Source organism: Metopolophium dirhodum, chromosome 4, assembly GCF_019925205.1.
Source record: "Metopolophium dirhodum isolate CAU chromosome 4, ASM1992520v1, whole genome shotgun sequence".
NCBI classification, from domain to species: domain Eukaryota; kingdom Metazoa; phylum Arthropoda; class Insecta; order Hemiptera; family Aphididae; genus Metopolophium; species Metopolophium dirhodum.
In genome coordinates this window covers 9,396,052-9,518,150 of record NC_083563.1, presented here as the reverse complement: position 1 = coordinate 9,518,150, position 122,099 = coordinate 9,396,052, and the positions used below count along the sequence as shown (strand labels likewise).

General features: G+C 27.9%; 10 protein-coding genes and 3 non-coding genes across 20 annotated transcripts; 6 read left to right on the top strand and 7 right to left on the bottom strand.

Annotated features, from left to right (window-relative positions):
* Window positions 1-1,354: 1,354 nt before the first annotated feature.
* Window positions 1,355-11,270, bottom strand: LOC132943465 (torso-like protein). Of its 2 annotated transcripts, none has more exons than XM_061012474.1 (5): window positions 11,128-11,270; window positions 10,763-10,951; window positions 9,506-9,868; window positions 4,161-4,569; window positions 1,355-2,335 (listed from the first exon to the last, which is right to left on the bottom strand). In XM_061012474.1, the coding sequence occupies exons 3-5, from the start codon at window positions 9,706-9,708 to the stop codon at window positions 1,952-1,954; spliced, it is 996 nt and encodes a 331-aa protein (XP_060868457.1). In that variant the 5' UTR covers window positions 9,709-9,868; window positions 10,763-10,951; window positions 11,128-11,270; the 3' UTR covers window positions 1,355-1,951. The 2 variants fall into 2 exon arrangements, with proteins under 2 accessions (XP_060868457.1, XP_060868459.1); XM_061012476.1 differs by having other exon boundaries at window positions 11,124-11,261.
* A 3,746-nt stretch (window positions 11,271-15,016) lies between these two features.
* Window positions 15,017-36,173, top strand: LOC132943003 (uncharacterized). Of its 4 annotated transcripts, none has more exons than XR_009664322.1 (29): window positions 15,017-15,108; window positions 15,296-15,459; window positions 16,061-16,261; window positions 16,552-16,760; window positions 17,019-17,188; window positions 17,261-17,445; window positions 18,354-18,671; window positions 18,772-19,005; window positions 23,661-23,831; window positions 25,263-25,397; window positions 25,600-25,742; window positions 26,416-26,665; window positions 26,873-27,085; window positions 27,212-27,398; window positions 27,904-28,033; window positions 28,361-28,537; window positions 28,651-28,799; window positions 28,869-28,981; window positions 29,062-29,215; window positions 29,309-29,430; window positions 30,716-30,840; window positions 32,630-32,768; window positions 32,837-32,955; window positions 33,046-33,201; window positions 33,700-33,827; window positions 34,365-34,541; window positions 34,672-34,804; window positions 35,261-35,375; window positions 35,462-35,493. XR_009664322.1 is itself a non-coding variant. In XM_061011752.1 (29 exons), the coding sequence occupies exons 1-29, from the start codon at window positions 15,060-15,062 to the stop codon at window positions 35,536-35,538; spliced, it is 4,638 nt and encodes a 1,545-aa protein (XP_060867735.1). In that variant the 5' UTR covers window positions 15,017-15,059; the 3' UTR covers window positions 35,539-36,173. The 4 variants fall into 4 exon arrangements, 2 of the variants coding, with proteins under 2 accessions (XP_060867735.1, XP_060867736.1); XM_061011752.1 differs by having other exon boundaries at window positions 34,672-34,799; window positions 35,462-36,173; XM_061011753.1 differs by lacking the exon at window positions 15,017-15,108 and having other exon boundaries at window positions 15,388-15,969; window positions 34,672-34,799; window positions 35,462-36,173.
* A 1,055-nt stretch (window positions 36,174-37,228) lies between these two features.
* Trnar-ucg (transfer RNA arginine (anticodon UCG)) lies at window positions 37,229-37,301 on the top strand. The gene has a single exon. It is a non-coding gene; the product is annotated as a tRNA-Arg (tRNA).
* Window positions 37,302-41,081: 3,780 nt separating this feature from the next.
* Window positions 41,082-41,154, bottom strand: Trnar-ucg (transfer RNA arginine (anticodon UCG)). The gene has a single exon. It is a non-coding gene; the product is annotated as a tRNA-Arg (tRNA).
* A 1,540-nt stretch (window positions 41,155-42,694) lies between these two features.
* Window positions 42,695-42,767, bottom strand: Trnar-ucg (transfer RNA arginine (anticodon UCG)). The gene has a single exon. It is a non-coding gene; the product is annotated as a tRNA-Arg (tRNA).
* Window positions 42,768-43,275: 508 nt separating this feature from the next.
* LOC132942823 (poly(rC)-binding protein 3-like) lies at window positions 43,276-48,237 on the top strand. The gene is made up of 9 exons (XM_061011474.1): window positions 43,276-43,506; window positions 43,942-43,998; window positions 44,821-44,937; window positions 45,679-45,942; window positions 46,017-46,139; window positions 46,670-46,751; window positions 46,824-46,971; window positions 47,671-47,802; window positions 47,862-48,237. Exons 1-9 carry the CDS (start codon window positions 43,420-43,422, stop codon window positions 48,097-48,099), a joined length of 1,248 nt encoding a protein of 415 aa, XP_060867457.1. The 5' UTR covers window positions 43,276-43,419; the 3' UTR covers window positions 48,100-48,237.
* Window positions 48,238-54,301: 6,064 nt separating this feature from the next.
* LOC132943138 (UDP-glucose:glycoprotein glucosyltransferase) lies at window positions 54,302-64,369 on the top strand. The gene is made up of 23 exons (XM_061011976.1): window positions 54,302-54,320; window positions 54,440-54,565; window positions 54,682-54,744; window positions 55,456-55,692; window positions 55,771-56,003; window positions 56,074-56,262; window positions 56,321-56,493; window positions 56,567-56,762; window positions 56,826-57,039; window positions 57,097-57,901; window positions 57,985-58,180; window positions 59,654-59,842; window positions 59,907-60,132; window positions 60,293-60,401; window positions 60,539-60,724; window positions 60,784-60,993; window positions 61,472-61,867; window positions 62,486-62,663; window positions 62,756-63,042; window positions 63,099-63,270; window positions 63,330-63,446; window positions 63,529-63,679; window positions 64,140-64,369. Exons 2-23 carry the CDS (start codon window positions 54,514-54,516, stop codon window positions 64,163-64,165), a joined length of 4,605 nt encoding a protein of 1,534 aa, XP_060867959.1. The 5' UTR covers window positions 54,302-54,320; window positions 54,440-54,513; the 3' UTR covers window positions 64,166-64,369.
* LOC132943142 (protein Wnt-11b-like) lies at window positions 64,347-92,878 on the bottom strand. Its single transcript, XM_061011983.1, has 5 exons — window positions 92,744-92,878; window positions 74,976-75,220; window positions 70,609-70,946; window positions 64,738-65,012; window positions 64,347-64,663 (listed from the first exon to the last, which is right to left on the bottom strand). The coding sequence occupies exons 1-5, from the start codon at window positions 92,812-92,814 to the stop codon at window positions 64,489-64,491; spliced, it is 1,104 nt and encodes a 367-aa protein (XP_060867966.1). The 5' UTR covers window positions 92,815-92,878; the 3' UTR covers window positions 64,347-64,488.
* Window positions 92,879-93,072: 194 nt separating this feature from the next.
* On the bottom strand, window positions 93,073-102,049 carry LOC132943140 (ubiquitin carboxyl-terminal hydrolase calypso-like). Its single transcript, XM_061011981.1, has 3 exons — window positions 101,063-102,049; window positions 99,679-99,952; window positions 93,073-99,619 (listed from the first exon to the last, which is right to left on the bottom strand). Exons 1-3 carry the CDS (start codon window positions 101,978-101,980, stop codon window positions 99,294-99,296), a joined length of 1,518 nt encoding a protein of 505 aa, XP_060867964.1. The 5' UTR covers window positions 101,981-102,049; the 3' UTR covers window positions 93,073-99,293.
* A 132-nt stretch (window positions 102,050-102,181) lies between these two features.
* Window positions 102,182-106,129, top strand: LOC132943141 (nuclear envelope integral membrane protein). The gene is made up of 8 exons (XM_061011982.1): window positions 102,182-102,482; window positions 103,994-104,127; window positions 104,199-104,418; window positions 104,514-104,680; window positions 104,753-104,968; window positions 105,322-105,431; window positions 105,499-105,663; window positions 105,724-106,129. The coding sequence occupies exons 1-8, from the start codon at window positions 102,416-102,418 to the stop codon at window positions 105,884-105,886; spliced, it is 1,242 nt and encodes a 413-aa protein (XP_060867965.1). The 5' UTR covers window positions 102,182-102,415; the 3' UTR covers window positions 105,887-106,129.
* A 22-nt stretch (window positions 106,130-106,151) lies between these two features.
* On the top strand, window positions 106,152-108,289 carry LOC132943144 (galactose mutarotase-like). The gene is made up of 6 exons (XM_061011984.1): window positions 106,152-106,304; window positions 106,357-106,519; window positions 106,577-106,947; window positions 107,010-107,251; window positions 107,319-107,706; window positions 107,776-108,289. The coding sequence occupies exons 1-6, from the start codon at window positions 106,152-106,154 to the stop codon at window positions 107,863-107,865; spliced, it is 1,407 nt and encodes a 468-aa protein (XP_060867967.1). The 3' UTR covers window positions 107,866-108,289.
* Window positions 108,290-108,420: 131 nt separating this feature from the next.
* On the bottom strand, window positions 108,421-111,499 carry LOC132943139 (protein RFT1 homolog). Of its 4 annotated transcripts, none has more exons than XM_061011978.1 (10): window positions 111,115-111,499; window positions 110,906-111,027; window positions 110,621-110,823; window positions 110,372-110,561; window positions 109,993-110,220; window positions 109,652-109,924; window positions 109,338-109,594; window positions 109,138-109,266; window positions 108,953-109,073; window positions 108,421-108,714 (listed from the first exon to the last, which is right to left on the bottom strand). In XM_061011978.1, exons 2-10 carry the CDS (start codon window positions 110,963-110,965, stop codon window positions 108,574-108,576), a joined length of 1,602 nt encoding a protein of 533 aa, XP_060867961.1. In that variant the 5' UTR covers window positions 110,966-111,027; window positions 111,115-111,499; the 3' UTR covers window positions 108,421-108,573. The 4 variants fall into 4 exon arrangements, with proteins under 4 accessions (XP_060867961.1, XP_060867962.1, XP_060867963.1 ...); XM_061011979.1 differs by having other exon boundaries at window positions 111,307-111,499; XM_061011980.1 differs by having other exon boundaries at window positions 111,386-111,495.
* Window positions 111,500-114,742: 3,243 nt separating this feature from the next.
* On the bottom strand, window positions 114,743-120,640 carry LOC132943078 (uncharacterized). The gene is made up of 7 exons (XM_061011875.1): window positions 120,402-120,640; window positions 117,974-118,043; window positions 116,515-116,605; window positions 116,297-116,376; window positions 115,720-115,791; window positions 115,547-115,621; window positions 114,743-115,171 (listed from the first exon to the last, which is right to left on the bottom strand). Exons 1-7 carry the CDS (start codon window positions 120,495-120,497, stop codon window positions 114,969-114,971), a joined length of 687 nt encoding a protein of 228 aa, XP_060867858.1. The 5' UTR covers window positions 120,498-120,640; the 3' UTR covers window positions 114,743-114,968.
* Window positions 120,641-122,099: the final 1,459 nt, after the last annotated feature.

The window sequence follows — 122,099 nt, the reverse complement described above, 5'->3', positions numbered from 1 at the left end:
AAAGCGACGTGAAAAACAAAGGAAAAAACGGGAATTTTTTACGCAAAGTCCGTTTTTGAGAAAATCGATTTTGGTTTTTACTTTTTGGTGCAACTCTAAAACAAATGACCGTAGGTACATTAAATTTTGACTGAATGCTTATATTAGCATTTTCTATACACCATAACATTTTCCAAATATTTTGACTTATTTTACGTGAATTCGTACGGGCTAACTTAAAAACGCTCCCCTGAACAATTACAAAAATTACATTAGAACCTTTTCATTCTGAGACGACGATAATACATTTATTAATATTATAATTTTAAACATGCTCATGCTTATTCTTATCTACTGTAATCAATTTTTTGTCACGCCTGCATCGAAAGTTTGGTTTTCGACCACGGTTGAAGCGTTCGAAAGCGTCCTTTTTCCGTCTAGCGGGCGGTAAAGTGGAAATCCCCAAAGTGCCGGGTGGAAAAGAGGAAATCCCCAAAAGTGCCGGCCGCCGGGCGCGTATCCCCTGCACAACCAGAAACTAAAATGTATACCTACCACGGTTCTTACAAAACATAAACTTTTGGTTACATCTTAAATGTATAGTATAACCTCCTTGCACGACGCATAAACATTTAAACATATTTAATTTGCACTGTTCCTAGATAAGTGCGTCGAACGATGCGTTAGTAAGTTTATTTCACGCAATTTGTATAATAATCTTATCAGTTACAATAATAAAATATACAAAGTGAAAATTGTAATTTTGAAATAAAATAAAATGTCTTCCATTAAATTGTTTTTATAGAATAGTCTATAATTGTTGCATAGATCCCTGCATAACCTTTTCCATTAACGCAGGGGCGTGACAAAAAATAGTATGTGTGGCTCACTTCCCGCCCTTGCCACACAATATACTATTTTGTCACGCCTGCACCGAAAGTTTGGTTTTCGATAGCGGTTGAAGAGTTGGAAAGCGTCCTTTTTCCGTCCAGCGGGTGGTAAAGTGGGAATCCCTATTAGTGCCGGGCGGTAAAGGGGAAATCCCAAAAAGTGCTGCCCGAACATTTCACGCGCGACGTGCGTATACCCTGCACAAACAGTCACTGAAATCTATACCACGGTCGTCGGTTCCTTACAAATTATAAACTTTTGGTTACATCTCATAATCATATTATATATAACCTCCATGAGTGACGCTTAAAATAATTAAAACCAAATCGGAGGGATGGCTCATTTTTTTTGGTCAATGAGGGCCCCAAGGCGAAACTTTTCGCCAAGTTTCAAATCTTTAGTATTTTTTGCAAGGCAAGACCTTTTTTAGAGCCTTATTGACTGGACTAAATTATATTGAATATAATATAATGTAATACAAGTATATTATACTCGTATTTATTTATTTATTTATTTATTTATTTATATACATTAAAGTATTATAGGTACTAGGTACTATACAGTATACAAATTTACATTACGATTTACGAGTATATAACTATACAAGTGTACATATATATATATGTATATATATATATATATATAACTATATAAGTACCTTATATAAAAAAATTAAAAAGTTTTAACAATTATTTTACACAAAATAGAATTATTGAATTTTCTTCAATAAAATGTACTTAGTATTATTTTCAAATAAACACTGAACAATGTAAATATATAATTTAGTTATATACAATTATTCTAATATAATGTTACGATATGCTCGGAAATAATAAATATTATAGGAAATCGTTTTTTTTTCTTTTCGTTCGCGTTGACGATCTCCCGCCGATCATCGATGTGCTGCAATTGTTGTGTAAACATTATACGGTATACCTATATATTATAATATTAGGGTATAGACATTTTACACGTATCGAACCTAATACTATTTTTAACGATCGCTGGGTATAATCCATAATATATTTTATATTATTAAATACAAATGGATTATTCTTCATGATGTCCGGGCGGTGCGGGTTCAGAGGTTGACTTCGCGGAGTTTTACATGGTTGTCCAGCACCTCGGTGAACCATTTCCGCTTGACTGGCTCGGCGAGGAACGTGGACACGACCTTGAGGTGCAGCCCGACCACCGACTGCTCGTCCATTAGGGCGACGATCTCGTTGCACAGCTCGGGTCGGTTCTTGAGCGCGTATAAGCTGATATACGTATGGCCCAGCTTGGACTCGACCTGTAGGTTGGTGTCGACCCATTTCTCCACCGCGTTAGACCCGACACTCATCACATGTCCCTGGTATTCGGTGTACAGTGGTGACAGCAACAACGCCGTGTCCGATTCCGAACAGTTGTTGAGCACGCACTTGTAGAACTTGTTGTAGAACACCGGAAGATACACCAACACCTATACGCAGAACAGAGACACCGTATATGTGGTTATCGTTATAATATTTTACCGAGTGATCCGTTTCACGTAAGACACTCATTATTTTAAAAACTATTAAGTTTTAAAATTTATTTTTTTAAATAATTTTAAGTCGTTGAAAACAAAATTTTTCTAAAAAAATATACGTTTTACTAATTAGTAATTATAATTTTTTTTACTTTTTTTATTACAACATGCATTTTAAATTTCTTATTCAAAAGTCACAGGTTTTTTGAAGTATTTTTATATTAATAATAATCAAATTTTGGAGGAGTAGTTTATGAGTTATAAATACTTTGAGCGGAGTGGAATGGTACAGGGATACCCCTAGTATATACTGATCAATTACTTCACTTACCACAACTTTAAGTACTTATAAGTTATAACAAATAATCTACTTGTTCAAAATTCGATTTTTATAGACAGAAAATCGAAATACTCCGAATTATATTCTGTTACGGAATATGAAATTAAAAATGTATATTGTTTTTCAAAAAGTGTAAGAAACTAAAATATTTAAATCGATAAAAATTATATTTTTTTTCCAAAAATATTTTCAAACACGTTAGTGTTTTCTGTAATAATGAGTATCTTATAGATCTCTACATATAATATACACATAATAATACTTAGGCATGTCGATAGCTACCTCAAAATCAACTTCCGGACTCTAGAGGACAAATTATACTAATATGTATTAAAAAATATAAAACAATAAAATATTATAGTATAAAAAGTTTTATTAACAATTAAATTACTTTTCTACTAATTTATATGCACTTTTTTGTACGAGATTTTCTTATTACCTTAAGAATGATGTAACCAGGGTCCCGACTCCCGAACCATTGGTTCACTCAGTTTATAAGGTCCTCATTGTTTGCTTCGATTAACAATTTCAACTTTGGGAAATGGTACATACTACATACTACATTTACCGTGACACAGTACAGCAATAAGCTCAACAATAAAAAACAAAGTACAGAGGGATGCTTATGATATGCGTTTACAAGTTTACAACAACTGCTGTACGCAGAAAATGTTTAACCAAGGATGAGTAATAAGTTTAAGTGGGGTCCCAAAGTCTCGATTTGGCACAGAGTGATTATCATTTTTTTCCTAAAGATTAAACAGTCAACTGCATCACAATTTATTATACTTTGCATACAATGAGAACCTGCTGAACGGAGTAAACCAATGGCTTGGGACCCTTGTGGCACCATTCTTTATAGATATTAGATATGGAAAATTTGTACCACGATACAAAAAGTGTATATAATTGAACGAAGACTATAATGAAAAACAATTGACCTAAATGTTAATGAAATATTTTTTGTTTTCTATATTTTTTTAAAATATATTCTGCTCTTTTTCCAGAGATTAATTTTGAGATAGGCTTCGTTTTATATTATATTTTAATCTGCAGTTATTATATATTTTACAATTTACGGGAGGTATGATTTAGATCTAAAAAATTGTGCTGATACAATATTTAGCACTTTAACAGGTGTTTAGTTAAAAGTCATTAAATTATATTACTTTCAAAATTGAGCCTAACAACTAGGAATAATGTTCACAAAATTATCTTTAAAAACAAAAAACAAATTTTTGGGTGTGTTATTTTTGAGGAATTCATAATAAATAACGTAGGAGATAGTAATTAGGACAAATCTTGAAAGGAGCGCGTAAGAAAGCCGAAAATATTGCGTCCGATACTCCGATCGACATTTTTGCCGAAAAATGTTTAATTGGTACTTATATTTAATTTAAAATTATTAAAAGTGTAGTTAACCTATACTGGCTATACCTGGAAAACAGTATCTCCTAATGTGTATTCATCAATATAATGTGATCCATGCTCCGTAATAAAATCCGTCACCATGGATTCTATACCAATGGACATACATTTAAATTTGTCAGATATTGTTGATTTTAGTTCTGCTACTTGTGTAAAGTTATCAAATGTTTTAATACGTTTCACCGGTCGCTTAAAAGACACAATTACGAATTTTTGTCCGAATCCCATTGCTATATCAGGTACACCAAAACGTTCAGATACCATATGTCGTGATCTACTTGTTGTCAACAGTTTCCATGGTTTATCGGTTAGATCAACTTGAAAGCCATCAAAATATACGTCAAATAGGCAGTCCAAATCGGGACAAAACGTGATGTTTAGTAGATTTGTATGGTTTTTTGTCACATTTAAAACTTCACTGAAAAAAAAATAATAATTTAAAAGATACAAAAACATTTGGCAAATACTTGATAAATAAAAAAAGAGTAAAACCTATGTCGAAATTAATATAGTACATTATAATATTATATTTGTAAATACGCAAAACGCAATATGTGTATTGATTTTTCAGTTATTTATACACGGAAAAAAAGTAATTTGGTTATAGTATTTATTTTTTTCCGTGTATAGGTATTTTATGATTCTTAATCCTATAATATTTATTTATATTTTATAATGTATACAGGCTCGTACAAATATTCAACCATAGACTAAATTAATGTACCTAACCAAAAGAATGATAGTTCTATAAAATAATTTTCTAATTTCTTATCGCTAGCCTTATGTCTATAGTTAGTGGTTATTCAACTATAGTCCAGAGGTCTTCGAAGTTCAAACCACAGCCGGCGGACCACATGTGCCTAACTATATTTGAGTGGACTGCTTAATCATATTATATTGATACCTACTGTGTATGTATATAATATATATAATATGCTCTTAAAAACACGAAGCCTGTAGCATGTATTCAATTCACTGCAGTACATGGTAATAAAAAAACAAAACGTTTAGAGCATATAAGTAGATATGGTACCTACATATAATAATGTATATACAATCTATACATGTAGGAAAAATTATCAAAACTGTACTGCGGCACACTGTGAAAAATATTGACCCGTAACGGTATAACACTACGTATTATTATAATTTACAAGTGGCGTATCCGTTCTACGAGGTGTGCCGCGGTCGATTCATTCATATGTTTTATACCTATAGGTATGTTATTATAATAGATATAAAATAGGTATAGCCGTTTATGGTTGTCCTAAAATGCAGTGGTATACGTACAACTGCTGCAGTTTTACAGTTATACAAGTCATATTGGAAAAGTGCGTGGGAAAAATATTTGTCTGGGATCCACACCCACACTCATTTACATTATACGTGTATAGCTGCAATGTATATCTGAGACTTTTGATGGTAGGTAGGGGTCCAGGAGTTTGCTTAAGGTTTAACGGCCGCTACACCTATACTACCATAGTATAATAGCTTGGGATGGGCTGCGTCATCATACCTACTCCGTCAAATAAACTCAAATTCAATTATTTCTTATACCAATAGTTAGGTACTACAATATTAAAGGGTTTAATAATTCCAGTACAATAACAATTGTCTATACCACCAGTAATCATCGACATTTTACGCCGGGATATTACCATTATTTATTGGTCTCGTGATTTTTATTAACAGAAGTGCTATTGAGCTTTACATTTCTAATTTCGCTTCAACACATAACCTATACCTACATCACAGTATTATATATTATGAGTTTATGACATATATCTACATGAAGTTTACATCAGCTAGATGAAGTAGTAGGTATAGTACCAAAATATAAATAAGTATATATGCATAAAAATACCAATCAATTTTTTACAAATGACAATCAAGTATATATTATTATAAATATTAAGCTGATAATATTTGGCACTCTATGTAGAGCAATATAAGCAATCCCCTGATATATTGCGTTATACGAATTGTTAATCCGAACCTGAAATCTATAATATAATATATCCTAGAACAACCTATATAAAATATAATAATATGTCATGGTGTGATTTTTAAAATAGTTATACACATTTTTTATGCAATAAGATCGAAGAATTTTCATTGGTATCACTGAAATGGACAAAATACACTACCTACTCCTAATTGAGAAGTCGAGGCAATTTAATTATGTATGAAACCAGTAGATAGTAAAAAACGTATTGTTTCATAAAATTGAGTTTGATTTAATATTTATAAGTATACAGTACCTACATGGATGATAGATATTAGTTATATGCCTATTGATTAATTATTTATCGATCCCTATAGTATATTATGCTATTTTTACTACATGAGGTCATAACTGCAAATACTGATAATAGGTACATGCATATGGTTAGTTATCCGATGAGCGCAATAAGGTCATTTATACTATATCGGTACTATACTACTATATATAGTATATTCTATACTATAGTGACTAACGAGTAAGTATAATTTATACGAATTTATAACAAAATATAAATATAAATGGTTATTATTATTAACTAGCTGATCCCATGCACTCCGTTGCCCATTAAAAATGCCAACTCTATATTAATAATATGCTTAAAATAATAATAATAGCTTTAAAACCCATAGCAACTATTTATAAACAAAAATGTCCATCGGATATCTCAAAATCCCTGTTTGAGCACCTCCTGGGGTTGGTCTTCTCCCTTTTTAAATTAGCCTATCTTCTGTCCAGAGGTATCTCTGTACCAAATTTCATCAACATCGGTCCAGTCATTTAGGAATGCATAAAGAACACACAGACAGGAAAACATTCATTTATATATATATAGATAATATTTAAATGTTGAATAAAATATAGTAGGAAGAATAACATTGAAAAAATATTCGGTGTTAAATGAGATGAATAAGAAATGTAATGTTTCGCTAACATTCAAATTTTAACATATAATAATGAAAATGTAACTTTTTGAAGCATTTTTTTTTCATATATTCCTACTTGAGTAATATTTATTGCGGTTGGTTAACCACATTAATCACCTGCGGTACCTATGTTTAATGACTTGGTGGCAAGGTTTTATAGTAGTATTATTTTTATTTTACATTTTCATGACATATAATATCATCAAATTTCATATTTTTTTTCAACATTTCTGTAAATAATCAAATTGACGCTTATTTCATAATTTTTTCTCTCCCTTTGTCATTTTTATACCGAATATATAGTATACTAATATATATATATATTTATGAGTGCTTTCAAATTATATCCTTAAATTATGATTCTAAATAAATTTAATTCTAATTGTATGTAGAGTAAACTGAGTAGACACATAAAATAAGTAAACTTTAAAAAAAAACAATTATGACTACTAAGTAATATGTAATATGTTTATAACTATTGACTAAAGTCAAGGTAAAATGTATTTGTGTATATAGGTACTTCACAATTTACCGCCAAAATTCACGATAAATATATCGTGAATTTAACCTATAGGTGCCAAACGGCTAACATTATAATTTATTAATTTATAATATAACTACCTACTAATTATACGACCCTATACCTAGTACAATTTTTTTTTAGTTTAGTACTCGTACTAATAGGCTTAGTTATTGGTAGGTTAAAAATGCATACACACCTATATTTAAAATGTATGAAAAGAATTTAATAAAACGTTCAGTATTTAAAATTTTTTTTTTATAAATAATAAGTTTTGTTTAAACTTTAAATCGGTAGAAATCATATAATAGGTATTATAGCTATTTTCCAGTTTCCTATTATAATTTTTTCTTGCACCAATTTCAACCAATGCATTTTTTGGTTTAGTCTATAGGTATTACTATTATTATAGTATAGGTATTACTATTTATTATAGACGACTATTTTTAAACATAGGTTATTATCATTGTGCTAGTAATATCGTTGATTGTGGATAATATATTATAGGTAGTATGATCTATAATCAATGGTATAATATACAGAAAAAGTTTGAAACGGGCAATAACTTATTCTCATGCAATCTAATTATTTTAGTTCAACGTAATCATAATTTAAAATCCTAAATCAGACTAAAATTGAAATTTTATTTCATTTTTGCAATCAGGCGAGTGGTATTTATTCTCATCTTAAGGTGTCGTAAATGCACGTACCTAGGTGCGTACCCATGTACGGTTCCTAATTCTAATTTTACTACGTTTCGCTTTGGTGTACGGTTAGAGTTTATCTTAACAATTATACCATAGACAATTAATAACCAATAAATTGTACGATTTGTACTGAATCGTTGTATATAGCGATAGCGTTATTTTTATCATAAAGGTGTGTGCGTGCGTGGTGCTTCTACACCAGCACAGCATTTAATTAACGTATTATAATATGTATTGTAAGGTGTATAATATAGATTATAGACATCATATTATATAGTACAAATATAGATTAAACCTAACCTAACATAGTAACATACCAATATCTATACGAATATACGTCTCATCCAGTAGTTGGTCAATTTTATGAGTGTATTATAGCTAGCACTGAATTTTCATTATGTTAGTGTTCAACCAAACTCCAACTGAAATATTTTATTCTTAAACAACAACTATTTGGCTGATATTTTTGACTATTAAAAGCGAAGGCAATGTACTTATAAGTAATAGACTACTATAATAGTCACGTTCGACGCGATTTGTTTACAATATGGACAAAATGTCTTTGGTTAGATTTACAAATGTACAATATTCTGTAAAATTTTCAAAAATAACGTTAAAATGATAACTCGGCCAGTTCATCTTGGCACTCGGCAACCGCTACAATTTTACAAAAATAGTGGTCCGAAAACTATATTTTTTCAGTATAGGTAATATAGTTTTTGAAAGAACGGTTGCCGAGTGCTAAGCTGAACTAGACGAGTTATACTTTTAAATCCAGCTAGTTTTTTTGTTTGAAAACTAAAACTATACAATAAAATGCTAAGATTTTGAACTTTGAAGTACCTAAAACGTAAATAGTACATATTTATTACTTCTAAAAATTAACACACATTATAACGTCATTACCTAACGAATTGCCTACTTATTTTTGATTATTGACTTAACGAGCTATTTTAAAAAAAAAATTAATCAAATAATAGGTACCTAATTTCAAATTAATTTTGTATAAATATAATATCTTAAATCAGTTCAATAGCAAGCATTTACCCAAAGATTATTCAATTGCCACTATTTTCATCCCGAAATTTAAATAGATAACAACAAAATTGTTGAACTTTTGAAAAAAATTCCTGTCGCTGTTGTTATAAAAATTTGACTTATAGGCTCATTAGTACAATATTATTTTTAAGCACACTCACGTGAAACGATCGGCCCCGTCGATTATGTCGTGGGTGACCGACTCCTTGGTGTTGGACACGTCGCCGTACAGCACGTCACCGATGATGCCGAACCGCTGGAGCACGTCCACGCCACGACCGATGTCCACGTTGGCGGCCGCGTCCACGCAGACGGCCGCCCTGAGCGCAAGCAGCAGGACCGCCGCGACGGCCAACGCGTCCATCGCGGTCGTCGGATCCGTGAAGTGCTGACACCGGATGAGTGGTGCCGTTAGCTGTTGTAACGATGCCGTCCGTCGCACGGTCCTCCGATATTGCCGTGTTCAGCAACCGGCAGTAGTATTGACGGCACCGTCCATCGCGTCCGGTCGGCCGCTGCGGCAGCTTATATATAATTATGTACAATAAAAACGATGTATCGAACGTAGGATTTGCGGGACCGTCAAGCGGGGGAGCGCGCGTATACGTTGGCACTAAGCGGCGATTCCGTTTGTACGTACAACACACGCGCACTGCGCACACATCACTTGCGCGTGCTATAGTTATAAAATTGTATTCCGCAAAATAATAATATTATCATAATATCATATACACGTTATGGAGCGAAAACTGAATGAGATATAATAATAGTTTTAGTATAGGCAGACGGCCGACGGGAATTTATTGTTATTATTATTATTATTATTATTTTTGTTATATCGTGTGCGTGCGCGCCGGAACGTTTTGAGTCACCGCTCACCTTATCGCCGGAGGTGTATTCGTTGAACAATCAAAATACAACGTTATTATCGCGCGCGCGTTTTATCCATACCGGCTGGCCTATACAGTAATTATTATATCGGAAGATAAACCGATCACCTCCGATACCGTTCCTAGCTACCTCTATTACATGCCTATAAATATGGCTATATGTATATTATGATTATATTATTGTATAATAATATAACATTATTAATATTAATTATTAATTATTCGTGTGCATTACCATACATCATGTGCGCGTGATCGTTTTACCGTGCTAGGGCGTGCACGCGTAGCGTCTCCTATGTCTTTTTGGTTGCGAGGAATTTGGCAAAAAAATTTTTATTTAATTTAATTTAATCATTCGATTGGTAGATGGGTAGGTGAATCATTGTGACGCAATAACTGATAAATAATAGCTTTTTTATTTTTTTTTTTTAAATATGTATACCCAAATTATTGTTTCGTCTGGTATACGTGAAATAATTTGGAATAACCAATAATATAATATTAATATAATGTCGTATTGGTACTTACCCATATAATGATCCATACGTAATAATATCTATGATATGTTCATTATATTGATCACGATATCGATGTAGCAGAGTTGTCTGAGTTCTTGTTTTCGTAACGCTAAATAAACTCCAAATATAGTGGCATTCAGTTAACATACGATTTTTAAACACTGGAATGTTTGATTTTCGTTTCACATTTCTCTAAACACTGTAGGTATATAACATTATATAATATTGTATTGTTATAATAATGCGTCATGTCAAAATAAGTCAAAAAGTTTAACATAAATACGCATTGGACATTTGTTTAAAAAAAAAAAACCCCCCTATTGAAAAATAAGAGTTGTAGTTAGGTATATAAAAATGATTTGAATTATTACCTACATAGTATAATATGTTGATCATTGTTTTGATCTTTCGATCATTGAGATGAAATTGAATAAAATAATTAAACAAAATGGAACATTATTCAGCCGCGCGTACTACATTATAACACTATATACTATAAAATATATACTTGACGATAAAGTTGCACGTCGACATCGCATCACACAAGTCTCGCTCGCATATCAGTCAATGACCAAAGAATTTATGATTATAATATACATTGATCATCGATGACGTCGTTTGGTTTATACCTAACCTAACCTATGTATAGAAGCTACACACACCAGGAGTGGCTTTTTTTTATAGGAATTTCATATTATAGCCCTCGACGTTGCTGCAGGTTTATTGTTCATCGTGAGTTTGACCTTTGTGTGTGCATTATAAAACCGACAACGACGGTCACTCATATAGTCATATAATGTAATCGAAATAATTGCGCTATAGATAGTGTGTATATATATGTATATATTATTACACGTTATGTGTTACATATAAAGACTCGTGGTTTGTATACCTATTATTATCCGATAATTTGCAATCGCCTATAGTATTGTTGATTTACACGTACATACCACGGTATACCTATATACAATATATATATATAGGTAGTTACTAGGCAGTAATAGGTATATATTATAGTTCGCACCTTAAAAGTCCTAAAACTATTTAGTATTTACACAACCCAATGTCCCAATTATACGTAGGATATATCAATTGTATAATTCATCATTGGTAGTAGCTACTCATAGGCGCAAATAGGGGAAGGTAGCCCTCCAAATATATCTTAAAAATTGTTTAAACTCTTTCAATATTATTACAGTAGGTCACCATCCCCTTCTCCAAATCTCTCTATATTATATGCCTATGTAAATTGTAGGTTCTATACTATATGCATATTGTATAGAAAGGTACATAACATAATAGTCAACCCAATTTTGAACTAAAAATCAAAGCTATATTAAAATTAATTATGATTGGTTTAAACCACCATGTAAGTACCTACAACGTAATATACATACAACAATTAATTATTTACTTACAAAAAACATATTTTCTCAACTTATCGGCTATCGCATTACAAAATTATTTAGTAATATCTACTAACTAGTACGTCCAGGGAATTAAGAACGTCACTTTTAATACTTAAAATAGACAAGTTAGAACACCAATCTTGAGTCACTGTAGTTCGCAATCTATTTTTTCGAAGCTTAATTTTTGAAAAATATCGTTCTCCGCTATTATATTTGAAAGTTTGAAATCAGATACCTATGCAAAGCAATTTTACATTCGGAAAATTAACTTATAAATTTGTCTTTGCAAAAGAACATGAAGAAAAATAATTCTCATGATTTTTCTTTTTACAATCTTTTGGGCGTAAGTTAATCAAACAATTAAACTAAAGTAGTTTCAAATCACCTGAGTACCTATACATTGACCAGATTTGTGGCAGAACGTAATATAATATCTGAAGGTTTTATATAATACAGTTAGCTGAAACACCTGAATCGTTGACATATTATGTCATAGGCTTTTATCCTATATCAGTCAGGGATGTAAACTGATCGATAACAGTAGGAAAGTTAATTGATTTTTTCCCCTGAGTGACCCGGTGTAGTGTTAAATGGCAACCTCGAAATGAAGAAAAAACAAACAAATAGATATCTAATAAATATTACATTTTATTAATAGGGGTCGTTTCAATTTTCAATTGAAAAAAGTTGTAACAAAAAGCGTGATAATGGCTGACGGGTGATGACTTTATAAGTGTACCTTAGTTATATCATACATAATAAGTATATTATGTGTTGCTAATATTATATGTTTGGGGGTATTGACCGAATGTATAGAATATTGTGGAAAAAATATACCTATATGTATATTATATCTAATTTTAAACTAATTAATTATAAATTAAAATCCTTAACACGTTTCCACAAACATTCACGTTTATTCATTTTTTTAAACGTTTTTCTCATTAGGTGTCTGCAGATACGAGTTTAATGTAAATTACATTTGTGTGTAAATATAATAATATATTACATTTATCACATGTACATGTATGATAGATAAATAATGTTATTTTTAATACCGTATAAGTTGTGTAATATAGGTATACAATGTATACGCTCTGTCCATATAAAACCTTTGTAACGGCTGTGTGTTGACCACTCTGGAAATCGTAATAATTAATGCTGCATGTATATAGGTATAAATTTATATAAGTAGATAATATTTGGACTTCAGTGTACCAATCAACAAGTACATAATAACTAAAAATTTAACTATGATGCAGCATACTACATATATACCTGTATACTATTTGAAAAAAAATAACGCGGAAAAATAAATGTTTTAATGATCTCTCAAATTAACTCACTTGTATAATATAAGACATAATTATTTAAAATAAATTTTGGACTTCAGTATACCAATCAACAAGTAATTACTAAAAATTTAACGACGATTCAGCATACTACATATAGCTGCATTGTTTGAAAAAAAATGAATGTTTTAATGATCTCTCAAATTAACTCACTTGTATAAAAGACATAATTATTTAAAATAAAAAGAATTACAATAATTTGTCTAACGTTATTTTAATCATGTTGACACCATTGATTTATTATTGTTGATCGATTATTTCTCAAATCAATTGTACGTGTTGAAAGTGTTACCTACTCATTGCTTTACTGCCCGGTGGTTTACGGTGATAAAAAAAAATAATGATATGATTACTTATGATTTGATTTAAGAATGTTATGATTCGTGAATATACCTTGACACCATATTATATTCTAGAACAAATTATATTTACTTCATCAATGAGCAATGAAACGAACCGTATTCAATTGTACGCACGCACGCCACATATTAATGGTTTTATAACAAGTTTACACAAATAAAAAAAAAAAAAATATCATATATAAATTATAAATATTGTAAAATAGCAAATTAATAAAATATTTGCTAATAACATAATATAATTTATACCTAGTGGAATAATAACATAATAACATAATATAATAATATATTATATTTATATAGACATATAGTATATACCTAGTGGAATAATGGATTAAATATATATAAATGAATAATGACTGAAAAAGTAACACTTACAGGCATTATATAAGTTAAAAATTATGTTTTACTAATTTCACTATTTTAAAAAAAAACTCAAAGTTTCTATTTTTCGCTTTAATTTGAATACAGTTTCGTCTTTTATTACATACCTAAGTCTTTAAAATAAATATTGTGATGTGTTGGTATTATTGTATATTTTATGATAGTTAAAATATTGTTAATAATAGTATTGTTTAAATTATCAATTTATCAATATTATACATATTATATCATGCTTGTATTAAATATCTATAAGTAATCATTAGTCTTACACGTCATAATTATTTTGTTTAATTCTCAACTGCTTATACAAAATTAAACTTTCATATGAAAAATTTAACTTCATTAAAAAATATTTACAATAATAACTAATACTTGAGTAAAAAATTACTACGTGCATGTTTCATTTAAATTCAATAAATGTTTTGATAAAATTAAGTTAGTGAAGTAGTAGTATCATAAAATGTAAAATATAAATGCATATGAAGATTTATAGAAGTACGCCTATCTATAATTTATATCATTAAATTATAAAATATTATGAAAATGTTATATTGATATATTATTATGTATGCATGTTTGATATTAAAATATTACAATGAGTAAAATATAATACAATTTGCATTTTTCATCAATTGATTTTAATGTCTATTTACGTTTTTATTTCCATGACAACTACGGCTAAACATATTGCTAAACAAAATCATAACAGGTAGTTAGGTAAAAGTACGTTGCTCCGGCCTGATAGTATTAAACGATCGTACGGATTGGCATAAGCGAATGGTGACCAGATACATGTTTTAAAAATGTCTGTTCATACGTCATTAGTTTTTACTATTTCAATAATAGTCTTAGGTAAGTTGATTATATAAATTAAGAACAAAAGTTGAAAAGTGAATAATTTATAACTTTAAATCATGATTTTAATTTAACACAATGTTTAATAATTGTTTTTATTTCTCTAATATATTATACTCTATACCAAATTTTTACCTTAAAACTATATGATGACAGTAATTTATATTATAATATTTACATTTAGTCAACCCTATAACAGCTATTGATGAAATATATATATCACCATTCATCTATGACGTACAAAATAATACTGATACAGTTATTCATATAAAAGGATTGGTACCTACAGTGGATATGATAAAATCTATTACATGCAATGTAATGGATTTGGATTCCCAAATCATTATGGTAATACAATTTATTTAATAGAAAATACGAAAAATGTAAATAAATAAATCTTTTATATTATCACTTATCAATACCTAATCATCTACAGTCAGAACCTATTTAGCACATATTTAAAAACAAAACCTGTTCTGCAAATTTTTTTCTGAATATTTGCCTATCTTGTAAACAATCAGTTGTAATATAGAGGAGCAAAGTTATAAACTTATACATAATTCTTGGAAAATATAAAAATTATAAACTACACATTATTTAAATGCATATTGCCTGTTTGTATTTTCGTATTTACATGACCTACTGTACACTAAAATATGGCCATATGGGATCCAAATTCCAACGAACCAAGTGAAGAATATTATTAAACCTTATATTATATTTTAAGTGTAAAAACTAATAGTAGTAATTACAAAACACTTACTGTTGTATACTTGTATATTAATTAACAAACTGAATGAACGTACTATATCATAATCATTCATACTATATCTGCATATTTCAAAATAAAATTATAAGGTATTAGAGTTTCAAAAACTATGGAATTTACTTTAAATCGAGTTTTGAAATTTGATATCTTAAAAATGTATCATTATTTCTGTTATTATAGAAAACTGATATAAATCTAAGTGACACGTTTACGATTTTGGCACGATTCGAAAATCCAACAACTTTAGGTGCTTTTAAGATACAATGTTCAAAATTCGGTTCACTTATGAACTTTTACGGTAATTTTTTACTTGTTAATAGTCTACATTTGATAATCGGAAACGTTGAACCAAATACAATAAAACTAGGAGAAAGTGTTTCAGTAAGTATATACAGTAATGCATATTCACAGTCAGTGGTGGATCCAGGGGGCATTTGCCACCCCAGTCGCCGTAGTTTCCCTTTGTTTTACACTGTGTTTAGCCAATTTTTGTACTTTTTCTACTTTTGCCCCCTACCAAAAAAAAAAAAAAAATTATGCCATGGATCCGTCACTGTATTCAGTTTCTCACAAAAACTATAGGTACCTACATACGATATCACGCTATTATATACTTGCACCCTATTATACTATATAATAATAAATTATTATTTTTCGTACAAATTACGTAGTTCAAACTGGAAATATTTAACTTGAGTGAGCCTGTTCCTTTATTATGTCATTTAACTGATGGAGAAGATTATATAATTTTACCAACAAACTCGATAAATGGAAATAAACTATCCACATGGATTACATGCCCTGAATATAAACTTAATAGAGCCGCTGAATACCAAATAACAGTAGTATATTCAACGGACGCAATTGATGCAATGTTAAGGTATGATAAAAAAATATTTTTTAAAATCAATTTTATAATAATTGTATATTATATTAATTATTGAAAACATAATTTGTCATAATAATAGCCACTGTACGTCTGTGCATTGTGTGCACATATATCGATATTATTGATAAACGTTTACCAGAATACGTGAAAAATACCTACATAGATGATGGATATAATATAGATACAATATACATTTGTACTACTTACCTATAACTTTATATTTATTTTATAAGTTATCTTATTCTCTAGTTCGAACAATTTTAAAGTAGTGATGGTTGAGGCCGATCGTCCAAAGGTAATGAAATCTGGATTTACTAAAGATTTGAGAACTATTTGGTTTCAATTTGATCAAAATGTAGAGGGACCAGATTCGTGTGAGGCCATATTCACGCCAGTCACATTAAATCAAATCGGCCACGGTATAATTAACATATATAATTTATGATAGTTGAACTTTTAAGGTGTTAATAATATTATTTTAATTTGTATAGATGCTGTTTGTTGGTTTTCATCAGATCATTTAACGGTATTCCTAGGAAATGTGAAAACTATTAAAGATAACAAACTTCATATTCAATTTTCTTCAAACAATAATATAAGGAGTTACCGGTCGTGGCCAAATTTGAGTACAGCTATGTTAAATATTGAAATTACTGTACCAATAATTCCTTCTGAGGTGATTAATTTATTTATACTCAAAATCAATTTTTTTAATAAACAGGTTAAAATTTAACATTTATATGCACAAATCCGGATTAAACCAACATATTAAATTGAATATAGTTAATATGTAATGCAAAATATTTCTATTTTATTTATGATTTGATCTTTAGACATTAGTGTGTAAAAAGTTCTTTTTATAAAAGTGAAGTACTGTAAGTGTAACTTGTTAGTTGAAAAGTTAAATCTGATTAATTGCGGAGTAGGAAGCTTAGGACTAGCTACAGTATAATACAATTGAAATTATGTTACAAACCACATATTCATGAATAATTGTTTTTTATTGATTCAATATTTCATAATACAATTGCCCTGAATATTTATTATAAGAATCGAAATATTTTATTTAAATGTAGGTATGTACGTTAGAAATGTAATTGGTTCAAGTTATATTATGTACCTATATTATTGTATATTTGTACATTGTACGTAATATATTATAGAATATGTTTTTTTTTATTGATCATTAAATACCTCGACATCTAGGTCATTAGTACAAGGGTTTTGTGTTAGGTGTTATTTACATTATTTTTTTTTTTAACTAAACTATACAATTCTGTTTTCTTTAAGAATAAAATTAAGTTGTTTGTGTCCTGTGGGTTTGGTCCAAGAGCTTGGCAGATTTGTACATTACGATTATGTATAATAACTAATAAGTAGCTATGTTATTATCTATAGTCCTACATCCTGATACCGGTATAAATGTATAATATTATTATTTATTATTTTATTCGAATAAATGTTTTTGTAATCATTCACATTAATCTATAGACCCAAAATTATTATTTAAATAATACACAAATACATAATTTGTTGGTTATTACACATTACAATAATAATAACTACGTACAAATATGTTGATAGGTTACATTGCCGGTATATTGGCTGAATGGACCTCGACAATTCTGTAATGTTGACGATGGCATCATCCTTGGAACTCAATCTTCCGATCAACCTGTATATGATTGTACTGGTTCTCAAGTTATAAGTGTGTCTACATCTGGTTCACCTATGCTCAGGTATAGTCCGATATTAAGCTTTAATGACCTATCAAACTCTGCACACATGTCAATAGACGAGTCTTCACAGCGATCATCTTTAGTGAGGAACAGTGTCAGAGGTCTTGTGATAATGATAAATCAACAAAACTTCACAAATAGCATTTGTTTAAACAGTGCTTTGGTAATTTTTATAAAAACCTAATATATGTATATTTGATGAACCTACCGTGGTTCATTGGATGGTAGTTAATTTACGTATTTAATTAATCACAATTCCTCAGATGTTACCGTACGTAGAATATACTTTAGAATTGTCGGGAACAAATATTTTGAACCAGTCAGGCTTGAAAGGTCAATTCAAATTCAAATTAATCGAAACCCATGGCATTAAATCCAAACCAAAATTGAAAATAATGGCACTTCCAATCATTGCAATCGGATCTGAAGCTATATTTGAAACAGTGTTATATCCAATTTGCGGAGAACCAATCGAGGACGATTATAATAATTTACAAGTAAAATGTCTTATTAAATATAAACACAATATATTAAAATATATCAAATACAAAAAGAAAACGGATAACTCCCTTCTGCTGTTTAATAGGGTTGTATTGTATCATTTCACATTTGTATCTACAATAGTCAATACGTATATAAGTCTACATTGCGTACGCATGTAAATTTAATAATAAATCATTGTAAACGAATCAGAGCGAAGGAGATGGATGAATCAGCATCTAATTCTAAGAATAATATTTTATGTTATAATAATATATAATTAATGTTATTATAATAGTATTTTTATTTTTAAATTCGGTAGGTTGAACAAGTTGTTGACGTAAATTTCAGATTTATAAGTCAATATACCGTACCGTAGAATGATGTGATTATAAATATATAATATATAATATATCATGGTCCAATAAATAGCTTAAAACAAGTTTAAATATTTTGAACATTCTTTATGTATAAAAAAATGAGTAATAATGATAATAAACCGATAAAGTTTGAACTTTTCAAGTCTCTACGATGAATATTTTTTAATTAAATGCCAAGTACTATAGTCGTATTTATCGAATTAATGAGGACGTTTTGATTAAAATTATAATCATTTTTTACTATATTTTTACAAGTTGCTTATTCCTATAATAGGTATCTAGTTTAATTATTTTGTACGTATGTATTAGGTACCTAACATAGTAACATATGTGTTGTGATCGTGATTTTTTCATAAATAACCGTCCGTTCTAAAAATGTATTTCTGAAGACAACACACATACAACACAACATACACATCCTAGTATTCTTTATAGTTTATTGTGACTTGTACCACCTATATGAGCTAATCATAATAAAGTAATGTTATTATTACGTACATTTCACCAGCCCCCCCAAATATAATTTTTGACATTTTTTTTTTTGCGAAACATTAGTGTGCCATTAGTGTGAATTTGTGTGACTATTTTCAGAATTTGTGCGATACTGGTTTAACCGTAAATTCAAAAATATATATGGGGGGCTGTAGAAATGTTCCCCAGCCCCCCCTCATAGAAAAAATTACAATTTTCAAAATTTTCTTTTGCCAAACATTAGTGCGTCATTAGTGTGAATTTGTGCGACAACAACCAGAATTCGTGCGACACCCGTTATACACGGAAAAATCGTTTTTCCATTTTGAGCATTTCCCCAGCCCCCCCTCATAGAAAAAATTACAATTTTCAAAATTTTCTTTTGCCAAACATTAGTGCGTCATTAGTGTGAATTTGTGCGACAACGACCAGAATTCGTGCGACACCCGTTATACTCGGAAAAATCGTTTTTCCATTTTGAGCATTTCCCCAGCCCCCCCTCATAGAAAAAATTACAATTTTCAAAATTTTCTTTTGCCAAACATTAGTGCGTCATTAGTGTGAATTTGTGCGACAACAACCAGAATTCGTGCGACACCCGTTATACTCGGAAAAATCGTTTTTCCATTTTGAGCATTTCCCCAGCCCCCCCTCATGGAAAAAATTACAATTTTCAATATTTTCTTTTGCCAAACATTAGTGCGTCATTAGTGTGAATTTGTGCGACAACAACCAGAATTCGTGCGACACCCGTTATACTCGGAAAATTTTGAGCATTTCCCCAGCCCCCCCCCCCCCCCCCCCACCAACCCACCATTATGGAAAAAATTACAATTTGCAAATTTTTCTTTTGCCACCATAAATTTTTGCGCTGTCTTCCAGGTAAGTCGAAATATTAAATTTTAACATTGGATCTAAATCAAAAATTTTCATATTCAGTCATCACCAATATTACTTAATGTATTCAGATATAAAATAAGACCTTTTATATATTGCATGCTTGTTTAGAAAATAATATCACATTATTGTATTTTCAGTATAATTTTAAATACGATTTTTTGAGATTTGTGTATCATGAAGATACTTATATAGATAAGTACAATCAACTATAATGTTGCTGTTATATTTTAAGGTTAAAACATTTGAGTATTTGACAAGACACTGAGTTGAACCGAATACAATTTTGTTTAATGTAGGTAAATTTAAATTGAATGTAATGTTATAATATATTTTACTTCACCGATTACTAGATAGCCACTAAGCCAGCAATGAAACAATACTGCTTTGGGACGCGTATAATATGTAGCGTGTCAACGAGGTCCGTTTCGCCAGCACTGCCACTTTCGAATCATAATACCAAACCTTAATAGTATTATGTACTTTTTTTTGTACAAAATTGTACAACCAAAATTAAATTTTGTACAACCCTCCTAACCCGAGAAAACCCGGTTTTGTTATGCGCGTGCTGGAGAAACGTTTCCCCAGCACTGCCAATGTCGAAAATCTAAAAAGTTCAATTTTAAACTGTACAGTATTATGTACTTTTTTTTGTACAATTTTGTACAACCAAAATTTAATTTTGTACATCCCCCCAAACACGACCAAAACCGTTTTCCTATGCGCATACTATTATGTACTATACTAATTGTGTACATTTTAATTGAATGACAAAACAGTTTTTCCATTTTTCAAATCAATTACCTGTATTTTCCTTTATTTCCTATGCCCATACTATTATGTACTATGCTTGTGTATATTTTAATTGAATGATGATACAAATATAAAATACATAAAACGTAGTAGGTAGTATACTATTTTATTCCTCTTTTACGTAATACTTAATATACCTTCCATTCTAATTTATTATTTATACACATTTTATCATACCTTTTTTTATCCAATAGATAATGATAAATACTTAATATACTTGCTTACAGTCTCTTCCGTGTTTGAAATTATGTCATTGATATTTGATATTAAACCATTTAATTTATTGACGTGAATGATGTGATTATATTTTTAATACCAAAAGTCCGAAATGTAAATTTATCATTTTCTTTATAAATCTATATCAAATATTTTGGTAAGAATAAAAGTATGTTTGTAATATTAATATTTTTAATTATTAAATAATCATATTAAAAATGAAATAATACAGGACAAAAACAGTAAGTATAATGCACCACTGTCATAGCACATAAGAGTACTGATAGATAATAATATTATGCGAGTCTTCACTCACTTCTAGTTTTAGCTACGAGTTAAAACTAAAATAGCCAGTTTAGACGTAAAAAATCTATAGGTATTTGATGTCACGATCAAAACAATATTACACACGTTTACTGCAGTGAATACATGGTAAATTCGTAATATAATTTATTTGAGTGTTATTTTTTTTCTAAAAGATTAAGCCAAAATGTGATATAATTATACGAATGAAATGATTATGAGGTACTCTTAAATATATTTGATTAGTTCAGTCGAAAGAAAATAAGTTCATTAATAGTTATTTAAATATTTTAAGTTAAACCAAAAATTAATAAATATTGCCGTGTATTATAATATTATATGGCCGCCGCCGCGGCGAACGAATCCGTAACGTCACCCGCAATGTCAAAATTTAACGTATGAACGAATAATCATAAACAAATTGTCGCACAAATTCACACTAATGACGCACTAATGTTTGGCAAAAGAAAATTTTGAAAATTGTAATTTTTTCCATGAGGGGGGGCTGGGGAAATGCTCAAAATGGAAAAACGATTTTTCCGAGTATAACGGGTGTCGCACAAATTCTGGTTGTTGTCACACAAATTCACACTAATGACGCACTAATGTTTGGCAAAAGAAAATTTTGAAAATTGTAATTTTTTCTATGAGGGGGGGCTGGGGAAATGCTCAAAATGGAAAAACGATTTTTCCGAGTATAACGGGTGTCGCACAAATTCTGGTTGTTGTCGCACAAATTCACACTAATGACGCACTAATGTTTGGCAAAAGAAAATTTTGAAAATTGTAATTTTTTCTATGAGGGGGGGCTGGGGAAATGCTCAAAATGGAAAAACGATTTTTCCGTGTATAACGGGTGTCGCACGAATTCTGGTTGTTGTCGCACAAATTCACACTAATGACGCACTAATGTTTGGCAAAAGAAAATTTTGAAAATTGTAATTTTTTCTATGAGGGGGGGCTGGGGAACATTTCTACAGCCCCCCATATATATTTTTGAATTTACGGTTAAACCAGTATCGCACAAATTCTGAAAATAGTCACACAAATTCACACTAATGGCACACTAATGTTTCGCAAAAAAAAAATGTCAAAAATGATATTTGGGGGGGGCTGGTGAAATGTACGTGTTATTATTTTCGTTTTACGACACGTAAACGATATCTGATTCTTTATAAATTATTATTGTTTCGGATTTTCAATTATCCTCAAGTATGGCCTTAGATTTTATCTTTTAATTGAACTATTAAATGTATTTATTCAAATGGGTAATTGAATTTTATCAATTTGTATAAAATATTGTCAGAGGTCACTTAAATTCGTTAAATCACCCTATATATATTTCGTAACGAATATCGGAGTATGGCATAATATGCAATATATTTATATATGTACTGGGTAAAAAATTTACATTTGTATTCAGACGTTAAACTTTGTCAAGTTATTTTCCAAACAAAAAACTATAACATAATATTTCTACCTATAGATATATCTTATTTTTTTCAGTACGTGCCTTTTTAAATAAATACTAATTTTTTTAAATGTTTGCAACTCACATTGTATTGATGAAATATATTTCCGTACCTATGTAGTATAGTTGGTATATTATAACCGAAAACAGTAAATACAATATCGTCGGAGTGAATGGTCCAGTACTGATATTAGACACAAAAGGACTAACTCGAGGCAACAATTATACAATCGGTTGTGAATTGCACAATGGCATCGTTTTCCTGGAAAAAAAAACTACAGCAATGGCGAAGGTAAATTTTTACTATCATAATACAAGTATTTATTTTTTCCATACATCTACAACTATACCAAAACTTACTGTCTACACATAAGTATTTAGCCCTACGAATATTTATTTATTTTTATCAAAACATATAAATTATATAATCTGTTATACATAAATATAAACAATAAGCAATAAGTAACGTAGATGACAGAAGATTAACAACGATGACACAAAACACATGAAAGGGAGACCATTAAGCAATAGAACCTCAGAATTAAAAGTCTAACATATTATAATAATAATAGTAAATATCGTGGCAGATTAACAATAAAAATATGTAAAACAAAAACATTAGATAAAACTTAAAAGAATATTGATAAAACATTGCGCGTATACAAAAAAAATATTTTACCTCAAGTCAAGTACGTCATTCCATATCGTAAATTTTAAACAATGGAAATTACGTTGTAACTGGTAAATTATTATTTATAAATATGACGTATAGTTATATTATATGGGTCGTCGTTTGCGTACTATTAAATCTTATCAGCTTTATGAATATCACTCGAGAGCAATATTGTCTATATTGAGCAATAAATTATTGTTTTTGACCCAGACGTAGTTTTTTTCAGTTACCTAAATCGAACTCTGCGAAGGGAATTAGCGAATTGTAGAGTGGAGATGAGCTCAGCTCACAATCACATAATATTTCTTCCACGTGTACCTTACCTTATATAGGTATTCATAATATAATAGTTTCGAATGTTTAATCAAATACCCTAACAATTTTAGTTATGGAAATTGAATGGCAATCGACAGTGGCGTTACGTTGCCTATATGAAACTCCTTTTCGTTATAATTGGTGTTATTATTGTTTAATGTTTTGATATAAAAAAGACACTGCGGGAAGTCTGGAAATCGCTAATTTATTATGGATTAAAATTTTAAATAGGTATAACTAATTTATGAACCCTATTTGTCTATATTTATAGTCATACAGATCTGTGATCTTCAATTAAAATGTTTCTTCATTATTTTTTTTTTTTTTTTTATTGATCCTTAAGCCCGGCATCTATGGCCATTAGTTATTAGTAGGGTTGTATTGTGGTGGTGGTAGGGTTTTGAAGTGGTGAGGTTTTTACACGTGAGTGTTTTGGGTTTGGCAAAATTTTTGATTGGACACATGTAGGTATCTGCCATGCTCGAGTGGGGGATGGTGGCACTCGTTCTCCGGACACCGTGGCCCCGAAGAAAAATGCCACCCGTTACCAAGGAATCGAACCGACGCCTTAGACCGCTCGGCCACTCCATCTTCCCTCTTCATTATTTATAAAACAATTTAAACACCATTCATTTTTAATAATTTTAAAACAAATACAATTTTATAAATAATTGAAAACAATATGTTTAAAAATATAAATACTTACATGATATTATAATATTTACAATGATATAGGATGAAATCCAATTTGGAATTGAATCATTTGATGCAAAAACAATTATTATGCCACAGCAAATTGTGGTTGGGTTTGGTCGATCCATTCACTTAAAGATAAGACATCAAAATTATGTCACAATGAGAGATATACAAGTATGTTAAAATCTGTTGTTTTAAATTAAACCTTCCAGTCTTCCACAAATAGGTACACATGTATATAATTAAATTAATTCAGTTTTCCGTTGATTTTTTCAATAAAACATTTTTATATTCATATTCATATCTATACGTGCATTAATTAATTTTACTAGTAACAATTATTATACCACAGCTAGTACCTATTTGTTTGTTATAGTATAAATGGCTATGCAAAACAACTAATGGTGATGATTGTTTAATTGTTGGGAATTATCCTGAGCTAAAAGAAGCTATGGATGAAAAGTCATCATCAACATCGTCAGAATTAATAATCCGTGAATTAACATTGCAGCCAGGAAGGTATTTAACTTATTTAAAAATTTGAATTATGTTTTGTAGCCTATGCATAATAGATTTAAAATTAGTGGTTTATATAAATTTACTTTTTGTAACATAAACATCCTGACGTTTTAGAAGTTATGTTTTATTTAAATTTTAAACTACATGAAAAATATTCACAAATATTATAAAATGTTTTTTATTACCTGGAAAATATTCACCTCTTTGTAGGCTTATAGTGGACTAATGAGACTGAAGAAGACTGGTATAATATTTTAACTATAGAAGATACTAGTTTAGCATTTAAATGATGATTCATAACAGAGTTCAATACACAACAGTAGAATAATCTATAATATTATATAATATATTAATATGCTATAGTTTAGAAAAATATAACTATGCAAGCATCACATTATAATACTTAAATTTGTTGGTTATACTTATATATATATTTTTTTTTCAATATTTTATTAAGCCTACAACACGTAATCTTAAATAATTCACCTAATTTAAAAGCATACGTTTCGGTGGTAGTTGTACAATTCTATTGTCTTGACGTTGCTACAGACGTAACGATAAATTGTGTAAGGCTCCGTTGTGTCGCTACCGCCACAGTGTGTGTGGACCTTTATATTATCATAGGTAATATTATGTATACCATGTAATTTTAATTACAAAAATTATCATTTAGGTATTACTTTGTGGTTCAAATATCATTAAGTGGCGTTCCGATTGACTCAGCTGTATCCGTGGTTGTGGTTTCTTTTGAATCGGGTCCACATATAATGTTTTATTGGCCAGATGGAGATTTAAGCCCAAGTACAATCCCCGGAAGTAGTATTGTAATGGCCGCTACTGTCTCCTTATTAACTGCCAGTTGCTTAACTACTTGGACTACGTCATCAGATTCTGGATACAGCTATTTAACGTCAAAACATATGGTAGGTAAATACTAAATACCCAACAACAAAATACAATTTTTTCTTCTTATTTTATGTACCTACCTATATGTATAATATATAGTACAAACTACAATTAGTGTTGAATTCGCTGTACATAATTTTTTATTTAATATACACAGATTATATTTTATCAATCGATGAACAGTTCATGATTAATAATTTGAGTGTACATTACTTAATATATAGGGTGGAAAAATTAAAGTCATTAGAGAATTTATGCCTGGTCGAAACGAAACATTTTCGCGTGATATTCGTATTGCAGTAACATTGCCAAATAAAATTAACCAAAATACAGATTTCTTACTGAAACTTAATGTCCATTGTGCCTCTTTGAAGCATTCAATGTTTGGGGTAGTACCGGTTTCAATAGTTGCTCCGCCACGAACATTCAAATTAGAAGTACGTGTTTTTATTAACTCTATTTCAGCTGTTATGTAATTAGACCAATAAATTAGACGTTAGTATATTTACATACCTAACACTATGAGTTTATGACCTATATAAATTTGTATTATTGATCATTAGGTAACGCCAAAAGAAGGAATTGGTATTTTAACTAAGTTCAAATTTTACACCGATACTGCATATGATAGAAAATCTAGTCACCCAATCCGATATAGTTTTGGATTTTATCTACCAACATTTACAACCGTTCCAATATATTTTTACACATCAACTTTCAGGTTACAAACAGAAACAATTCTCCCATCAAGTTAGTAAAATTATTCTATGTGTAGATCGTTACAGTGGCGTATTTACAGGGTGTGTGGTGTTTCGGGACATTGGAGATATATCACCCTCCAAAGTCTTTAGATTCTGAGTTGGGGTGAAAAACAGTTAAAATGCATATCATTTTTAATTTTAATACCTATAACTTATAAGACTTGAAATTACATAATATTTAAATTAAATAACACATGCAAACGTTTTAAGCACCAATAGTTGTACCTACGGTAAACAATAAATAACTCTAGTCTAGTAATCTCTACGCATAAACATATAAAAACTAAAAAATCAATGTCATGTTTTAAGTAAAATCATTGCTCATATTACTAAATCTCGCCTTAAGATAAGATAACAAATAAGGTGGGACAGAGTTCCCTGACAAATTGACGCACCGATGGAAATCTTAAATACGCCACTGGGTCGTAAGCCGATATTTATGTGTATGTTTTATATGAAGCTAATAGAGTTTATTCCTTTTCTTATTAATACAGTAAATTTGGACACAATATCAAGGATTAAAACTATTTTAAAAGTATGCAATGTTTACGATAGTTGTAGTACGATTGAAGGTCCAGAAATATCTGTCCATCATCCAACACAGGTTTCAGATGAAGATATAACGTAAGATTAATTTTATAATAATATAATATTCCATGGTTTAACTATATAAGTCATTCTGTTTAATCAAACCCTGCAGGGTTCGTAACCCTGTAGTATAGTGCAAAAGGACGTTCCCTTCAACTTTCTATTGCGTGACCATGTCTATTATTATTTATTTTACAACACAATTGCTTATTGTATACAAAATACCTATACAGGTTGTAAAATATATTTTCTACTCGTATATTCAGAAAAAAAAAATTTAGATTATAAAAACATAACTGTTTTTGATTTGAAACGATGTAACTGAATATAATAATTTATAGTTATAATAATATTTTCATGTAGGTTCTTTGTACAAAAATACAGTCGAATGTTAATGAAACAAATGCTAACTGAATCGGAAGCATATTTATTCTCATATATGACAACATTAAAAACTTTCAAAACTGAGGTATATGAAAAAACTTCTAATGAACTATTTAACGTTATTTCAACGCATATCAATAACGACATTATAGAAAGGTATACCCACTATTGTTTACATTTTTTTTTCTTTAGAATTTAAATAGGTACCTAGTATTATTTAATTAGAAACAATACTATTATTAATTATTATGTATAATAAAATTGTATAGAGTATCCTACGGGATAGAATACATTCCATATGGTCTGGCACTTTTAGATTCAATTTCTCGTACTTTTTTTGTACTTCCAAAGTTTAATAATATAATTGTTTCGCAATCGTTAGTATCATTACGAGATCGGATATACACAAGAATAATAGGTACAGCATTTTGGTAATAATTAAACTAATAGAGAGTTTATATAAAAATGTATTGTAATATTTTTACAGCCTACGATAATGCACCAACGTCAAATGCCGTAAATAACATGAGATACATCATAAAAAATGTGAATTCTAATATGCATAATATTTACTCGAAAACAGAGATAAACACCGAAGTGGTGCGTTAATTTATATAAATATAGCAGAAGATTATAATAAATTCCGACGGAAGTCTGTATTATATTATGTCGATTATTAGGTGAAATCATTTTTACAAGTCTCAGAAATCGTTATTCTAAACAAGGACGATGGACCTGATGGATTAAATGAAATGAAAAAATTGATTGATAGTGTTGAAAATTATGCTAAACATGTTTGTTTGACATTAAACGAAGAACAAGAAATATATGTGGGTTAGTTAAAGGAGAAATTAATGTTTAACATTTTATCAAGAATATTTATTAAAATGGTAAACATGTATTTCTATTTTAAATTGTAATATATAGGATCATTAGTTGGAAGTTTTAGCGTACGACAAGTAAGAGGCGTCAGTTCAATAGAACCATATATTGAGATGCCTACTTGTGATTCGGATTTCCACAAAAAATGCATCAAACAAAAATCTAAGGTAATTTTTTTTATACGTCATTATTTTTCTATTATATTTCAAAAACTTGGTACAATAATTGGAGAGTTAAAGTAAATCAATCCAAGTCACTACACACTACCTTTACTCTTCGCATTGCTCCCTGCCCTGAAGTTTCCTTAGCTGACATACCTATACCTGCATCTCAATCTGTAAAGTACTTAGGACTAACCATTGATCGTCGCCTCACCTGGGCGCAACATGTAAGGGAAAAAAAACTCGCCCTAAATGCACGCATCCGGTTGCTCAAAACACTATTAACTAACAAACACACTAAATTAAATATCAAATTGCTTATTTACAAATCTTTAATTAAGCCTATGTGGACATATGGGCTCCAACTGTGGGGCAATGCCAAAAAATCCAATCTCAACAAAATACAAACCGTACAAAACAAAATCTTGCGCTCCATCACCAATGCTCCTCCTTATGTTTCAAATTTTACTCTCCACTCTGACTTAAAAATGAAAACTATACACGAAGAAGCCAAAACGTATTACAAACGTTTTTTCAACAAACTGTCTGCTCACTCAAATCCCCTAATATCCGGTCTGGCCACTCACACGATTCCTGGAAACCCTCCACGGCGCCTAAAAAGAAACTGGTGTAGAGACCTGCTTAATGAATAACGGAGGAAAAAAAAAAAAAAACAATTTAAAACAATTAAAAAAAAAATGCAATAATAATTAAAAAAATATTTAGTTACACAAATTAGGAAGTGCTATCACTGGATGGTTTCTTCCCTCACCCTATTCATGTATTTTCTTTTTAATGTAGCACATATTCTCATTATGCCTATGGGTATAGATTGTATATTCTCTAATAAAAAATAAAAAAAAAAAAAAAAAAAAAAAATATTTCAAAAATTAATTTCGTAAATATTTCATGTATATATTTTTATTAGCTTCCAGTATATTTTACTATGAATAATGAATATTATGATAGATTATATTAAATATACCTATATAAGTAAAATAGTTTTAAAATTATTTAATGATTAAAAATAATCTAAATCAGATTTTATAGGTAATTGATTAAATACTTTATAGAAACTACTTTGAACATTCATAGTACATTAGTACCTATATATATTTGTGTGTGTTAAATGACTGTATATTAAAAATAAAATAAATATGTAGTTTAATTTAACATAAAATGTGAATTTGGTACAAGTGAAAATTCTTTTTTTCAGAATTTTCTAAATATTATATATACTTCCTTTAATAATGTAATAATAATTAAGTAATGTATTTTGTTTTAAATTTAGGTTATGATCAACAAAAACCTTTTTTTATCTCATAGAACTGAGTTTCCATTATGTTTTATGGGTTTTCACTTCTATGACGATTTTTTCACCCAAGTGTATGGTAATAAAGGACAATTTCTTAAAAGGTAAAAATAATTAATTAAAATTAGATATACATATTACTACATGTATTGCTATCAGTGTTTGGAAGGAACGAGTTCCAAAAGGAACGGATTCCTGGAACGAATTCTTTTTTAAGGAACGGCACGTTGAACGAATTCCTTTTTATAAAAAAAGAACGAGAAAATGAACGAGTTCTTTTTTTCAAGGAAAAAGAACGAAATTTTTCGTTCCTTTCAAGTTCCAATTTACACAGGTATATAAATAATTGATATTGAAATATTTTTTTTTTTAGTGTGTATATTTCCAATATTATGATCGTTATCGAGTATCCGAGTATCAAACTTCACCGTTAAAGTGTTAGTCCTTAATCATTAGGTAGGTATTCTGGTACAGGGTACTCATTACTTATTGGTCATTAGAAACTTTATTAATATTTCTCATAAGTCATAACTCATAAGTTATAACTTAATATATAGAAATGGGTATAATATACTATTATATTACATTATTACGATATAAAATATAAATCCTTGTCGTTGCGTCGACGGAAATTAAAATAGCACGAACACCGAAGACTGAACAATAAAATCATTTATGAATTACGATGCGGGTCGGGACTATTGTAATACCTAGTACTTACCTACAGCTAAAATGTATAATAATATATTACCATATTAATATGACGTTACGATATTATTTTAATGATAATTATTTATAACAACAATAAATGATAAGATAGTTGACATACGAATAGATTATTAAAATACGTCATTTGATTATACCGAAAACCCCAAATGTCTGAAAAGTCAAATAATCGTATAGTCGAGAGTCGACAGCCGGTATCAGTGTTTCATTTTCATATTGTGAATAATGTGAAGACTTGAAGTGAATTGTGATTTGCATTTGTTATACAGTACTACAGTAGTTATAACCGTATAAAAAAAAAAAACTGCAGTCAGTATTATTTTCTTAAACTTAATAGTAAATTATAAATTTACTTGTAGGTATGTATAAGTATAATTAAAAATTAAAGTACCTAAATATATCTGTTAAAAAAAAAAATTGATGGTTAAATAAGAATTTTAATTTTATCTGGAACTAAAAAAGGAACTAGTTCTTTTTCCAAAGGAACGACAAAGGAACGAATTCTTTTTTTTTAAAAAGGAACAAGGAACGGAACGAATTCCTTTTTTTTTAAAAGGAACAAGGAACGGAACGAATTCCTTTTTATAAGGAACTTGACAAACACTGATTGCTATATAGTATTTACTATACCATAGACTCACAAAATTTATATATTTATCAAATTGTATATTTTTTAATTTGGTTAATCTTTGTCAACTGTGGCCATTAGATTTTTAATTACAAATCGATCGCAACATTAAATACAATTTTAGTTTAATATTGGCTTCTCGCTTTTTATTATCGTAGCCACTATGTCGTAGGTGCTGGCTAACAGCATTCAATTGAAAAATGTTTAACTGTTAGGTGGATAATAATATCCATTATTCCCTACAGACGTGTAGATACTGGTAATTTACTAATTTCACTAAGAACCGCCGTGAAGTATTGATTGATGAGTGATAGCTGTAATGCTGTGTATCCGAAAATCTCCAGAGCCTGTTGATGGAAAATAAAATGTTCCTTATCAAAACTATATTATTCATATTATATTCATAACGTATAGTTATATTTATAGAAATATTAATAAATTATACGAATGTCGACTGTCGTGTGTTTACTCTGAAATCTGAATATGTTACCTATTCATAGTAATATTATTTGAAAGTTATATCATGTATTTTTATTCAGGCATAGCGGATTATATGGATTTCATATTATGAAGATGAATAATAGAAAATCCAACTATGAAAGTGTAGTATCAAATCCATCGAATGTATTAAATGTTATTGAAATTCCTTTACAATCGACAACTGATACCCAACTAGAAGTATTAAACGATAATTTAATATCTTAATTACCTACCTAATTACTTAAATCAATGCTGCAAATTTTTAGTGTAGATATTGGAACGGTGTATTAGGTTGGACTAATGAAGGATGTAAGTTTCTTGGTGTTATCACAAAATCATCTAATCATTTTGCTACTTGTGAATGCCCGGCATTCAAATATTACGGGTAAGTAAGTTAAACTATGATATAAATGAATCTCGAAAGTATAACTAATATTATAAGTTTATTTCATATCACAATATCACATTTTTTCAGAATATTTTCTATAGACGTAACAAATATTTTATTCGATAATTCTGTATCGGATTCAACACACAATACAGTCGTATATGATAATAAAAATAAGAACCAATTTTTCAATAATTCTTCGATTACTCAAAGATCTCTTTCTGATATATGTGTAGCTTTCAAGTAAGAAATATTATAATTAAAAATACTATCTAAAATACTAATTATAAACATTAAATTGTCTCGAATAATATTAATTTGTTCATCATGTATTCATCATGGTATTCGTGGTATTTTATAATTTAATATTATATACATTTTTTTTTTTTGTCATAAATAAAACCTATTAAAATACTAGTGTACTGTATAGAATACTGCATTCAAAAAATTAGAAGGTACTAGGTAGGTAAATTGTTTTTTTTTTTAAATATCTAACGATTATAGGTTATAGGTACCTAAGTATTTAAATACCTAGGTACATAATAACGTTATACTAATATTATTCGTGATTATAATGTTATAATAATATAATTAAACAAAAAATTGCTATCTGGGTTGCAGTGTGTCCATTCTACTGTCTAATGTCTTAAGCTTTTAATTAAACAATTACATTTTGTATCAAATATTTATGTAATTAAATACATATCCAAGAATAATAATTGTTTGTACCCATGTTAACAGAGTAAATGGGGATCCTGCTGATTTGTATGATCAGGATCTTAGGGATTTAGAAAATTCTTTAAGTCGACAACTGACGGAAAAAATTATATCGCTTTCTTCAGTTTTGAAAGAATTGAAATTGATTATGAGTAAGTTCTTAAAAAATTAATTACTTATGCTAAATATTATAATGCATTATAAGTTATATAACTGGATTGACCAGTTATTTAATCTAAATTTCTGAATCATCAACCATAATTATAACAAGTTACAAGATAAATCTTATAGTGGAATCCTAATTATGATGAATTATATTGTATTTAAATATTTCACATAATACTATTAATTTATTATCTTACGATATTTTAATAGTTTTTCGAAATTTGTAAATTGTTATAAGTTTATAACTTGAACATTTTAAATTTGTCAACTGTTCATATATAGTAATTTATGAATATTATAATTTACTTAAATAATTACTATAATTTATAAATTCTATTCGTGTTTTTTCATTATAACTAGGTACCTATAGTATTTGCACATATTATTAAAAACGTAGTACTTTGCAATCGTAATGTACAATTATATAGTCTTGTGCACGATTATGTCACGATACCTATACCATATTATAATATTTAATTACAAAAATAATTTAGGATTCAATATATTTTTCATTATTATTGTAGGTAAACCGATGTATATAACTTTACATTTAATGCAAAATGTAAATATTACTACAGATGAATCTATTCACGACCTTGTTAAAAAACTAGCTGATGGATCTTTAATTGTATATGACTTGCATAGATTTAGGTTATATGTGCCAGAACAACCGTTACGAATTATCCAGCCACGTAACTTAGGTAAAAATTAATAAAATTACTTTTTTATAATCTATTATATAAAATTAGAAACAAAATTCAATAATCTTTAACACAAAAAACATAATTTATTTATATTTATATTTAACAAAAATTATATGTATTTTTTTAGAGTTTAGCGAAACGGGGAAAAATATTGCTTTGTTCTTCGCCATATTTGTCGCTTTTCTCGCCTGTTTTGTGTTTGGTTCAATATTATTCAAACGGCATCAACTTCTTACCGAAATTTCAGATGTTCAAGTAAAGTAAAAAGAAATGCATTATAGTTTAGATCCTACTTATAATTTAATTTAATATTTATGAGATAAACCAAATAAATTTTTGCTTGAGTTAAACTATTTGTCTATTTATATAAACTAAATAAGGTATATCTATAAAAATATTAAAATAATCCACCTTAATAAGAACAATAAAAAATATGCAATTCCTCATGTTTCGTCATTGGAAATACTAAATAGTGGATGAAACTGAGTTTGCACATAAATAATATCAAAGGATTAAAATAATTGGTTTTAGTAGTAAAATATCATATTACAATGTAATTTTGAGTTGCGTATATAGGAATTAATTTCTTGGATGGGAGTTTGAACACCAAACACCCCTCCCCCATATATAGTACTGTCTGTGTGAATACATAATATTCAAATAGGAGTTCCTATTAATGATTTTTACATAAAATACTAAAAAAATATTTTTTTCAGCAAAATGTAAAAAAACTAGATCCTATAAGACGACCAAAATATAAGAAATTGGAATCCACTGAATTGATTGAACAAAATACATCCTCAGAACAAAGATTTCGCCATTTTAACAACAGTAAATGAAAATTATTTATAGTAGCTAGTAAAATATGAAATAATCTGCTATTTATAAAACTATAATTATTAATTTATAATTTTCAGATGTAGAACTTTCGGACTCTGGTATTACTCTACATTCTGATAGGACACAAATCAATTTACTACAGCAACTTCATTAGATTATAAGTTGTATACAGATGATAAGTTATGTTTTGTACTAAATAGTAAATAAATATAATTAGGTATTAATATTTATATTTGATGCCTTGATGGGCACTTTTACATACCAGCTATGTGTACATGTATATTATGTACCTATCCAGTATAGTGTCACAAACAATTTTTAATTTAAGAGAAAACATTTAAGCTGTAAATGCTAGTGCGTACTACAGGTATCTATAATTAATGATAATTAATATTATGTTATATCAATTGCATTTTATTTCATCCCCTGTTCAGAGTCGTACGTCAACCATCCCTTGCCAAATCACAGCTTCTATTGTTTTCAGTAGGTATATACTGCTCAAACAGTTCGTTAAAAAATGAAGATCGTGATAAATAAAATGTACCGATCGATAGCATTTTTCTACTTTCAGAGACATACAAAAATGTAATAAAACATTTTAAAAATAAACCATAGAAGTCCTGCTGTGTAGTACGTGTCTAATCATTGAGTAACTGAGTAATGAATGTGTTTAATTCGAATTTAATGGTAAATTATTGTACCTAACTATTATAGTACATATAATACTACCTACACGAAAAACGAATCTCAGCATAGATCGTCTTCTAAGGATATTTTACAATAAAATTATACTGCTATTTGTAACTAATTATTTTTTTTTTAAATATATTTAGTAATATATGACAAATCGAACTATTTTGTACCGAAAACTAATCGTATATACCTATATTATATACATGCCTAGTGGGCAGAGAGTAGAGACTAGTTATTACTATATCATATAATAGAAATACCTATACATATATGTACCACAGAACGTTGTGAATATAGTAGTATAAAAAGTTTGAAATTTGTATGAATATAAAAAAATTTCGATGTGTATAGACGTATAGTACTTAATAGTACGCCTATACTTGGTGGTAAAAAATGTCGGTTTCCATTAAATAATATTTTTTTAAATTACAACTAAATAACTAAAAACGTTATTTTTTGGAATTTCGTCCAAATTGGAACCTTAAATGTCTATAACTATAAGTCATAATTTTCAAACCAAAAGTAAAATTAAAAATTGTATTAAACTTAAATTAAAAATAATTTGGAAATTTTCGTAATTATTTGACGAATTTTGTCAATATTTTAACTTTTATAACGCTCATGAAAAATTTTATTTAAATTTATTGCTATAAAACAACTTATCTTGTGTTACATTTTAAGTTGTTTTACTCAAAAACAAAAATGTTTTCATAGGTTAGGTTTCAACTTTCTATACATAGGTATTTATTTTTGAATAATAATAAAAAAAATCAATTTTATCGAAATCTGGTTTTGAATAAAAATTTTGTTTTTCCAGATTATTTTTAAAGTAGGTACTGCGAATTATTTTTATTTTTAAGCTTCAAAGTACCATCTAAATAAGGTTTTCTACCAGAGGTTTTGTACTACCCTAAAGTTGAATAGATCAAAGCATTTTTTTGACTATATTATATGTTTAATGTGTTTAATTTCTTTATGTGTTTTCAGAAACAACAAAATACACATTTTTTAAAAGAATAGAGGCGCATTCATTGCTCCACTCAGAATCTAAAAAAATACATTTTACTAAAACAAATTATATTCATCGTTACACTCAGACTTTGAATCGAATACACCCTTAAAACCGGTAGGGTTAAACAATTGATCATGTAGACCGTGTGGCCTAATGGATAAGGCGTCGGACTTCGGATCCGAAGATTGCAGGTTCGAGTCCTGTCACGGTCGTCAAATATTTGTTATTGCCAAACAATATTTATTTACGCTAAACAAATACTGTTTTCACTTAAAAATTTTATAAATTTTGAAGATTCATTTAATTTTTATTCCAACACATTTTTTTCAACGTTGATAACACATATTTTACTAAACATAATTAATTACATAATATTATGTAATAAGTAATAACCTCGACCACTTATTAGTCAACTCTTTGAAATAGGTAAAATAATAACAAAATAGAATTACTGTTCGCATATTTTTAACTCATATAACTATCATATAATATATTGTACATCGCATATCTATACGTATCTAGGAATTATTATACGGAGGTGTTATACAGATGTACTATACCGTACAGTATTATGGAAATAATGTAACTCCGTTCCTCCCCAAAATTATAAAACTCTTGGATAAATTTAAACAAAAATGTTCTATATTATTATAGTTTAAACATTACAATATAACATCAACTCTATTCATGGGGGTTCCTTTAAAAATAGTTGGTAAGTAGTCATGATTTAGAGCTAGAGTTACGGCCTCACCTCTATAATTCTAAATTCCTTTAAAAAAATCAATAACTTTCAAAAAAGACCTGAACCACCAAAAAAATTGAAATTAGTGAAAATTATATCAATTATGATTATTTATAAACATTTACATTATACTCACTGGTTATTTTGTATTTCGTTACTTTATTAACATCAGCTATAATCTGTATATTAAATAAATATATTTATTATATTTTTGTATCATAACCTCTTCATTTATGTTTTACATCGTTACTCAATAACCATATAACCATATATACTACGTCTACGTATATGTTGTAACTATCATATTATCAATACTTTATACGATCATAAATTATTATCATCTAATTGTATGTAACTAATGTAAGTCTGAGATGTTATTACTGTGTAATTAGGCAACCCATCCGACGGGCATTTCGCTTTTGATTTTTTGTCAATAAAAGTTGTTCTCTCTCTTATCAATAATTCACTAAATATAAGAAATATATGAAAATATTTTTACCATAGTTAGGAAATATTTGTATGCTGTGATTTTATGGTTATTATAATATATTAGTATCAATCTAGCTGACGTAATTAGTTGACCTAACATTTTTACGTCGAAGTTTCAAACAAGTTTTCGTACCAAAAGCATTTTCAGATCGTAAATCACATGATCGAATTCCCTATACCCACCGTAGGTACTAGGTATAGTATCTCTTCTCAGATGATATTATATTATAACTGTGTTATTGTGTTAATAAATTATACTCGCGTTTGTAATAAATAATAATATATTAAATATTTATGGTACCTATACCTAACTACCAACTACCTATATGAAAGAATAAATAAGTTTTGAATTTTTGAGTGTAGGTCGACGTACAATATTAAAATAAATGGAACGACTAGACGACCTTTCTTATAAAGTTATATTGTTATATAATTAATAACTGTCGATCCAGGTTAAACCTCTGCAATCACCAGGCCACACAAGGTGATTTTTTAATCATGTTCAGTATTGCACACCATATTTTATGCTTAAATTAAGCATAATATGTTCAAATTCTGATAGGAAGATTTTGAATAGAATAGAAGTTTGTATCTCTACAGTACACTCCTTGTATATGTATAACAAATATCATGATTTTTAAAATATGATCTTTAGGTATACTTATAATTCTATAAATCAGAATTTGAATAAATTTATTATTAAAATAAAAAAAGGTGGGCAAGTGTGTGTAGCTCTGATGTACAGTAGGTTACAAGTGGGTCACTGTAATGGATGGTGTTCAATTTGAATTCAATAATATAATATCATTGTAGAGAGAAAAACGATTCTGAGCGAAGACGGTCAGTCAGCCTATGATATAAGTATATATTTGATGATATTATTGTGAATAAAGTAATTTATATTTAACTTATTTACGCGAACTTTGTTTAACATTTTTAATCCTTAACTATAAAAGTTGAACATTTTATAAATTTTTACCTACTAAATAATTTGTAAATTTTCAATTTGATATATTTCGTCAAAATTTGAACTCTAAATGAAATTAGACAAACTCATGAGGAATCTTGTATTAAATTTTCAAATCTTAGAAACGGAAAAATTTTTATGAATTTCTAACACAAAATAATTTGCACATTTTCGTGATTTTTACGTCTTTTGTCAAAATTAAAACTTTAAAAATTGTGACTATGTATTTTTAATATTTCTTAACTGATATTGTAACAATATATCAGGAGCCTTGAATTAAATCGTCAATCTTTTTTAACCCGACGAATAAAATTTAATTGACATTCATAGAAAAAAAAAACTATAAAAATTGGAAACTGAGAATGTCCATTAACAGTTCAAAACAAATCAAAATATTTTGAAAATGTTATTATAAACAACCAGTGAAAATTTCATGCTCTGCGGTCATTTGTTTTAGAGTTACACCAAAAACCAAAATCGATTTTGTCGAAAACCGATTTTTGCGTAAAATATCCTATTTTTTTTTGTCAGCTCAATGCACCAACTAGATTAACTTTCCTATCAAACAAGATACTGAAGTTGAAAATTGAAGCATTATATCAACTACTTTCGTGTAAACATACACAAATAAAAAAAAACACACATCAGTGTAAAATCATACATTCATCGCTCCACTCAGAGTCTAAAATTTCAAAGTTCCAATGTCTTCGAATTGGTTATAGGTAGATAGCTTAAAAACTAAAAAGTAGCAAAATATTCCGAAACTGTTATTATATACCTATAGAAAATCTTTATACACACATTTGGTGTACAATTTCAAGAATCTAGGTCCTATAGATTTTTGTTTTTGAGTTCCACCAAAAAAACAAATTAATTTTGTCAAATACTGGTTTTGCGTGGAAATTCCCATTTATCCTAAAAGAAAAAAAAAAAAATGTTTTTTCTATTATTTTGAAAATTTCAAGAAGTTGAATATTAATCTTAAATATATATGTATTAGTATAATAAGTAACCATTAATATTTAATTGAATATATAGATACCTCGTATCTAGCGGGAATTGGGTAACTTTTACATTTTATTCGTTTCTATGGGGATAAACAAAGCGTTAGAAAAATAAAATATCTGCACCTACCCATCCCTAAAACATATTCATGTTAAAAAACCATAGCATGCTACTCGATATTTTTCCTCTGCAAGCAAAATCTATGAATCATAACTCATATAAGTATACGTTTTAATCAGTAACCATAACAATGAAAACCGTCCGAAAATACGGTCAGAAACGTATTTATGTTAAAACACACATAGTAAAATCAATACAATATACATGATGAGCTCCACTCAGAATCTAAAATTTGAATTCTCTAAGTTGAAAAGAATCAGTACAATTTTGTAGGTAACTTAACAAAAAAACAGTAAAATATATCATATTTTACTTTCGTTGTATTATCTATACTTATGCTCTTTAACTTTATATAATGTTTGTTAAAACATAAAATCAATAATTGGTAAAATAACCAAACTGATAAATAAGTTGTAAATGTATAAAAAATATTCCCTTATACATTGATACTTATCTTTTATTCCTACAAAAAAATCTGGTCAAGTACTGCAATGTATCAATATAAAAAAAAACATTTTTTAAATATTAATATAAAATAACTTGGGTTTAAATCTATAAAAATATTAATAAAGAATGTAGATCGTATTTTGTATAAATTGTGAACAATGTTTTTTTTAATACGAATTATAAAATAACTAATAATTACGATTGGCAGTAAAAAAAATTTTTCGACCGTGACAGGACTCGAACCTGCAATCTTCGGATTCGAAGTCCGACGCCTTATCCATTAGGCCACACGGTCTATGGAAAATTGTGGGGAAACTGGTATATTTAACACAAGGGTGTCATGTAGGAAACTTATGGACTAACCTTAGAATAATACTGATATATTATATAAATATATTATATTATTAATATTTTATCAATATTTGTTATATTACATTATTTACTTAAAGTATAAAGTATACCTAAACTAAATGTTGAAACTGATTTTAAACGTTTTCTGTTCATTTGTACTGAAAATAAATACCTACCTAAATAATTATACGAATACATGACCATTTTAAATTGATTACGATATTTATAACTTGTTAGGATTTTATATGATCAACCAATCATCAGAAGTCTAACTGTTGTAGTGTCACAGAATTGCAACTTGCTACATTACTACAGTGTACCTACATATTATATTTTGAGCGTTCTATGTAATTTTTTTCGTACTTGTTCATTAATTTGTTAAACCATTGAACAAACAAATTGTTCACGAAATATTATTTGCTTTTGTTAATAATGTAGCCTACAGGTAGCAAAACTATCCATATGACCATATTATACCAAATCATAATGCCTACATATTATAATATATTACATTTAATTAAATAAGTACAAATATAGGTAGGCACATAAATTATTGTTTTTATTTCTTAGCACTTAATTTCACAGTTTTTTAACACTAAAAGTTATACACATATATCATATATCAACAAAATTAAATATAACTAAACAATATCATAAGGAATATATGTATTATTTCTCTGAGGAATTAGGGCTCCATTAGCAATCATTGCAGATAAATAGTTTTTTTTAATGCTTACATATTTAATATAATAAAAAAATTATTAATAGGAACATAAATTATACTTCCCTTATGGCGTATGACTTTAGGTAGGTACATTGCACAAAACGTGAAATATTATGTGATAATTAATAAGTTGTGAGGCTTATCAGGCCAATCATTTTTATCAATATTTTTTTATTTAACTAAAATATATATATATAGGTACTTATAATTTATAAATAGTTAAAAATATAAAATCATACATTTTTGAAAAATTTTAATTAATTAAACATTTTACTTCATCAGATACTAACTGCGTTGCCAGGAAAATAATTGCGATTGTTCAACTCTTTTTGGGTGTAACACGCTAAAGCAATGTCTTTTTAAGTGTAAATTATATTATATTTGAATTTATAGCCATCCCGACAAAATGTAGCATCATATCTACTTCCCCAAGATCTGTACCAAATTTCATCTCAATCGAATGGTTTACGAATGCATAGTGGACAGACAAAGATTCATTTTTATATTATAATATTATACAGGTAGGCCAAATTGAACATAATATAAATGTTTAGGACTTTAGGTCTAATTTGATTCGACTTTGAGATCAATGTTTTTACCTCTGAAAAAAAATCCATATTAATTAAAACCACGATTTAAGATATACCTTAAATATCTTAAATCGTGATTAAAACAATGCTTAATAAATAAAATTTTAATTTTAAACGCCATGGAAATTAAATACAAATTGGTGTGAAAAAATTGCAAAAAAACACATCTGCGACCGTGACAGGACTCGAACCTGCAATCTTCGGATCCGAAGTCCGACGCCTTATCCATTAGGCCACACGGTCTACATAGCACAGATTGGGAAACTACTCCATTTAAGTGCATTCGTTTTATAAAATATAAAATAATACATTTCTATTATGCTACAAATGCAATACGACAAAATATTAGTAATTAGTACAAGTACATAGAACAGTCTATTCATAAATAGCTATTATAGTTAACCAGTTAGGTAACTTTAAGTTATAACCTGTCCTAACTTAAAACGGTTATAAAGTGCACCATTATATAAATCCTATTAATTTCAGTTTGTGGACCGCGCCACGGTGGTAGTGTGGCAGCGTGATAGGAAATAGGAAATTATAATACAGTCAGTGGTGTTTTACATAATATTATTATTTATTTATTATTATCTATCGACTATTCGACTATCAACTATCGACTGATATTAATTCAATACCATGTTACCATTGTGATACCATATTATTATACAGTGATCCAAAACCGTGGTATGGTCACAGAAGAGGTGAAATGATAAGAGATAATAACTGATGAGTGATAACGTTTAATCATTTTTATTTTTAAAACAAAATAATTAAGAAAATGTGATATTTAAATTAATTTAAATTAACATATTATTACCCATTCTAAAAAGGAACAACTTTGTTTTCCATATTATTATTTTTTTATAGTTAATTAATTTATATTTTGTTAAGAATGGCTGCACATGAAGGGCTAGATTATGATCCTGCAGATGGACATTATTCTGATGTTGTGTTAACCATTAGAATACTTATGGGAAAGGTACAAATATATGAATTTATATTATCAGTAATTATGGCTATAATATAGTTATACATTTTTGTGGAATATTTCCATAGACTAATGACGGGTTGCATAAACAACCACTAAACATTAAATAGATCAATAGTGAGCTAATGGTCCCTTAAATATGATTTAATGGCATAATTGGTTCATCCAATTTAAGTAAACCATTAAATAAAGCAATTTTATGTGACACCCTATACTATATACCTAAGTCTAATACTAAATTGTGTATAAAAAATGATGAATTAAATGGTTTACTAAAATTTAGTAGACCAATCATTTTTAAGTGGCCAACATTAATTCATTAGATGTTTATTTGTTGTGTATGCAACCCAGTATGTAAATATTTAATTTGTAATGTAACTTATAACATCTTTAAATCACTAATTGTATTTATATCAATTGTTTTAGGAAATCCTTCCACTTATTGGAGAATATGGAGAAGTTGTTAGAGATCTTAGAAACCAAGTAATTATACATTACAAGTGTTTATGCAGTACACCGGTATACCATAGGTGCAAAATGCAAATAGGCCAACTTTTTGGTAGAACTGACTCAAGTCCTTCTTAATATCGGCTTAAAAAAATATGGAGTGTAGCTCATCATTCCCCTCTCCCCTTCAACTATAGTTATTGAGATACAAATACAAATTATTACTTAAATAATTTACATTCAATAGATATACTATATTGGGAAAACTTAGTAAAATATACAGGTGAAAAACATATAATTCTCTCAAAACATTTTCTATGGAAAACACAACACTTCTTATTGTATGTTTACAAAATTAAATTTTTTTTCAATTACATTTATTGGGTTAATTTTTTTAACTGTGAAAAAAAATTTATATTTATTCATTTATGTTAATAGAAAATACTAGCACATATTATCTATATGATAATTTTGAGTAGGTAATTTATTTATTTGAGTTTCCAAATGAAATAAATTCAAAAGTACATAATTAAAAATATATTAGACAATATACAAATTGTTCATACTTTCAATATTTTACAAAAAAATAGCATAACTTTAAGTTGTGATGAAATGATTTAAAAATCAAAAATTGGTAGTGGTTAAATTAAATTTATTTAGTACTTACTTGATAAGGACTTGATGTGGGGGTCCCCCTATTAACACCAATGCGATGAGGCATTTTATAATATACATTAACAGTATAATATAGCAAATCAGCAAATACCATTTTAGTATTATATTATTATTACCTAATACGTGACAAAAATATATTTAATTAATTAATTATATAATTCTTCTCTTTTCTTTTATTAATAGTCTGAAGCAACAATTACTATCACTGATAGCTCAACCCCAGAGCGTATAGTGACTGTCACTGGAAACATCAATATAATACAAAAAGCATTTGCATTAATTACAAAAATTTTAGAGCAGGTAAACCAATTCAATAAATTTATTAAGTAATGGATTAAATATATTTTACTTGTTAACATAAAAATTAACTAGACAGTTGACTTATACCATATTATAAGTGTTGTACAACTCTTACCATTCATTTATTGTAGGTATACATTTTAAATTTAAATTTTAACACTTAATACATTTTTCAACAATAGTAATACTATTATTATTTATTTACTGTGTATAAAAACTGTAAATTGTATACACATTTATGAGTTATTTTTCTTTTTATATTCATGTATACGGTTCAGTAGGGTTTTTATATTTTTGTAATTTGCTAGTGAATAAATACCCTATACAATGTTCATAATTTACTTAACTCATATCTTTTAAAAAATTTTCAATATATAGAAGTTTTGAATATAAAGAAAATGTTGGAAGTATTGTAGCTATGAACCTTATATTTTCGTCCATTTTAATATTATGTTTGTTTTTTGACTTAAAGCTATCTAATAGAAATTAATTTTCTGTATGTAGGTATCTCTTAAGTCTGCAATATACAAGTCATCTCAAAAATAGTTTTTAGAATTATTGTTCATTTGATTTATTGAATTAATATCATATTTTGTGTTACTTTTATAATTTCATTACATAACATGTCTATTAAATATTAACATATTATTTGTTATTATAAAATTATAGTCAGTGTGGTCAGATAATGAAAATATAAAACTTCTTTAATTAAATGATTTTATTTTTTAACAATATTTACAGAATTCCCCTACACACCTTCAAAATAGTCGAAAACCATCGAGTAATAATTCTACGACAATAAAACTTATTGTACCTGCCTCTCAATGTGGATCATTAATTGGAAAAGGAGGTGTAAAAATTAGAGAAATACGTGAAGCTAGTGGAGCTATGGTAAATGTAGCATCAGACCTATTACAAAATTCTACAGAAAGAACGGTTAGTATTAGTGGTACTGCAGAAGCCATCACCGAGGCAATTCATCAAATATGTATTGTGATGTTAGAGGTATGTATAAAAGTAGTGATAATTATTACTGTTTTAATATTAATTGATAATCTTAATGTCTGTTATTATGTTAGACACCAGGAAGAGGGCCTACAGTTGCTTACAGACCTTTTGTGTCACAACCAGGGCCTGTAGTACTTTGTGGAGGCCAAGCATATACTCTTCAAGGATCATTAGCAATTCCAGCAGTTGGTGATGTAAATATATAGTTTATGAATTAAGGGGATTGCAAACGGACAATTATTTCAACAAAAATGTACCAATCTTTTGTCAATCATACCGATGGACCAGATAGCGCGATAAGACTTCTGAAATCTGATTTGAATTTGTTATTATGTCTACTTGAGATCGAACAGGCCACTTTTTTAAAATTGTCTTCCTAAATTCCTGTAAATTTTGTTTGAATATTTAAATATCTTGAAATGTGATCGATCTCAAGTATCTAAAATATGTCTATATTAACAAATTAAAATCAGTTTTCAGAAGTCTTATCGCGTTATCAGGTCCATTGGTAGGATTTACAAGAAGTACGTATACAAATGAACATAAATTGTTTACCGCCCATGTGTGCAACGCCATGGCAGTGAATTGTATGTGCTAGTCCGGGTGCGCTACATACACATTTCAAGACATGTGTGCATACAATTGAAAATTGCCTATTTTGAATTCTTAGTAACTGTCGGTTTGCAATCTCTTTAATATTATGTTACATACATTTATTTCACAGCAAACAGCTTCAAATGCAGCATTAAATACTATTGCAAGTATCGCTCCAAATTTAATTGCCGGTTCTGGATTAGATCCATCAGGTATTTTAAATTTGTTTTTATATTCCAACCTTGGTAATTATTATATAATGTTTAAATTAATTATTATTTTAGTGCTTGCTGCATTAGCGGGTAGTCAGTTGCGAGGTGGTGGTGTCAGTTCAAAAACTTCACAACAGCATATTACACATGAGATGGCTATTCCCAATGACATAATTGGGTGTATTATAGGTAAAGGAGGAACAAAAATTGCTGAAATTAGGTAATTTATTTTAGTACACTACTTTTATTTATAGTCTATTCTATAAAAATATGATTAAACAATTGTTTGGGTTACAATTCACTTATTATTTTTTAGTAATCGCATAGAGAAATTTACTTGTTATCTTGCTACTAAAAATTCCTACAACCATACTGTTTTTGCATGCATCCATACTCTATTCCAAATAAGTTTGGAAAAAAACCTCATTGGCTGCCATCAGTGTGCCAACTATTGGCCAATTACAGTGGTCCTACTTTTCCGAGGCCCCGCAGTGTTTCTAAACTTTTTTTAGAATGGAGCATAGGCCTCTATGAGGCCATAGCCTCCCCTAGTATTTTTTAATTACATGTACTAGATATATATATATATACATAAATATTACTATAACTAATATTAAATTTTAAGTAATCTTTATCTTGCCTCGGGTGGGATATTTTCCTGTGGGCGCACTTGGATACATACATGATTCATCATATTATATCTAATACATGTTTAACTGTTTATCCTAACAACTGCTGACCGAAACGCTTACACCACAACACATAGTACACACACAAGTTTTAGGTGACCGGACATGCATCTTATTATTATATACTTCCAAATTTTATGTTTTCAAATTTAAAAATTATGTTATCTTAGGTGCAGTCCCAATTAAAAATAAAATAAATATTATAATTATTATATATTATGTATATACAGAAGAATAAGTGGGGCCATGATAAGAATTTCAAATACTGAAGAGCATGAGGCTTCTGGAAAAATGGAAAGAGCTATAACAATAAGCGGACAAGCTGATGCTGTTAATGTGGCTAAAACATTGATTAACTTAAGGTTGGTAATAATTTAATATTTGATAAGATTCAATAATGTATTTATTGTTTTGTTAACAGTGTTGATCAGTATAATAAATCATCTGGAGAATCAGTGGATTATGATGAAGAATTTTCATCTAATTTTACAGCAGATGCAAAAACAACAACTGAAACTTTGGCAACATTATTGTCAAATCCAAATGGTTTAGGGGCTTTAGGAGCATTGACTGGACTCAAAGAACTATTAGGAAGTATTAACAATAAAAAACAAATAAATAAGAAAAGAGATAAAAATGATAAATTTTCACCTTATTGAACATTGAAGTACATGAAATATCATTATATAATTTAAGCACATTTTTAACTACTTGTATTGATTCCACATGTATTTTATTTTTTAATATTACTGTAAAACTAATTGAAGATAATGATTGAATATATAGTTCCAAAACAAGTCTATTAGTTACCTAATAATGATTGTATTATAAATATTTCCTTTGAAAAATTTGAATTTGTACAATACTAATAATACTTAATAATATTTAATAAGGTAACAAGTATTTTATGTATAAACATTATATTTTGTGTTATATCATTACTAAAATTGTTGATAGAAATTATAATTGATTAATAATACGTACTTATGTACTATATTATATATTAACCCGTCGTTGGTATTGCTATGCAGAGTCCTGCCATTGGTATTGAGTGAACGCTGAGATCATCTCGTTGTTTTTCATCATTATTTATTATACAATGAACAAAAAGGTGGATAAGTGGGTGTCGCTCTGCTGTACAGTAGCGGTGACAAGTGGGTCACTGTAATGGATGGTGTTAAATTTGAATTCAATGATATAATATCATTGTATAAGAAAAACGATTCTGAGCGAAAACGGTCAGTCAGCCTATGATATTACCAAGTATATTTGATGATATTATTGTGAATAAAGTAATTTATATATAACCTATTTACGTGGAGCCTTGTTTTAAATTTTCAATCCTTGGCCATAAAAGTTTATTAATAATAATAAACATTTTATACATTTTTAACTACAAAATAATTAATAAATTATAAATTTGATAAATGTTGTCAACATTTGAACTTTAAATGCTTATAAAAAAGAATTGTGCCTATGTATTTTTAATATTTTTCAACTGCTATTAGAACGATATATCAGGAGCCTTATATTAAATTTTCACGCTTTTTTACCCAACAAAAATTTTTTTATTGATATTTATAGAAAAAAAAAACTAAAAAAATTGAAAACTCACAATGTCCGTAAACCGCTCAAAAAGAGTCAAAATATTTTCAAAATTTTATGGTGTATAGAAAATGCTAATATAAACATTCAGTGAAATTTTCTAATATTTACAGTCATTCGTTTTTTAATTACAATAAAATAAGAAAATTGTTACATGAGAAATCAAGTGAATATCAAATGTTGTAAAAATATAAATTTCAGACGCTCATAAAAATTTAATTTAAGTTTCTTGTAGACATTTTTTTTTTTGATAAAGGTAGACAAACTTATGAGTAATCTTATATTATATTTTAAAACCTTAGATTTAAAAAGAAAAATTTTTATGAATTCTCAACTCAAAATAATTTGCTAATTTTCGTGATATTTCCGTATTTTGTCAAAATTTGAACTTTAAATGCTTATAAATAAAAACTGTGACTAAGGATTTTTAATTTTTTTCATCTGCCTTTGAAAAAATAACCTAGGAGCCTTCTATTAAATTTTCAAGCTTTTTTACTCAACAGATAAAATTTTATTGATATTTATAGAAAAAAAAACTAAAAAAATTTAAAACTGACAATGTCCGTAAACAGCTCAAAAAGAGTCAAAATATTTTCAAAATTGTATGGTGTATAGAAAATGCTAATATAAACATTCAGTCAAAATTTCATGTCCTACGGTCATTTGTTTTAGAGTTACACCAAAAACCAAAATCGATTTTCTCAAAAACAGATTTTGCGTAAAAATTCCCGTTTTTCCTTAATTTTTCTTTTGTTTTTCACGTCGCTTTTGAAAACTACTGGGAAATATTTTTACTTTTGACCCTCCAAAGTACCAACTAGATTCACTTTCCTATCAGAAAAGTTACTGTTGAAGAAAATCCAAGCACTTTTACTGTCCTAAAAGGCGATGACAGACACAAAAATAAAAAAATTAAAAAAAAAAACACACATCATTGTAAAATCAATACATTCGTCGCTTCGCTCAGAATCTAAAAATATTGAAACCAACAACAAATTATTTATATTTTAATCTTTTACAAAAAATGTTTTTACAATTTTTCTTCATTATAAATTGTTAACCACTAAAAATTAATTTATAATTTTTCATACATAATATAATCATTATCAGTCAACTTGGCACTAGTGGTCTAGAATATTTTGATGATTATTATGCAAGTATGCATATGAATATTGTGTGCTCCTTAAAAATCGTTCCGAGTTTACGAAAAAGTCGATCTATTGAATGAGTGCAACACTGCATTATTGCAACGCTCAATTTATGGATATTAACATTGCATGTCGATATCTAATCAAGAATTATTTATAAATTTATAATATTCGCAAAAGTATATTTAAACATGTGTCGATTGAGAGGTATAAAGAGTATCAGATGAATCAAGTAATAAATAAATAAGTGGCTCTCAAAATACTAACGAGGTGAACGCGCGGTCACTGACGGGTTAAATAAGCGAAGAAAATGTATAACCCTTCTGAATTCTGATCCAAAAACTGTTTGGCTAAGAAGTAATATCAGAAATGTGATTATTATCTGATAAATATATTCAGGGCGTATTTTCAATTTTTTTCTGGGAGGGGTGGGAGGTCCAATAATTCTAACATAATCTGACATGATTTAATTTTTAATAGATTATAAGAATAGAAAATATTATAACTAGTTGTTTTATTAAATTTTAATAGGTATTAAACTTCATGGGCTAATTATAACCCAAGTATATTTTATAATTTTAAAGTACAAAATCTAATCGTCTTTTTTTACGAAGTCCATCCGAAATTTCTTGTGGTAAGAGAGAATCTTTAAATTGTAGAAATTTGACATGACAACAATCATCCATATCACTATAGCTAATCTCTGTAAGTCAGGACAGAAAATAAATAGTACCTACGTAGGTAAACATGGTCCTAGATGAACACTAATATTGTCGGCCAGTTAACGCCGCGCAAATTACATTGATGTTGTTATTAAAAATAATATATTCCTTACGAGTTATCAGATCAATGAGCTATTATTATTATTTACTAATTTATCATATATTTATTTGGTACCTACTTACATACGTAATAGATACCTATTATCTATTTTATTGGAGAAAATATATGAACTGTACTTGTAACAGCCGCCGTCGTTCGGCAACGAAATACAAACATGAAGTAAATGACAATAACTGCCTTGTTTACAAAGGAAAAAATTAAAATAGATTAATAATAGCTACCTATAGAAATAGTTTATTGAAGAATGGTGAGCGTCGTCCATTTCTTGCAATGTTTCTTGCAATGTTTCTTGCAATGTTTCTCGACTGTTTCGAGAATTATTGCGATGTTTATCTAATACGGGTATTTTACTAAGTGGTAATACATACAAATATACGATACAAGGAAAAGTTTAGTTACGTGCGTCGGCGGGTTTTTGAGCGTTCGACCGCGTCCGTTACCTAATTTTATATTTCATTTAAATATTTTGTTCATGGGAAAAATTTTGTCCGCGCGTGCTTACATAAATCGGGCGGGGTCTGCAAATATGTAAAAATGTTTAGTTTTTTTTTTTCGGAAAGGTTCTAGGGGGGGGGTCCAGTACCCCTAAAAATATTTATCAAGTTTCAACTGTCAACTATAGTCTATAGTAAGCAAGACGTAAATTTCATACAAGTCTTACCAGAATAAATTCATTTTTGAAAATACATTGTATTTCCTAAAATTAACTGTTATTTTTCGAAAAAAGTATGAACTACTATTGTATGAAAGACCTTGTATTAAATTATCTATCCTTAGCTATCCACATTAAATATTTTATAAGTCTTGAACTATAAATTAATTAACTGTGGTTTTGACAAAATTTGAACTTTAAACTTATTAAATTTATATTTATTTTAACTTATAAAAAATAATCATGATGCCTACATGTATCGTTAATATTTTAGCTATAAAAAAACATAGTATTACATTTTTAAGCTTTTTGTCTGGATAAATAATTTTTTATTGACATTTATACATTTTTTTCCTAGATTCCTATTTGTTTAGTTTGTTTATTTATATTATTACATCAGTTGCGTATTTAAGGGGGGGGGGGCAAAATCATAGTCCTCGGAGGTTTATTTTATTGGACTTGTTGAGAAATTATATTAGTGATAACACAGAATATAACAATGGTGATAACCTGTATCCTTATATAATATCTTTTACATTTCTATATACATATTTCTATCAGGCCCGGCTCAAGGGGTAGGCGACATAGGCCCACGCCTAGGGCGGCACTTAAGCTGCACTTTAGTAAGAGGGCGGCATTTTCAAAATACTGATAATATTCTATTGTTAAGGGCGGCAAAATTTGATTTTGCCTAGTTCACTATTTTTGCTTGAGCCTGTCCTCATTTCTATATAATATAATGTATTTTATTATATTGTCATAAAAAGACAAAAATCAAAAATAATAATTGTTTATTTGATTATAAAAGTTGACTCTTTATTAGGAATAAATAGAGTGGTAATGATAAAATTAAATCATTCTCCTCTAAATTAGTTGAAGCATAAATGCAATAATATACATTTTGGGTTATCAGTTTTACAGGGCTTGAAAAGTTGAAACCGATTGAAAAAATTTCGATTTTACATACCGGTTTCCAATTTTTTTTTGGTTTCGGTTTTGGATTTAATATCGGATTCAAGGCCTGGACTATTTACGTTCATTCTTAGTTTATTATTTTTTTTGAATCACCGGATCAAGCGTTTGAATCGCCTGTTGTGTAAAGTAAACTTTTCAAAATGTCAAGATACAAAGATTTTCAAAAAAAATACTAACCGTTTTAAATAATATTTTTCTAATTATAATACCGGTATCCAATTTTTTTCTGTTTCGGTTTTGATTTTGTTTTCGATTTCGGTTTTTCAACGGTTTATATCTACTGGTTTCAAGGCCTGCACTTTTAACGGAGAGAAAAAGTAAATTGTAAATTGGAGAGGGGCTTGTGAAGTTTTTTATGACAATGAGTAAAAAGAAACTGAGATAAAAAGGGCGTCAAAATCGTAAATACGCCTACATGCAGTTTAATAATATTATTTTATTATTTCTCCATAGGAAAATTGTGTTTTTCTCCGCTATAAAATTAGGAAAGAGACAAAGAGTTCTACATTATATACAAAACATATTATTTTCAAGAGTCAAAATAATAATACGATAAAATATAAATTATAATTTAGAATATTGTTATAACTATTATGACTATAACGATCCTATATGTGATATGTCTATTGTAATATTATACCTATATTCAGGGGCGTATACAAGGGGGGGGATGTGGGGGTCAGATCCCCCCCCAATAGGCCTTTTTTTAAATTTTATAAAATAGTGTTCTTAATGACTTAATGTAAGGAAATTACAAGGAAAAAAATGGCAAGGATTTTTTGTAAATTTTTATTTTAACACGTCATGCAACAATTAATTAAAAATAATTTACTTAATATTAATCAGTAATCATATATTTATTTCATATTCATATAATCGTATTATGTGATATTTGATAATATGTATATTATATATTATACAAGTATAATAAATTATTATAAGATAATAATATGTGGCAGACCAGCCACGGGCCGTCGCCAGTCGCCACCGTCACCGATATCAACGCGGCGGAGACGACGCCCGCATGTCCGTGCGTATAATAATACATTTTCCTATACATTAGAAAAAGAAATATAAAAATAGCTAAAAATAGCTTAAATAATAAATATTATTATCTAAAAACAAAAATCAACCACAAATATTATGTCAGTTGTACGAACAAGTCATAACTACATATAACTACTTGTAGAATTTAAAATAAAATGTATTGAATATATATAATATGTTTTATCATTTATTAGGTATTTAAATGTGCACATATATAGGTTTAGGTATTTTTGTTCCATAATAATTTGTTTGCAACTGATCCCCCCCCATACAAAAGTTATGTATACGCCACTGCCTATATTAGTATAATAAATAATAATTATTGATATTTATTGGTATACCGTTTACTTTATTACGTATTAACCTTTACGGCTTTACCTCTATGTTGTTTGAATAAATCGTGTCATCACTTATCCGGCATTCAGTTAGCCTTATCATCAGCCAACCAAATTCGATTACATGTAAGCAGGTAAGCACGTTGAGGTTAGGACGTATCACGTATGTAGTATGTTATTGTTATCTTTTGCTTTTAATGTTTACATGTTTATGTCGGGCGCTTTGGAGACAGTAAATATTAAATTCAGTAATTTACTGTGAAGTACCTATCTATGTAATATTATATTCAAAATTGTAAATGTGTAATGTGATAATATGTGTATAATAGAAAATATTAATTTTTGTTTAATGTTTAAATGTTTATAACCTTTTTTTACGCATTAAATGTTACAGCGTTATGAATTATTTTCATTAAACTTGTTTTATTTGGGATACTTGTATTTCTCCTAAGAAACTTATAATTAAAAATGGCGAACATTAATGCATACGGTAGATATACATCATCGGAATATGACCATAGTAAGATTTATTTTTATTTTGTTTTACTACTAAATATTTTTGTTACAAACACAATATACAAATTTACAAAATCTATATAAATACCTGTACCTATTAAATATAATATTTTTTTACAGGAAGAAGGAATCCATCTGTTAAACAGAACCCAAAAAAAAATAAACGGAGCTATAAAAATAATGGTAAATACCCCTATAAATACCTAGGTTTTTTTAAAAATATAGGTAAACATAGTTTATCTCCTCAGTGGCAAAGGAAGTTTATGGACAAAATTAAATTTCCAATAAGAATTGTTCCGTATACTTCATAGTTAAATTTCCGAGAAAAAGCTAAAATTAACCATAAATATCCCTACTTCAGTATCCCTACCAAATTAATTAGACATTAAAATATTTCCAATTAATAAATTAATTTTTTCCAATTTATTACATATTATATCAATTTAAGATTTGTTTAAATTTTTTTCATTTTATCTAACTAATTCACTTAGTTATTCATTTTTTTCAGAAAATTATCATCAAGCAAGTAGTAATAGCACATAATAGTATAATACTAAATATAAACAAAAATATATATATATAATAAATAATTTTAAAATGGTATTAATTTTGATTAATTTGTAATCTAGAATTAAACTTCATTTGAAATAATAAATGTTATATTGAAGTTATTTTTTTTATTGAATAGTAAACAGGTGTTATTAGAGCTACAAATTATTTGATTTATGGTGCATTAACAATATACCTAATTCTACCCTTTTTTAAATATTTAGTATATTATTTATTAATATACCTTTTTATAATAATGTAAAATGGCATATGCTTTTAATTAAATAATTATTACATTTATTATTTCAAGTTAAATTGTAATTAATAATTAATGTTATGTTTCAGATTCATCAAACTTTTATTTTATAGTTGGTTTGATTTGTATTATTTTTTTATTCACACGTGAATCAGAAAATAAAAATTCTAAAAAAGGAAAATATGTTACGACTATGATTGATACAAAATGGAGTATGGTACCACTTGTTTTAGAAATGGCAGAATATATGGCTGAAGAAAATCCATATTCTTTATGGTTGTTTGTGGATAGTATATCACAGCTTAATCCAGCTTTAAGTGAACTTGGTATAGAATAAGAATATAGTATTAATATAATTTGTATTATAATTATAAAATCTTTAATCTTTAATTCAATTTTTGTAGATAATGATCAAATCAAATACCAGATTGCATTATCTAAGGCTGAATTATTATTATCCAATTCTAAATTAAGACTATTAAAATTTTCTCTATCCATGCATATATATTCACCACGTATTGAAATGTATGCTCAAATGGCAGCTGATCGAGGAGTGCATTGTTCCACTTCTGTAGAAATTGATGGTGAACTTGTGTGTTCAGTTGAAGAGTTAAAAAAAGTTTTACAACGGATAAGTGTTAGTTTTTGTTCAGTCTTATGCAAACATCATCCATTTAAAAAAAAAATGAACACAATCTTTTTTATAGGCTGAAGGTTCAAAACATTTGTGTGAAACATATCATATAGATCATCATCACCCTTCTTCTAAAAACAGAAGTAACATAGCGATATTGTATGGTGAATTAGGAACAGCAGAATTTGCTTCTTATCATACAGTATTAAAACAATATGCTCAAGAAGGATCTATAGACTATGTTCTACGTCATTTTGTAAAAGTAATTTGTTTAATATATGTTGTAATTACAATTGCATGAACCAATAATTTCTGTATAGGAAAAGAGTGAACAGAAGGTTCGCCTATCTGGTTATGGTGTTGAACTTCATATGAAATCAACTGAATATAAAGCAGAAGACGATAGTGTAGTTAAAGATAAAAATGATTTGAATAGAAATGAAGATGAGGAAGATATTTCAGAAATTGAAGGATTTGATTTTAAACGCCTTGTGTAATTTTAATTTATTTTATTAGTATTTACTGTTTATTATTGTTACTGATAAACTTTTAATCATTTAATTTAGTGAGTTATACCCCGATAGAAAGCAGGATTTATTAAAATTCAGAACTCATTTATCCGAGGTTAGTGGTGAACTAGCCCCTCTTAAGGCTTGGCAATTTCAAGAATTGAGCCTACAAGCAGCACAGAGAATTATGAGTGGCCCACCTCAAGATGCTATTCAAACTTTTATTCACATTGCTCAGAATTTTCCAACTCAAGTAATGTTGAACAAAAATTTATTCCATTGTTTAAAGTATAATTTGCATGTTAATTTATTTTAGGCTAGATCATTGGCTAATGTTAAAGTTAGCAAAGAACTAAGGGATGAAGTATCAAAAAATCAAGATAGTTTTTCAATGGGATTGAATTTACAACCTACTGATACAGTTTTATTATTAAATGGAATGTATTTTGATATAGACATCACAGATATGTCAACTATATTAGATTCAGCTACTCAAGAATTGAGTATAATGGAAGGGTTATATTCTATAGGTAAATAATATTTTTTTTACTCAAGAAAAAATGTTGAAATTGTTTTTTTGGTTATAGGCATTACAGACAAAAAAGCTATTTCTTCTATGTTAGCGTTGGATTTTGGAAGTGTTAAAGGAAAGTCATATGCTGTAGATATTAGGGACTCTGCTATTCAATGGATAAATGACTTAGAAACTGATGCTACATATAAGAGGTGGCCTTCTTCAGTTGATGATTTGCTTCGACCAACATTTCCTGGCATGTTACGAAGTATTCGTCGTAACCTGTATAATCTAGTAATTGTTTGTAATCCAGCTTCTAAAAGTTCATGGCCTTTACTAAAACTAACTGATTCATTTTTAAACCATCAAAGTCCTTTACGAGTTGGGATTGTATTTAATGTTTCGCCAAAGCCAGCCATAGGACTAAACGATGCTAGTGTAGCCATATTGAATGCTTACAATTATATTGTTGAGCAAACATCTAAACCATTGTCTGCATTTAATTTCATAACTAATATGTATACATCTATTAGTGAAGACAGAGATGTTATTGTTGATGATGTCTTAAATGAATTTAAGAAGCAGTACCCCAAAGCAATTATTGATGAAATATTTGGAGAAGACAGTGATTACGATACTGCCCAAATACTGGCAAAAGAGTATGTCGCAAAGACAGGGTTTAGAAAATTACCTCAAGTATTACTTAATGGGGTTCCATTACAAGAAAAATCTTTGGTGGAGGAAGACTTTGAAGAAGCTGTTTTAGTAGAATTAGTAACTCAAACGCAGACTTTACAAAAGGCTGTATACAAAAGAGAATTGACTGATACAGACAATGTTGTAGATTGGTTAATGACACAACCAAATGTAATGCCAAGGTAATTAACCAAAAAAAAATTATTATTATTTACAATTAATTATGTGAAATTAAGTATATTGATCCACACAATAATTGTTATAGACTGAACTCACGTGTACTCAATACAGACTCAAGTAAAAATTTGCAATTATCAGATAAACATGAATTTGTTTTGAAGTCAATAAATTATACTACTTTTACTAAGAAATCTACTATTAATCCAATTACACACTGGATTGTTGGAGATTTTTCTAAACTGTCTACTTTCAAATTGATCAAAAACACATTTGAACATTTGGTAAGCAAATAATTTACAATATTTAATCTTCAAATCAAAATATAGTATTTATTAATTTATAAAATATTAAGTAATAAGTTTTTTGTAACATAATAATGTATAACGTAACTTATAATATTTAAACATATTCTACTAACAATGACCTCTGAAGCTAAAAGTAAAAAAAAAATAACATAATGTGATATTTATTTTTCTATCAATACCTATTCTCAATAAGATGTTTTCTCTGTAGTCTGACATGTATGCGGCGGTGTTTGGTTATTGGAAAATCTGGCCTGGGTACTGGAAAATGCATATATAATAAATTCAAATTGTATGTCCATTCATAAATTAGTTAGAATTAAATATTTTCATTTTATAGGTTATTATTATTAAGTATTAACATTACATACTACAATTTACATAATTAAATAACTTCTTTAATTTAAATGTATGAGCCTTCTATCATCTAATTAATAAATGTAGGCCATTTTTTATCCTGGAAGTGACTTTTCGGTACAATGAACAAGTGTATTGTGTAGTATTTTAAATTTTCCAAACATAACACTTTTATCAGTGCAAACCACTTTTTAATGTTTTTCTAGAATCTAACTGTCAGCAGTTTTTATAAGCTCTTCAAATTTATTTAAATTAGCTTGTATATCATATATTGGTAGTACAACCAACTCCATAAAATGTAGCATGATTATTTAATTTTTCACCATTGTCAATTTTTTTATAATTTTGTATTTAGTTTATAAAGTGAATATGTTAATGTTTTATTTCCAAAATCTCTATACTCTACAAACACTACAAATCATTTGACATATAAAGTGTCTAAAACTACACTAATGTCTAATACAGATTCTCTTATGTACTAGATGTTTAGATTAGGCATTATCAAGGATTTTACTAGCCTATTTATTTTATTGTCAATTTTATAACATTATGTTGTGACACATAATTGTGTTCGGTGCAAAAATACAAAAGTTATTAGAACTAGAAAATTGGATATGTGGAATATTGTACAACCCGATTACAGATATTACTATTAACTATTATTTATTTGAAACATAATTTAAATTGTATAGCATATTAACATGTTTTTGTGTTATATGTTATACACTAAGATAATCATATATAAAAAAAAAAAAAACTATAATATAAATAGAAAACAATAATATTTATATATTTTTTAATAATTTTAAAGAATTGTGATTTTAAAAATATTACTAATTTTATGGTACAATGATTTAGTAGTTTTAAAAGGTTATGTTATAGCCTAAATATGAAAGTTATCCCGTTATTTATTACTCTTCTACGATAACGATAACAATTATAAGTAATTTTAAATTAAATGTTGGTCTTTGTTCCATATTTTCTCTGTTTCTTGTAGTCTATTCTATAATCCATATACATTTTGTAAATTTAGGATATACCATAATTACATTTGTTTTAACTTTAACTTATTCTTATGTAACATTTTTCTTACAGAAATCGGATTCTGAATCACGTATAGGTGTAGTTCCGAATCCATCAAGTAACGATGAACATATAATCAAAATCAATAAAATAGTTTTTGAAGCTTTTAAACAGGAAGATAAATTGAATATATTAGTTAAGCATTTATCACAAGCAATTAATGTTAATAAAAATCATATTGAAGTCATAAATTCACTACCAGTAAGATTTATATCCTTTGATTATAGTAATCTAAAATATTAATATTATATTTAATTTTGGGTAGGAAGAGATACATTTTGATGTGTCAAAAATAGATATACAATTGTATAGAAACTTTGCTTTTGAAGCATTGAATTTTGAAAGTGGACAAAGCGGCATAATCACAAATGGACGTATTTTGGGTCCATTTGATGAAGATGAAGATTTTTTAACTGATGATTTTGCTTTATTAGAACAACATACATTAAAGGGCAGTGTAAACAAAATTCTTAATATACTTAAAGAATCAGGTACGTTAAAACTTAAAAATATATCAATTACTATAAATATAATTTTTAACTGTTCTGGGCATTAATAAGTTTAAAAGTAATATAGTTATTTTTTGTATTAAAACTTAATATTTGACATATTAAATTAAACATAATTTAAATTAGTTTATATTATTTATAGATGTAATGGATATTACAAGTGATATGATAATGAAAGCGAGTGCCTTAATTAGTAGCCGTTCTCAAACTAAAAATCGACATTCTATACCTGATGTTTCTACTAAACACAGGTAAAATATCATAATATTTATGGCATTTTATAGCCTTATTGCAATACAGTACAACCCATACTTAGTAAAACTTAGTAGTACTTAGTAACTTTCATTATAAATGTTAATTTTTTCATAATTTTTTTTTTTTTATGAAGTGTTATTAAATTAACTGCCAGCAACGAAGATGAACCAGTTTTTGAAATCAATGTTATTGTTGATCCTGTGTCTAGAGGTGCTCAGAAAGTTGGATCTATTATTTCTGTATTATCACGAGTACTCAATGCTAACATAAATATATATTTTAATTGTGTTGATAAGAACAGTGATATGCCTGTTAAAAGGTAAGAATTAATATAATATATTCTAAAATGTACATGTTTTTATGTATTTTATATTTCAGTTTTTATCGTTTTGTGCTTGAACCTGAAGTCATTTTTGATAAATCTGGCCATTTGTCCCCTGATCCAATAGCAAAGTTTTCTAATATGCCTACTAGTCCATTATTAACACAAATACTTCATGTACCTGATAATTGGTTGGTTGAATCTATTGAATCTCCATATGATCTGGACAACATTCGACTCGAAGATGTTGAAATGGGTGTTTATAGGTTTGTAAGACTAATCATAACCGCTTAAGAGGACGCTAAACAGACATTTGTCTTAGTCTTAAAAGTGCGTAACATAACAAATTTATGCTCAGGAGAACGCGTTTAGCTCCTTTAGTTTAAACATTTGAGTAAATCGATCTATTTTGGAACTTGATGGTAAGTATATAATCTGTGTTTGCATGTGGGTTTTTTACGATAGTTCAATTTTTTAGTAAGTTATGAGCATATAATATAGCGTAAAATAAAAATGCTCATAACTCACTTAAAAACTGAATTATTGTAAAAACCCACTTACAAACACAGATGATGTTCCATAATAGGTCGATTCACTCTATTTTTTAAACTAACTGAAATGTGATCTGCCGAGCGTAAATTTGTTATGTTATGCACTTGTAAGACGGAAACAACAAATATCTGTATAGAGTCCTCTTAATGGCAAACTAACATTTCATTATTTTCATTATTTTAATTAATTTAGTCGGTATGAATTGGAATATCTGCTGCTTGAGGGTCATTGTTATGATTCAGTCAACATGAATCCACCTCGTGGTCTTCAAATGACACTAGGAACTAAGTCAAATCCAGTAGTGGTAGATACAATTGTTATGGCCAACTTGGGTTATTTCCAAATGAAAGCTAACCCAGGGGCTTGGATGTTAAGACTTCGACAAGGCCCTTCAGCTGATATTTATGACATTATTTCTCATGAAGGATCAGACCGTTCTCCAAACAGTATGGATATCAAAGTATTGATCAGTTCATTTCGTTCTCACATAATTAAAGTCAAAGTTGCCAAAAAACCTGGCAAACAGAGTTTAAATGTCTTGGGTGATGATGATGCTGAAAATAAAGGTTTATGGAATTCAATTACCAGGTGAATAAAAGTGAACATTAAACTTCTTTACATATTTTATTATTGATGTGGTGGTGAGTAAATGTAGCTAATCATTTGTGTCAGTCCTCACTCATCACATTCTGTTTCTTTTTATATGATGCCAACATATCAGGAACTCTAGGTCTTTATAGTTTATATAATCTTCTGATGAGTTAGCTACTTATTTGTTTGTTGCAAATTACATTGAAAATTTTTAGTTTTTTAATTTTTTATAATTTGAATACATTATTATGTTTTATGAGGTAAATTTAGCCCTAGATCTTATATTATATATTATTAATAGGGCCTTTGAAACTTGTAGTATTTACCTAGTCTTTTGAAAAACCTTAACATAATCTAAGTAAGATTCAAATTATTTTATACTTAAATAAAGTTAAATATATTTTGCACTTTCCTAAAAATTTTAACTAAATCATTTACAAACCGAAAAAACTTACTTTTCCATTTAAACTATAAAACTAATTTTTGCTGAAATGCTAATTTTTTTAGCTAAATTTCCGTTGGTTTTTATGATTTCTATTAGTTCTAATATATTATCCTTTCTTAAATAGTTATTATGTTATATTATTATATTATTTATTATACATTCTTTCATAGTTCTTTCGGCTCGGGTTCACCTGATAAATCAACTGACGAAACTATCAACATATTTTCTGTTGCTTCAGGCCACTTATATGAAAGATTTTTAAGAATTATGATGTTGAGTGTGTTAAAAAATACTAAATCTCCAGTAAAATTCTGGTTTCTTAAAAATTATCTTTCTCCAACTGTTAAGGTATTTATATTTTATGTAATGAGTTTATAATTCTTGTTTTAATAATTAGTGTGATTAATGACTATTATTGATGTATTCATTTTTTATTTTAGAACTTTCTTCCTATTATGGCCCAAGAGTATAAATTTCAATATGAACTAGTTGAATATAAATGGCCTCGTTGGCTTCATCAACAAACAGAAAAACAGAGAACTATATGGGGTTATAAAATATTGTTTTTGGATGTCCTTTTTCCATTGGATGTTAAAAAAATTATATTTGTTGATGCTGATCAAGTAGTCCGAGCTGATATGAAAGAATTAGTTGATTTAGATTTAGGTGGTGCACCATATGCGTATACTCCATTTTGTGAAAGCCGTAAAGAAATGGATGGCTTCAGGTTAGTTTTGTCTAAAAATAGTATTTACCTTTATTTTAAAATGCATTTGTTTAAAGATTTTGGAAACAAGGCTACTGGAAAACTCATCTACAGGGTCGTCGTTATCATATCAGTGCATTGTATGTAGTAGATTTGAAACGCTTTAGAAAAGTAGCAGCTGGTGATAGATTACGAGGTCAATACCAAGCTCTTAGTCAAGATCCAAATAGTTTATCAAATTTAGATCAGGTTAGATAAATAATAATAATAAAATAAAATATGACACCTTAATTGTTATATTTTTAAAGGATTTGCCAAATAACATGATTCACCAAGTTTCTATTAAAAGTTTGCCACAAGAATGGCTTTGGTGTGAAACATGGTGTGATGATGCATCCAAAAAATCAGCCAAAACTATTGATCTTGTAAGTATTAATATTTTAGTAAATCTTACTTTTATAATTGTAAAAATTACTTTTAATACATTGTTTTTTATTAAAATGATAGTGTAATAATCCATTAACTAAAGAAGCCAAGTTGACGGCAGCAATGAGAATTGTTAGTGAATGGAAAGATTATGATAATGAAATTAAAAGATTACAAATTAAGCAAAGTGAACATGAAGATGAAGTTTTCAATGTTGAAACTCAATCAAAAGGTAACTGGCTCTTGAAATTGTATGAAGATAAAACAAAAGTGCAAAGTACTATCTGTCTAATATAAGAGTAATCTCTGGTGGTGACTGATATTTGTCTGGTTTGGTCAGACCACTTTCCTTGTTAAATTGTTAAATCAGTTTTCGTTATCTGCTTCTGTTTCCGACAATTGGTCGCAGCTGAAAAGTTTCTTTACCATATAAGTGGACGCCATATCTATATGTTATGCGTTTGTAAGACGGAAACAACGAACGAAGGTATTAATGTTTGCAAAATGAAGCTAGGCAGTTGTTGTAACTTGTAAAAATAAAGTAATACCCTTGAGAGCATTGTACTTGGCGCAAATTTGCTGCAACCGTGTACAAGTTACTTTTATATTGGACGGGGATGACAATTTTGTAAATTTTAATCATTATATTTATTCTATCGGTTTTTAAAATATATTATTTTTTCTTATTTCAGGACCAGAAGTACACACAGAATTATAATGGATTTATATTTGAAAACTGTTGCATAGAATTCAAATGATCTCCAGTTTTATTATGATAATATGTCTATTTATTTTATATCTATTGAAACCAACTATTCATTGTTCCATAATTTTTACAACATTAGTTGATAACATTTTTGATTATATTATAATTTGTTTAGGAATAATAAATTAAAAAATAAAGATATTAAATTTATTTTAATTGTGAAAAACTTTTTCCATTTTTATTTTTTGTGTTTATTTACCACATGGTTATAAAAAAAAAAATATTCTTTCACAAAATAAAATCTCAAATATATATATATATTTGAATCATTACAATTAATTACAGATTTGCCTTTTTACTAGGCTAGTACAGTTTTGACAATTTACATAACAGCACCAATGGTATTTGCATTGACAGCGCTCCGTCTGTTCAATAGTTTGTGTAGTGTAGCCTCGGCCACAGCACATGGCTAGACAATTTTCAGTACCAATTGTTGTGGAGTTACATTTTCTAAGGGGGAAAAAAAACACATTAATAACATATTAAATATGAGTAAATGCTTATAAATCTATGACATTTCACACCTGCCAACTGTTCCATAACTGCCCACTCTCTGGTCATAATTACAATAATCTGAAGATTCGGTAATATATACTAATGAACTGTCTGTATGTTTTGGAAGTCCGAATCGAATGACTTGAACCATTTCCACTTTCAACGGTGTTTTATTGTACAGTTTCAACAACTTGATGCCCACCCCAATGAATTTGTTCGGCAGACCCCTCCAACACGTTTTCACGTTACACGATCCCGACATGCCGTGACACTTGCAATGGGTTTTCACACTTGACATGACCACCTGAAAAAAAAAATTAAATAAGAAAAGTTGTAGCAACATGATCCCCTTGCGAAACGGACCGCCGCGCCTGCATTCCTCTGCAGGTTCTCGTCCGCTGTGAGCGTATGCGTATTGTTCCTACGACGCACGGTTCATTATGCATAATTAATATTTATTGATTTATCTATAGGATGCGATACAGTCGGTCTTTTTTTTCATTCAATCTTATTTTACCAACATCTAAAACATAGATTTTGGTTAACAAAAATGGTTGGTCCGTGCCACTCCGCGCGTGGACACAAATCAAAATGCTATGCCATTATATTTCGCTCAAAACATTGTATTGACAATATCGACGTCCAAAGAAACATACGGAACATAGGTAGGTTCACGAAAAGTCGATACACCAGCTATTACCTAAATAGGTAAGCGTACGCGTATACCGTTAATGGTTTCATCACTATTCACAATGTAGTATTCAAATAGCTATAACTATACCTACTTATATTTTGAAATTTTGTTTTTATTTATTGAACCAATTTTCATCCGATAGAAAATATACAATAAAACGAATAAACTATAGAATGATAAAAGTCAAAATCGTATAGATACATTTTGGTATACCATATCTATTTTAAAATAAATTGAGATAGGTACCTATCGAACATTGAATCTTCTAACCTATTAGGACATTAGGTAGGCACATAGATTCAAGACTCAACCTACTCAACTATAAATTTGCCTAACGTTTTACGTATGGGATAAAAATTAGATCTGTAATTCTATCTGTTACAGGCTGCAGCAGATCTCTTGTCAATCCAAAAACTTGGGGAGTTGTGTGCACACTATAAATAAGTGGTGGTTGAATGGTAGGCTCCGTCACAATCGATAGGTAGAAATATAGTCAGTCCCGTGAAAACAGACTTTTCAAGGATTTTCTTTAGCAGAAAATAAAAGTGAACTGAATAAGATTAATAATAATATAATATGTAATCAATTGCAACCATTTAGATCACTGATCGTCGCCGGCAAACACGCATAGGTAACTTTTTTCTGTGGCCCCTTCAATTATATATCTTGGTGTTTAAAATTTTTTTTTTATATATTGAATTGAATCATGTCTATCATATTTACAACGATGTTCTTAAAACTGCTTTTAAAGAAAGTACCTAATGGACTAAAAATATTTTTATTCTAGTCTTTCAGAAATAGATAGGTATTAAAAGTTTTGTTAAAAGAACAATTACTGCTTTCAAGTTTCGGTAACACTTATCTTTATATGAGCAGACATTTTCAATAGTTAAATATCAAAAAAATAAATATTATTCACGATGAAGCGACGAAAACTTGAATGCAGTTTTAAAAATATCAACATCCGCAATATGAAAGCGGATATAAACAAATGAGCGGAAAAATTCAATCTCAAAAATCACACTAAAGAAACTAAATAATTATATCCTTTTGCACTCAAATTTTAAATTATTTTTTCTAATGTATTTTATTCAAATCTATAGTATAATATGGACAACCTCGCGATGTGAAACTCATAATAATATTATGATTGTTGCTATCCATAAATATATTAGGTTGTATTATATGATACAACTGTATTTTTAATAACGTTTATTTTAATTTTGAAGCGGCCCTCAACGAAAAGCTGATAACAAATATGGCCCACGAAGGTAAGTAAAAAGGTTTACAAACCATGATTTGGATAAACAAAAAAAATGTTCTTTTTTCGTAATCTGAAAATAATGCATGTGTGAGCTACCCTTTAGCTATACCTATAGGAGTTGACAAAATAAGGTATAAATAGTAAACACCCTCCAAGTTTCAAGTAACCCAGTGGCGTATTTAGGATTTTACATATTTGTATCAATGCTCTCCCCCTGGTTTTTTTTTAGTGGCAATTTTTCTTACCCATACAACAATGTACAACACTTGTTATAATATGGTAATAGTACCTAGCATACTGTATAAAAATCTATTTAGTGCCCCAGAATGTTGAATATCGTAGGTACTCTCAGTAGCAACGAATAACGAAATAATCAAAGCAAATTTTAAAATGTATTAATTTTTTATCTATTTATTAAATTGTAAACATATTAAAAATTAATATTTCTTGAAAAAGACATCGATAATGGTCGCATAATGAAATATGGTGTTATGGCTTATTGCATTAAAATCATACCTAGTTAAAATTAATATAAATATTTATAGTAAACGACCAAATCGTCTAATGATAATAATTTATTATAATTTTTAATTTAAAGAAACATCGTGTATTTGTATCTACAGTTATTTTTTTAAGTTACACCAAACAATCAAAATCAATTTTGTCAAAACCTTGTGTCTTGCTGAAAAATTACCGTTTTTCCTTAATTTGTTTTTGTTTTACTCATCGATTTTGAAAAATACTGGGATATTCTTTAAATAATTACCAACTAGATTCACTTTCCCACTAAAAAAGAAAGATACTGAAATAGAAAATCGAAGCAATATTTAAACTATTTATCGTGTGTATACACACACACAAAAAAAAATCATCACACATTATTGTAAAATCATTGTCTTCATCGCTCAGAATCAAATAACATTATGTATGAAATACAATAGTAATATTACTGTCATCAGTACCCAAGTTATTTATTATTAGAAAAGTATGTCAATATAAAATAGTTAGGTACCTAGTTAATAAAATTATCAATGCAATAAATAAGTCCATATCTTAAAATACCTATCTATTGTTTTTATACAAAAATACTATTTCTGGTAAGTTTAAGTTTTTAAAAAGTACATAATCAAACTTACAATAAAGTTTCGAATACAATTTGTCATACTTAAATGTGGTTAAAGATATCTTGCAAAATAAAATTACCGTAGTCTGTAAATTATTAAGTATTAAAAACGCTCTCGTGTACAATAATATACCATTTTTGATATATGGCCCTCTTGTACTGAAATTACGTCAGTACGATGTTACTAACATCATAGCCAACAATAAATGTTTAGTTTAGGCACAGAACAATAGGTTTAGGTATTCGACGACAAACCAATACGACCGCGTATTATCAGATTTGGAGATTGATTGCCCAGAATGGCTTTGTTTATATTTAAATATTAATTGATCATCTTGTTGACATTGAATCGCCTAACTGCCTATAAGTCAAGGCTGGGTAAGTTAATGATTTTTTTTAACTCAGTTAAGTTAAGTTAATATGCATCAATAACAAAAAGATAATTTAACTATAAGTTAACTCAGTTAAGTTTAAAGTTAATACACACTTTTTGATAACTTTTTATTTAGTTAAAAAAAAGTTAATTTGTTTATACAACGTTAGAGTACTTAATTTTTTTCCAACCCAAAACTAAATTATAGACTATAGTGTTTATACAGTATTTACATATTAGTTGGATTCGAATGATATACATTTTTTACTTTAAATAATTCACGGTCAATATTGTTTGACATGAAAACGAAATAGACGGAAATAGTGAAATATAATAAAACTAAAAACAAAACAAAATAAATTAACTTAACTTACTTCTTGAAATGGAAAATTAACTCGTTAATTTCACGTTAATTAAAAAAGAAATTTAGTAAGTTAACAGTTAAGTTAATGAAAAGCCAAAAGTAACTAGTTAAACAGTTAATATAATATAACTCGTTAATGCCCAGCCTTGCTATAAGCCATTGTAAATCTGTTTTCAAAAAAAAAGCTCCCTCAAAAATTTGCTGTCCCCCAAAAAAGTGCTGCTTGGGGCAATTTCACTCAATCCTCCTCACACCACTGAAGTAATCTATTGATATTTAATTTTAATTGAAAACAACACAGTAGTTTTCTGAGACTATTAATTTCGGATGAACCAACATCCAAGTTGGATAACCTAACTTTGCCCGTGAAGGAACGAAAGAATACAAAATATAGGCAGAGGCGTATTTAAGGAGGTGGCCCATGGGGCCCGTGCCCCCCCCCCTATTCACCTTATTTTATACTTTTTTATTATTGAGAGCATTATAACCTATATTTAGCCTCTCTTATTTTTCACAGACGGGCGCAAGGTGACATATTATCATGATACGATATCATTGATATTTATTACCACTTACCACTGATTTAAATTATGAGATAAGTTATAACTTATAACTGTGTATAATTTGAACTTTTTGTTTGTGCCCCTCCCCTACATAAGACATTTATAAAAATACCCCTCAATATAATTATATCTTGATTTTGGTGTACCTCAGTTTACAGTCAAATTTGCGTTAGTGTCCATCGCTTCGTGGTGGATTGGATATAGCATTTGGTAAAAATCGAACGTGGTAAAAACTACTCTGTAAACTTTCCTGATATATTTAAGAACAATTTGAAATGTTCACAAAATCGGTTAAATATTTTTTGTGTACCTATATAAGCTAAAAATATACATTCAACTTTCATACATTTTGTTTTAAGATATACATGATATACATGACTTGATGACTTTATTCCGTTATTCGAAACCAATCGTGACAACCTGATGGATGTTTTTACCTCATCTGCCCGAGTAACCAATGGCAATCAATTATATACAAAAAAAAAAAAATACTAATTTATACCAATTATTTATCCTGTAACCAATTTCAACCATTTATAAACAAAAATTTCCATCGTAAATCTCAAAATCCCAGTTTGACCACCTCTCCGGGTTGGACCTACTGCAGGGTCCAATTGTGAGTCTAAATCATCCAGTGATCACTCAAACACACAAACAATTTCATCAATATTGGACCAGGCGTTTATGAGGAGTTCAAATAGGTAAAAAAGTACAAAAGAGTTATATTACTTATATATATATATATATATATAAAGATAATATGATATAGGTACTAATTATATAGTTATATCTACTAACGGGAGTTTACACTAGTGAGAACAGCCATGACTCATGAGGGTGGCAACATTAGACGGTGTTTGTCCGACATATTATGTGTATGGTCGCAATATGGAATATAGGTGGTGTGGTTAAATACTCCGATACCACTGCGGGGCATAAGTAGTAACATATCATACTTAGGTCCAGTGGCGCCGATTCGACTACTAAGTGGGGTAAATGTCCCAGAGCATTTTTATTGAGTGGGTGTCCCGTACTTCCGTGGAGCCGTGTAGGTGTCACATCGGGATTTTAATTTTCTATAATGTCAGTAGAAAAATATGTTTCCAATGTAATATGTACCCATACATAATATTAGTATATTACGCATGTATTATGTATAATACAATTATCATGTACTATATTATATATATGGCGTCATGGTGACATAGCTACCTACTTTTGAGGTGGGTTTGGTGAGACTAGACATTTTTATTACCCCAACGGTTTACAAATAAATTGACGTTACTCAGGGGGGCTTTTGCTTTAACCTAACCTTTGGCATCTCCTGTCGTCTTAACCACCAATAATTTGTATTATAAATTACATAATCTAAAATAGAAAGTTATAGCCTTTTTGAGCACCTCTTGTTAACATTGTCTGGATTCACGCCTGGCGCCACCACCTAGGTATTTGGGTACCTAGTCACCTGTTATAGGTATAAGGTTTCGTGTACAATGTACCAAAGTATTTAGTGTCTTACTTTTCGGCCTATTTTGTAATTGTGTTCGTCGACTATAGACATAGCTCTCTGTTCACGCCGTACCGCATCTTCGTTGGCGTTAGCCGACAAGTCTTCGTCGCCGTCACCATTGTATTCGCCCGACGCCAAAGGGTTTTCGTTCTTCACGAACTGTCTGGCGAACTTGGCGCCCCATCGGACGTTGTCGTCGCACCCGCTCCACTTAAACGTGCCGTCCGTGTCTTCCGGGTGGGTGCCGCACCCGCAGCTCGGCAACATTCCGGACGCGCAGTCCCTGGTCATGGTGTACGTCAGCGCGGCCGAGCTGAGCGCGTACGCGAACGACTGTTCTTTCGTGCCTGCAGCAGTGTATTAGATTATAATTTATTATGTGCCGACACCGGGTGTATATGTTTTCGTCCGAATTCGACCTTTTGGTTTTCGCCCAAAATTGTTATAATATAATATAATATTATAAATTTCACCGTAAACAAAAAAAAAAACATTTTGGTCACCACTGTTTTTTTTTTATTGAAAATGTTATTTAAGCTTTTAATTGATAAAAGTTAATGTCAACATATACCTACTTATGTGTAAAAAATTTTTAAAAAAAAAGTACAGTGGTAACTAAAATGTTTTTTTCGCTTACGATGAAAAATATTACTTTTTTTTTTGTTGAGTTTAGGTAAAAGAGGTCATTTGGGCGAAAATCAAAAGGTCGATTTTGGGAGAAAACAGATCAGACTATGGTATTAAACTGTATTAGGCATGTAATATTATATTGTTGTCTCGTGTTATAAAATAAAAAATAATCATTTGTGAGACGTTTGCCGTAACTCGTATACTTAAGTATATATTATGGTGCAGGCCGCAGGGCATAACTACTATAGGGTACCTACCTATTTACCGGCTGAAAGAGTTTACCCCATAATTATAGGGGCTTAATCGTTTCCTCGATTAGAATCTATAAGAACTGTACCCCTCCGACCGTCCCACAGATCTGGCACTGATTCTTAATACGATAAGGAATCGAATAAAATAATATTATTTTAACTCATAATTTTTCGCTGCTACAAGATTTGTTATATTATAATAATATAATAATGATGGCTCATTTGATAACACTAATATAGTATTTTATTATTTTCAAAAATACTTTGGAATATTAAACAATTTCGTATAGGAATCTTGATAATATACCTACCTAAATGTTAATATTGTCTTCTGTGAGTTAGGGTAGGTATGCATACAATTCTGATTATTATAACGATTCCCGTGTGCAGACTGCAGGGGTGAATTTAGGAATATCTAATGGGGAAGGGGTGATGGATAATCTTCTAATATAGCAAAGCCGAGCCGGTCCATTTCCCGAGCCGAGCAAGCATACGACATCCCTTGTTTGGTTCCATGTCGTCTATTGTTGAATTATATAATAATTATATTATATATAATACACAAATACACAATAGGTTTCAAATGTCTATTGGGGAAGTTGTAAATAAGGGAGGGGGTTGAATCGAGTCCCCTTCATCGTCCACCATATATCATGATATAATTACGCCTCCACTAGTGTGCCGTTTGTAATAAATACACTGTAGATAATATCTATATTATAACATGTATATTATATAATATATATATATATATATACATATATATAGAGAAAGAGAAAGAGAGAGAGAGAGTTCATACTTCAAACGAGTATATAATATATATATAACCTATTAATCCCGCGCGGTATGCACCTTTAGGATATGACGACTGTCGTCGACTTGTATACAACTTGTCACGTTTGTCCGTGAAAAAGATGTATGCGTTTTGAATCAGAAATAAAATGCGATGTTAAAACGCGCCTATATACATATGCCGCACGCATATAATTAAAATATTTATATATATATTATTATATCGTTACCCTAACAGCAACAACACGTATCTGCAAATTTTCGATTTTTTTTTTATGTTATCAAAATATTTAGAATCTCTTTGCGCACATGTTTCATTGACTATATTTTCCGTAAACAAACTGATAATCTCAAAAAATAGATTATAGTGACAACACGTATCTGAATTTGATATGTGACAACACGTATGTACAAGATTTACCGTAGTGTTTTGTGTTACGAACGTTTGACTGTTGCCGTCTACTTAAATACCAGGTAATTATTATTTAAGTTATTTTAAAGTCATAAATGATCATTTATTTACTATAAAATCAATCAAACATAACTTCTAAAGGAAGATCTACGTTAATAACTGACATTTTGTTTGTGTTTTCACATACGTGTTGTTACAGATTTAGAAATTTACAAATAGTGACAGTTAAGTGGTATTTCTATTGGAATTTTATCAATGCTGTTTTCTTAAAAAGTAAGTTAATATTCTATACTTAAATAATTAATATGCAATATGTAAAGATATTACATCAATATCTAAATTTTAATTAAATTATTAAATAGTGTGCTAATTAACAATAATAATATAATATTATGATACAACAAAATTATCTTGTTAAAGGGCATACCCAAATGCAGTGTGACAGTGTTCACAGCCTTATCGAGAGAAAACTTAAAGGACAGGACATACACTTGCCTTCAGATTACATTAGAATAACCAAAGCAGCAAGAAAAACTCCTTCACAACTAGGAGCTATATTGTTAAATTATGACTTTTTTTTAAATTTTAAAACACATCAAACCTATGCATCTATTAGGCCTGGTCGCACAAAAGGGGATCCTGAAGTTAAGGATATTAGATGTTTACTTTATAATCCAACTACAAAGAGAATTATGTACAAATTATTATTTGATGAACCTTATGACGATATACCTGTTGGGAGAATACCAGTATTAATGCAAAATGAAATAAAATATGAAAACCTCTATAAAAAACCATTAAGTATCACTTTATCAAAATATCAAGATCTTCAAAAACTCAAACAATTTCTTCCACCAGACACACATTCATTTTATGACAGTTTAGAGCATGCTTCATCTTTCAAAACTAAGAAGGGTAAAATTTAATATTTTATTTAATATTAATTGTTATTTTGTATGATTTTTATTTTATGTACAACCAAAAGACTGGTTATTAAATTGTTTAGTGTAATTTGTATTGTTATACTAACTTATTTTTATCAATTTATAATTATATTAATATTGTTATTGTATATGAAACCAAAAGACTGGTTATTAAATTATTTAGTGAAATTTGTATTCTTATACTAATTTTTTTTTTTTTTATATAATTAGATTAATATTGTTATTTTATATAAAACCAAAGGACTGGTTATGAAATGATTTAGTGCAATTTGTATTGTTATAATATTTTTTTTTATCACTTTATAGTATGTTAATTGTTATTTTAATATGATTATTATTTTATATGAAACCAAAAGACTGGTTATTAAATTGTTATTTAATCGTATTATAATATAAAAACAAAAAACTGATAAAATAAAAAAATAATGTTTTTATATCATACTGTTATTATTTAAATTGTTAAATATCCACCCACTAATTGAAATGATTAGAACTTATTGCTCTTATATAAATGTGCTATATTTGATGAAATATTTAACTTGAAAATCAAATTTAATAAGTTTTATTCAACAAAAAAAGGTAATTTATTATTAATTTAAATGATTAATACAATTCAGTTACGTGCTGTTATACCCTCAAATGTATGAATCAATAACATGTATCTACTAGTAACAACTACACGTAACTGAAAATAAGTTGTTAATAACTCGTATCTACACTAAATAATCTAATAACAATAATAAATTAGTGTTTGTTATGTATAAATGTGTAAGTATAACTTAAAAACTTAATTCAGAATCAAAAGTTGCTAACATTTTTAAACTTTCAAAATTAAACAGTTTTTTGGTCTTCCTGTAAAATTGTACTTTTGGAGATAAGTGTTGTTGCTGTTAAGGTAACGATATGTATTATATTCGGACACGGAGTGAATGCCTATATAATATATTATACAGGATGTAAAAAAAATAACAAATGTAAAATTATATTATAATAAGCGTATTCAGTGTTACGGTGTATATTATATAGGTAATAACTATTGAGTCTAATAATTATTTGTTAAATATATTTTTTACTACGTACACAATAGTTAAACTGAAATAAAACGTGCTTTAGATAATAATGATTATAGAACAAAAGTTATTACACGATAATAACATGGTTATAGTTACGATCGCAATAACATTATTTGCAAGTCGTTTCTGACTTCATGTTACACCCTGTACACGTCGCATGGTGTTTCAAGCTATTATGATAATAATGTGTCGGGGAATACGCCGGGAACGTTTAAAATAAAAAGAGAAAAAAAAAACTGTTGGAAAAAAATAACAAATAAACTAGTTTGTCAACCTTTGACCAGCTCCGGCGTGAGTCCCGGCGCGGACCGCACCGACGAACAGTTCCACCGTCTGTTTTGCAAGACCGACTGGCAAGCGACCACGGCCAACGCGGCGGCCCGGGAAACGTGCTGCATGACTGGACGCCAAGACTTGCAAATGCGCGCTTGACGCGAGTCCAGTCCGTAGGTTTTGCGCAACGTCCGGCAGACGCCCACGTCGTTCCAGTCCACTTTGCCGGCCGCTTTCTGCATGCCCCTGTAGCGAACGCACGTTATAATAATAATAATAATAATAATAATAATAATAAAAATAAAATAATAATAATAATAATAATAATAATAATAATAATAATAATAATAATAATAATAATAATAATGATAATAGTCATACGAAACACAATTTATGTTACCGTATAGTCTAATCTGTATACCGTAGTACTGTAGTATAGTAGTTACCGTAAAACGATGGGAATAATATAGAGATTCGGGGTATAATGAATAGGCAATTGCTTCAAATTAATGATTAATCTAAATGTTTTGAAAATATCATTGTGTCTATTATATAGTATAAAATGTAAGTGAAAGCTAAGTCCCCGCGGCCACGAATAAAGTTTTTGAATCACAACCAATTAATTGAAATCGTTATTCATAATAATTTCGTCTAAATTATTTAACTTAAAAATGTGTCCGTAAAAAAATTTTACTTATACATTTTTTAGTTACAGTATTAAATATTTTTTAGAAACTTTGTATTCATTTGTCAAGCCTTCCCTATAAAATGTGAACTCTTTTTAAATTTCTAGCTACAAAATAATTTGCAAATTTCCGTGGTTTTGATGAATTTTATCAACATTTTAACATCAAATTTTTAGAAAAAAAACTGTGCCTAAATATCTTTAATATTTTTAAATGGCTATAATAAAAACTTATGATGAACCTTCTATTATATTTGCAAGCTTTTTGACCAGAGTGAAATTTTTCTTTTCGATATTTATTGAAAAAAAATTATTTGAAAATATATTAACATTTTATAGAGTCAAAATATTTTGAAAATTATACCATGTAGGTATAAAAAATGCTAATTTAAACATTATGTGGAAATTAAAAGTGTCTATGGTTATTCGTTTTTGAATTACCTACCACAAAAATAAAAAAAATATGAAAATAGGTTTAGTCGAAACTAGTTATGCGTAAAAATGTAAAATTGTAAAAATTCCAGTTTTTTTCTAGTTTATCTAACATTGGTCTTATTATCAATAGTTCTGGACATTTCTGATTTTTACCTCCCGAAAGTACCAACTAGATTCTTTTTCCCATCAAAAAAGATATTGATGCGTTGAAAATCAAAGCATTTTTCTTCTACACATATTATAATACAATAATGTATATACACACAATTAAATATAAATCATTTTAAAATAAATACATTCATCGCTGGAATCCTAAAATATTTAGTATTTTATTTATTTTTTGCGTTCTCTTATATTTGTATGAAATGTAGAGGAAGTATATAGGTAACCGTATGTATAATACCACAACAATTCACGAGGTTTGTGTGGGTTTTGTTACAAGTATATATTTTTGCTCAGTGTTTGTGATTTTGGGAGAAAAAAATTATTTCCTTAAAAATTTAACGAACAGAACAGATTAGCTTGTAAGGATTTTCCTGCATATTTGTATCATTGGCTTTTTTTCATTTAAAAATTTGCTTATCGAATACATTTATGCGGAAGGGGTAGGAGTGATATGTAGGTAATCTAATCAAAAATATGTCAACAATTTTATCTAGGTGTTACCTACGTTTTATAAGAGAGGAAGTTTTACATTTGCTCAGTGGTTTTTCCGTCAACGAGCGTAAAAATTAAAAATAAGACTAATAAGCTGTCAAACAAGTGTCGAGGCTTAGTTAAAAAATTCCTATTTTTACTATTATTAAATATTATTGCTTTCAAATTTAATATAAAAATATCACAACATATTCAATTAACCCGTGACGATATGATCAAAATGAGATGGTAACACCTGTGACTTTTTAAATTTTGTATACGAATAATATAATCACTATCCGCCTATTTCTCTCGTGTTATTAGATTTGCCGCGCCATCGAGTTTGAAACGAGTTAATTCCGTGTCACGTGCCACGGCGTGAACTACCTATAGGTACTTATATCTTCAGATATATTATACCATATGTAGTAAGCATATTATACGTAATAATATTTTTATTTGTATACCTATTATATATATACTATATAGTATTAATATATTAATCAATGTATACATAAATTGATAAATACGCATAATATAGGTAATATACATATTAGTATATTAAGCATAGCAAGTGTACACTGTACACAAGACGTGTCCCACCTCGTTGCAATATAATATATAGGTTACCCATCGATGATTTTTTAATACAATATTTTTTAAAACTATTATTATTACTTTTATCAGCATTTATAATAGATGGCCATATTAACAATTATTTATATTAAACTAAAACCCAAGCCGCGTAATAGTAGGAGAACCTAACCTATGTGGCTATGTATAATATAATATCTTGCCTGCAGTATAAGTCATAATTAATTAAATATGAACTTACACTGCAAGCCGCAAGGTCTGCATATCGGGACCTATTGAAACTAGATTACACCATAACATTGACACAAAATGATTCATAAAAAAAAATTATATTTTTAATACATTTATAATTGTAATTGTAATTTGTATCAAAAATATTTAATTATCCTATTTTAACTTAAATAATGGATTACTTGTTTGTCTATTCTCTCATTCTCATATATAATATAGTCTCAAATCTACAGTGTATAATCTCAAATCAGATGCAGGGAGGTATAATTGGCACAGGATGGTGACTGGTGAATGAGGTTCACGGTCTGAGAAGTGTCTTAAACAATTAAAACTTTCAAAAAAATTATAGGTTATACTATTTTTTATCATGATAATTTTTTTTTTTTTAATAACAATATTACACATTTTCAATTTAATTTTATATATTTTGAAGTTAAATACTTTTAGTTACAGTTTTTCGATGCATTCAAATCAAATTCTTGAAGAAGTAGGTATAGTTAAGACATAGTGGACAAATATCTTGCAGGAGTGACTTATGATGGTGCGCATAATAATGAAATTTCAACTAACGATAAACTATTACCACTTTTATTAATAATATGATAATGATATTATGTTTCTAATCTTGGTTAAAACCATAGGCGTTAATCCATTACAATTTCAGGGGGGGGCTAACATTTTTAACATCATTATGAGCGGAGGGCTTCGATCCTACACAGCTAAAACTGTTTATTTTTGGGGGGCTAAGCCCCTTTAGCATCCTTGCGATTTGCGCCCATGGTTAAAACCACGGACTGAGATATATATCTTAGTCCTTTGTTAAAACACGTGATTTTGTGGCCAATTGAGTAAAGTATGATTGTATAATATTATGTTTTTTAAGTTTCAAGTTTACTGCAGTGCTGTATAGTTTAATACGATTTTATATTCTTTAATGGTCAAAGTAGGGGGGGGCTGAAGTCCCTTAGCCACCTCTTGGGTATGCCACTACTATAATATGTATAGGTATTCTAAGTACATATTATATTAAGGAAATGATTTGGGCAGCTGCGAATAAATAAATATAGGTATATAGGTAGAAACGGTCGAAACGGATTAAAATTACAAACAAAACCTGTCAAATCGTTAAAATTTCACGATCGAAATCAGTTTATCGTCTTATTTTCTCGTTCGGTTTATACGATTTAAAAGAGTTAAATGCTTTAAACTATATACATGTTTATTTTATAGTGTGTAATAATATGTATATTTATTTTATTGTTGAATATTAACATTTCGTTCGCGTGTCTTGATGATTATCTTTTTAAAAAATCGTAGGTATGTACCAACTATAATACCAATGTCCAATACATAAACCGCGTATGTCGATCGATTTTAAATATGTATACTAAATATAAATTATAATAATGTAATATGTATGGTCAAATTTTCTACAGTTTGGTTTAAAACAATTTCGAAATTTATAATAGTTTTCCTTGAATCATATACCGTGCCAACGGCGGTTACATTATAGCTAAACTTGTATAATAATATATAATATCGTCACCGTCATATGCACTTTCGTAACCATTAATCATATGTAATGGTAGTTAGGTATAGGCACACATCAGACATCTCCAGTACATCACACTAGAGTACTATATAATACCGATACGATCTCGTGCCTGTACCCGTGTGGCTTGTATGTAGGTACCTATACTAGACATATTTTTTTTGTAAGCTTTGTAAACAAACTTCATTTGTTCAGCCTTTAACTATACATATAACACGTACCTATAATATCAGGACAAATATTGGTCGGAATTTCACGTACCGAACGCGTGTTATTCTAAAATGAAAACGAAATATTAAATTACATAGCAATGACTGCATGGCTAGGAATAATGGACTGTAATCAGAGTAAGACGCACGCTGTGGGGTTCAAGTCAATATATTTATTTCTACCGAGAGTGACGTAGCGCGAGAAGTAGGTAGGTAGATATACTAACCATAGGTACCTATATATGTATATAGGCTAAAGATATTTATCGGAGCTACAATCAAACATGAATAGAAGTTTGAACTACCTACCTATAATCTATATAGGCTAGGTACATATAATATACTAAACCGTATATACATGTCATGCGTATCAATATATGTGTTAGATCTGTAATAATATGTCTATATAACTAAATCCTGTATATTATATATAAAATATGAGTGACTCGAGATCTACTTAACGAACGCCTAACCGGTCCAAGTCCACAGGACGATTGAATAATACATATATTAGGACGTATGTGCAATAACCTATATCTGTATATACTGTTGTACGTGAATGAGAGGTACATACTACCTACCACCATGCACAATATAAAACCCCGAAAACCGGCATACGCATATTTATTAGCCATCAATGTATATTTTCACCCCGAATGTCCAATTAGGTAATTTATGTTTAGGTGGTACACCATATATTATAAACATTATTGTACGGGGTAAACTCTACGATGCCAAAAAAAACCTTTTTCTAATTACTTCCCCAATTAAATTTTATTTGTTAGGTATTTTGTAAGACCACCGCCGCCGTTCTGTTGCATTAGATATAATACGTATGCAATATATTATACATAGGTATCTTATTAGCCATCTTATTATAATACTTATCTTATATCTTTTGTCATCGATCTCTCCGAACGATTTCCAGTGAACAATTATCTCTATGTGAGTACACTGGGCTTAATATGTATTCTATAATAATATACTTTATATAATATTATTATACGATAATCCAGTCATGCGACGGAAAAAAATATCATAACATTTAAATTTTACCATTTTTACCTCCCGCGGTGTTTAAAATAATATATAACATGGGTATATATTATTTAAGTTATGCTATTGCAGATCACTGATAATTTAAGTAGGTACATAATATTATGTCTTGGGGCAAATAAACACGTATCTGTACAGAATGATTATTTTGACAGTGAGCACTCGTCTTTTTGGAAAGTACTAATGTTTTTGAAAATATTATTTTACATAATTTGGAGTCATTGCAAAAGAACATTAAAAAAAATATATTATAGTTTTTAATACTTAGTATTGCTCATTACGACATTACCTCAAATTTTACTTTTTAGGATGATAACAAACATTTTATAACATGTGTTCCAAAGCGGAATATTTTTCTGAAAATGTGTATGCTTAAAAATCGTATTTTTAACTAGTGAGCAGTGTCCAGTAGGAGTAGTAGGATAGTTGTTAATTATAAAATGTTTGTATGAAGTTAAAATAATCACTTCTTTTATTTTTTAAATGTAGGTACAAATGTATAATATAGGTACATTAGTATTTACTATTTACTATTTAGTATGAACTTATTATCCTAACTTGTTCGAGCAATTATGTAGCTATGTCAGTTGTAGATATAATTAAGAACTAAGAAGTTCTTATTAAGTATCTAACTATAATGTAGGTATAGGTACAATATTCGTCTAAAATCTATACCTAAATAATTATTATAAAAAACTAAAGTATTAAACATTACTATAATTAATTTTTTTATAGTTTCTACTTAGTACTTAAGTGCCATTATAATGTATATATGTAATGATATTTTGTCTGTCAGTGGTCATTGAAAAATGTATTTACAAGTGGAGCTGTCATATAGTTGATGTGTTGAGATTACAGTTTTTTTTTTTAAGTTCTCATTGGGTTAGGTCGTGTAATACCTATAGCGTATAATATGTTGTGATTTATTCATGTTTGGAATTAATTTCAATTTATAAACTATATTAGGTACATAAAAATATATGTGACCGTGAGTGCGCGATTAAAATATAGCTAAAAGCTATACACTGAAAGAAACAGACAGCAAAACATATCGAAACAGTAAGTACGCGTAAACGCGCCTTTAAATTATGTGTAAAAAATAAGACACACATACAGTTGTAGTAATGTATTGCTATTAACTATTGGGTATTAACTAAATTGATTCGGGTGCGTAGTGCCGTAGTGGAATAAATAATGATGATATATTATACTTGATGGAAATATGATGCATTGATACAGTACCTGAATAATCCCTTGTATTATGAAATGTATAATATGGTTAAGTTGACGAGTTATTGAAACACTCAACTGTTAACACTGCGTATTAAGCAGAGTATGGAAAACAATCTCGAGTGAGTTTTTTTGTCGCGTAAAAAACACGTACTTGTATAATAATCACTAATACATAATTTTATAATATTATAATTGGTCAAGGCGTATATGTAGGTACAGTAATTCTTAACGATTTTTATCGTAAATGTATTGCTTGTATTAATATTTTGCAATTATATTGCATGTCGTCATCTCTGTCTTGTATCGTTTTAAATGTAGGTACCTATTTATTTTATTCAGAATAAGCCTCGAAAGTTGGTGCTAAATTTAAAAAAAAAATTCTGAGCATAGCTATGTGATTTAATCGTGTCTCATTGTCAGGTCCCAGCGAATCGTGTTAAACTTTTGTCTTGGATTTTGAGTAGCTCGGCATCTGTGATTAGTGAATATATGTGTTTAATTGTATCTAGAACATTTCGACTTATACTTATTGTTTCTTCTTCTTTATTACTATATATAGTACCTAGGTACCCGTGGGTGTAATGTGTGTACTGTGTGCCCTATTATCCACCGATGTATTAAGCGAATTTGTTATAATATGTCAGTTATGACTTATGAGTTTATGTCTTTAATTTATCTTATATCACAACTACATAAATACATAATACATCAACATTCTTTGACTTATCTTTTGCAGATCCATTCTTTCATTTCCTGTAACGTCATAGTGCCCTGCTATCCATACTAATATTATATCACTGGAAAAATATATTTTAAATCAGCAAAGTTATCAAAATTGTTGGAAACTATAGCGATTTAAATTTTTAGGCAATGCATTATGTGCCAAATAACATGTAATACCTATATATGTAATTTAGTGTATTGGAATTTGTAGAAATAAAATATTGTTGCATTTTTGTGGTATTAAGTACATAGTTTCCGAGCAATATTTTCAAATCAAATACATTTTGGCGGGAAGAAAAACAAACCGTGCCATGCGTAAATTTGTTAACCTGCTTTTTGGCGAAAAACGCGATAACGTCCCACAAAAAAATTATCAATTTCACGCATGTCACGCAATAAGTTCTAATTTTATATGAATATATGATATTTGCTGTGGTTAGTTGACGCTTTTAGACATGCTATATAAATACTGGAGGATTCAACTTTTATAGATAGTATATATATTAAAAATAAATATTCATTGTATAGTTAGGTATGCATTATACAAGTATTATAGGTACATATATACTAAAATAATATAAATATACGTTTGAAAAATGTCTCGATTATGAGTGTACCTATAGTATACACATATTTATTTATGTACTAGTACTATACCTACATTATATCCACTAAACAGGCGAAAATAGTTATATTTTGTACTATGCAGTATGCACTGATTATGTACCTGATAGTTGAGGCAGCAACAACCTACAGCCTACATCCCCCCTATCGAAATTTTTAGGAACACCAACTAAGCGCAGTTTCATATGCGTTGGAGCCTATTCAATTTTTTTTCTATTCTTATATATTATCTGTAACCAAAAGTTCATCCAGATATAAATAATAATAAACCAATTAAGACTTACATACTTAAACATAAAGAAACAAAAAGCCATACGCGAATGAGTTAAAAATATGTATCCTAAAATTATGCATGTCATACTGTTTTACCTTTTAAGCACCACCGCGAATACGTATAGATTGCTGATGCCAAAACAGATAACATTTAATATCACACATGATTTTAGGTTATACTGTTGAGCTAATTAACGCGATGTTACTAATTTTTTGTTATTACTTATTATCATCTGCTAATCGTAAAATTATCAATATTGATTTAAAACTGTTGTCGGTTCATTTAGTATCATTTTTCCAATATTTTGCTTATTATTTACCTAAAGGTGTGTACCATATACTTACATTAAATTAATTATTTTTACCAGGCCCCCCAGATCTTTATATATATCCATAAAGCATAAAGGTATTAGTTATTAATAATAGGTACTTATTTTATAATAATAAACCATAAATGTACACGAATATCGTATTTTTATACATATAGTTTATTAAAGTTATATATTAATATTTTAAGTACTATTTTGGTTTGTTGACTGTTTTACATACATCTAACATCTATATAGGGCAATACCAAGTATGCTACCCCCATTATTTAATTGCTCCTTTAATTATAGGTGCGTATCATTAAGTAGACTTAAAAATGTCCAAAGATCATAATTTAAATAAATGCAATATCTAAGGATAAATTGCTAGAGTAAATGCTTGGTAAACTATTATGAATATTTCAGTATCAACCAGTAAATCACATTATTTTGTATACATCATTTTAACATGTGTTTTCCACTAAAACGTCGATACAGTTTTAAAAACTACTGCAAGTATTCAAAATATAAACCTAAGTATAGTAAAGTACTACACTACTAAACTTATAGTTATCCACTGAGCTGTGCATATTATATAATTTAAAGCGGCATATAGATACAACCAATATTACTATTGTAAGATAATGTAAGTATATTTACTTGTATACCAAGTTGTGAACAAAATATTTCATTATTTTTTATTTTATTAACAAGTAAAATAATAAAAACCACTGAATTAAGTATTATAAATTATAATGTATTCAATTTTATATTTTAATATATATTTATCGATGAAGGATTTAAAAACCGGTCAGAACTATGGCAATATAAAAGGGTAAAATAAGATATACATTGCTATATATTGTTATACATTTTATTTTATTCATCCAAATATTTCGATCCGATAAAAACGTCAATTACACTCATATGCATACAAATGGTACTGCTCTAAAATCAATAAAGGTTTAAATATACTAACGGTTCATAAAAACTGATTATTGGGTGAAAACGATCTAAATAATTGTCTTTAAATTTATACAGTCTAGGTACTATAGCTCCTTAAATGAAGAGAAAGGACATTGAGTCATTGTCAATAAACCTTGGAGTAAAACTAAAATCAGAATTTTAACAGGACCTATATTATATGCGTAAGTACGTAACAAACTTTTTACGATCTTCCGAAAATTAAATAGGAAATTTATAGTCAGTTTCCTGTATGATTCTCTTTCCTAATTATTTAAAATACATTCAACGCCCTTTGACGCACACGCAGGGGAATTTAACAAAAAATAAAATTAATTCATTAAGATCATTGATTATATTGATAGGCTTAAGGTAGTAAAAGGGAATTTATGCCACCCTTGTTATAAATATAATTTAAGGGATTTCATTAGAATTATAATAGATTAATATATAAACGATCTTAACAACTTAATAACAACATAATATAGCAGTTATAAACATTTCTGTTTTTGATGTTATAGATTTATAAACTATATACCTAACGCATCTACTTCAAACATAATAATAATAGGTCCATACTGGTTTGCATATAACTGCAAATAAATGATTTTTTTGGAAGAACTGAATGTTCCACAAGCTATTATCAAAAAAAAAACGTGATGATACCCACGTGACCCCACATCGTCACATACACATCAAAACCTAACTAAAAATAAATTTATTTTAGTATATTATATATTTTTATACAATATCACATTGCATATGGAAAATACAAGAACAACATTCACAATAAACTATTATATATTAATTATGATTAATTAAATCGTATTTTTATTTGTATAAGTATTTTACTATAAAACGAATTGTAATACCTATTAATGAACTCCGTATACCAGATACGAGATTATAGCTCAGTTGGTATTCGAATATAAAAATATACTATAGCTTGTATTACGGTATTAGGGTTATTGCAACAATTTATCATTTAACAGATCAATTTTGTTAACAAAACCACTCCGATTTTTTTCAGTGTCTTATCAGCTATTATTAATGTAATTTATTGTAATTATTTAATTGTATTTTTAATATCATTTTTCTGAATAAATAAATAAATATTAGTGAAAATAAATATATCATTTATAAGTATGCTGCATGCTTAAAATAACTATTTATATCACTTAGCACTTATCAAAAATACAGTGACACAAAAATTACATTTTAAAGATATTTTTAATATTTAAAAAATGTATTATCGGATTAATTTTCTGAATTTCATGCAAAAATGAAAAATAAGGTACCTACTTAATGAGGACTTGATTTAAGGGACTTACCTCCTCCCCCCACCCATTACCAAGCCAACTTCCCTTAGCTTTTAATAAAATTATGAATATACTCAAATGCCATTTTTTATATTTTAAATTTATAGGTGTGGTTGAAAATGTTAAGGACTATAAAATCTATATACCATAAACGCAAAATTTAAGATACCGTGGACTTGAGAGCCAACAGAATCTTACAAACCACATTGTTGAGTGGTTTTGTAGAGTAAACGTGTAAATTTAACAGTGCTGGAATTGTGTACACATTCCAACGATTTATTCAAGAAAATTTATGTAAAAAGTAACACTTATATTACCAGTGCGTGATTAATCGTCTAGATACGCACGCTATAGGTGTACAGTAATTTACATTCACGTTTTCGCTTGTTGTGAAAACATTATTATTTTCAAACATTCAAACACTTGAAAAATTATGATTTTCTTATAACATCGAAGCCCTTTTTCAAAACCAAATTACTATATCGTTGTAAACATTAAGTTAATAAGCTGACTTTCTAACATGTTTGATTTAACTTCGGTTAAATCAAACAAGCAGCGATTTGTCACTTAAATAGTATTATAGGTTAAATTAACTTATATAAATATAAGTCATATATAATATATAAATCAAATCAAACCTAAAAAATAAAAATCATTATTACGTATATTTAAAAATATCAGAGCGTGAATATTTAAAAACTATCGAATTGAAATATTTTTGAATTATTTATTTATAAATTATAATATTAATAATATTTCTCTAAAAAATATGTTTAAATCTGGATTTATTAATATTTTAAGAATATCCTATTCATTCAATGTATAAAAAAGGCACCTATATATAAGATATGACTGTTAGTTGAAAAGTTTTATTTCGAAAAGTTATATATGTATGAGCTATAAATAATATAATATAACTCAAATCAAAATGGCATAGTTATTGCGTTTTCATAAAATAATATGGTATATTATAATAATAATAAAAATTATATGTGCGCATACTATAAAAATTTTAACTATAATATATGGAAAAAAACAAATTATTATAATTTAAACTGTGGTTGTTTTGTTTAAAATAACTATAAGATTATATCATTTAATATTTTAAGTGTTTATTCCACCTTGATTGGATTTTTATTTTAGTTAATGTATTTAAACAAGGAAAAAAGTGTTGTATATAAACGAATATTGCATTAGAAGGTAATAGTAAATATAATAGTAAATAGATATACCATATATACATATTACATATCATTACATATATTATTATCTATAATCCATAAAGTGGCATTTTAGTAATTTAGTAATCCATACCTACTAGCCATCGAGTCATATAATGTTTAAACTCATTCCGTCATTATTTATTATTAATCATTGAACACAGAATTAAGATGTCTAAAATAAAACCAACACTATAAACACACAACATATAGGTACCTATATTGTTATTCTGGTGTAGGTAAATAATATGAAATCAACTAGACGCAATGATTGGGTTGAATATTTATTTAGCGTTTCAATGCTATTACCTATGTATTTATAAACTAGTAGGTATTAATTTTAGTTATGAACATAAAACTAAGTTATGCAACTTAGGTATATGAAAAATATGAAAATTAACTCTAAATGGTTATTGAAAAAAAAATTATAAAAATTAATTAACTCTGTAGGTGGAACAGAGATCTGAGAATAGATATAGCTATAATATGATATTTATTCTATTAGTAAAAGAGTAAATAATTATTGATATTATGTGGTAATCTAGGTAGTTATATATATTTCGCGGCAGTAATGCGAAAGCAATTCCCGCGGCGCCGTCGGTTCAAAACGGAAAAAAAAAAAAGATAGTTATATATATAATAATTCAGATTTAAATCTGATTGATATATTTAACTATAGGTAATAAAGTCTGGTTTTCATGGTTAGGTAAATGTATAATGCGTATTATAGGTACCTATTGTAAATAATAAGGTGCGAATAAAATAGTGAAAATAATCATAAAAGTAAAAAAAATTAATAGCAAGCCATCACATTTTAGTCATATCTGATAAAGAAATTGTCTTCTTACAAATTAAAAAAAATGGCTTGGCTTTATTTCAAACTTAGGAGACGACTGACTTTTAACGCTAATCGTTAAATATTTACTTATTGTAGTTTTATAATTTTTACGTCGAAAATTGTATAATATAAACTATATAGGTACTAAGGTACCTATTGGTATAATCATATCATATAATACCATTATACCTGTCTTGACATTTATGTAAATTCAAACTTTATAATAAATAATATAATATGTATAGGTATAATTTATAAACCATAAACGCATTTTTTCAAAATGATTTATTACCTGAAAAAATCATAAATATAGGCTTTAATTTTAAAGTAGGTAAATTAAAATATAGTTCCCTAATAACTAATAATCAATAATTACAGTATGAATATTATTTTGCATTTTGTTTCAGATATTAGTTTGAAAAAACCTATGCGGCATTTATTGAGTTATTATCTGCAATTATCTATAACATCAACTGTTCACATAATATAGTTCTCCGCAGATTTACAATTAAGTTCACGTGTATAATATAACACCACAAAACCGAATAAAACTTTGTATTTGAGTAATTAGATTAGTAATTCCATTAATTGTTGTGGAATATGATTCGTATTTTAATGTCTATATTAAGGGTGTTTTATTATACGTTTAAATCTGGCATGTAGGTATACAGAAAAAAGACAGGGAGGGGGGTCATAAATAAAAACTCAAACATTTTTATTGTTAATCTAAAATGCATATTGTAAAAAAAAATTGTATATAACTACACATATGTAATAAATTATAAATATAGCCATAGTAAAAATATGTAATTAAAATTAATCTTCCATGACTATGTTAAAACATTTTTTTTTTTTTGGGGGGGGATTAACCCCGAACCATCTCCTGTATAAATGCCTGGTTCAAATATGTGTGTACATTTGATTTATTAGTAAGAATTTCGCATTCATTGTATTCGGCAGCGTATCACATATGATGATCTATGAATTTGTTAACCGAACAATTGACTAGAGATGACAGGAAGATATAATGGTATCGTTATTCGTTATATATATCATATACCTATATCATTATTTATTTCATTGTTCTCATTTCACTTATTCGACTAACATGATGTTATTATCAAATCAGCATTATACATCCTTTTGAATTCACTTTTTATTTATAAAACGAAAGTGTCTACTCATGTTTCGGAGTTTCGGACAATAATAATTCAAATCTCACAAATAATAGGTTAGGTAGGTGGTTATTGTTTTAAACCATTTGAACACTTATATTTGGGTAGGTACCTAAAAATAGATTAGTTGGGTATCAAAATTGATGAATCTAACCGTCCCTCAAATTCTCTTAACATTTTTCTCCTTCGTAGTATTATTGTAAGCAATAAATTATTATAACTACCTATTTATAATAATTATTATATAGTATATAAGTATATAGGTATATAGTTTTATATAAATGTCTTTATTTACATCAATTAATACTACCAACAAATTAACTACCTAAGTAATAACAACCTATTTTATTTTCTACACGTATAGGTTAAATATATTATATTTACCGTTTCTGTATTGCAGGGGCGGAGAATTTAGCTTCAATCAAACTTTTAATTTCCTCCCCCGCTGAATCAAAATGATACAACCAGCGTTATGTAGTTTATTGGTGCTATTTTTACTAATTAGTAGGTACTTAATTACAAATATTACTATAATATACGTGTGTGAGCGTGCGTCATTTTTATGTATTTTTTGTTTATTTTTTAGCGTTTAGGGTGTGCCCTGGCGCATACTTGACACACCCGTGGCTCCGCCTATGAATTTGCATCGACAAATATTAAATTTTTATTAATAATTTCTTTTATTGGACTTAAAAGTTGTCAACATATTTGAAAATAAATTAACATTTAAATATTGTATTGAAACAAATATATAAAGAATTAAGTGAATAAAATTATAATTAAAATTTGAATATTAAAAATAAAAATAATAGTTCAAAATTACAAAAAGTGGGATATAAAAAATGATTTAAAATTCGTGTTAGATATTCAGATTTCTGATGTAGAAAGTTTCTAATAAATTAGATCAATCTTTATTACTTGTTAAAGGCAAATGATCGCACTTTTTAAGAATTTAAGTTGTGTCCGCTGGTATTGTCTTCGTCTTTCTAACGCACATGGTACATTTTACGTTCAACAGAATCCATTTAACTCCATTATTTTAATACAAGGGTACAATTTTAAAATTAACATAATTCAAAGCTTCAAAATATCAAAAAATCCTAAGTAAAAGCTTGAATAATGTTCATACTTTCAAATTTGATAATTAATCAGTTCACTCTAATATTAAAATAACATAGTAGAATGGATTCTTCTGTCTGTACTCTGTGTTATGAGTTAGTAAGACGGAGATAACATAATCATGCGAGTACGACGTCTTCTTAAATAGATAGGTTATTATTATTAGTATAATTTATTAATTTATGTATTTGAATGCTTAACATATTAAACCAAGATGATTATCCCACGTGCCTATAAATGAAAAATCGTGGGTGAAATTGATAAAGTTGTTTTGATAATTTATTTTTGTAATCATTGTATTAAAAAATATCATAATAGATCATAAGTAGATTTATTGATATCAAAACCCTTTGAACATAACATAGCAATATTAGGTATACATTTATTGACATTTTAATTAAATACCTAGCAATTATTTTTCCGTTTTTTCTTATACAGCTATAGTTTATAGATACTCGGGGTAAACACGTTGGCCCTGTTTATTTTGCACAATTATATTAAACAATAGTAATTCAGTAGGTAACGGTCCTTTTTAATATACCTAATATTTTAGTGCAAAAATATTGATATTAATATAGGTGCTAAATAAAAGAATGCCTACATCGAATGCCCATTAAATTGTGTTGCGTTGTTTGTACCTATTATGGGTTATAGGGACCTACATCGTCATCATAAAAAAATCAAATTTTCCCGGTTGTTAAATCTCAAAAGCTTAAAGTAATTAAATCATGCCAAATCAATTATTAGTATACGTATAAACTTTAATGAATAATACGTAGGTAAGTACATACAACTCCCGTAGCCGTAATACCTAAACAAAAAATTAGTACAGCCATTCTCTACTGACTGCAATGTAATTATAATACATTCTAATATACACTCTAGCTTGATAAATCAATTTAAAAAAAAAATGCATATTAGTATTTGACATGTAAATAAATTTAAATTAATAATGCCATTGCGTTGCACCTATATTGAAACAATAAGTGAATATAATATTATAACAAAATATAACTTTTAACGATGACAAATATTAATAGCAGTAGGTTATTTAATACCTACGCATGGGCTGTTAACAGAAAAATAATCTAATCGTAGTTCATCCATTAAAAATGTGATTTTGAGAAAAATATATTATTTTCCTTTTTTAAGTATACGTAGGCCGATGGTTCCGTTTACATTTTATTCTAATATACGTCTAATAGGTATTGTTTATTATTTTTGGTGGCGCATTATTACTCCTCCTTAATAAGCTTTCATTGTTTTGATCCCAAATAAAGGTTTGTCAATTATTTTTAAATATAAATGTACCTTTCACAAAATGTACCTATGCATATAATGGATATTTAAAACCATTTTTATATAACAATATAAAAATTTAAAAACTAGAAAGTAATTAAATAATAATATTAATTATTTTTTAAGTTAATTCTATATTTAACTTTGTTTCATTGACAAAAATCATAAATTAATTTATTCACGCCCATCTAATAAGGCCAATCCAATCGCAACCGTCTTTCATTATAATATTACGTTTGTTTATTTGGCGAGGTTAAAGATGTATTTCAGATGTTCAGATTAAGCTATATATTTAATAGATATTTAATACTTATGATTAATTCTTTTTTTAATGCAGACAGGTGTACACTACGTAGTTTTAAAATGTAGTTACGCAGTTGAACAGTTCTTATATTAATGAGATCATAGAGAGATTGACATAAATAGGAATATTTAAAAAAAAATACAATCGAGATAAATGGAAATGATTGATTTGAATATACGTTAATTGTAATTGGTATATGCCAACTATTGCAGAATATATATTATAATCCACATATACGAATATCGAACAATACAGAACGCCGAATAGAAAATGCAAAATTATAATTTCCTTTACGTTATATTTTATATGTATTATTAAGGTGTTTTTTAAAAAATTTATAATAATATGCATGTATAGAATATACAGTTTTATTAAAATCATATAGGTTCCTGCAAAATACATAAAATATCAAATATTCAAGTTTTAATTAAAAACTTTAATTTATCCAAGACACTTCCCTTAAATATATAATTAAATCATATATTTGTGGACAGAAGATTTTTAAGTTTAAGTAAAGGCATGATTTTAATTAAAATATCAGACATGTATTGTTTACAAATATTTATAATTAAATTTATTTTTCTTATTGGTTATTGAATATCTACTTTAACTACCTTCTAATTAACTATATATAATTAACGTTATAAAAATAATAATTTCATATAAATTTCCGCATTTTTTAGTAAATGTACGTACCCTAGACGAATGATTTCATAAAATAAATTAGTTTAATACCTATTTCTCAGAAATTCAGAACCTACTACAGTACATAATACCAAATATATTCGAATAAATAATTTATTTATATTCAAATTTGTATAATTTAAATATAATTTATACCTAAAATATAGACTTTATAACATAGGTAATTTGTTATTAATATATAAACGATGTATAACTTAATACAAGTTAAATAATTAGAAAATAAAATTGTTAATGATTTTAAAAATATTATTGATACTTAGTAGGTACTTACAACCATTGAATACTGTTTATCTGCATGATTAACATTGGCAGCACGATGAATATGGATACCCGTTTCCACATTACGAGTTCAGTTAGTTTTTTTCAAGCACAGTCTTTTTAAGAATAAAATAATTTTTTGACGCATAAACCAGAATTCTGAAAATCATATCTCTTCAAACACCTCGGAACTTAACACTTTTTTCTATTAAAAATAGTTTAGTTGATTCATCCTTATTATAATATTAATATATAATTTTCATAATTAGTCACAATCTTTCAGGATGAATTCAAAATGTAATTAAAGCAATGTTAAAAATATAACAATAACGAACATAGGTATTAAAAAAACATTAATTTGTTTATTATTAAAAATAATTTATTGAAAAAAAAAACAATTTAACACTTATGCTATTTAAAATTGCATTCTATAATAAATTATGACAAATATATTATTATATACTTATTACTTGGTGAATATAAATTTAATTTCTTAAATTGCAAACTATGTGTAATAAAATAATTATTCTTTTATGGAATAAAGAATTAACGATATTCGGAAGACCTTCCACAAGGATACAGACTAACAGGTATCTTGTTACACGCACAACTGAGTTGACACTAGATGGTAAATTACTCTCTTATAGACGAGTTTTTCTTACTTTTGTTTAACGGCCCAAATTATTTCATTTGGGGGTAATGTGTGTTTGTGAGTGCGTGTGTGTGTGCGCGTTTGTGTGAGTGCGTTTGTGTGTGTGCGTTCTTATGTATATAGTGTATTTGTAAATTTAATAAAGATTTATGCAAAATAAAATAAAATCACAGGTAGCGATAAAGAAAAGAATCCGTGGTTCATTAAGTATAAATAATAACATGCCAACACCAGAAAAAGAAAATAAACGTAATCAGAATAGTGATGTGGGCTTCGAAGTAAAATTTAAAGACAACGATTAATCAAGGAACTTTTAAAATGTTAATGATTAACATGATTAATACTAAATTACACAAAAAAAAATAAATAAATAAATAAATACAATAATACAACTTATTATGTACATTCCTGCAGTGGAAATAATGATACGGCTACAATATAATATTATTAAAAAAATGTTTGTAATATATATTAGGTAGGTACTAAATATATTATAATACCTGCTAACTATGAGTTTTATAATTTCTACAGTTTCAGAGTATAAATTTAATTTAGTTCTTTTTCGAAATTAAATGAATACATAACGAAAAATTGTGGTGATTAGTCTTGCATTTAAATACTAATTCAAAACAAATTAACTTAATATAAAAGACTTATAATCTTATTTTGGGATATAAAAATTACTAATTAGGTTAGTAAGTACTTACAGTAATAAATATATAATAATTGTATATATACCTATACATTTATATATTTATTATAATATATGTATAAAGTGATTTTTTTAAACATAAACTATAATATGATACAGATATCAATAAATATATTACATAAATTCGGTTTACTTATTTATTTAAGGGAGAGACTTAAACTATGTGCAGTACAAGCTTAAACACACGTAAAATACGAAATGTTGGATGTGCAGTGGCATGCAGATTGTATTAAAAAATTCGATATTATTTTTTCATTTAGTATTTTTAATTCATACATTTTGATTTAATTGTAAAAATATGATTTCGAATGGACCGCGCATTCAACTAGGTATGTAAAAAGATATTAATTCATTAGCTTAATTATTAATTTCTAGATTTTATGCACAAAACAAATGTTGTGCGGGAATTGCTTTTTCGTATTTTAATAATTTTAATGATCATACAATCCTCAGTTAATTTATAAAATGTTTAATATTTATTTAATTAAATTATAAATCTACTCTTATAATAAGCTAGAAAAAAGGTTGATGAGTTCAGTTGTTTTCAAAATTAAAATTAGTTTACATTTAACTGTCAATTTTTTCCGGAACAATTGAACTATAATTTACATTCTACATAATCATACATTATCGTCACAAACTGTCACACTGATATTTGGTTGATACATATTATTTATTAAAAACTTGGGGATGTTGTATATACGTAATGTAGGGTGATTAGATATGTCAGGTGGAAGAAGCTTGTCATACCTTGTGGCATGTATATTTGTAAAGGTTTCAGAGGAGCTAGCTCCGCGATTTTTTTTATTTTATTTCAGGTCCATAATAATATCCAAAAACAAAACAAAAACTCAACTTTTCCATCATAGATGAAACATTTGAAACTATATGAAACTATCTAAATTGTTTTTAAAATATGAATACTATTTTATTTTTATTTTGTTATTTCTTTATGGACCCGGCTTGAGATAGACCTAACTTCTAGAATTTCCAATGGGAGCTACGCCTTCAAGAATCTTTTAAATACACTATATATTACGGATATCGGGTTAATATGACATTTTAATTTTCAAGTTATATATGAGTAAATTACAACATTTTATATACAACGCTTATAGAGCAAATCAGTCTATATCTATCTTTTTTTTTTTTTAATTTAGAATATTTTTTATGCTGTTTTTGCATAATTAATATATATTTGTATCTAAAATCTCTTATTTCATAAAAATGCATCGAGTTGTATAATTTCTAAATGAGGATATAGGTAATTGTAATTTTCAATTGATGTAATTTTCATGTTTATGACAATATTTATGTTTGTACTTAAATCATACAATATTTGGATTTTTGGATATTAACAATAATATTTATGGGTGTTTTCCTGTATACAAAATGATCAAAATACATGAAAATAACAAACCAAAATTGCAAACATCTAGAGATATTATTGATTCACATTAAAAAAATTCTAGACCTCACCTCGTCTTTACTTACACCAGCTATTTTCATGTTATTATCTATTATTTTATACTATATATTTCCAATATTAAGAAAAATAAATAAAGAAAAAACTGTGAGTTTTCTGCATGTATTCATCCTGACGTCAATTAGGTATGTTATGTGTAAAGTACTAACTGGGATTTTAATTCTGTTTAGGTTTTAAGTATAATTTTGCATATGAATATAATAAAATGTAAAAAAATATAAACATATCTACCTAGTTAGCTATCAAAAAGTTAGCAAAAAGAGAAGATCTACACTTTTATATGTTTATAATTAGGGCGCCGATGTTGTAGTAGTAAAAACTAGTACCTACCTAACATTTATTGCAGTATTGCACTAAAAAATACCGACAATTTTACTTCAAAATTTAAAATTGCAGTAATATTAACAACAATGTTTCGTATTAAATGTTTTTAATTTATGAGATACATTATTTCGCAATTATTTTCATCTTTCTTTTTTCTAAAACAATATTTAAATTCAACAAAGAAAATAAATATTAATCAAAACTACTACCAACATCAAACATAATTTATTTGGACTAAAATTGTTTGTTTTAAATGAACATATTCAAACGTTTTTCAATTTGGAACTAATAAGTAGAAACCAAAGTAAAATTGCGTAAACAAAATTGAAAAATTGTTTAAATTGTTTTATAAATGAATAAATTCAACAAAATAGCTATAAAATTGAAAAAAATTGAACTTATATTGTTTAGATTTTAGTTCATACCAACCAGTGGCTGTCAAATGATTTTATCAAGGCGGAGGGATGTGCCTGATATTTTAACATGCACTATTTGGTTATTAAAAATATAATTGATGGTTATCAGCTCTTAAATAATGAAAAAAGGTCATGGGGGATATACTCCCTCTCACCACCACCACCGACTGCTACCGTTTGAACGTCACTTCGTGAAACAGATTTAAAACTTGCTTAGCAATAAATTGTAACAGTAGAAAAAAGTTGCGAATCCGAGACCTATTCGAGACTTATTTATAATATACAGGTGATCCATTTAAGAGGACATGCCACTGACAATTTAATACACTTTCTCTACAAAGGAAAATACATAAAAATGTACTTATTTAGGTTTGGAATTTCCATAGATTTAAAGGCTTTAATTGTGTTTAAACAAATGCTATTAACTTAAAATAATAGAACCCTAGGATTTAAAAACAATTAATAATCAGTTTTGTCCATTATTTAAATTTTAAAAGCATAAAGCAAATAATTTAGGTGAAGTATTCTCTTAAAAAATAAATATTTTATTAGAATGCTTATAAATGTTAGTCAAGTCAATAGAAAGTGTCACTACTGGATGGCTTCTTTCATCAATCCCAGTCATGTTAATGTAATATTTTAGCCTATATTCTTATTGTGCCCCCAGGGTACCAGATTGTATATTTCATTTAAAAATAAAAAAAAAAGAATGCTTATAAATGTATTATTTTAATTTTATGAAATTAAAATGTTTTAAAAAAATTAACAAGAAATATTTTAGTCATACTTTTTATATGGTATAATTTGAGTAAAAATATTTTCTATGTAAATTGTGTTTTAAAATGTTTTTATAATTGAAGAAAAAATATCAAAGACCTAAATTATTTTTAAAACTTCAGGATCTTTTGCTATCTTTGTGTGACATTAATTTCTTTAATAATTACTTCATGCAGATCTCTTAAATATTCATAATGTGTAGAAGGCAGAACTATGAAGAAATATGGAATATAACGTTCACATGTTTATTTTAATCTGCTGCACTAACCTAATCTAACCTAACCCGTTAATGAGGTATTTTTATGATATTTATTTAATTTAATTTCATATATACATGAATACTGGGCCCCACTGAGATGGCTCGTGTGGGGGCCCAGGAAAATATTACTAATAAATAATAATAAATATTATTAAACAGCTGTCCGGATTAATGAGGTTTTACTAAAATTTCTATTTTTTATGATTTAAATATATTCTGAAATAAAGGGTCTTGTCAAATTAATCAGTTTGAATTTAAAAGGAAGTTGAGCAATTTTATCAATTTGCTCTTAAAAAACAATTTATACATATTTTTAGTTTTAGTTAGTTTATGCTTTTTACATTAATATTATTAATTTTATAAACAATTATTGTTCATTTTAATTTACTATTGATCTGAACGTATTTATATTAACAAGCATTTATTTGAGTGCATATATAAGACAGTAGAATAATGCAAAGCAAAGTAGATAAAGTAACTGTACAGTTCCTTGTTCTACCACTATAATACTACAAGTTAAAATTTTTTCAAGAAGTGCAACTATTACAATACATATTATATTTTATAAACATAAATATATATGTATAATATATTAATACTATTCTAAATTAATGTAAAAATAAAAAAAAAGAGGTAATAATCAATAAATAATTATAATTTAATTAAGTGGTTATTCATATTCAATTAGATGGTCACTATTTTAGAAGGGTTATGTAATAAAGGCAGGCAAGACATTATATTGATTACCAATCACTGATAGCAATTGTTATAGCATTTATAAAACAGTTCTGAGAAGAGATCTTTTAAATCTTTTAAATGGATTTTGTACAATTTGAGTACATGTGTTGTTTTAAATTATATAATTTAGGCAAAGTATTAAATTTAAACTGAAGTTTCATATTTTCATATTTTTTAATTTATTTTAATTAGAATAATGTGGTTGGATTAATACTGTAAATAAATAATATTTTTTTTTTAACTGTTGGTTATCTATTGACAATTTTACAACTTTGTAATTAGAAATAAATGTACAAACAATACTTCACAGTTTAAATAAATATTTTGAAGCATTCATAAAGTTTTAAAATCATTTAAAATAACTTAAGACAAATTTAATAAAAGGAAATTTTTTTAAAATTTCTCCAAAACTACCAGCTATAAATAATTAAATTTTTTTAATTGATAAGGATTTGAATAAAACTATATTATTGTCCTAAAATGAAACATTTTCCAAAATAAAACCATCTTCTTCATTCCCACTCAGAATTTAAAATATAAAGAATTAGCATTTAATTGTAAATAAAATAAATATAATTTTATATCGATACAGACTTTCTAAATAAGAATAAATGTTTTTAATAATAATAATTTATAATAGTATTTGGGATACTATTGTAAATGAAACATTTTATTATAATTAAAACAATTTATTAAAATCCTAGTGTTTCTGTCATTATGCTAAGAAAGAATTTAAAATACCATAAGTACTATATGAAATTTTAATATCATATCTTCAAACAGAAACAATAAAATATTCATATTATTTGATTTTTGAGATCTTTATTTAACTGTTAATTATACTGAATCTGATAATTCATTGTTAATTGCATCACTATTCCCATAGAAATTTAGCAAAAGGAACAGCAAATATTAGTTTTAAGTAAGCTTCTCATCTCAAATTCTTTCAAGTAAAGTATACATTATTTATGACTAATGTAAAATAAGTTAGTACGATTTAGTTTAATGACAAAGCCATTAAACATATTATAAATTGCTTATTATATTTAAAAACTATAGATTGATAACAATGTTAATAGCAGTGATGTATTATAACAACTATAAATGGTGAAAGACCTACAATAGGCATAAAGATTTACTGCCACCAACAATACATGAAGCACTCAAGTGAAATATTCTCGAGTAATAATAATGACCTGTCATGATTTACGTCCTTTTTTAGTAGTTGTCTTGCGTTTTGTCCTGAGCCTTGTTGTTGTTGACGCTGTATTACTTTTTGAATTTGGTTTATTAGATTTTGATTTCACCTGTGTTTGATTTGTAGATTGAGACTGTACAGAAAGTGAAAGCTGTGCACTTGTATTTTTTTTTTGTGCGCCCAAATGTTGTTGAACTAAATCAGGTAATATACCTTTTTGGGCTAACATAGTTAAAAACGTGCATATAAACTGATCATAATTGTGTGTACGTCGACAATCGTCAATTTTATATTTATTACGTTTTTCATTCTCCTCTCGTAAGATACCTAAAATATTAAATAAATATATAACTTGGTGAATATTTTAATATTTTAAATTAAATTACCGTCACTCATGTTTATTTCAAGTTCTAAATTTTTCACTAGAGCCAATAAGTCTTTAGGAGAAAATGTATGATTGGATTTTATATTATTTTCCAATTTTTCATCATTATTATCTTCTCTATCTGAAGAATGACTTGAAGGTGTTTCCCATCCTTTAGGCATAGCTCCTGCTTCTAGACATACACTTTTTATGTCTTTTGGATTTCCATCACCTTCTGACCCACCACTTGATGATTGTACACGGATTACTACAATATTATCTGATTCTGGACACGTCTGAAAAATGATAAAAATCTAATATTAGATGAAGAAACAAAAATATTTATATAAATTAACTTTAAATATAATTTTAATATTATTACAGATTTTATATGAAAATAAAGCTGACTTGGGAACATATTGAACAATTAATTTTGAAGGCAACTAATATTTCAGTAGCGTTAGAAATCTTTAGAAAATGTAGCGTTTGAGGTAAAATTTGATTGAGATACTGAATTAAAATTTTTTTAATGGCTTTAACTTACCGCATAATAACTTTTATGTTTATAAATGTTTGGTAGGTATTGTGTTTCTTTGTTTTACTTCTGTTATATAGTTATATCATACGAATATATTATTATGCAAATTATAGTGATACAAAAATATACAATACGTTATACTGGTTTTAAACTATAAATTATTCAGTTTGATTTAATATGACTATTAGATCTTTGCAAAGGTGGGCAAGTTAATGAAAATAATTAACTGCGGCAAGTTAAATTAATTCAATTAAATTGCCTTCAGTTAAGTTAAAAGTTAACATAAAATAAAATTTAACAAGATAAGTTTAAAGTTAAGATAGAAAATAAAATGAACTTATCTCAGTTAAAAAAAAGTAATTTTTTTCAAGGTATAATATTTTTAAATAATAATAAATTGCCATAGTATTTGGTGTACACAAACATTTACCAAGACGTTTAACACGCTATGTAAAAAATTAGATTATTATAATATATAATTCGAAAATAAATGACCAAAATCAAAAAGAAAATTAACTTAACTGCACAAAAATAATAATTGACTATAAAAAGTTAAGTTACAACAATAAACATGTAAACTGAATAAGTTAATAAGTTAAAAACAAAAATAATTAACTAGTTAAGTTAAAAAGTTAAAAAAAAATTAACTTTTTAACAAGTTAATGCCCGCCTTTGGATCTTTAAATAAAAATAAGTCACCCTGGAGGCTGAATTTAAGAAAATAATATTATAATGTATCAAACAATTTTATGAAAATTTAATTGACACCGACAACTCATCAACAAATAGATTATTCTGTATGTGTAAATTAAATTATGCATACTAAAAGGGTTAAGTTTTTTTTGAAGATTGAAACAAATCATATCACCTTTTCTTCATTATAGTCTTTTGATGTGCCAGGAATGGGTGAAATTTCTTTTTTTACACATTTTGGCGATTGATCATTATCATTGATTTTTCTTTTTTTTTCAAAATCATCTACTAGTACAAGTTGTTGTAAAGCTTCTAATACAATTCGTCTATTTGTTTTGAGCATATTTAATTTGTGGGTAATAGCTAATCGTTTGTCTGGAACAACAGCCATCAGATTGAACCGTATATCACTATACTCAGCTGCTGCTCCGAGTCGATCACTTATCACTCTTCTAAACTTTTCAGTCCAATCTTCATCTTCAGCCCAAGGCCCATGGTCCATGGGATATGGTTTCAATCCATCCAATTCATATAAATGACCATTTATGGGTACATAACTGACAAAGTGATATGCCTCACCGGTAAACCGTCCAGTTGTTAACCCCGGCGTTTTATCCATACGTGGTCTACTTTTTGGCATAGCATGTGAATTGTGTGCTCGTGCTAATTCAGGAGTATTTCCAATAGCCCATCCTTTATTTTCTGGATTCATACCTCGAGTATGTTCCTTAAGATGTCCCAATGTCTCACCTAGATGTATATCTGAGCAGTTTAGCAAAACTGACAGCAGGGCATGAGTAGCACAACTATTAGGTATCATTTGCTGTGCAAAAAATATACTGTTAATAGCGTCGTCATCTTTGACGAATATGTCTGTTTGGTCTACAATTTTTCTGCGGCTACGACGCTCCTCAATCCATCGGAACAAAAATATAAAACCATAAACTGGACCGTCCAATGGTTTCTGAAGGTCATAAATCTCTTCTAACTGAACTCCTTTCACTCCAAAATCTTCTAAAAGCAAAGTAAACAAACCAGGATCGCTTTCTAATTCCAACCATCCTTGGATGAGCCTATGTAAATCCACTGGCATTTTAACAAAGTTAACATAACAAATTATTAAGAATTTGAATTTTGAATTTTACAGAAATTATTATTATCATACATCATACATCATCTATCATTTATTAAGTACACAAATCTTGATAAGGCATTATTTATGCCATGAAATTGTAATATTATAGGTTATGGTTTTAAATATTAAAGTTCGTTATTTAAGAAGTAAAAACTAAAAAGTAATATAATACGATCCTCCATAACATTTGTCATTTTGTCATGATAAAAATATAGCTAAATTCACTAAACAGTAAATTGTTGTTAACTTGTATCTTGTAACAATGTTACTATTTTTATTGGGCTATTTATACTTTGTGACGACTTGTAACTTTCGATTCTTTTTTATCTGACAAGAATATTATTGATATTATTAAGTTGTTACCGTCTGTGACTACCTACGGCATATTTTAAAATGATGACATTTAAGACTGGCTTTGTATTTCTCACATTCGTATCTGTAATTCACTCACAACCGAACAGTAAGTATATTGATTTATAATTAAATATTTTAGGTACTTATAACTTCAGCAGAGTATTATATAATAATCTTTGCATATATTTGCATTGCAAATAGTTTCAATTTATTTTATCTATATTTTATTATTTTATACTATCACTAGATAACGGCTGTAGCCTATCTACATGCAGATTCAAGGTTAATACTTGAATTAAAACGTTTTTTTTTCTGATTTTTCTGATTTTTAAATTGTGTATTCGTTTCTAATAAAATGTAATCAAATACAATACGTACTTAGAAATAATCAATAGTAAACGTTAATGAATGGTTTTTATGAAAATAATTAAGAATATGCCTAAAAAGTTTCGTCTTTATTAATCAGATTATTTATGTATTCTTCCCTTAATTTTTTCAAGCGATTATATGTTATTTCAGCATTGACTGATTTTGATTTTCCAAAAATATAATACTATATTACTATGTCTTAATCTAAATCTTGAATCAGACCAGTTGTACAATTAAAATTCTTCTTACCAAAGTCCTTTGATAATCATATCCTGAAATCTTGTAAAATATTTGGGAAGCTTAAGTATTTGGTATGTTAGCAAACAAATCCCTTGTCCCTTCATCCTAATTTGTTTTACCGTTACATTTTTTACTTTTTATTATGTTAACAAAATCTACCAAAATGAACAAAATAAAATATAAAATATTTTACGCATCTAGAACATGACATTTTTTAACTACCGTCTATCTTAAATTATGATGTAATTCAAATTATTATTTTGAACTGTGCACGTACTTGAATCTCAAAAGTTCGATTAGCAATTTTTTCATACTAAAATTGTAGAACCATACTTACGTACTTCTAAAGTACAGATCAATTGAAAATTTTAACCATCCATTTTAAAATTCAATGAAATTTAAAAGAAATTTCCTTTCACCATAATATAGTTCTCTATCTATGTTTTATGTTTCATAAATAATTGCTCGAACAATTATTTTTTACACACCTTTAATGTTAGTATTTTCGTTACTTTTAAAGACATACGTTGACAAGTGTTAAAATTTCGAGTTATACCTTTAGTTATGGAGTTACGACAAAATAATTAAAATTAATTTCATGATTTAAAAATTTACTGTTTTTAGTCATATTTTAATGCAGTAGTTTAATTATTTTAATTAAATTATTTGATGGGGTCTAAGCCTCAGTCTAGTAAGCTTCCAATCTCCACTTATCCTGCTCATTCATAGACTTTTAACTGAAGAATCGGTAAATTTATCGATATATTTAGATATTCAATTATGTGGGTACTATGCGTTTTGATGATTATATATTTTTTTTATTAGAAAAAATTATCATAAAAACAATACTATTAATACTAAATTTTTAAAAGTTGTTTTTAATATTGTACACTTTGTTTACATATTTAGAAATTTAAAACTTAACTCAATTGATGATGATAAATATTAAATATAAGTCTATACTAATTTGTTACATTTGAATCAATTATTTAAACAATATTTATACAGGTTTAGTATATCCAGTCAATGCAGAAGATACAAAAAATTGTTGTTCTTTGTTTGAAAGAAAATACTCATTACCTCCAATTTATTGCTATGCAGGGAATGATAAAAGTGTACTTAATGTTTTTCAAACAATTACAGTAAGTACAATATATTAAACTATTTATTGAAAAATTATGAATGAATATTAATTATATTATTTATTGTATAGGTGGATTTAATAATTGAAAAAACGGATGACTTCATTGTGTATCAAGCAGCAGATCAGTATTTAGTCGAAGAACAAATGCTGTCTGATGAGGCTATATTATCTTTGAACAAAATAATATCCTATGTTTGGAAACGGAAAGATTTCAAATTGGATCCATTTCAACCATCTTGTTTTAGTATCAAAACAAATGCAGACTTTAAAATAATAATTCACTCTATTGGTATAAAGCATTATATTTAATATGTATTAATTAACTATTAGTATTATAATATGTTTGTAAACATTAACCATAAATATTCATTTATATTTTTACAGCTTTAGATATTAAGAGACTAGCAATGTTTATAGTAGGTATTTGTCTATTTGGGTATTCAGCTCGATTAAGCCATAATTCATTGTTTTACTACTTATGTGGAATTACAGTTGGTGTAACTGCGTCATTTGTGATTATAATATTACTTATCGGTCGTTTAATTCCTAAGGTATGTATATTTTATAATTTCTTTAATATATATTATATACATATAAAATAGTGTTAATACTTTTTTTTTTAGAAAAGAATGATGGTTGGATATTTAGGAGCAAGTTGTATGTTAAGTCTCTATGCTATTCAGATGTTGATGGAGAATCTCAATATGATATTGCTGTTATATTATAAGTATATAATGGGGTATATTGTTTTCTCTATTTTCGCCAGTTTTGTGGTTTGCTATAGATATGGACCAGTAACAAATCCAAGATCCATTGACCTCATAAGATGGACATTACAGGTAATTATTATATGTATTATTAATATTATAAATTAAAATAAAGTATTTGTTATTAAACAATTAAACAAAACATACAATTTACTATACAAATATTCATATTTAATATTCTGAATAGAGCAACAAATGTATTTAATTTTACAATGATGTTTTTTTAAATATTATTTTTGAAGGACACTTTTTATACTAAAAAAGTGCTTCAATCTCCTGTATTTTTCTTAATAGGTACAAATAAAAAATAAAAATAATAGTGATATTTATGCATCACCTATTTTCTTTTATCATCCTGTTATAATATTTTATAAAAATTAAAAATCATCAACATTCATTTATATTATTATGATTATTTATTTCAGTTAATTGGTTTGGCTTTGGTTACATCATGTAGTTTTCATTTAGAAGCTATGGTTTTAGTAGATATTTTATGTATTATACTCTACTACACAAAGTTTTCACTGCCTTTTAGGTAAGTTAACAATTATTATTGCTGTTAATATCAAAAATTTGTTAATAAAATACCACTTATTTTATAGATTATTACCTAAAAGTAAACCAAAACCACGGTTGTTATCTGAAGATGAGTATATACAACAATCTTTGATCGAAACACCAAAAGCCCTCGAAGAACTGCGAAAATACTGTAAAAGTCCAAATTGCGATACATGGAAAGTTGTGGGCAGATTACACGATCCTAAAAAGTAATTACAACTCAATAAATCAATTAATATAAGAATAAAATATTTTTAACAATATTCTAGATTTGCTGAGTTCATGGAAACATCTGTTCATATTAGTACAGAATCAGTTAACGAACATGAAAAAGAATTAGAAGATTATGATACAGAATACAATGAAGAATCAGAAGATAATAGTTTGTCTGACGATGTACAAAAGATAGACTACACGAGTGACAGCGAATAAAATTTGATAACTTACCTAATGTCTTTTTAATTATAAAATTTTAACTTCAATACTTTTTTTTTTTATATATAAAAATGTAAATAACCTGTGTTGTTATTCTAGTGTTGTTAATATTATTATTTTTTTTTTTTTTATTGGCCTTAATAAATTAAAATAGTAAGCAACTGAATAGTATATAATATTTATTTTTAAGCTACATGTTGTTATGCACATAATAAACTAAATAAAATATTAAACTTTAAATATTAATATTTTTTGCTTAACAATGGATGGTTCTAAAAAACTTTTTTCAGAGACTATGTTGTTAAATCCAATTAATGCTGATACATTTAATGATATAATTTATGAATCAGAAGAACAGCAAAAAAGTGTTGATGATAGTGATCTCATAATTGTAGACAACTATGGATGCATAAAAGTAACGGTTTATTTCAAATACCTAGTTCAGTATTAAACTTTGTTCTATAAAGGATGATAATGGACAAAATGTCAGAGTGACAAAATATACTTTAAAGAATGAACAAAAAGTTGTTATTGAAATCATTAATTATGGTGCTACCGTTATTTCCTGCTGGGTACCAAATGCACTGGGTGAACTAGAAGACGTTTTACTTGGTTTTGACTCAATTGAAGGTCAGTAGTATTATAATATGTGAAACTTTATGATCATTATGTCAATGTGTTGATCAGACTATAGGTTACAGAAAACACACTCCATTGGTGGTACATTAGGCAGAGTAACAGATTATATTAGTAATGGTCATCTCGAAAACGACAATGGTGAAATATATGAACTCATCAAAAATCGTGATGGTCATCACTTCAATGGTGGTGAAAAAGGATTTGATAAGGTCATGTGGGATGGGTATGTGGCGGATGATGAACTGGTATTAACTTATTCAAGTAAAGATGGTGAAGAAGGCTATCCAGGAACATTTCAAGCTCGGACAACATTTCGTTTGACGTGCAAAAATGAATTAGTTGTAAACTATGTTGGTATGACATCAAAATCAACTCCAGTAAATATGGCCTCAAATATGTTCTTCAATTTAGCTGGACAAGTAAGAACTAAACATTATTCCTGGTTTAATATTATTTTATGCCTGGAACCAACATATTATAGAACACCGGAGAGCCTGAACTCATGAATCATTCAATAATGGTCAATGCAGAAGAATACGTGGCAATAAAAGAACCAGAGCGAAGACCTGTTGGTTTGATTAAAAATGTACATCACACATGTCTTGACTTGCGTGTTCCAAGATTATTAAAAAAAGCCTTTCCTCTTGTTCCTGGTTTTGGATACAATCATACATTCAAATTGTTTAAAGGAAAAGACCGAAAAGCATTTAATTTAGCAGCCAGGTAAAAATAAATTATAATTGTATCGCTCAAAATACTTGTGTGCAGTGTAAAACATTATTTTATTCAGCTTAGTGCATAAAAAAAGTGGTCGCATGTTGGATATTTACACGGATATGCCTTGTATCTATGTAAATACTGCTCAAGATTTTCCAAATTATGGTAAATCGTTATTCAAAGAAGAGGTCTTGAAAGTAACTAATATAGAAGCACCGTTAGCAAAATTTGATAAATATGAATATGAACAAGAAAGTTTTATCTCTGAAGAATATAAATTTACGAGTGACGCAGAACTAGTAGAAGAAGAACACAATTTAGATTATGATATTAAACAGCCTTCAACCCAGGTTAACCATGACCAGGAAATCAAGCCCATCAAAGGAAAATTAAATACTATATATAACAAGCATTCTGGAATTTGCATACGTCCACAACTATTTCCAGATGCTGTTACACATGTAATTTTTTTTGATTATTGTTAATTTGTACATAAACAAAATTAGTTTTAATATTTGTAAATGTTCTAGAAAAACTTCAACAGTATTATTCTTAAACCATCAAATATGTATAGCCAGCAAGTCATTTATAAATTTGGAGTTATTGCGTCAACTGATTAAGATGTTTGTCAAAAAATAATATAGTTTACCGGATTGAAAATAACTCATCATTTATTATAACTTCAGAAAATTAACAAATTGACAATGACTATAGTAAGTAACCAAGAGTTTATAAATAATAAAAATGAATGAATGTTTATATGTGGCTTTAAACTTGGAAACTACTGAACCAATTGGCTCATTTTACACACATATCCCTAGAGACTATGGGAGTGTTCATAGCATCGTTTTTCAACTCCTATAGGTTTCCATAGGGTGGCTATGTCTCACACATGAATTTTGTTTTGGCTCATGAAAATCGATTTTTTTAAATTTATATACCTATAGGGTTACCATTGATAACAGAAATAAGAGACTAATATATAATTTTTTATATGTATATGTAAATTAATGTTTGTTTGTCCTGTATAGACTCAAAAACATCGATTATCAGCTAACTGAAATTAACATCTAAGAAATAAACATTTAAAAAATAAAAAAAAAAAGAAATAAACATCATATAGTTGAATTTTATTTTTTTATAAATATAAATTATAAAATAGTATTTAAAAACAATGTGAAAGTATTCTCTACTTTATTATAAATAATTTGATTAGAAATGTGTACAAACTTTAAAATTGATACAAGCATACTTTTGAGTTTTAATTGATCATTAAATATCAGTTTAATAAGGTTTTAAAAATTTGTAAAAACTATTTGGAAAGTAGTTTAATTGTGCTTTGAGCAATAAACTTTAGTTAAAAATCTAAATGTGGCCATTTCTTCATACAACCAAACTAATGTTGTTAGTAGAAACAATGTACCTCCTATTATAACATGTGTAAATTTTTTTTCTTCATAATATTTTGCCTAAAAAAAAGTAATAACAAAATATAAATATATAATCTTTTAGTATATACAATATTAAAAAAAAAGTTTAATTCAGTATTATTTATTTAACTACACTAAGATCTTCACACAAAATGTTTTTACTTAAGATAATATTTAAGATATTTCTTTCCTTTCATAAGTAAGAAAAATATATATACCTGTTCCTATAACAAATTTATATTTTTGTTCGGTACCTAATCAATAAAACTATACTCACCTCAGAATACATTGTAATAACAGTTGACATCATTAAACAACAAATGAATGATTTTTTTGGCTTTAATCCATTAAGTGGATTGTAATTTGTACCTTTATATTGAGATAGAATGTAACGACCGCTAGAAAAGTTATACATGATTAATACTATAAACATTATTGTGTAACCATAAAATATGTTTTTACCATTGAATGATTCTAAAAGTGAAATTACAACAATTTGCGAAAATAAAACCAATTCCGCCAAAAAGTGTAGAAAATAACAGAGATATAAATAAAAATATCACAGATAATATAACCATTTCCACATTGTATCTAAAATTAAAAACAAAAATATTATACAAATTATATATGTTTTAGACTAATAAAACAAATTGCAAACGAACTTGTTTAATTCAGAAACATTCATGGTAGCTGACGCATAACATTCAGCGATACCATTAACGGCTAAAAATAGAATGGCCAAACAATGCATTTGTAACAGCACTGGTCCAATTCCAGTAGCCAATGTTGATCCTCCATAGAGAAATAATGCTAGTTTAGCATATGCTTGTCCAAAACATAGTGCAATTAAACCAATAGAGCTATTAACACGTAACAGGCATTCCAGAACGCTAGCTGCTTCTTTTATGCGATTAGGATCCTAAGACATTGTGATTATGACGTTTGCATACCATAAGTCATTCATCATATTGTATACCTGTTTAATTTGTGTTTGGATTGGCACTTCTCTTTGAACGAGTTGACTAAAATAGAAGTATGCAGCGGTTTCTACAGGTTTGAACAAAAACCTAGCAGCTAATGATCCCAAATTGTTGACAACATCGTATACACCTTGTTGATCAAATCTTAGTGTATTAAAAAATGTCATTACATAACGTTCACCATCAGTCAATAGTTGTTTCATAAATCCTTGTTTCAAGAAACTCCACAACAACTTAAGTAGAGAAAAATCCATACATTCCGACAATTTCTAAAATCAATTTTAAATTTACTATCAAATGTTGATTTAGACATTTAGTTGAATGTGTACAAACTTACTTTTCCAGTAAAATTTGGAAAAAATTCCCACATGGTTTTGAAAGGAAAATCTTTTTTGTCTTTTTTTGTATAATACCAAAAGTATATGTAAAATGACATTGTGTATGCTATGACTGATGCAAGTTGTGCAAATGAAAACGCTAGTACAGCATTCTGACCGTTCCAATACAACACCATTGTAGTGTAAACAATAGTTCGAACAGCAATGTTTATTATTTCTAATACAACCTAAAATCTGTTCAGTATTATTTACAAAAAAAAAAAAAAGAATCCATTGTTTGCAGTATAGCTCAAAAGGACCTTTTTTAATATTCTGTATAATATGTAATATACTTATTAGATACCCACATAATATACACAAAAAATATTTTTTAATTACCTGCAACTTGACAAATAAGAATGCTTGCGCTACAATATACAACTGTTCGCAGCATAGTTCGATGATACAACTTATAAGAATTGACCATACACCAAATTCATAATATGTAGTAACAGTAATATCAGGTTGGCTTAGCAAGTGAAGCCAAATATAACCGCATATTCCACAAATAGCGGCACATAATGGTACACTAAAAAGAATAAAATATATATATATTATTCAAATTTTTAAATCCGGGTAACGCCATACGAGAACCAAATGAGATTGATGACCTTCAGCCAATTGTGATGCAAGGTATCTGTTAAACAAGCACGACGAAATGCTTCTCTGCTCAAAAACAAAATTGTTGACTCGAGTAATAATAAACGGACATTTGTAACTCCCAATTCATTTTGAGAGACATGTCGCAAAACAAAAGCGTTTACAACAAATGTCAAGCATCGAAATGCAACCTTAAATTATTAAAAAAATAACCAATATAACAGTGAATAGTATTTTGAGTATAAAAATAATGGACATAACATGTAAACTAACTTGCAAGAGTATGTTGAGCGATGCGTTTTCAACGCTACTTTTCAAAAAATTTTTCTTCATTTTAGTATATTAGTCACCAAAATGTTGCATGTTCACATAATTTATCTTTCGTAAATAGGTACCTAAATGAATTCATTGAAAATATTTTTTTTAATTTTTAGTGTGAGACTCCTAACTATATAACACCATCATAATTAATTATTATTTACACAATGAATACCGCCAACTGAGCAATGGTATTTTAAATAGAACATTTTAACAATTCACCCCACTCGACAAAATTTTACATTATGTAGGTAAATTATTTGGAATTAATTTATCAGTAATTCAATTTTAAATTGAATAGGTTTATATTTTATACTACGTGTCTGCGTTGTATTTTATTAGATAATCGACATCACTTTTTAAACTTTGTCTGTGAAGAATTTGAGGTACAGTTTGTCTGAGATGTGAAGTTTGAAATATTTTATCTATGCTCACTGCTGTGAAAGTGTGAAATGTGAAGAATCAAGAATACGAATTGAAGATGCTTCCGACGTAGGAATACAGAATAACTGTCGTAGTTCCGATTCCAAATTTCCGAATTCCAGTAGATTTGACACTAATTAGTTATCACTTATCAGTTATCAGCTTAAAGTGATAAGTGATAACTTACTGATAAGGTGGTAACTGGTAAACGAAATCCTACATATTTAGTTGCCTATGTATTTATTAAAAGGAGTTAAAGAAAGGTTCTAATATTCATATTTTTTCATAATTTTAAATTTTAAAGTGAATAAATAATTATTATGAATTTGTCTATTACACTTGGTAAAAATATGTGTGATTAATATAAATATTTCGCTCCCCAATAAGCAATATGCTTCTAAAAAGTTATTATTTTTTTTTTTAATAATTTTAATTACAATTTTTATTTTTTTAAACGTATTATTATTACTTACTAGCTTAAATAATTTTGAAATCTGAATGTTTTAATATATTATTGTGTTCACCATGATTGATGAAATGTGCAGATTCGTTCGTCAGACACTCGTAGGTCGATGGATGGGTCAGCCCAGTGCTTTTACAGGTTTACGTAAAATATACAATGTGGTGATCATTGTTTCATACAACAACAAATATAGGTAGTTAATAATTATTATACATATTATAATTATTTTAGATTCTGAACGGATCGATGAATGTATTATTGATTGTACAATGAATAGTGTGTGTGTTTTATAAGTTTTTTTTTCTGACTGTCATCGCCATTTGGAGCAGAAAAAATGTCACCACACCAGTTAATTTTTACTTTTACGTACCTAGCCAAAAACCTCAATATACATATTATTTTTTTTATTGATATTTGGTAGGTAGGTAACAAACAAATTAATGGTTAATTCTTTATACCAAGTTAACGAGCATGTTCAGTAGGGCCCAGTGGCGTAACATTGACAGTGTTGACCTTAGAATTTTATCAAGATTAATAAAAAAATAAAAAGTGTAAATAAAAGAAATATTGTATTCATCTATACTTAGAAAATAATAAATATGTAACTCAGTAATGATAAGTAGATGGGTAATTTAGCTATAATATAAAATATTGATGAGAGGAATTTGATATCACACTCAAGCGGTATAACCACTTGAATTCATAAAAACGTCGGCATGAACAGTCCCAAAATATCTATTTTTAACTTTTCTCCTAAACTAAGATAGCTAGAAAGTTGATTGATAGCTTATTAAAAAGGAATTATCAAGTAAATACTAAATGTGGAATTAAAATTTTTTTAAAAAAATTATTTAATTTTTCATAGATAAAAAAAAGAGTTATTTTTCGTTCGATTTACATTTAACGAGGTAGATTTCCGAAACTGGAGAATGGATTTTGTTGTTTGGGGTCTTGTTAGATTCATATTGACTAGGGAAAGTGCAGTGAAGATTTTTAGAACTTTATTTCCAATCGTTAGTTCACTACAAAGCTGTATAGCTGAAATACATCAAAAAAGGTCCAATAAAATTTGTTTCAATTTTTTTTGAATGTTCTGTAATGAATTAACTATTAAAGATAAAGTTCTGAAAATCTTCACTGCACTTTCTTAACCAATCTGAATCTAACAAGACCCCAAACAACGAAATCCACTCTCTGGTTTCGGAGATCTATTTGTAGGGGTGTTCACACCGACATTTTTCTGGATTCAAATTGTTATACCGCTTGGGTGTTATCAGTTAATAAATTTCTAAAAATTAAAAATCAAGAAACTTTACATACCGATCCCTGACTTGGCAAGTTTTTTTTTCATATGATATTTCAAGTTTTAGCTTAGCATTTGGATTTACCGTGTTTTCGCATCAAATATATTGGACTTTCCGCATATTTTTTCATTTTAAATTGAATTTGATATAGCTTTTAATAGGAACTACGCTATTTTCACATTAAAAATCGGTATAAAACCATTAATGTTCGACTTTTACGAAAAATGGAGTCATCCTGTTTTCACTTAGCACGGCAAATTGGTAGTTATCTGATTTCGTATTTCATGCTGCATTTTATTTCTTTTTCGTATGGACAAATGGACAATAATAAACATTTGATAAAGTTGTCAAACATTTAAAAGTTAAAACCTTAATCCAAATAAAGTATACGTTTATACTTAAATATATTTATCTTGAATAAGTTTTCAGTGTGCTTATGACGCATATGTACTATGTAGGATATTTTACTATGACTTGGAAAGTTGGAAATTAAATATTTAAACGAAGTAAATAACGATGTTAGTTACTCCGTAGTCCGGAGCTACATTCCCTTATTCTTTTTAAAACAAACGTCCATTTGGCAATTTCCATGGACCGCATAACACTATTCAAATAGAAATAGAGATTTATTCTATCCCATATTCCCATATCCCTTATAAAACGACCTATATAATAAACAATTTAAATATGTATTTAACTGTCAAACCATAGTTAGGTACTTAGGTATAAGTAATGTCTTGATAAGTACTTCAGGTACCTATAAAATAAAATAAGAATAAAAAGTAAATATTATATTAATATAATATATAGAATCACGGTTATCTATAGTCTATAGTGGTTCCCAAAATGTTACGACCACGGCACCCTTAGGAAAAAGTTTTGTGTTCCGTGGAACCCCAATGTCTGTAAAACGAATATTTTATAGCAATTACCTACTAGTGACTATTATTTATTGGTGAACTTTTTTCTCCAAGTATAATATAAAATAATTTTCCCAATATTCACATATTATAGGTACATTTGGCGGAACCCTTAGATTGTCCCACCAATATCTCGCGAGTCTTGTAAGATTAAATATATTCATACCTCATATATTAATAATTTTATTATGTTTATAGAATCTGCTGAATAAACTTGATATATTATATATACCTATATAGTTATATCTAAAATCATGCCGTTTCCTGCAGTTTAAAATATTTAAGTATAATGTACATAGGAATTTTGTTTAGTCCCCCCCCCCCTATTTCGTATTTTTTTTTTAGTTAGATTTTTAAAATATAATATGTTGTGTACCAGAAATATAATAAGTTATAGCCCCCTAAATAAATTCATCACGCTACGCCTATGATAATATATAAATGCATAATAATGTATCGATTTACCTAACTATTCTGCTATTATATTATTGTAATATGTGTATTCTACCTATATATTTTACCTTCTTATGTACGTATATCTGTTTTGTGTTTAGTGCTGATCATTATTATTAACTTAAGACAATATTATTGAATGTTGTAACATAATATTATTATATTCGATATTGTATTATATGTTTAATTTTTTATATATTATATATATGTATAAAGTAATAAGTATATTATATATGATTTTATTTTAAACATCCAAAAACATTTAAATAGGTACATTACATCGTTATATTAATATAATTTAAAAATATATTTGATATAAATATGTATAGTAATTTTAATTGGATAATAGTATAATACAATAATACATAATATATTATACATTGTATTTTACTTCTGTATAATTAACTTACAATATCGATTATCAAATTAAATCTGATTAAATCAAATTTTGATAATCAGCAGAAAAACATTTCGTTGTATTGATTTTCCGTTGGATATTTGCAACCTAGCTGGTTAATAAACTTTAATGTGTGGATATCTAATTGAAGAAATTTAAAGTGCTGTACTATATGCCTCCAGATAGTATCTTTGCCAGGTGTTTTATTATGGCACCAAATAACTGTTAACGGATTGCCCTTGTCAACATTACTTTCATCAACTAAAATTAAAAAAAAAAAACAATTTAGTTATGTAACATGTAATTACATTATATTAAATGTAATTATTAATGACCTCTTATACAACGAAATAATGTATATTTAAATATCGTTATAACGTAGGTACCTAATGTATACAATTCACAGTCTCACAAAAAATCGCGAAAATGTATATGTTAGGTTTTAACAGTTAGACTTAGACAATACCCTGGTACCTACTAAAAATACTTAAAAGTTAAAAGTAATTTATAAAACTAGAAGACGTAGAAGAAAATATGCTCCGTTATATCATATATGCCCTAATGGCGAATACTAACTATATAACACTATTATCTAATATAATAGGCTCTTATAATTATTTAAATATAAATTCTTACTTTCAGCCATTGTGGTGATCATATACCCATCCTTCTCACTAGAGCCGATAATGGTCATTCTATACCTTAGAAAAACTAAAAACAGGCATATATTATCAATTATTATTTTATTATTTTTATTGAATGATTAGGTATGTTTGACGTTAAACCCCGATCATCTTATACGTGCTTACATTTTTGTCCAATAACATTTTCAGTAATTGAGCATTCCGATGCTGATATTACGCTCAATGGCATTGTAGCTCCTAAAAAATAAAATATTATCTGTTGTTAGTTGTACTTTTCACATAAAAATTGATTTTTGATACATAATAAACGAAAATGTAATTAGATTTTATAAGTTGTATAGTGAAATAATCGTGCTTGAAACTTGAAAGTCGAATAAACTGGGAAAATTATAGAAGAAGACAGAGCATGGCCGTCACGGCGTATAGACCATAGACCATAAGCTGCAGGTATAATTATAGTATAGTGACCAGAGTCCGAGTGGGTCTTGGATGGAAATACAAGAGTCGACAATTTGCAGATTCGACTTTAGTTGGACACTATTATTAATTGAATATTGCTATAATATAGATACGATTATAAGATTTTATTTACAAATAAATAAATTTCTGACCTCAAAATTTTGGCACTGCCAAAATACTGGCGCCCGGGGCAGTTGTACCCAGCGCCCCCCCCTTCCCTAAATGCGGCCCTGTACATAGGTACAATGTATAATTATTATAATATAATATGCTTATTGCTTACGGCTGTAAATAAAACCTTGTATGATTTTATCGTCGGCTGATGGTGCTGCACCTCCCACATCGATTGTTATTGTAGTGGACCTGGAGATAATAATAGTACGCGAAGCGTATGAAAAATAGTTTCCATTATTATAATAATACAAATTAGGTACAATTTATGAGAAGTCCAGTTGTTGTCCGGTCATATTTTAACTTTTGGGCACATGAAAAACTACTTACTGTTTGTTGATCGAATTCATGTACACTAGCCAACCATTCTCCTGGAGAGCCATAAAGTATGCTGATGTACATTCGCACGGTTTTTCGTTATCTATTTATGAAACAAAATTATATCTACATTTTACAGTTTGAAGTTTTAAACACACTAATTATTAACTGATTATTAATATATTAATATTGTATATAAATCGTTGACGTTATAATATGTTAAGCTACATATTGGCCATTGGCGCAAAAAAATTTCTTCCGCGTTATAGGTATGTTGTTCAAGTGTTCTACACAAGAGTACAAGATATTAAATTATTTAGTTATTTTCAAATCAATCAGAAATGCCACTTGACCTTTGTGCTATTAGATTTCAACGCCACAAGGGCACAGAGAACAGTATTAATATTAAAATATAACATACTACTATATTGCAGTTGTATTAAGAGGATGTCAGCGGACTATTTGTTTTCTCTCTCTGGTCCACACGCAATATGGACAAAACGCAATTACACAGAATCATTTGTTATATATTTTTAAGAAATCTTAGAGTATCACCCATTACAAAAATGATAGAGAATGATATTTTTGAGGGAATGACATATCGATTTGTTTAAATATTGTCTCAAAACAATTTAAACATAATTTAAATTTACAAGATTTTTTGTTTATTAAAAAAGTCGAATACAAAGTCAAATAACAATAAAATATAAAATCGATATGTCATTCCCTCAAAAATGTTACTCTCCATCTTTTTTGTAATGGATGATTTTACTCTAAGATTACATAAAAACATAGAAAAAATGATTCTGCGTTAATGCATTTCGTCTATGTTGCGCGTACGCCAGAGAGAGAAAACAAATAGTGCGATCATCCTCTTAATATAATATTACTATACTCTAAACGTGATATCATCGTTGTCATAATTTAAGCATATGAGTATTGCATGATTTTTATAATATAAACATTAACAAAATATATTAGCGAAGGTTTTTGCTTTTAATTACACAAAAAAATCATACCCATAATATGGTCAATAAACCCTATATTTATGGACCACCCCACGTGAAAAATTGTTCCTACGCCACTGGGGAAATTGAAACGGAAGTCCAAGCAATCATATTGATTTGTAAATAAAAAAGAAGACTCATATTATTAGTTTAAAAAAGTTTGTTTTTTTTTTACTTTTTTAATTATTACCTTGATTATTACTAAAAATAATAATTTTCTAAAAAATAAGTCAACAATAATTATTATTAAAAAATAATTGTGTGTGTATTAGGGAAAAATACTGTTGAATATTTTTGTGAATGTCTCCTTACGGTGTCTCCACATTGTAATATTTTAGGTGAATTACAATTATTTTATCACCTATTCACCCGGATTTCAAGTATTAAGATATGCTTAAAATATAAAATTAACAAATTTAAATGTACAATACTAGTATTTTAAATGTGTTTAAACAAAACCGTACTTGTGAAAATATTACAGTCTTTGCCGTCTTGGCATCCAGTCGCCATAACTGCATACCACATGCCAGTGAACTAAAACAGTAATACAAATGCCAAGATCATTTTAAATTCTTGAATTATTTTTTAAAATTATTAAGTTTTTATTGATAAACCATTTTTTAATAAATAACTTAGAATAGAGCTCCAAAAAAGTTAAATTATTGATTGAAATATAAATATGAATGATACTTATTATGTGGCTATAACACGATTCCGCAAATTTGCGGAATCGTGTTGATTTTAATAGTCATTGATAAACATACACGATTCCGCATAATATTAAATGCAACGTTGCCATTCCGAAAACAAAATATATATTATTGTAACATAATATCATATTACAAATCATTTAAAATTTTTTCTTTAATTTTATTTGGTTGGTTAGCGCTTCCATCTAGCGGGTTACTTAATCAATTGTTCAATATTATAAAGTTTAACAACATGATGCTATAATGTATAAAATAATATTAAACAAAAAAATCATTAAATATAAAAAAATATAAATATATTATAGTTGTCACTTGTGAAATAGATATAGTAATATGGTATACTGTTATAGAAAGTTATCAAAATTAAAAAAAATTATTTGAAATATTATAGTTGTCACTTGTCAAATAGATGTTATAGAAAGTTATCAACATTAAAAAAAATTATTTGATATATTTAATATATATTATAGTATTTTAGTATTTTCATAAATTCCCACATTTTAATGTAGGTAACTACTTTGGCTTTTATCTTTAAAAAAAAAATATATTAATGGAAAATAGAATCCACTTTTCAACCCATGTATTGTGTATAACTGCAAAAAATATTTAGGACAATACTCAAATGTACCATCACCGAATAATTCTTTGTAATTTTTTGTTAAAAATGAAATATTATTAGCCGTTGATATACAAACAAATTTCTCATTTGGTGGAGCATGAATAAATTGCTGGTTTTTATACATAAAGCTATTGTCTCATTGCAAATTTCTTAATTGTTCTAAAGCTTCATCTAATAATTTGGGTAGTGTGGGCATTTTTTTTCTTTTGTCATACATAGACTTTCTTATTGATGTAATATCTTAACATTTAATTGCTGTAGGGACTTGTGACTTCAGTAATTCTGTTCTAATTATTTTTACTGGCCTGCTTGAAATGGATTATTCTGCCTTCCGTTTGCAGTTTTCTCTTAAGACTTGCCTATCTAATTTTGTCTGAGGATCTGCATCATGATAATGGCTGCCAGAGACGTCGCAAACAAGAATTTTTTCAGGTGTAGAAAAAATGAGCGCCGTACAATTTTTACTACTTGAACACCTCCATTTCAGTACACCGTATTTTTTACTATACCCAACAAATCTGTACTTATATAAATCTACTAATGCTAATTCTCATCTTCGCTCCAAACTAATTAACTGTATACGTGAACCGATCATTTTTAAAAAAGAACTCAATGGTGTCAATATGGAAGTATGACACTGACTAAATTCATTTCACCTGTAAATGTTAGGATTTGGGAAAATATTGGAACTAATTTTATCTCAGTGCAGTTGAAATGTAGAATATTATTATTATACGTTATTAATACTACGTTATTACGTAGCGTAAACGTAATTTACATATATCTAATACTTTATATGCAAAATTAAATTGATGGACTTTTAACAATTGGTATTTGATAATGTGGATGTCATATGAAAAAATCTAGTTTTTGTATCGAATTAATGCTTATGAAATTTATCGATATATATCATCATAAGGAAACAATATTAACCATAAGACAAAGTTACAATATAATGTCTAAAATGTAAACTAAAATCATGTTTTCCCAAAGTTTTATTTTCAAAAGCGCAAATCGAAAAATATACGAGTAACTTTTAATTTAACTTATCTTAGTTATTTTAAAAATAACTTAACTTAACGAGTTAAAAAAAAAAATCGTTAACTTGCCCAGCCTTGCAAAATGATTTATCATTATCGGTTACAATAATATATATTTTGTTTTCGGAATGTCAACGTTACATTTAATATTATGCGGAATCGCGTATGTATTTCAATGGCTATTAAAATCAACACGATTCCGCAAATTTGCGCCACCGTATTATGTACACAACTAGGTAGTTTTTATTAAAAATGATTAAGAGATAAGATTATATTGTAAATTTACAACCATTAAGAAAATATTTGAATTGTCAACAAAATAAAATAATTATATTTATACGCATAGTTATTTTTTAAAACAGAGAAATAATTATTTGAAAGTATTTTTTTTACAAATTCAAATTTGTTATCTTTCGAATAAGCACATTCACACGCTTTATTTTAGAAGAATTGATAAGTACTTGGCGTACATACACTTCGAAATAAGTAATAATGTAATTAAATGAATTGAATAATACATTACATTTGTAGTTTCAATAGAAAACTCTGCATTAATGCCATGGAAACATTCTCCTCCCAAGATAATTACAATTGCCGAAAACACCGAAAGCTTATTCATTGTATTTGATTTTTTTTTTACGACGCTGATCTGGTAATTTGCGTTATTCAAAATAAAAATGTATCCATGTCATAATATGTTATACAATCATGATATCGAAGTTCGAATGACTAAGCTGTGTGATTTGAACAGTTGCATGGTATTGTGTATTTAGATAATTATAAAATTAAATCATATAATATTTTGTTGTTTAAACAGATGCGTGATTTTGAATTTATTGTATTCCATTTTATACATAAAGAATTAAAATGCAGGAAAAAGTAAATATTTACTTCATAATTATTCAAAATTGATTAGTGATCTAATTGTTTTTAATTTTAATTAATTATTTCAACAAAAAATTATTTAACACATTAACACGTTATAGGTTACTTTATATTCTACTTATTTACCGATACATAAATATTATTAATTGCAATTCATTTTAGAAATGCAGAAAATAAATTATAAACAGAAATTTGATGTAGGTAATGTTTTTATTAATTATGTTTTAATAACTGTTGAAGAGTTGAAAAATTACAATTTACAATTTATAATATGTGTACCGTAAAATTGTATACCTACGAGTCTACGAATCACATTTATAATTATCATTCATATCAAATAAACTGTACCCTTCGGGACATAGAATTCACGAGGAATCTATTGTATTCAATTTTCCAACCTTATCCTAGGTATTAAAATTATAATGTTTTAGGAATTTTTACCTAGAAAATTATTTGCAAATGTTCGTGATTTTGACGAATTTCCGTAAATATTTTAACTTCATTTTAACTGTGGTATGGACAATTAATTAATTAGGTATTAATATTTTACTTTCTTGATTCTTAATCAAGTAAGTATGGTAATTGAAATGAAAAAGTCTGAATTTTGAAAACTTCAAGAATTTGTGCTAAATAGGAAAATAATAAAAATGTTACTCAGTAATAATTAATAGGAGAGTAATTTAGATAGCTTTAATATAAAATATTAATAAGAGAGATTTGATATCACACCCAAGCGGTATAAGTATAACCACTTAAATCCATAAAAACGTCGGCGTAAACATTCCCAAATTTTCTATTTTTTTAAACTTTTTTCCCAAACTATGATAACTAGAAAGTTGGTTGATAACTCATTAAAAATGAATTATCAAGTAGATACTAAATGTGGAACTAAAATTTTTTTTAAAAAATTATTTTATTTTTTTACACATATAAAAAAAGTTATTTTTGGCTAGATTTACATTTAGTGAGGTAGATTCCGAAACTGGAGAATGGATTTTGTTGTTTGGGATCTTGTTAGATTCATATTGGCTAGGAGAAGTGCAGTGAAGATTTTCAGAAATTTATCTCCAATCGTTAGTTCACTACAAAGCTGTAAAGCTGAAAAACATCAAAAAAAGTACAATACAATTTGTTTTAATTTTTTTTTAATGTTCTGTAATGAATTAACTATTAAATATAAAGTTCTAAAAATCTTCACTGATGCACTTCTTCTAAATGTGAATCTAACAAAAACTCAAACAACGAAATCCGCTCTCCGGTTTCGGAGATCTATCTCACAAAATGAAAATGAATTTTTGTGGGGCTGTTCACACTGACATTTTTCTGGATTCAAATT

Excerpts from the sequence above, each read along its gene's own strand:
- LOC132943465 (XM_061012474.1), bottom strand. The coding sequence starts at position 9,708 with ATGGACGCGTTGGCCGTCGCGGCGGTCCTGCTGCTTGCGCTCAGGGCG. Across the intron at positions 4,570-9,505 it reads GACGGGGCCGATCGTTTCAC|TGAAGTTTTAAATGTGACAA; the intron begins GTGAGTGTGCTT and ends TTTTTTTTTCAG. Across the intron at positions 2,336-4,160 it reads TAGGAGATACTGTTTTCCAG|GTGTTGGTGTATCTTCCGGT; the intron begins GTATAGCCAGTA and ends TTCTGCGTATAG.
- LOC132943003 (XM_061011752.1), top strand. The coding sequence starts at position 15,060 with ATGTCTGTTCATACGTCATTAGTTTTTACTATTTCAATAATAGTCTTA. Across the intron at positions 17,446-18,353 it reads TACCAATAATTCCTTCTGAG|GTTACATTGCCGGTATATTG; the intron begins GTGATTAATTTA and ends ATATGTTGATAG. Across the intron at positions 19,006-23,660 it reads ACGATTATAATAATTTACAA|TATAGTTGGTATATTATAAC; the intron begins GTAAAATGTCTT and ends GTACCTATGTAG.
- LOC132942823 (XM_061011474.1), top strand. The coding sequence starts at position 43,420 with ATGGCTGCACATGAAGGGCTAGATTATGATCCTGCAGATGGACATTAT. Across the intron at positions 43,507-43,941 it reads TTAGAATACTTATGGGAAAG|GAAATCCTTCCACTTATTGG; the intron begins GTACAAATATAT and ends CAATTGTTTTAG. Across the intron at positions 43,999-44,820 it reads TTAGAGATCTTAGAAACCAA|TCTGAAGCAACAATTACTAT; the intron begins GTAATTATACAT and ends TTTTATTAATAG.
- LOC132943138 (XM_061011976.1), top strand. The coding sequence starts at position 54,514 with ATGGCGAACATTAATGCATACGGTAGATATACATCATCGGAATATGAC. Across the intron at positions 57,040-57,096 it reads GGAAGGGTTATATTCTATAG|GCATTACAGACAAAAAAGCT; the intron begins GTAAATAATATT and ends TTTTGGTTATAG. Across the intron at positions 63,680-64,139 it reads TGTTGAAACTCAATCAAAAG|GACCAGAAGTACACACAGAA; the intron begins GTAACTGGCTCT and ends TTCTTATTTCAG.
- LOC132943142 (XM_061011983.1), bottom strand. The coding sequence starts at position 92,814 with ATGTGGAAACGGGTATCCATATTCATCGTGCTGCCAATGTTAATCATG. Across the intron at positions 75,221-92,743 it reads ATAAACAGTATTCAATGGTT|GGGCATGCAGAAAGCGGCCG; the intron begins GTAAGTACCTAC and ends CGTTCGCTACAG. Across the intron at positions 65,013-70,608 it reads ATTACAAAATAGGCCGAAAA|GTGGTCATGTCAAGTGTGAA; the intron begins GTAAGACACTAA and ends TTTTTTTTTCAG.
- LOC132943140 (XM_061011981.1), bottom strand. The coding sequence starts at position 101,980 with ATGCCAGTGGATTTACATAGGCTCATCCAAGGATGGTTGGAATTAGAA. Across the intron at positions 99,953-101,062 it reads AAGACTATAATGAAGAAAAG|ACGTGTCCAGAATCAGATAA; the intron begins GTGATATGATTT and ends ATCATTTTTCAG. Across the intron at positions 99,620-99,678 it reads TGAAATAAACATGAGTGACG|GTATCTTACGAGAGGAGAAT; the intron begins GTAATTTAATTT and ends TTAATATTTTAG.
- LOC132943141 (XM_061011982.1), top strand. The coding sequence starts at position 102,416 with ATGATGACATTTAAGACTGGCTTTGTATTTCTCACATTCGTATCTGTA. Across the intron at positions 104,128-104,198 it reads ATGTTTTTCAAACAATTACA|GTGGATTTAATAATTGAAAA; the intron begins GTAAGTACAATA and ends TTTATTGTATAG. Across the intron at positions 105,432-105,498 it reads AAGTTTTCACTGCCTTTTAG|ATTATTACCTAAAAGTAAAC; the intron begins GTAAGTTAACAA and ends CTTATTTTATAG.
- LOC132943144 (XM_061011984.1), top strand. The coding sequence starts at position 106,152 with ATGGATGGTTCTAAAAAACTTTTTTCAGAGACTATGTTGTTAAATCCA. Across the intron at positions 106,305-106,356 it reads ACAACTATGGATGCATAAAA|GATGATAATGGACAAAATGT; the intron begins GTAACGGTTTAT and ends TGTTCTATAAAG. Across the intron at positions 107,252-107,318 it reads GCATTTAATTTAGCAGCCAG|CTTAGTGCATAAAAAAAGTG; the intron begins GTAAAAATAAAT and ends TATTTTATTCAG.
- LOC132943139 (XM_061011977.1), bottom strand. The coding sequence starts at position 110,965 with ATGAAGAAAAATTTTTTGAAAAGTAGCGTTGAAAACGCATCGCTCAAC. Across the intron at positions 110,221-110,371 it reads TCTTATTTGTCAAGTTGCAG|GTTGTATTAGAAATAATAAA; the intron begins GTAATTAAAAAA and ends AACAGATTTTAG. Across the intron at positions 109,925-109,992 it reads TTCCAAATTTTACTGGAAAA|AAATTGTCGGAATGTATGGA; the intron begins GTAAGTTTGTAC and ends AATTGATTTTAG.
- LOC132943078 (XM_061011875.1), bottom strand. The coding sequence starts at position 120,497 with ATGAATAAGCTTTCGGTGTTTTCGGCAATTGTAATTATCTTGGGAGGA. Across the intron at positions 116,606-117,973 it reads AGACTGTAATATTTTCACAA|ATAACGAAAAACCGTGCGAA; the intron begins GTACGGTTTTGT and ends TTTCATAAATAG. Across the intron at positions 115,172-115,546 it reads GATCACCACAATGGCTGAAA|TTGATGAAAGTAATGTTGAC; the intron begins GTAAGAATTTAT and ends TTTTAATTTTAG.